Genomic DNA, 144,179 nt, shown 5'->3' on the forward strand with positions numbered 1-144,179 from the left:
CAGAGGTGGCCCAGAATGTGACCTAGCAGGAGGGGAAGGCGACTGCTTCCAGGTCTGCCAGTTACGTAGGTAACAGATACTGGGCAGAAACTTAGCCAAGAGGGAGGGAGGTGTCCCTGTGCAGACCTTATAGTACACACCTAAATTCATAAAAGTGTATACACTGGCTGTATAGCAACTCTACTTTGTATACTACTTTTGGTGTCCGTACTTGGCCTTGAACTCTGGACTTGGTGCCCTTGCTCAGGTATTTCGCTTATGGCTAGTGCTCTACCACTTGAGCCACACTTCCACTTTCTCTTTAAAAGTAAAGATGATCGCCGGGCGCTGGTGGCTCACGCCTGTAATCCTAGCTACTCAGGAGGCTGAGATCTGACGATCGCGGTTCAAAGCCAGCCCGGGCAGAAAAGACCGTGAGACTCCTATCTACAATAAACCACCAGAAAACCGGAAGTGGCGCTGTGGCTCAAGTGGTAGAGCGCTCGCCTTGAGCTGAAGAGCTGAGGGACAGCGCCCAGGCCCAGAGTTCAAGCCCCACGACCAACAAAAAAAAAAAAAAAAAGTAAAGATGATCAAAACAAGCAAATAAAGCCCAAAATGAAGCTGGGTATGAGTGGCTCATGCCTGTAATCCTAGCTTCTCAGGAAGCTGAGATCTGAAGATCACACAGTTCAAAGCCAGCCCAAGCAGAAAAGTCCTGTGAAACTCTTATCTCCAATTAACCACCAGAAAACCAGAAGCAGAACTGTGTGGCTCAAAGTGGTAGAGTACTAGCCTTGAGCAAAAAGAGCTCAGGGATAGTGCCCAGGCCCTGAGTTTAAGCCCTACAACCTACAAAATAAAAAAGGGGGGAAAAAATGAAATGTTATTTTCCCCCAGAACAAATCTAGAAGAGCTAGACCTAAAGTGAATGCCGAAGGGGAGGGGCTTGCTAGGGTCCTGCACCATGTCTGCCTGCTTCTTTCCTGACTGGCCCCTTTGTCCTTTCAAGAAAATGAGAAACTAGTGAAAGCAGGGGAAAGGAGAGCGGAGAAAGGAGATTAGGTGACCTGATGCCAAGAAAATACAGCATTTTAGATCATCTACAGTCATTCACCAGGTACAGACATGAGTGTTAGATTTAAATAGAAGTCAGGGCATTCAGTGACTGAACTACAAACCCCTGGCCCAACACCATCCCATCCCCAAACAGCTACTAAGTGTAACCTTCTTGTGAAAAGGAAGCTCAGAATCCTATCTCCAAAGAGACATCTGGACATTCAGGGAGGAAATGTCATCTATTGTCCTGCAGGGGATGCCAGCAGAGGCTCGGAGAAAAGCAAGCTCTACACTAAATGTGGAAAACACCTGGGAAGCCCATTTACCAACAGGAGGGACAAGCAAAACTGTTCTCTGAGTAATCCCAGTCCACTGTGTAAGTAGGTGCCTCTGCGGCCCTATTGTTCTCCATCATTGTTGTCATTTCCTTCCGAGCACGTGCTACAGATGTTTCTTTGTGGTTTGTGGGTTGCCTGTCGCCTCCTTTAGAGGCAGCTGGCCCACTAAGGCAGGCTCAGGTGTAGACATAGCAGGGCTCAGGTGTCTGTCATATTAATCTTTAAAAACCTAGACTAGGAGGGGCTGGGAAGGTGGCTCAGTGGTAGAGCGCTTGCCTTGCATGCATGAGGCCCTGAGTTCGATTCCTCAGCACCACATAAGCAGAAAAAGTCGGAAGTGGGGCTGAGACTCAAGTGGTAGAGTGCTAGTCTACAGTTAAAGAGCTGAGGGACAGCACCCAGGCCGAGTTCAAGCCCCACGACCAACCCAAAAAAAAAACAAAAACAAAAACCTAGACTAGGAGCAGAAAGGGGTGTATAGCTCATGGTAAAGTGTGTTTGATCCCTAGCTCTATGGGAAGAAATACATAAAATAGCTTTAGAGGAGTTGAGAAAAATCGGCAAATGCTTGAGCTATGAAGTCAGGGTGCATGGGCATGACAAACTTGGAAGAGTGGGAGAACAGCGGATCTCCAGGAACAGAGAAACCTACCAGCCGGGAGTCTCCAGGAGGATCCCACCCCACCCATCACTCTCCACCGGAGCGGAGAGGCTCCATCCCGCCAAAGCCGCCCGGCACCAGCAGCGCCACAAAGGGACCTGTCCGCAGACCACCCGCCCAATCGCGATCGCAACGACCCGGCGGGGGGCCGCCCAACCCAGCCCGCAACCACCCCAACTGAACTCGGACTGCAACAACAACTGACGGACTGCAACAACAACTGACGACCTACAGGGTGAGTACCCATCAGGGGACAGGGAATCCATCAAGGGAGACCAGAGCTGGAGGGAATCCCCAGACCCTGACCTAGACTCCCTACCCCAACACCCGGACCACAGGACCCACTAAAACTGGGAACTGTTCGAGAGCTCCACCAGCCAGTAGAGCACACTCTGCTGGCCAGGCCAGAGCAAGAGCGCCCCTGGAAGGGAGCTTAAATGCTCAAGCCAGGAACAGTGCCCCTGGGTCAAGACTACCAACAGTAGAAGAAATTTGAACTGTGTCCTCCAGGCTGCATAACCAAGGTGGTATACACATTAGCACAGGCCTAACGAGCGCGCTCCAGGCTGGGGCCGGAACCAGGCCAGGGGACCGGCGCCTGAACAAAGCAAAAAGGGTCAGAAGTGGGGCTGTGGCTCAAATGGTAGGGTGCCAGCCCTGAGCTGAAGAGCTGAGGGACAGCACCCAAACCTAGAGTTCAAGCCCACAACCAGCCCAAAACAAACAAACAAAAACACATCAGGAGCCCATAGCAGACTCCAGTATTTGGGAGAGTGCATCCAGAGCATCTGATCTTCCCAAGAGCACCCGCAGGAGCAAACACAAGCAGTCCAGGCTGCTCAACCCTTCCAAAGGCGGGAATTGCTACAGCAGAGAGCTGAGAATCCTAAGTGAATAGCAGCTGGAAATAGGCTCCCAACAGAATCCAGATCAGGCACAGACTCTCTCTACCAATACAGAATCAGCAACCAAGCAAAGACAGACACACCAAAACAAGATTGAAGAGCAGTCTCCTGAACCCCCATGCGAAAATCACAGAGAAAAATCACAAGGTTTACCACTACCCAGGACAGCAAGCTCACCTCAAAAGCCAGCAGCCACGCAGGGGAGAGCCCCAGTGGGAGCAAAGCAGGAATGGAAGACAAAAACTACATCCAAGGGTTGCTGGAGGCAATGACTCAAGAAATAAAGCGAGAAATGGATCAGAAATTGAAAGAGCACAAGGATGAACTATCAAAAGATATACAGGATATCAAACAAAAATTGGATGCAAAAATAGAAGCTGCACAAACCTCAGTAAGAAGTGAGATAAACGCCAAATTAGAGGTAATGCATACTGATCTCACCTCATTGAGAGGTGAGATCAGTACTCTGAGAACCAACATTGAATCCATAAAGGGATCCATTTCCACCATGCAAACCACAATAGAAGCCACGGTCAACAGAGTGAATGAAATGGAAGGTAGAGTGTCAGATACAGAAGACAGAATACACCAACTGGACCAAAAAGTGACAGATATGGAAAAATCACTCAAATTAAACCAAAGGGAAATTCAAGAGCAAGCAGATAATGCTAAAAAATTTAACCTTCGCATAATCGGAGTGGACGAAGGTGAGGAATTCCAGAGCAAGGGAATGCAACACCTATTTAACAAGATAGTCAATGAAAATTTTCCCCACCTCAAAAACGACCATCTTAACTACATCACAAAAGCTTATCGAACACCCAACAAGCAAGATCCCAGGAGAAACACTTCTAGGCACATAATAGTAACAATGATGGATCTGAATAATAAGGAAACAATCCTGCATGCAGCAAAAATGAAGAAGGAGCTATACTACAACGGGAAAAAAATTAGAATCACTGCAGATCTCTCCACACAAACAATGAATGCAAGAAAAGCCTGGGAAAGCACCATACGAGCCCTGAGAGCCAATAACTGCCAACCCAGACTGATATACCCGGCAAAGCTAGCATTCACATTCGATGGAGAACTGAAAACTTTTAATAGCAAAGAAAAACTAAATGAATACATAAACATTAAGCCAGCATTACAAAGAATTCTAAGAGGGGGGACACAACCTGAAGAAAGCAACCAGGAACTGGGACCTGCCCCAAACAGGCATTACTCAAAGTCTAACTGAGCAAGCACAGGAGGAAAGGAAAGAAGAAAAACTTAGGAAAACGGAATGGCAGGGACAACAATGCATCTCTCTATACTTTCTCTTAATATAAATGGGCTGAATTCGCCAATTAAAAGAAAACGAACTGAGGACTGGATCAGAAAACAAGACCCATCCATCTGTTGCCTTCAGGAGACCCACCTCTCAGCCAAACATACAAACAAACTCAGAGTGAAGGGGTGGAAAAGGATCTACCAATCAAATTCCCCCAATAAGAAAGCAGGTGTAGCTATCCTGATATCTGACAAAATAAACTTTTCATTAAAATCAGTACAGAAAGACAAGGACGGACACTACATATTAATAAAGGGAACAATCCAAGAGGAGGATATAACCATCATCAACTTATATGCCCCAAATATTGGTGCACCCAGATATGTTAAACAAATGCTCTCAAACTTACAGAATAAAATAGATCCCAATACGATAATACTAGGAGACTTTAACACGCCACTCTCACCAAAGGACAGGTCTACCAACCAGAGGATTGGTAAAGAAGCTACCGAATTAAGTGAGGCCATACTTCAAGCGGAATTAACTGACATCTACCGAGTATTTCACCCTAAAACAACACAGTACACATTCTTCTCAGCAGCTCATGGAACTTTCTCCAAAATAGACCATATCATAGTTCATTCAAGGAACTTAAGCAAATACAAAGGGATCGACATAATCCCCTGTATCCTATCTGACCACAGTGGAATCAAGCTAGCTCTCAATAACAAAGCATACCGCAGAAATTTCTCTAATACATGGAAATTGAACAGCACACTCCTTAACAAGGCCTGGGTAACAGAAGAGATCAGAGAAGAAATAAAGCATTTCCTAGAACTCAATGAAAATGAAAACACCTCACAAAGAAACTTGTGGGACACAGCAAAAGCAGTCCTGAGGGGCAAATTTATTGCCCTCAGTGCCCACATCAAGAGAATGGAGACAGACCAAGTAAATAATCTCATGTTGCAACTAAAACAGCTAGAAAAACAAGAAAAAATGGGACCTAAAGCTACTAGACGAAGCCAGATAACCAAATTGAGAGCAGAGATTAACCAATTAGAAAATCAGAAAACCATAACCAAAATAAACCAAACAAAAAGCTGGTTCTTTGAAAAAATAAACAAAATTGATGGCCCGTTGGCAAGATTAATTAAAAAAAGAAGAGAGGAAACCCATATTAATAGGATTAGGGATGCCACGGGAAACATCACAACACGCACCCAAGATATCCAAACAATTCTAACAGACTACTTTCAAAAGCTATACTCTCTAAAGGAAGAAAATCTGGCGGAAATGGATGCATTTTTAGAGAAATACAAGTTACCCAAACTGAGCAAAGAAGAAGTTAACCAATTAAATAAGCCAATATCCTATAATGAGATACAGGAAGCTATCAAAAGTCTTCCAACAAAAAAAAGCCCAGGACCAGATGGATTCACAGCAGAATTCTATAAGACCTTTAAAGAAGAACTAATACCCATACTCCTCAAGCTCTTCAGAGAAACAGAGAAGGAGGGAGCTATCCCAAACTCATTCTACGAAGCCAATATCACACTCATCCCCAAACCAGGCAAAGACCCAACCAAAAAGGAGAATTACAGGCCAATCTCCTTGATGAACACAGATGCAAAGATCCTTAACAAGATTCTAGCTAACAGAATCCAGAAACACATAAAAAAAATAATACACTATGATCAGGTAGGCTTCATCCCAGAGACACAGGGATGGTTTAACATACGTAAGTCAATAAATGTAATCCAGCATATCAACAGAGCCAAGGTCAAGAATCACATGATTATCGCCACAGATGCAGAAAAGGCCTTTGATAAAATTCAACATTCATTCATGCTAAAAGCTCTGGAGAAAATAGGAATAGAAGGAACATTTCTAAAAACAATAAAAGCCATTTATGACAGACCAATAGCCAATATTATACTTAATGGGGAAAAGCTACAACCAATCCTCCTAAAAACAGGAACAAGGCAAGGATGTCCACTGTCTCCACTCCTCTTCAACATAGTCCTAGAACCCTTAGCCAGGGCAATAAGGCAAGAAAAAGACATTAAAGGGATCCGCATAGGGAAAGAAGAAGTTAAACTATCCCTTTTTGCAGACGACATGATACTATACCTCCACGATCCCAAAAACTCCATCCCCAAACTTTTAGAAATCATAAGTCACTTCGGCAAAATAGCAGGATACAAAATAAACCCACAAAAATCAGTTGCCTTCCTATACACTGATAACGCACAGGAAGAGAGGGAAATAAAGGGAGCAACCCCATTCACAATAACCTCCCAAAAAATAAAATATTTAGGAATTAACCTAACCAAAGATGTAAAAGAACTATTTAATGAGAACTATAAAAAGTTAAAGAAAGAAATTGCAGAAGACACTAGGAAATGGAAAGACCTCCCATGCTCCTGGATAGGCCGACTTAATATAGTAAAGATGGTGATACTTCCAAAACTAATATACAAATTTAATGCAATTCCTATTAAAATCCCAATGACGTACATCACTGAAATACAGAAAACAGTCCAAAAATTTATATGGAACAACAAAAGACCTAGAATAGCCAAAACAATTCTAGGGGATAAAGACAATATGGGAGGGCTATCCATGCCGAACTTCAAACTCTACTACAGAGCTATAATCACAAAGACAGCATGGTACTGGCACAAAAACAGACCCGAAGACCAATGGAACAGAATAGAAGATCCAGATATAAATCCACAGGCCTACAGCCAGCTGATATTCGACAAAGGAGCCAAAGACATACAATGGAAGAAACACAGCCTCTTCAACCGCTGGTGCTGGGAAAACTGGGCAGCCACATGCAGAAAACTAAAAGTGGACCCCAGCCTATCACCATGCACCAACATCAACTCAAAATGGATTAAAGACCTTAACATTAAACCTGAATCTCTGAAACTACTGCAGGACAGAGTAGGAGAGACACTTGAACTAATAGGCACAGGAAGGAACTTCCTGAACAGAGTCCCAGGGTCACAACAAGTTGGAGAGAGACTCGACAAATGGGACTACCTTAAAATAAAAAGCTTCTGCACAGCTAAATCTATCGCAACTAAGCTAGAAAGACAACCAACTAATTGGGAAAAAATATTTACCAGCAATATATCAGACAAGGGGTTAACATCCTGTATATACAGGGAACTCAAGAAACTAATCCCTCCCAAACCTAACAAACCAATTACTAAATGGGCAAGGGAACTAAAGAGGGACTTCTCAAATGAAGAAATAAAAATGGCAAAGAAACACATGAGGAAATGTTCATCATCCCTGGTGGTGAAGGAAATGCAAATAAAGACAACCCTGAGATACCACCTTACCCCAGTCAGAATGTCCCACATCCACAAATCAGCCAACGACAAATGCTGGAGGGGATGTGGAGAAAGAGGAACCCTATTACACTGCTGGTGGGAATGTACACTTATACAACCACTTTGGAAAGCAGTCTGGAGGGTCCTTAGAAAGCTAAAGATTGACCTCCCTTACGACCCAGTCATACCACTTCTAGGCATCTACCCTGAACAACAGGAACCAATATACAAGGACACGTGCACCTCCATGTTTATTGCAGCACTGTTCGCAATAGCTAGGATATGGAAACAACCTAGGTGCCCCACCACAGATGAATGGATCCAAAAATTGTGGTATCTATACACAATGGAATATTATGCAGCCATTAGAAATGACAAAATAATGGCATTTGCAGGGAAATGGATGGAGCTAGAAGGAATCATGTTGAGCGAGGTAAGCCAAGAACGAAGAGACAAACGGTACATGGTCTCCCTCATAAGTGGATGCTAAATCCAAAAGGTTAGGTGATATGACAAAACTAACAGGACTTAAGAAACAAAGAACTCCCGCTCATCTGGTTGAACCACTACTAAATATCCTCATGCTGCTGATCACAAATATGGTATATAACATGTGAACACTGTTATATATTACAGACTGTGGTAGACAATTTGCTCCAGGGAAGTTAGAATGAACTTGTGACTTTGAAATTATGTAATCATTTAATCACAATCAAAAAAAAAAAAAAAGAACCTCGGGGAAGGGAGGGAGGGAGGGGATGGTAGGGGGAAAACAATGGAGGGGGTAACAATGTTCAAGAGGAAGTGTACTCATAACCTCACTCATGTAACTGTAACCCTCTGTATAGTAGCTTTACAATAAAAAAAAAAAAAAAGCTATAGGTGTACTCACAGTCCATAAAATAAATGCTAAATCAATCAAAAAAAAAAAAAAAAAAAAACTTGGAAGAGTGGAATGGAAGGCACTTGCTCTCCTTTCCTACAAACCAGGTCAACACAGACCGCAAGCAGGATAGTGGCCTGATTTCTGTTCTGTCTGGATTGTGGCCCTTTGCACCCTTGGGGACCAGGACTCTAATCCAGGCTTCTACCCTCCTTGCTACAGGTGGAGACCGTAGGTTCCCAAGGTGATCTAACCATATCCCAATCACCTAAAGAATGTCACACACACACACACACACAATTTCTGAACACACTGTTTTCTCTTTTCTTTTCTTTCTTTCTTTCTTTTTTTTTTTTGGTCAGTCTTGGGGCTTGAACTCTAGGCTTGGGCACTGTCCCTCAGCTCTTCAGCTCAAGGTGAGTGCTCTACCACTTGAGCTAAAGTGCCACTTCCAGTTTTCTTGTAATGTATTGGAGATAAGCGTCTCACACACTTTCATGCCTGGGCTGGCTTTGAACTGTGATCCTCAGATCTCAGCCTCCTGAGTAGCTAGGAGTACAGGTGTGAGCCACTGGCGCCTGGCCTGTTTTCTCACTCAATTTACTAATGTGGGTCCCCCCAAAAACATGAGCTCTAGTTCTGAGTCTACCGCACACTTAGGAAAGATACTTAACATCTCTGTGCTTTGATTACCCATAAAATGGCAAGAAAAAAAAACACCCCTAGCAGCCTCTTAGGCTTATGGTGGGGATCAAAGTTAACAATTATATGTAAAGCTCTTGACCCAATGCCCAGCCTGGAATAAATACCGAATAAATGTAGCTATTATTGTAGTTATTATCTCATCACTGCTTAGCGGCTGACTAGGGGAACATCCAGGCCTCCTGATCCAGGATCCGGTGTTCTTTCCAACACGTCATTCTACGTGAACACAGCCTGCCCCCTGAGGCCAGAGTCTGCTCAGCAAAGCCAGAGTATGGTTGCTGGCCCTGAGACCCTTTAATAAAACTGTAAGGAGCAGAGGCCTGCACTGGAGAACAATTAGCAGGTCTGACCTCATGGGAACAGAAAGATGGAGAACAACGGGTTCAGCAGTTCTGCTTTTAGGTCCTTTGGGGAACCATCTGGCCAGCCCTGTTAGCAATTCACTATGGAAATAACTGAGAACCAAAAATAGAAGTTCTTGAGAGGAGCATAATCCTCTGGGCTTTACAAAACAGCTGCAGCAGTGTCACATCAGCCGCCACCAGGGGGTGCTGTTGCCCCAGGTAGTCAGTGGCCGGTGGCCTGAAACACATACTAAGTTTTCAGGAAAATCTTAATGGTCTTCAGCAGCCTCCCTCTCCAGCTTGCCCAACTGTGCTCCCTGTGACAGAAGTGCCCCCAGATCACCAGCTCCTGAACTTACTGTTCTCCTCTCTGGGGGCCTTTAAGAGCAAGACAGGCCCCCAATCTCCTCCCCTTCCTCCCCTTCTTTCTCCTCCTTCTTCTTTCTTTTACTTTTTGCCAGTCCCTGGGCTTGAACTCAGGGCCTGGGCACTATCCCTGAGCTTCTTTTTCTCAAGGCTAGCACTCTAACCACTCAAGCCAGAATCACTTCCAGCTTTTTCTGTTTAAGTAGTACTGAGGAATTGAACCCAGGGCTTCATGCATGCTAGCCAAACTCTCTACCACTAAGCCACATTCCTAGCCCAACCACTCTCCTTTTAACCCAGCACTGGGACTGGGTTAAAAAAAGTATATAAACTGGGGTGTCATTAATGTATTGTGAAAAGTAATAAAGAACAAAATCTCAACAAATTGACATCATCCATCTTGTTAACTGCAGAATTTTGTGAATATAGCACAATAAATATTTCTTGCATGCCAATTAAACTATGTATTTTTAAAAAAAGCAGAAGAAAAGAAAGTCTTTCTTCAAAAGATCTAAAGAAGCCAGGCCCCAGTACCTCACTCCTGTAATCCCTAGTTACTTAGGAGACTGACAGGTGAGAATTACTCTTATCTCCAATTAACGACCAAAAAGTTGAGAGTGGAGGCTTGAATCAAGGAGTAGAGTGCCAGGACTGAACAAAAAAACTAAGGGACAGTTCCCCAGCCCTGAGTTCAAAGTTCAAGCCCTAATTCCAGCACACACACACACACACACACACACACACACACACACACACACACACACACACACACAGAAGGAGGAAGAAGTAAAGGAGGAAATGGAGGAGGAAGAGGAAGAAGAGGTAGAGGAGGAAGAGGAGGAGGAGGAAGTAGGGTTTTTCCCCCCCCAAAGGTCCTAAAGATTCTTTGCCTAAGAACTTAGAATTCACTACTGGTCAACAAACTGCATCTTTGTGCCAAGGGTCCTGGGCTGGTGCTCCACATAGCACTGTCTAACTGATCTTCACAGACCATGAGACGAAATGGAAAAGGCACAGATGAAGGTAAGACCTTCATTGGAACCCTGCTCGTGTACCTGTCAATTGTCAGATGTGTGTCTTCCCTGGCAAGCACTTATTCCCCCTGAGCCACACCTGGTCCTGCATAAAACGTTAGTGCCTCCTTGAAGTCACCCAAAGCCAGCACAAGGCCTGTGCCACTCTTGCGCTCACCATCACCAAAGTGGCTGTGCTAACACCAGGTGAGTGGGAAGCGGAGGGCAGGGTCAGAGAGTACAAGCGTGTGCTGCTGAGTAGAGGCAACCCCAGATGAGAAGATGCCACTCAACATTCCAGAAGATGGGGGTCAGAGGAGGGCAGAAGCCTCCCTCATGAATAGGAAAAGAAAGACAGCAACTTGGTTGAGCACACCAGCTCCAAAAGGACCACGTCTACCACACACCCACTTGGGGTTGAGCTTCCTGATTCCTCAGGCTCCCATTCTGCCTCCAAACCCTTGGATCTCAGCTGCCATCTTTGCCCTTCCTCCAGGGGTACTTGAGCCATAGTCTGCAACCCACTCTGCTTCACCTTTGAGCTACACTCCCTCCCCCGCAACTTACAGCTCTTGCTCCATAGACTTCCACCCCTCCCATTACCTGCGCTGGTAATGGCCTAGGGGAACTGAGGGAGGCTGGCAAGAACTAGGTCTTGTTGGGGAGCATGGAGGGCTGAGAATCAAGGAACTGACGGCCTGCATTGAGACCCAAACCATCACGGGATGCGGACAAACTCAGCACAGTGGCAGCAGGCACACCCAATACTAGACCCCTGGCTGCAAAGATTATTCTTCTCCTGTTGGCAACTGTTCAAGTCCTTCTGACCACTCAGTTAAGACACTGGACAGAGCGAGACAGTCAGAAGAGACTCTTAGTGACCCCATAGGAAGGAGACAAGAGTGCCAACCCAGGCTGGCAGGGCTAAATGGTTTGTACAGATAAGAAAGCTACTTCATCCTGGGGGTTCTCCCCCCACACACACACACCTCGCCTTGGGATTCAGGGCAGGTGGTCTCCAGAGAGCATGAAGGCAAGGAGAGGCAGCTCAGATGGTTCCCTGAGCAGCCAAGATCAGGGAGTGACCGGTAAGGCATCCCCAGGCCGTTCATGCTGGTTTCCATTTGCTGTGGTAGTTGCCAGGGGAACTACTTACTATTTTTATACATTCTCCAGATGATGAGGCTATGGAAACACTGGGGCAAAGGTTGGTCCAGGAAGGCTCCTGGAAGCAATGCCCACACCGGCTCTGCCAGAGACCGTGGTAGAACAGGGGCAGGAGAGAAAAGGAAGGGAGTATGCGTGTGCTTGCGTGCGTGCGTGCGTGCATGTGTGTGTGTGTGTGTGTGTGTGAAAGGTGAGGGACCAGTGAATGATCTATTCACCATTCATTCATTCATCTACTCGCTCATGGTGGGTTCATTTTTCCTTCCACTCATGTGGTCATACATCAGAGAGGCTGGGCATTGTGCAAGGTGGTGGGCATATGGCTGAGAACAGGGAGCTGCAGCTCAGCCCAGTGAGGAGGTGGGCAAAATAAAAATAGAGCTGCAGCAAGCAGGGTCTGCGCCACCATAGGTGTGGGCCCAGAGGAGGAGTTGCAGGTAATGTGGGCAAGAGCAAAAACATTCCAAGCAGAGGGAGTCATGTGTATGGACCCAAGGGAGATGCGAAAGATGGTGCCTTCTAGAACAGTCACTTAATCTATGGCGCATAGGCGCCACTCGGAGAGAAATGAGAACAGGGTAGAGAGCAGACCAGCAGGAGAGCCTGAGAGAAGCTGCCACCCCCCCCACCTGGGGCCGCTGGCCCCAACCCCAGCTGCTATTAGGCCTCAGGCAGCAAGACTGCAGCCCACACCATTCCTGGGGAGAGAAGAGGGACAGGTTTTCCCACTGTCCTCTGGAAGAACCCAAAGGGCGTCTGGGAAGCTGAAGAGCCTGAGGCTGCAGAAGGATGCCTTCCACTCATCAGGAGAGCTGGGCTAGGGCGCGCAGGTCAGGCCTGCCTGAGGTGTCCAGGCAAGAGGGTGCCTGGGAACTGCACACCCAGCTTGCTCTATATCCCAAACCTCTTCCTTTTTATTTTATTTTTTTGTCAGTTGTGGGGCTTGAACTCTGGGCCTGGGCACTGTCCCTGAGCACTTCAGCTCCAGACCAAGCGCTCTACCACTTGAGCCCCAGCGCCACTTCTGGTTAATTGGACATAAGAGTCTCACGGACATTCCTGCCTGGGCTGGCTTTGAACCGCGATCCTCAGATCTCAGCCTCCTGAGAAGTTAGGATGACAGGCGTGAGCCACCAGTGCCCGCTGCCAGCCTATTCCTTTATAGTCGCAACTACTCTGCTTAACCCTTGAGCTATGTCTCCCCACCCTCCTCATAACCTATGCTTCCTCCCTTCCATATTCCCAGAACTCACTGCACCTCAGCCTACAGAAACCCCACATCCCCAAATCACCCTCGAGGGGAGCTGCCCAGTGGAAGCATAAGCAGGGCCTCAGGAGACAGAGGGAGGTCGGCAAGAACTATGGCTTGTGCCATGCTAGGGGCCAGGGAGGGCCAACAGGAAGCCTGAGATGCCTATCCACCCAGAATATAGGGCTGGAATGGAGCAAAGTGGGAAGGAATTGAGCACCTGCCCAGAATCACGAATCTCTTCAGCACAGGTTGCACCTAATCCTGGCACCAGCCCAATGGAATGGGTAAGTTTGCTCTCACAGGTCAGTCTGAATCTAAAACCTGTCTCTGAGCCCAAGACAATGTAATTACCATTTGCACACCAACTACAAGCCAGCAACCAGCCTGAACACTGCAGACTTGAAAATGACAAGGTACAGTCTCTTGTGAGATAATGAAGGAGAGGATCATATATTTTCCCAAAGTGGCTCCATATCCCTTACTCCTGAATAGGACTTTAGGTTCCTGTGCTGCTCAGCCACCCTGATGCAAGAAGTTGCTCCTGGAGAGAAATAGGGCTCCCAGCCAGCAGCCAGCATCACCTGCCAGCAAGAGAGGGAGGCTTCTCATTCCAGCTGAGGCCCCAGACATCAGGGACACTCATGTCATCCCCACTGCACCCTCTGAGTTACTGGGGCACAGAATCTCTGAGTGCAATGAATGCACACTGCTAACCACTGGAAGCAATTAGTTACATAGTATAACTGGAATTAGAAGTCTGTGACATGCTACACACAGGTAAAAATGTTATTAGTAACTTGAATTTGGCACGGTGGGATCATGTGGGTATCTGAGGAAATAGACTTGTGTTTTAACCTGGGTTGTCCTTAAGAGCAGAAAGTAGGACGGGGGCTTGAGTGCAGGTAACTTCCTTGTGACCTGATCCATGACACCAGGACTGAGAAACATGAAAACAGGCAGGATAACCAGCCAATCCCAGGCCACGTCATCTAGCTGATACCATGTGAGTAATTGAGCTTGCTGTAGTTCAGATCTAGAATGTCCCCTCAAAGCCCACGTGTTAGAGGCTTGGTCTCCAGGGTGGTCCTACTGAGAAGTGGCGGAGCCTTTAAGAGGTGGGACCTAGTGGAAGGAAGTTAGGTCATTGGGAGTGTGCTCATCAGACCCCAAATCCTTCCTGTCTCTCTATCTTGAAATAAACATCTTTGCTCTACCACAAACTTCCTACCATGATGCTCTGCTTCACCACAAGCTCAAAGGTAACAAAGCCAACCAGTCAGGGTTGGAGATGTGTGAAACCATGAACCAAAACAAATCTTTCATCCTTTCAAGTTGATCATCTCAGGTATTTTATCCTAGGGACAGAAAGCTGATGAACACAAGGCTCAATATCACCTAAGCCTCTCTAAGAAGGTCTCTTGGAATATGAGAAGGATTTGTCTTTTCAGGTCCCATTAGTCGAGGATCGCCCCGAAGGAGGCTAACTCCTTGTGTCTGTCAGTTTGCAAATACTTCAGAATGGTTTGAGCAGTTCTGCTTGGCTGAAGAGGCCAGGAAGAAAGCAGAATCAGGCACTGAGAAATTGACTGGGCTCTCAGGCTGTGAAATGGAGCATAAAAGATGACTGACACAACATGGTATTAAATACTGCTCCAGGGGAGAATTGCATTTGAGGTCCTGGACAGAGCCAGCTGGGCCAACCTGGACTTGGTTAGTCACTTTCTGCACTCATGTTGGGCAGTCTGCAGTGGTCTCTGCAGTAAAGCTGTGGGCTTCCAGGCCTGTGTGAGCCTGTACACTAAAAGCCACCATCCATCAGAGAGGCCTGCTATATTCCCTGTTCTGATCATCACAACCTGCAACCAGGACACCCACTACCTTGCAGGGGATATGGGCTCTGGGCATGGATTTCTAGCTTTGACCTCTTAGGAGACTAAGCCAGCAGGGTAGGCATTTTGTGACTGAGTTTTAAAAGCCTCCACAGGAAGTCAATGCAGAGGGTAGGCCTTGAGTTATTCAGACTCTTAGCTTTCCTCCTGGAAGCAGTGGAGGGGTTGAGAAAAACCCCGGAGAAGGGACATAAAGGTGAGAGGTGAAGGATTAGTCTGGGCCCAGTGAGCTCTGAGTAATTCCTGCTTTTAGGGACCTGGATTGGTGATCAGATCCCTTATTCCACTCTTTTGCGGGCCAGTCAGCTGCATTGATCACCTCAGTGGGACATTCAATAGTTACTGGCTTGTTTAAAAGGTTTTTCAAGGCTGCCAGGCCCCAGGGCCTTGCTTTCTCCTTTTATTCCTGTCAGGACAAGGGATCTAGCTCCAGTCACCTGCTCAGGGTTAGGTTCTGTGCTGCAGCCCCGATGCAGAGCACAAAGAAGGGTGGGAACTGACTGGAATTCCGGGGTGCAGAGAAACATGCTTTCCCTAAGAAAGGGCATATCTAGGGAGGCTGTCACTCAGGAGAGTGTTAGGGGGATTCGATTTGGGGCAGGAGTTACACCACTATCAACAACACGGCAACGCACTATTGTAGACCAGCCACTAAGCTTCCCCTTAGACTCTGAAGCTGAACTTATATAGAGACTAGTAAAGAACCAGTTCTCTCCGCTCTCCCATAGTCCTCCCTCTCTCCTTCTCTCTCCTGTATAAATAATCACAGCTCCTTCCTTCATCCCAGGCTTAGGTGCCTACCACGCCAGCAGCCCTTCCACTGGGAGGGTGCTTGGATTCAGCTGCTGCTGGGGCTCAATCCTTCAGGTGGGTTCAGGGCCAATGGGCTTTTTGGAATGCAGGGTTTTAGTCCCAACACTAGCCAAGTCCCTGGCCACCTGGGAAGTTTGGTTGCCTTTAGTGTCAATATTTGGGCCCATAAGACATGCCTGCTTGGGGCTGGGAAGGTGGCTCAGTGGTAGAGCGCTTGCCTCGCATGCATGAGGCCCTGGGTTCGATTCCTCAACACCATATAAACAGAAAAAGCTGGAAGTGGTGCTGTGGCTCAAGTGGTAGAGCGCTAGTCTTGAGCTGAAGAACTGAGGAATGGTGCCCAGGCCCAGAGTTCAGGACCCACGACGGACAAACAAAACAAAAAAAACCCTTCCTATTTGGAAGGAAGGGGTGACAGGGTCCAAAAAGTAATGTACTTTTTACCTGACTGTAATCCCTCTGTACATCATCTTTATAAAAATAATTGTTTGGCATTTATAGCTAGGCAGGCATACAAAGGCTATAGGGAATTCAAAAACAGAGGTATACTGGCAGAAGTGCACCTAGGCTGGGTATTAAAAGGAGAATATAGCTGGGCACTGGTGGCTCACGCCTGTAATCCTAGCTACTCAGGAGGCTAAGATCTGAGGATCATGGTTCAAAGCCAGCCGGGACAAGAAAAGCTCTGTGAGACTCTCCAATGAACCATCAGAAAACCAGAAGTGGAGCTGTGGCTCAAAGTGGTAGAGAACTAGCCTTGAGCAAAAGAGCTCAGGGATCATGCCCAGGCCCTGAGTTCAAGCCATATGACCAACAACAACAACCAAAGGATATGAGACTTGACAGCAAAAGAAACCTAAGCAAATGTGGGAGTCAGGGTACACAGACAGCAGGCTTTGGATCTTTAGGGAATCTGTGCCAATGGTGCCCCTTCCTTTAGGAACCACATGCATGATGGGATATTTAGCACTCTGGCCTCTGAGTGTAGGTAGTAGCACCACACAGCTTGGAGCACCAAAAACTAAAAATGTCACTAGATATTGCCTAGAAGAAAAAATGCCCCCTTCCTCTGCCAAGAGGGCTTTCCTTCTAGACTCTGACTTCAGTCTGGCATACAGTTGTGTTGCCATCCTTGGAATGACTGGGCGGGGCTCTGCCATGCTGGACCTCATGCTCCTTACTGCTTCTAGCTGCCCATGGGCTGCAGCCACTTCTAGGCTCTCACTCAGCTCCTTTCCCATCATCCACCCTTACAGCTGGTCCCACGCCATTCCAGCCAGCCCTGCCTCTTCACCGGCAGGGAGACAGGAAGCACAAACCTACTTACCTACAAGAGGTGTCATCAGTCCCCAGGGAGTGGCACATACGGACAAATTCTCCCTTTGTAACAATAGGAAGTTTGTTTTTGTCTTTTATTATAAAGTAAACGTGATCAGGGCAGAAAATCTGGCAAGCAGTGAAAAGCATAAAGAAATAAAGATCATTCCCTAGCTGGCAATGGTGATATGCAGGACGCTTCCCACAGAGGCTACTGGGACCACCCTGTTTGCTGTGTGGGCAGAGACACGCTGGCAGCCAACACACTGGACCCAGCAAAATGAAAAGCAGTCACTCTTCTAGCTTTAATGTCTGCTTTATTCACATCTGGGTGACTGAGAGGCTTTTAAAAGCATATTTGGCAGGAGATTTATTGTCTGTGCCCCTGTCTCGCCCTTTCACGAGTCTCCCATTGATTGCAGACAGACCATCAGAACTCATCCTTTATGTCAAAATGGGGCTGGTCCTCAGGCTTGAAGTCCAGGTTGGGGCTGCCATCCTCATTGAGAATCCTCCGGGCGGTGTAGCCGACGATGGGGTATTTGGCTTTGTATACATTGGTAAAGACGTCATCCAAGGATTCCAGCTCCTTGGCCGAGAGCCCCGTCTGGGGAAGAAAGGCCCAAGAAACAAGGGGTGAAGATGAATGAATATGGTTGGCACTGGCCTTTCTCCATCCCTGCCTTACCGTCTCCACACTCTGAATGCAAGCAAAGAAAAAGGTTATCCTAATAAGGCAAATCATGGACAGCACACTTCTAAAGAGAGAACCCTGTGTGCGCTAGTGGGGATGACATGGGGAGAGCAATGGTTTCATTTGTTTCCTGCCTGACTGGTGCAGAAACTGAAGTCTCCATGGAGAGCAACCATCCTGGGGTGGTTTGGGTGCCCTCTGCTATCTGCACCTGTCTCTTCCTGCTTGATTCTTGCCACCCTCTGACTCCTACTGCATATTTACGTATGCTTCCTGATAGGCTTTAGATCTAGAATGTCCTTTTTGAAATTTCTTGTGCCAATACTGGGGGCTTGAACTCAGGGCCTAGGTGCTATCCCTGAGCTTTCGTGCTCAAGGCTGGAGCTCTACCACTTGAGCCATAGCTCCCCCTCTAGCTTTTCAGTGGTTAATTGGAGAGATGAGTCTCATGGACTTTCCTGCCTAGATTGCCCTTGAACCTTGATCCTCAGCTCCCAAACTCCTATGTAGTTAGGATTACAGGTGTGAGCTACCAGCACCCAGCTTAGAATGCCCCTTTTCTAAAGGCTCACGTGTTAAAAGTGACTAGAGATCTCCAGTGTAGCACTATTGGGAGTTGGTGGCATGTTTAAGAGGTAGAGCTGAGCAGAAGGTCCTTAGAGATGGTCATTAGGGTCATACATTCAAAGACAACTGGGGTACACTAGAGCCCTCTTTTCTTTTGCTTCCTGATCATGATGTAAACAGTTTTTCTCAGCCAAATACACCCATCATTGTCATCATTGATCATGAAACCTCCAAAATAGTAAGTGAAAATAAACCTTTCTGCTCTATCAGCTAATTATCTCAGGTACTTCATTATTTTCTTCATTTCTTATTTCTATAATCTTGTGACTTAAGCGTTTATCCCACTGTCAATGTGATGAAGAGCACACATTGGGGGAATGCCAGGCTTGTTATGGAGATTACTTTTTATGCAATATTTTCTTCATATCAATATGAGCATAGCGGGAGATCCTCCATCTCCCCCATTAGTCCACTGAGCGACCAAGAGTGGCCTGGGGAGTGGTGCGGGTAGACCATAAAAGGCTGAGGACCAAAGTGAAGACCACAGAGTTGGATCACAAGTTCACAGGAGGTTGGGTTTGACTCGCCGTGGAACGTTTCTGAGTAGGCCTAAAACAGGACAATCTATTGGACTGGGGGGCATGCAAGTTAATTAGGAAGCTTTGTTATTGCTTAGAAGTTAAAAAACAAACCAAGAAACAAAAGGCCACAGCTGAGGGCATGGGGCATTTTGACCAAAGGTCATAATCTGGCTCACGGTATCATGGGTGAGGTCTGAAGGATCCAGAGACATTTTGGCCACCCCTCTGGTGGAGTCCTTCCCAGTCAAGGCATTGTAGGGGGCTCCTCGTCCATAAAACTCTGCAGTAGGGAAGAAGGAAGAGTGTGCACACAGAGTGTGTACATGACCCCAGACCCCCCCAATCCCAAGAGAAACTCCAAGCCTGAACACACACACACACACGCACACGCACACGCACGCACATGCACGCACAACATAATGAAGATATTGCCCAGTCACCAGCTTAACATCCTCGAATTCAAATAGAGAATAAGTCACATGCAGGCTGAAATATAGATTTTAGAAAGAAGAGAACAAAAACAGTCCCTTTAAAAATTAAATGCAAACAAAAAATATGTCTGGCTAAATACTGATGAAAACCAAGTCTATTTTCACACAACAGTGTTTGTGAACCAAACAAAAGGTGATCCATTCAATACTACCTGCATAAGTTCAGGAGTTAGTGGCTCATGCCTTTAACTCCTAGCTACTCAGGAGGCTGAGATCTGAGGATTGCAGTTCAAAGCCAGCCCAGGCACGAAAGCCAGTGAGACTCTTACCTCCAATCAACCACCAGAAAACTGGAAGTGGCACTATGGCTCAAAGTGGTAGAGCGTTAGCCTTGAGAAAGGAGCTCAGGGACAGCGCCCAGACCCAGAGTTCAAGCCCCACTACTAGACAAAACACAAAAAACCTACAGGTAAATATCATATGTAGTTAAATCAGAGAAATTATTTAATGTCATTAAAATATTCTATAATGCTCTATGATGTCAGCTAATTGCTAAGGAATACTGTTTCATTGCTCAACTAGAGGAATCATCAAGTTCAAGCTGAGCTTTAAAGCCATGGAAGGCTTTTGAGTAGAAGCCAGCTTAGCATTAATAGGAAAAAAAAATATTCTGTTGAAATAAAACATTGACAAAAATGAAGCTAATCTTGTCATTTAAAATGGAAGAAAAGGGGGCTGGGACTGTGGCTTAGTGATTGCTTGCCTTGCATGCATGAAGCCCTAGGTTCAATTCCTCAGTACCACATAAACAGAAAAAGCCAAAAGTAATGCTCAAGTAATGCAAAAGTAATGGCTCAAGTGGGAGAGTGGTAGCCTTGAGCAAAAGAAGCTCAGGGACAGTGTCCAGGCCCTGAGTTCAAGTCCCAGGACTGGCAAAAAAAAAAAAAAAAAAAAAAAAGGAAGAAAAGGGACCTTTTCTGGCTTCAGAGTTTGGCAGCAATGAAGATTCAAAATGCCAAGCTACTTACCTCTTCCAGAAGTGACATCAAACACCACTCCCTTTACTGCCAAGTAGATGGGCTGATCTTCCTAAAAAGCAGGAGAGAAACGGTGAAGAGGAGTTGAAGGGCACACTCACCCAGTCTGAGTTAGTAATACCTTTCCTTTCCTTTCCATCATGGGCTGTGCAAACACAGGAGGTTCAAGGCCTGGTTCTCCTCAGCTTGCCACGCCCACTGATGGAAGCTTAAAACCTCATGAAATGTCATAACATGAATACAGCAATCATTTATATTGATTGACTGATTGCTGGTGCTGGGACTTAAACCCAGGGCCTGGGCACTGTCCCTGAGCTTTCTTGCCTGAGGCACTTTGAGCCACAACTACATTTCTGGCTCTCTGATTAATGGAGATAGGAGTCTTATGCACTTTCATGCCTGGGCTGGCTTTGAACTGCAATCCTCAGATCTCAGCCTCCTGAGTAGCTAGAATTGCAGGCATGAAAACACTGGGCAACCCTTTACTTTTAAATCAACCAAGAGCTGAAACCACTTTATGTAGATAAAACTTCAGAAGTACATTAAATAATGATTCAAATCAGTCCAGATTTCCTCATCATCAATGGAGATATATACTATGAAGGCAAGGTAAGTGTTCTCTTTTACATGTTTTTGTTTTTTTTGTTTTGTTTTGTTTTTTGGTCGTGGGGCCTGAGCTCTGGGCCTAGGCACTGTCCCTCAGCTCTTTAGCTCAAGGCTAGTGCTCTACCACTTGAGCCACAGTGCCACTTCCAGCTTTTTCTGCTTATGTGGTGCTGAGGAATCGAACCCAGGGCCTCATGCATGCGAGGCAAGCGCTCTACCACTGAGCCACCTCCCCAGCCCCTCTTTTACATGTTGATATTATAGGTAACATTTTTTTCACCTAATGTTTCCACATATTGGAAAGATGGCTGTCTCTCAAATAGCTACATAGGACCCATCTTAATAGTGATACAGTACATCTGCTGTGTAGCTGGTCTTCTATGTTGAATATTTGGGTGCTTCCTCTCTTTGGAACTATAAATGGTAGAATTATACCTCCTAAAAAAATTGTTTTGGATGAAATGTTTCCCTGAGGTCTATTCCAATACATGGAATTTCTGGGCCGAAGTATATAAATAACTTAATCATATTAAAAACCTTCCAAAAACATTAAATTCTGTCCAGGGCCAGAAAAATGCAAGTTCCTGCTGTGTGCCCACAGTTTGACTAGCAGTTATGCTTCATTTCTGCTATAGTAGTGGGTATGCAATGTTACTTTAGAAACACCACCACCATCACAAAACAGATGATATGGGTTTACTAACTTCCATCCAGGTGGGTTTTTAGGACACTTGGCACAGTGCTGGGACATCATGGAAGGGAGGATCATGGGTGGGTGTGTGTGTGTGTGTGTGTGTGTGGGGGGGGGGGGGCTAACTTCCATCCAGGTGGGTTTTTAGGACACTTGGCACAGTGCTGGGACATCATGGAAGGGAGGATCATGGGTGTGTGTGTGTGTGTGTGTGTGTGTGTGTGTGTGTGTGTGTGTGTGTGTGTGTGTGTGGTTGTTGTTGTTAAAGTTCTGAGTTTTCGGAACTTTTCAGGTGTGTGTGTGTGTGTGTGTGTGTGTGTGTGTGTGTGTGTGTGTGTGTGTGTGTGGTTGTTGTTGTTAAAGTTCTGAGTTTTCGGAACTTTTCAGATCACCAGGAAAAAGAAGCGGGGCGTGGGGATTGTAGGCAAGGCGGGTACCGGCCTGCACGCCTGGCACTGGCCTTGGCCTGCAAAGAAGGCCTAGCCCAGACGGCCCGGGCCGGCGCCGAGCCGGGGTTCCGCGGGGCACGAGGCCCCGGCCCCCGACCCGGGCCAGCTCGGACGCTTCCCGGGGTCCCACGTCGCGATCCCCGGCCCCAGGCCCGCGCCGCGCCCGCCTACCTCCTCCCCGCCGTAGCGAGCCAGCTCCTCCTCGGTGAAGAGCCGCACCGGGGGTCCCCGCTCGGCCGGATGCGGCTCCGGCCCGGCCCCGGCTGTCAGCGCCACAACCAGGCCCAGCGCAGCCAGCGGCCACAGCGGCCACCCCGGCGCGGGGCCCGCCATGGAGAGCGCGCAGGGCCCGCAGCGCAAAGCCAGGGCGCGTTCCCGACCCCGCCACCAGGGCCGCCCCGAGGGCGGGGACACCCATCCCCGCCTCCGCCCCTCCCCCGGCGGTGCCCCGCACGGGCCCGGCCGCCCCGCGCCCACTGGCGAGAACGTCGGAGGTAGGACCTAAGCCTGGCTCGCGACCTCAAGCCACCAACTGAAAGTTGGCAAAGAACGACAGATGTCATGGTAGACCTGTGAATGGTGTAGCTGTGCGTTTCACACTCTTTTAAATGCAGGTCCTAACTTTCAATTCAATTCTCTCTCCTCCCTCCCTCCCTGCCCCTCCCCCCAACTCTTCCCACCCCCCCACCCCCACCCGCTTGTATTTAAACATCTAGTCCTCAAGGATATTCCCTCCCCCCTCCCCCCCAAAGGGTAAGGCAAAGGACAGTGTGCCTTGAAAGAACTCTAATAGCTAACATTTGTGCAAAATCTAAGGTCACTGACTATTCGGAAAATATTGTTTGGAGAAATTCCATGTACCAGGTCTCTGGAAACAAAGCTGAACAAGACAGACCCAGGCCCACACTAGAGTCTACATTCTATGGGGAGACAGATTCAAAGAAAAATACGTAAATAGTATGTGAGATAGGGATGCATACTAAAGAGAAAAAGAAAGGCAAGGTGCAAATTAAAGCGAGGATTGCTATTTTAAACAGGAGGACCTGAAGACTTATTGAAGGTAATATTTGTATACAAGTCTGCAGCAGGTGAAGGAGGGAGGCTGGAGGGAAGAGCCTTAGAGGAAGAGGTCAGGCCAGTCAAGTGGTAAGAGGGTAAGGGGGCAGAGAGGGAGTAGTTTTCTTGTGGCCCCACAGTTTATTTTATTCTCTCTCTTTTTTTTTTTTTTTGTCAGTCATGAGGCTTGAATTCTAGGCCTGGGCGCTGTCCCTCAGCTCTTCAGCTCAAGGCAAGCGTCTACCACTTGAGCTACAGCGCCACTTCCGGTTTTCTAGTGGTTTATTGGAGATAGGAGTCTCACGGTCTTTCCTGCCCGGGCTGGCTTTGAACCGAGATTCTCAGATCTCAGCCTCCTGAGTAGCTAGGATTACAGGCGTGAGCCACCGGCGCCCGGCTTATTTTATTCTCTTGAGACTTTAACTTTGACTGGAAGTGAATGGAACAGAGTTAAAATATTAACCAAGTATCTTGGAGTATTGTCTGTAAAGGAAGCAGGAAAGCTATTGCAATAATCCAAGCAGGAGAGGATGGTGGCTTGCACCAGGCTGGTAGACACAGGTGGTAAGAAGTGGGTAGATTGTAGGTATGTGTTGAAGATGTGACTGACTGGATCTGTTGATCAAGGAGACATACGGAGATGAGGGACAGAGAGGAGTCACAGATGACTCCAAGACTTTTAGCCAGAGCCATTAGAAAGAAGATATTGCCAGTTGTTGAGCTATGAGAGAGATGGTAGGAGGCACAGGTTTTGGAGGGAGAGATCAAGGAGGTCTTGCTTAGCTTTATATACATACTAGACATCTAACAGGAATTGGAAGAAGGTTCCAATATGGACATATACATTTTGGACTCATGGATGCATATGCTATATTTAAAATCACAGGCATGGCAGGCTACCAGGGAAGGGCATGGGAGTAGAGAGGAGGTGAGGACAAAATGCAGAGTTCTTTGGGCCCTCTGACATCTAGTGGTTGGGAGAACTAGCAAAGGAGACCCCCACAAGGACTTACTATGCCTGGCTCTAATTCCAGCACCTTTATGTGAATTAAAGAACTTAGACCTTGTTATGTCTCTGTGATATTAAAAAACAAACTAGAAGTGGAAGATATGGTTTGAATGGTAGAGTGCAAGCCTTGAGCAAAAAAGACCAATCAAGAGTGCAAGTCACTGAGGCCCTGAGTTCAAGTCTAGGTTCTCTCTCTCACACGCGTGTGCGCGCGCGCACACACACACACACACACACACACACACAGAGTAACTAGTTTCATGAAAACCTCTTTCCTTCTCTCTCTCTCTGCATGAGTCTTTCCTTGATCATTGTCAGATAAATCCCCTCATCCATACTTGTTCTATCTCTTCTTAAGAGGTACTTGTTTTATTTTCTTACCACTATGTGAAAACATTGTGCTTATTCAATCTGCAGTTATTTGAACAACTAGTAATGACCAGAGGCTGTCAGAGGCACTGGGTTACAGCAGAGAACAAACCACATAAGAACCCTACCTTCATGCAGTTCCATTCTAGTGGAGGGAGACTGAAAATAAATGACTTGATTAGAAGGTGGTATGTGCTAGGGAGGAAATAAAGCAGAAAAGGGAAAAAAGCAATGGAACTCTTTGCTTTAGTAGGGTGTGGGGAGGAGACATCAAAGATAAGTTGACATTTAGAGATGGACCCAAGGGAGGTGAGAAAGGACTGAATCACATGATGTCTAGAAGGAGAGCATTCAAGGCACAGGGGCCTGGAGTGTGTTCAGCATTTTAGAGCTGGAAGAGTGGGTGGTATTAAGAGTGCCAGGAGAAGTGGGGACTAGAGGAGAGTCCCTATAGGATATTGGGAATTTGCAATTTAGAGGAGCTTGAGGAATGATATGATCTGATTTTCACAGGCTCCCTGTGAAAGGGGAAAGTGACTAGGACAGCAAGGTTAGAAGTAGACCCTGCTGGGTGCTGGTGGCTCACTCCTAGCTACTCAGGAGACTGAGATCTGAGGATCACGGTTTAAAGCCAGTCTGGGCATGAAAGTCTGTGAGACTCTTATCTCTAATTAACCATCAGAAAACCAGAAGTGGTGCTGTGGCTCAAAGTGGTAGTGCACTAGCTTTGAGCTGAAGAGCTCAGGGGCAGTGCTCAGGCCCAGAGTTCAAGCCTCAGCTTGGAGTCTATGGAAAACAATGAATGGGAAATGCTAGCAGTTTATCACAATGGTGGTGACAGAGATGGTAAAAAGTGCTTACAGTCTGAATACAATTTTAAAGTACAGTCAACAGGATTAGCTGATTTGTATGTGTGGAAGACAGGGAGGAATTGAGATGATTCTGAGTTTGATCTAGAGCAAAAGGGAGAATGGAGTTCAGTTCAATGAAAGGAACTTCAGTGGAACAGAATTGAGTAGGAAGATGGTTTCTTTTATCTTTGAATCTTACAATAACCACTAATACTAATTCACTACTCTCATATGTCAGATGGAGCCTAAGCAGTGTGTGTGTGTGTGTGTGTGTGTGTGTGTGTGTGTGTGTGTGTGTTGGTCCTGGGGCTTGAACTCAGGGCCTGGGCTTTTTGGTGGTTAATTGGAGACGAGTCTCATGGACTTTTCTGCCTAGGCTGGCTTTGAACCTCAATCCTCAATTCTCAGCCTCTTGAGTAGCTAGGGTTTACAAGTGTGAGCCACTGGTGCCCAGCAATAGTTTACATCTGATAACTCACTTAATCTTCCAGAGCTCTATGAATAAGTAGTAATGTTCCTGTGATTAAAATGAAGTAAGTAAGGGCCAGGGAAACTGAATAAATCTCCTAAGATAACAAAGTAAGTGGAAGAGCCAAGACTGGGAATCAGGCACCTGGCCTCAGGTTTCACATTTTCAGTACCTGTGCTTTGCTGCTATCAGGTGAATGAACAGCCAGCAGAGAACTAACACAGGCAAATGGTCATGGGGGCCTGGGTCTCTGGGGAGAGCTAGAGGCTGGACACAGTGTGTTCACATACACTTGGGAGATCGTATTGGTTTCCCAGGGACACTGTATGGAAGGAATGGATGACTTGAAACCAAAGAAATGGATTCTGTCAAGATTCTGGAGGCTAGAAGTTCAAAATGAAGAAGTCCTAGGTTACTTTGAGACTCTATCTGCTCCATCTCTAAGCAGCCAATAGTAATCATTCTGAATAGTGGGAGGAGGAAGACAGAGTCCTAAGGCCACCGAGTCACAGGCCCAACACAATGCTCTCACACATTTAGGGCTGGAGGCCTCTTCTATCGTTGCTCAGGCCATGTGTGTTGTCCAATATCTTTTGACAGGCCCTATGAAGCAAGATAAGGTTTGACAGTTGGGCCCAGGCAAAGAGAGAAGGGCTCCAAGTTCTGTAAGGTGTGTACATGAGAGGCAGAACCAGATCAAGAATTTAGGGCTCCTGATTCCAAATGTCTGCCTTAGAAAAAAAGGAAAGAATATAGACCCCAGAAGTCCATTCCTGGATGAAATACTCTTCCCTTGATCACCACTGTTCTCCTATCCTTTTGGAAACAAGGAATCTCAGGAATAAAAGTATTACCCTTGCAGGATCGAGGGCATAACGTGCATGTCAGTACTTTTTAACAAAATGTTCTCTAGAACAAACTTCCTCTTGTAGTTACAGATTAAGGCTCTACTACTCAGCTGACCCGACCACCTTTTTCCACTTTGCATTCATTTTCCGTTCTTTCTCGCTTCAACAAAGAGAGGAAGTGAGAGGTATAGAGGCGTCCAAAAAGAAGAGCAGCAGTTTCTCGGCCACAGAGAGCCAGAACTACATTTCCCAGCGTTCCTTTGGCGGTCCTGGCGGTAGCGGCAGACGCGGCGCATGCGCAGAGCGCCGCCACGCCTGGTCTTCCCCGGGCGCTGCTCAGAGCCTGTCCAGCTCAGTCCGAGCCGAGCCGGCAAATCCCCGTGCGGCGGCTGAGGCGCCGCGGCGCTCGCTCTTGGTGCCTCCCGGGCCGTAGCGGGCTCAGGTGCGCCTTAGCTCGGCTCAGTGCCATGATCCGGCAGGAACTCTCCACATCCTACCAGGAGGTAGGTGGGAGTGGGAAAAGTCCCGTGAGGTGTAGGGCCGGGGTCCCGGGGCCGGGGTGGGCGGGCTGAGAGGGGCGGCCATCCCGGACGGGGGAGCGCGTCCGTCGAAGATCTCGAGGTGCCGAGGAGCGGCTGGGAAGAAGCGAGGAGGGTGGGGGGCGGCGAGGGCGCCCTGGTGCGCTCGGTTGGCTGAGGGATGGAGCCGGGGTCCCGGAGCCGCGACCCGTGGCCGGCAGGTGAATGATTGACGGCGCCCGGCGGGGTGGGCGGCGCGGGCGGGCGCTTAGCAACGCGGGGAAGCGCGCTCCGCCCGCCCGGCCGGGCCTCGCGGCGCCCGCCGGCTCCGCGGCCGCTTTGTTTTTTTCTTTTTCTTTTTGCCCTCATGCCTTGGGGGCCTCTTCACTTTGAAAAGCGTCTCGGCCCCGGTCCCCTCCGCTCTCACCGCCTCGGTCGTCTGGGAACGATCGCTTTTCAGCTCTTTGTCCGTGAGCCGCCAGCTTTCCCTTCACGGTAGTCTCTCCGTTCCCCCCCTCCACCATCATCCTCTCGTTAGTAAAGCTGCACCTCCCTCCTCTCCCTCTCCCCTACCGCTTCTTCCCCTTCCTTCCCCGTTACCACCCCTTCCCCAAACATCCGTCCTGCTCGGTAATTTCCCTCCACCGCACCCGCCACACTTCCCCGCTGCAATTTGTCTTCTTTACCAGGCCAGTTCCCCACAATCCGTCTCGGCTCCTCGCACCCGACAGTGATACTATGTTTCCACCTCTCCCTGGGATCCTGGGAATCTTAAAATTCTCCAGCTCTGCAGACCTGATGTTTAGCCCTCGTCTGCCCAGAACAGCCCAAACTTCCCAAGGAGCTTTCCAAGCTCCGCACAGCTCAGCAGCTTTGTCTCGCTCATCATCGTGGCTATCTGCTCACTCATCTAGTCTCCTGTCACACTGGAAATTCATCCTTAAGTAACTGGGAGGGTCTGGTCATAGAGTGAGTGCTCGCCTAGCCAAGTGTGAGATGTTGAGTTCAGCATCCACAGAAAGTGGCTAGTTCAGAGCTGGGGTGAGCTTGTGACTGACTATTCAGGAAACAACAGGATAGCTGCAACTCTGCTTCTTAGGGAGCTTTGAGGTCCTGGCTTAATGGCACTATGTCTTATTCACACGTAGCTTGCCGTATCTCTTCATCTAGTACAGTTCATGAAATGTTTATTAAAGTATTGCAGGGTAAAGGCCACAGGCCATATCAGTTGCTCCTAGGGGACATTCTTATAGTGGAAGGCACTGGAAGGACCCCTCTTTTGCTTTCTTCAGAAGCTTGTTCTGCAGTGCCAAGAAGACTGCCCAGAGAGTGTCCCGTATCTTTCTGGCCTGGATCATTTCTAGTGCTCTGTGTTAGGTATCCTTCAGGAGGGGAGATTTGAGTGTATTGAGAATTTGACCAGGACAGGTAAGGAGATGGCCTCAAGGCTGCTGGTAGTCTGGAAGGGAACTGGCTAGGAGAGGGTTACCACCTCGGTCAGGGGGAACCTGGATGGGACTCGGATCTAAGAACTTTGTTCTTCTCAGGACTAACATGCTTCTCTCTCCTTGGCCAGGAAGACCTTGCAGGCCCTCTTTGTGTTGCTCCCACCAGTGGTCTGTCTCTCATGATGCCTTTCCAGTCTCCCAGTCCTCTTCCATTTGAATTTCTTCTCTTTTGTAATTAAGAGTCTAGGTTTTGTCTTGTATTATTAGTATTGCTATTATTTTATTGGGATTTGAACTGAAGGTCTTGCACTTGGTAGCTTGATAGTGCTGAGCCATATCCACAGCTCTACAAGAGCTGTGTGTGTGTGTGTGTGTGTGTGTGTGTGTGTGTGTCTGTCTGTCTGTCTGTCTGTGTCTGTCTGTCTGTCTGTCTATCTCTGTGTCTGCATCTCCCTCTCTGTCTTGGGGCTTGAATTGAGTGCTTAGGCACTCTCCCTGATTTTTTTTTTTTTCTCAAGGTTAGTACTCTACCAGTTGAGCCACAGCTCTACTTCTGGTTTTTGGTGGTTAATTGGAGATATGATCTTACAGACTTTCCTGCCAGGGCTGGCTTTGAACTGATTTTCACAAGTCAGCCTCCTGAGTAGCTAGGATTACAGACATCAGCCTCCATTGCCTAGCTTCTGTTTTTGTTTTAACTCTGAGTTTCCTGGGAGTCAGTTTTAGTTCAAATGCTTTGAAACCTTAAGCAATGACACTTAAGCCTAAATAAACACTTGAGAATCTTCCCTCTCTTCCTTCCCTTTCAATTCATTGATAGCTCCTCCTCCAAACTGTGACCTCTTCTGCCCTCCTTTATAGTCCTGTAGAGATTGTTGATTATCATTCTGTTCTTTCTGCATTTCTCAGTGGTATAACTTCCCCCATTTGACAGGTGAGAATATGGATGTAGTGAGGTTGAGGTTGCCTGGATACCCTTCCCACTTTGTTCTGCCATTTGCAGAATAAGTGGGAACAAAGTGTGTAGACTTTACCAGAGTCCCCAAGAATCTCGTGTCAACTTCACTCTTCCCTTTTCTCAGCAGATTCTAAGCCACATTTCCTCTTCCTTTAGGAAGTGGTTTAGACCATAGGCTTTGGAGCTAGACCAACTTGGAGTTGACTCAGCTTTGTCTTTTGCTGGCTCTGTGGCTATGGGAGGTGTAGTGGGTTGGATTATGTTTCCTAAAATGACATGTTGAAGTTTAACCCTCATACTGAGAAATAGGATTACATCAAATGTACTAAGTTCAGACAAGGTCATACTTCAGTATGACCCTATCCAGCATGAATAGTGGCCATAAAGAAGATGTCCATGCAGTGAAGGCACGGACACAGGAAGAATGCCTTGTGAAGATGAAGGCTGAGATCTGAAATCAGATCTATCTGTAAGAAAAGGATCTGCAAGGACTGCTGGCTGTTGTCTACCTGAGCTCCATTGTCTTGATCTGTAGAATTGACCCAACATACACTATGTCATATTATTATATATATATGTATATGTATATATATACACACATATATGTACACACACTTATACACACATGTATATATTTTATGACAGTTGAGTAGCAGCTTCTGTTTTTTTATTTTAGCTTAGAAAAGCAAACTTGGTGCAGCTGACCTACCTCCTTTGCTTCTCCTTTTAGCTGAGTGAGGAGTTGGAACAAGTGATTGAGAACTCAGATCAGGCAGACCAGGAGACAGACAAAGTCCAAGGTCCAAGTGCTTTACCGGGTAAGTGGGTTTGGAGCTGGGGAGTGGGAGTGCTGGGAAGTGATAGACCAGGCCAATGTTGGCTGTAAGAGTGGAAGAGCCTCTTTCACTTTGCACCCTGTTGTGGGATTTCAAGTACTGACCCAATTCTAAAACTATACATATTTAATCAGTCACAGGACAGAGACCGAAAGGCTGGGGTTTGCTGTTTTTTTTCTCCTGGTTTTGGAGCTTAAACTCGGCCTGGACACCGTCCCTGAGCTTTTGTGCTCAAGGCTAGTGCTCTACCACTTGAGCCACAGCTCCACTTCTAGCTTTTTGTGGGTAATTAGGGAATAAGAGTCTCATAGGCTTTGAACTGTGATCCTCAGCTCTCAGCCTCCTGAGTAGCTAGGATTACAGGTGTAAGCCACTGCTACTCAGCTAAAGGTTTACTCTTTTTGACACAGTCCCTAAGGTAAGGTCATTGGAGACAATGGCAATGCTTTGGGTCTCTGTTCTTTCTCCTTCCTTGAGAAAATACTAGCAGGTTGGCCTCCAATGACCCAGGCAGTTACCACAACCCTTTGAGAGAAGATCTCATAGGCCTCAGCTTTCTGATATTAGGCCTCTCCAGCAGTAGCCTAGCTGGGAGAGCAAGGGCCTGTCAGGTGGCATCTTATAGAGGCTCAACCTTTCACTTATGACCTGTGGCTATGTTTGACACAATTGACTACTTCTAGTCACACACATTTCCTTAGCTTCCATGAAATACCACTTCTCAAGCCTGTTTTTAGACTCCTTTGCAATTACCCTCTTGGATATTAAATGTCTGCTCTGGGTTCCTTCTCTCTTTAGTGGGTGATCTCACCTAGGTCTATTCTCTTGCCCAGGTCAGCTTTACATTACTTACAATCACATCTCTATCCCAGAGGTTTCCTGTGAACTCAGACATTAAGTATCCTATGTATTAGTTGCCTAGGTGACTGGCTCTGCATCCTAGGTGGCTGAGTAGCTAGGATTACAGATAGGAATCACTGGCCCTGAGTGTTTTATTCCTCTGCCTGGAATGTTCTTCGTTCACCTTGTATTAACAATTCTTTAGCTGTCAGCTGATTATTTTTTCTATAAAGCCTTCTCTGACTTCCCACCTTCCAACACTGTCTGTAGTTAGGCACTCTCCTTTGCAGCTGTTGTTGGCAGAAAGCTACTGTGTCTTCCTGTGTGTTTCTTCACTATGGTGGAGCCCCATGAGGTCAGACCTAGTCTGTTTTGCTCACCCTTCTTTATCCATTCAGTAAATAGGAATTATTAGGTGAATGAGTGGGTGAAGCCTCAGTCCTGATCCAGTTTTTTGGGAGGATTGGAGGCGATGAGATTTTTTTTCCTTTGATTACTGTGTTTATGGGAATAAAAATAAGACACGAAATTCTGTGATTCTACCTATTTCTAAGCCAGGGAAGACTAGAGAGGGATGGAAGATGGAAAGGCAATCTTTTCTACTGAGCCAGGCTTTTCCATATCCATTGCCATATTTGATTCTGGTAGCAGTTGTGTGAGATGATTGTTCTCGTTTCATAAGTAAGAGTCACAGACTCAGATAGGTTAAGCAGAGCGTGGTATGATCATGGTATAAACAGACTAAAACATGCTCTGCCTCCTTTTTTTTTTGTGGGTCCGATCGTGGGGCCTGAACTCTGGGCCTGGGCGCTGTCCTTCAGCTTTTCAGCTCAAGGATAGCGCTCTACCACTTGAATAACAGTGCCACTTCAGGCTTTTTTTTTTCTGCTTATGTGGTGCTGAGGAATTGAACAGGGCCTCATGCATGCAAAGCAAGCACTCTACCACTGATCCACCTTCCCAGCCCTGCCTCCAGTCTCTTTATAACCTACTTCTGGGCTTTTCTTTTAAATTGACGCATACTCACTGTACAAATTTATTAGGTACACTGCAATATTACAGTATGTGTATGCATTGCATAATGATCAAATCATAGTAGTTAGCATGTCACTTCATGCATTTGCCATTTTTTATGTTGAGAGCATTTCTAGCAATTTTGAAATATGTAATATGTTATTGTTAACTATAATCACCCTACTGTGCAATAAAACAGCAGAACTTACTCCTCCTTCTACTTGTATCTTTGTACCAACCTCTTTTCATGCTTCCCTTCTCTGGGAAACATGAATTTACTCTGAGGTAGGTGTGTGTGTGTGTGTGTGTGTGTGTGTGTGTGTGTGTGTGTGTGTGTGTGTGTGTGTGTGTGTGTGTGTGTGTGTGTGTGTGTGTGTGTGTGTGTGTGTGTGTGTGTGTGTGTGTGTGTTTATGTAGTACTGGGATTTTAACTCAGGGCCTTCTGCCTATTAAGCAAGCTTTTTATCACTTGAGCCAGCCCTTTCTGCTGTAGCTTATTTTTCAGATCGGGTCTCATGTTTTTCCCTGGGACTGGTCTTGGATTGTGATCCTCATATCATTGCCTCTCAAACAGCTATGATTACAGGTTTGTGCCACCACACCTTATACAAAGTCAGCGTTTTTGAGAGTCTACATATAAGGAAGATCATCTGGTGATTGTCTTATTTTACTTAATATAATGTCTTCCTGGCCCAACCCTGTCACAAATGACAGGATTTCATCCTTTTTTGTGTGTGTGATTGAATAATATTATACGATGTGTATTTTAAAATACTTTTAAAAATATTTATTTCTTGTCGGATATTTAGGTTGACTGAAATTTTGGCTGTTGTAAAGAATGTTGCAATAAACAAGAGAGTGCAGATAACTGTTTGACAGGCTATACATATTAATGGCTTAACTGGATCATATGGTAGTTCTATTTTTAGTTTTTTAAGGAACCACCTTCTGCGTCTCAGTATAATGGCTGTACTAATTTACATTCCTACCAACAGTGTTATGAATGAATTTCACTTTCTTCACAGCTTGCTATGATTTCTTATTTCTTGTCTTTTTGACTGTAACCATTCCAACTGGGGTGAGCCATGCATTGTGGTTCTGATTTGCATTTTTCTGGTGGCCGATGCTGAGTACCTTTTTATTTGTCTGGTAGCCATTTGTAGATTGTCCTTTTGAGACATACCTGTTTGACTCTTTTGCCTATTTTATACTCAGATTTTTTTTTGCTATTGAAATGTTTGAGTTCTTCCTATATTTTTGATAATAATGTCTTGTTGTATGTATGGCTTGCAAATACTTTCTCCCCTTCTGTTGTCTCTCCATTGTCATTGTTTCCTTTCAACCCTTTAGATAGGCTGTCTCCTTTCTAGCCACCTGAAAGTCAGTTCTCAAAATCTTGTTGGCTGGTCTCAATGGTGGCTTGGGCCAAATTTGATACAGTTCTTTTTGGTTATTTCTTCCCTCTGAGTCTTCAATTAGAAAAAAAAAAAAGGTAATGATGATAGCAGTCACCATTTTGAAGGGTGCCCTTTTTATATTATTATTAAGTAGTTATACAAAGGGTTGTAGTTCCATATTCAGGTTATGTGAGTACAGTGCTTCTTGGTCAGTGTCACCCCTTCCTTTGTTCTCCCCTATTTTCCCCATCCTGTCCTTACCTACATTACTTAATTCTTTTTTACATAGTATACATTGAAAGTAATGACTGCATTTGCGCACCCTTCTTTCTTCCATCCCCATCCTCCCCTCTAAAACATGTTTTCACATCCTGCTATTCTTTTTGATAAACAGTATACTTTAGTTGTTCAAAAGAGTTATGCCTTTGGATTCCTCCCCTAAGTATACCATCCTTTAGTCAGTTGGTTTGTGTGTAAATGCATTGAGCCCTTTATATGTTATGCATAGTTGTATTTTAGATCTAACTTTCACATATGAGAGAAAACATGTGCTTTTTGTCTCTCTGAGCCTGGCTTACTTCACTTAACATGGTTTGTTCTCGGACCATCCATTTCCCTGCAAAAGACATAATACTCTGATAAATGAGTAAAATGCCAGTTCTGGGGCTTGAACTCAGGGCCTGGGCCCTGTCCTTTAGCTTTTTCTACTCAAAGTTACTATTGTCCCACTTGAGACACAGCTCCATTTCTGTGGATATGGGAGAAGAGAGAAGGAAGAAGGAAGCACCTTCCATTTAGAGGCTAGGCCAGCAGAAAGGGGGCTAAGAAGAGACTGTAGGGCAGGTGGAGCTTATCTGTTTTACTGTTGATATACCTAGGTAGAGGGACCCAGAGACTGTGAGAGCAGCAAGACTGAACGGAGAGCAGCTGGGGTAGAATGAGCAAATTGGAGTGAGCCCAGAGGCAGATCATAGAAACAGGTGGAGGGAGAGCAGAAAGGATGGGGAGTGGAGGCAGATGGAGGAGAAGTAAGAGGCGTGGGAGCTAAAGGAGTTCAGTGGAGAATCTGGAGGTGGCAGGTCAGGACAGAGATAGTATGCTGAGCATCCTGCAGCAGAGAGTTAATTAAGTACCCAGATAAGTCAGGGTTTGTACCCAGCTTGACTTTTCTGGTGTAACTAATTCCATATCACAGTGTGCTAAGAGCTTATGTCTGTTATTTTCATATCTGTCAAAAGGGTCCACAATCAGTTTGCCTTCTTTTCAAAGAGAGATATGACACCAGACTTGCTTAACTGATAAGTGGTTTACTATATCAAAAATTTAATTAAATTGAGGAAAAAGCTTGGCTAATCAGTTCTTACCAGCAGATCTCCATGGGAACAACTGTATATAATAGTCAAAATAGACCAAGATAAGCAAACAAAAATAGATAAATTTGATCTTATAAAAGTTAAAGTCTTTGTACATTGAAGGACACTATCAAAATGACAAGACAGCTTGCAGAAAGCGAGAATACATTTGCAAACTATGTATCTGTGAAAGGATTTGATGTTTAGAAAATATAAGGAGCTCTTACAACTCACTAATAAAAAAATTAAAAATGGACAAAGCATCTGTATAGGCATTGCTCTTAAAGGAAATATAAAAGTGACCAGTAAACATTTTAGAAGATACTCAAGGCAATTAGTCATCAGGGAAATGGAAGTGTAAGCTGCAGTAAGATAGTAACAGTACACATGTACTAGGAAAGCTGTAATAAAACAGTGGACAATGATGAGTTGGGGAGGATGCAGATATCAGAACTCCTATGTAGGACTGGTGGGAGTTCAGAATGCTGGGAGTTCAGCTGCTGTGGAGAATAGCCTGGCAGTCTCTGTTAGTCAAAGAAACATCTGAGAAAAATCAGCTCATGCAGAGAAAAGGTGAATCTGCTGATAGTTCTGGAGGACGTGGTCCATAACCAGTTGTTCCAGTTGCTTTTGGGCCTGGGCTTAGGCCAGACCTCAAGGCAGGAGCATGTGGCAGAGATAGCCTATTTATCTGATGTTAAGGAAACAAAGAACGGGAGGAGGAAGGGCCTGGGGTCCTGCAGCCTTTCATAGGTATACCTCCAGGGACCAGAAACTCTCCAACTAGATCCACCTCCTAAACTTTCCACCACCTTCTAATAGAGTCATGCTAGGGAGCAGGCCTTCAACCCACTTAGGATCCAGATACGGTAGCCATCAATTCCACTCTTAGAATGGTATTCAAGAGAAATAAAAACATATATCCACACGAAAACACAACCATTTACAAACTTGTTTATGAATGTTTTCCGTGGCTAGTTAAGTGGTGTGACTTACCAGCTCAGATCTTTTATCATTATTAACAACTAGAATTTTAATATTTAGGTGGAAGGCCACTGTCTCATTGTCTCAGGTGGCCTTTCCTCTGCGTATATGCATCCTGATGTCTCTTTCTCTTCTTTTGATGACACTAGTCCTATTGGGTCCGAGCCTCACCTCATGAGCTCACTTAATTAGCTTCTTCAAGGCCTGGTCTCTTAATAACAGTCACATTGTGGGTTATAGGGCTTGAAATGGAAGGACACAGTTCAGACCATAACAGCATTCTGGTCTTGGGATGGTTTGTAAGATGGAGGCAGAGCTGTTGTAAGAATGACATTAGATGTGTTTAATCAGCTGCCATGTAAGCATACAATGCTGCTGTGTTGAAGCACAGTGAAGCCCTAAAGTTCAGTTATGAATGAGACTAGTCTTGCCCTTGTCCTCATGGAGCTTGTAGTCTAGAGGGATGACAAAAACAAAACAAAACTCTAGGGTACTGCCATGGGATGAAGTAGGGGACACATCGAGTGCCCTGGGGACCGGGAGGAAAGGGTACTCTAAAAAGTTCTCATTGGAAAGGCTTCCTTGGGAGCTTGTCTTTCTAAGTGAAACCTGAAGGATTTGTTAAGCATCAGTTGTGGGGATAGTGTCCAGACCAGGCATCCAGCTCCAAGGCTGGGCAGGACACAGAGGAACAGGGTGCTCTGCTTCTTGGGTAGAACTGGGACTGGAGGGATGGGGAAGGGAGGAAGGCAGGCTGGGGTCAGCGCACCTGTTGGATTGTAATCGCCTACCCCTGTAGAGGGTAAACACCATAGACACTCTTCATCCCAGTGCCTGAAGAGTGGTGTGCAGTGAATGTCTCCAGGTTCCCTTTGCTATGATTGGGATGGAGTGGAAGGCCTGGTGCATGGGGGGGAGTTCGGGTAAGGCAGGTGAGGACCTGGAGGTTACTGACTGTCTTTGGCTACTCCCTGCCTCTGAGCCTCAGGTCACTGTCTTGTTGCCAGGCCTGGACAGTGAGTCTGGTTCTAGCAGCATCCGCTTCAGCAAGGCCTGCCTGAAGAACGTCTTCTCTGTCCTGCTCATCTTCATCTACCTGCTGCTCATGGCTGTGGCTGTCTTCCTGGTCTACCAAACCATCACAGACTTCCGTGAAAAGCTCAAGCACCCTGTCATGTCCGTGTCTTACAAGGAGGTGGATCGCTATGATGCTCCAGGTAGAGCCTGCTGGGCCAGGTGTCAGGCCCAGCTCTGGGGCATCAGCTGGCATATCCTCCCAGAGCTGCCAGCACAGTGCTAGATGCTATAGGTGAGGTGGGGTCCAGGTATAGGCTCATGCCTATACTCGTGGCCACCATCAGGCCTCGAAAGGTGTGGGGAGTTCAGAGGATTCTGGCAGCATTGGGGTGGGTAGGAGGGCTAGGAAGAAAGATGCACTGGAAGTAGGCGTTGAAAAGCATGAAGTGGGCAGTATTTGTGCTGAGAGGGGCAGGAGCAGTAGGCAGCAAGAGCAGGAACAGTGATTGGGGTGAGGGAGACACTTCTGGAGAGAGAGAAGCCTGGATGCAGCCAGAGACCAGGAGAGGAAGTGTGAATCAAGGATAGTCTGGGATGGTGGTGGCACAGCCATTCAAAGGAAGTAGCAGCTCTCCAGGCCACCTTGCGTCCCTTCCTGCCCCATTTGTATGTCCAACCCCTGAGTGGCAAGTCATCTCTGACAGAGTGGACAGTACACCAGAATTGGGGGCTGGCACCCATGCTCTGGAAGGATAGGGTGAATGGGGAGCCCCTGGTCCATGACTCAAGCTCTGTCCATGGCCCAGGCTCTGCCCATGTGGTGACTGCCACCTTCTCTGTCATGTGGTGACTGTCACCTTCTCTGTTTACAGGCTTCCTCTAGTTACCCTCAGGATGGCCTGCTCATAGGTTAGAGTTAGAGTTGGGCCTCCCTCTGCCCAAGGCTCCCTGACAGTTTCCAGCATCACTAAGTGTGATGGTCCCAGCTCATCTGCTGGCCTTTCTCTCATTTGTCCTCTCTGTACATCTGCTCTGTCTCTGTCTGCGGGTGTCTCATACCCTGGTGGTCTGATGCTAGTGCTGCTTGCAGCACTTTGGCCTATGAGGTCAGAATGCTTCCTCATCCCAGGTGACTAGGCTGGCAGAGGCGAAGACTCGGATATGACCCATCTACTTGGAGTCCAGGCAGAATAGGTACCGGAGACAGAATGAGTTCTAGGCAATTCCATACCTCAAAGACAACCCCACTCCCAACCCCCGCCAGCAGTTCTACCAGTGGATGATGAGCCTGAGGAGCATCCTTGGGCTCATTGCTCTAGGAGGTGTCAGAGGCTATGTTCCAGGCCAGGTGGGGGCTTGCTGAGGGGCCACTGATGTCAGTGAAACTGAAACTGCCTTCCAAGTCATTTTCCCTCCCTTCTTGGCAATCAGTAAAGGTGTCTGGAATATAGATTATCAGGAGGTGTGTGGTAGTTTCAGGTGTGGCAAGGACTGTGACTTCTGACATTTGCTTTTCTGTTTGTGTCCCAGGTATTGCCCTGTATCCTGGTCAGGCCCAGCTGATCAGCTGTAAGCACCATTACGAAGTCATTCCCCCTCTGACTAGCCCTGGCCAGCCCGGTGACATAAACTGCACCACTCAGAGGATCAACTACACACACCCCTTCTCCAATCAGACCACGGTAATGCTCATTGTCTTCAGCTTGCCCTGGGCCCGGGTGCCCTGCTGGCTCTGTAACTCAAGTGCCCCTATTCTCTTCCTCATACTGTTGTCATGACTACTCAGTCCCTGGCCAGATGTCCACATGACTGTCTCAACCTGCATCCAGTAAGGTCAGTGAGGGCTTTATCCTCAGCTGACTGATGTCAGGGCTTGCTGAAGGTGGGATGAGCCCCTGTCCTTGGTGCAAAGGGCAGGGCTGAGGGGTGGGGCTGTGTGGTGTAGTGACTTGAGTCCCCTGTTTGACTGTGTTAGAATCAGGAGCAGGTGTTGTATAGTGGCTCTATGCCTGAATTTAACTTCAGATAAAGGAGAAGGCTGGAGAGGGCTTTTAAGTATCTAAGTGCAAAAAGATATTAAAAGTACAGTGAATAAATACAGGCAAACTCAGGAATTGGAGATAGGTTCTTGGCTCTAGGCTAGGCCAGGCAAAATTAGCAAGGCCCCATCTCAAAAACAAGATGACAGTGGATGATGCATGCCTTTAATCTCAATTACTCAGGAGGACCAACCAAGATTCAACACCTTCCCAGGCAAAAGTGCAAGACTATGAAAGGCAATGCAAAAGGACTGGAGATGTGGCTCAAGTGGTAGATTGCTTGCTGCTAGGCAAGTGTGGAACCCTGGGGTTAGTCCCCAGTACTGCTGAAAAAAAAGGTGGGGGGAGAATATGGGCTTACCTTAGCAAGCAAACCCTAAAAACCTTAAAAAGACATACATATTTTATCCACTATATTTAATTTGAAGGTTCCTTATAACATGACATTAGATGGGGCTGGGAAGGTGGCTCAGTGGTAGAGCGCTTGCCTTGCATACCAGAGGCCCTGGGTTCGATTCCTCAGCAGCACATAAGCAAAAAGAAAAAAGCCAGAAGTGGCGCTGTGGCTCAAGTGGTAGAGCGCTAGCCTTGAGCTGAAGAGCTGAGGGACAGCGCCCAGGCCCAGAGTTCAGGCCCCATGACCGGACCCCCCCCCCCAAAAAAAAAAACACAAAACAACACATGACATTAGAAACAGAATGGAAGGGAAAATGATACACTAGAAGTAAACATTCGTATGTATTCAAGTGCACATCCATACTAAAGAATGGTGAGCTTCCATAGCTTGGCCAGCGATTTACAGAGGGGCCAAAGGCTGCAACACACCCAGCTTGGCTCTGAGCCTGTGCTGAGACTGGCTCACTGGAGTCAGCTCACCTGCATCCCTGGGCAGGAGTGTCTGGTAGAAGTCACTGGAGACTGCTGGGGGCTGTAGTCTGTGCTTGTGCTTTAAGAGCCTCTGTGCCCAAGGTAAGGGTTGAGGGGCCACATAGATTTCCGGGACTGAGACTCTGGCCTTTGTATCCCTGCAGAAAGTTGCCCTGATTGTCCGGGGGCCCCGGGAAGTAAAGAAGCGGGAGCTAGTCTTCCTCCAGTTCCGCCTGAACCAGAGCAATGAGGACTTCAGCGCTATCGATTACCTCCTCTTCTCCTCATTCCAGGAGTTCCTGCAGAGGTGGCCTTTTGGAGTTCACAGTGATTCTGCTATATTGTCTTTTGGCATTTTTCCAGCCTTGCTCATCTCCCTGTTAGCGACTTAGGCCTGAGGGTTGGGGAGCAGTGTGGCAGATGGCTCACTGGCCTAGGGGAGGAAGGCTGGCATGAGCTGGGTCCATTAAACTCATAGCAGTTAAGCACACCTGCTGAGGAATGCTCCATGCCTGTAACACTGTTAAGAACAGATCACGTGGTCTGGTCCGTGGAGCCTGGTCTCCCCAGCCTCATGCACCTGTCTTGCCCTTACTGAGGGCTCAGGTTTTTTGCATTAATGGCTTGGATATGATGGAGCAGGCCCTACCAGCTGCTCTAGGTCTTTACTTGTAGTGATCTCTCTTCCTGGCCATCAGAAAGTTCCTGTCTGCCCTAGACACTGCTTTGGGAATATGCAGTGATGCCAGCACTGGAGCCCAGAGTGCCTATTAGAAGGGAGCATCTTTTGTGGGTTCTCAGAGCCTCTGCCTCTGCCTTAGCATCTCCACCCCTTCTGCTGCCTGCCCTTTCCTCTCTCGCTTGGCTCACACCTGATCTGGCTGGCCTTCCTACAGCAGACTTCAGATCACCCCATCCACCAAGCCCTGAGCTCCTGTTCCAAACTTCAACTCTTCCTGCTTGCTCAAGTGCATTTTGGTTCTGCTACATCTGCACCACACTGGGTTGGAAGAGTGCTGTTCTGTCTCACTGAGAATCACTCCTGGAACCCTTTTCCTGTCTCTGTGACTTCCAGAGGGAGTTGAGAGGCAATGGCAAGGGCTGCCCTGGTTCACTGAAGCCCAGTTCTCTGAGGAGTCAGGAGCACCAGTTTCAATGAGCTCTGCAAACCTGAGTGCTTGGAGGAGCTCTCCCACCAGGTGCTGCATAGGTGCTACTGCCTCAAGGATGGAAACAACTTTCCATTTGGAAGCCAAATGCAGGAGTGCAGGGGTGGGGCTTTGCTTTTGCCCTCGACTGGCAAACAGCCCCACTGAGGCAACTAAGTTTGGAGAGGATGCAGGGAGTGGACTGCATCCTGGTTGTGCCAGCAGGGGAACTAGCTTGAATCAGGGGAATTTGCATCTAGTTGCATTTGGCCTCTGCTGTCAGGTATAGATTAACCTGGACCTTTCTTCTCCCGGCCCCCCAAGCCCAGACAGGGCAGGCTTCATGCAGGCCTGTGAGAGTGCCTACTCCAGCTGGAAGTTCTCTGGGGGCTTCCGCACCTGGGTTAAGATGTCACTGGTGGAGACCAAGGAGGAGGATGGACGGGCGGCAGTGGAATTCCGGCAAGAGGTGAGTGGCCCTGGGTTTGCTTTAGAACTCCTGGTACTTTTTCTCACGTTTGTGTGAGGTGGAGGAAACTTTGCAGTGACAAGTCCTTGATTAGGTCCTCAAGGGTTAATAGTCCTTCAGGAAGGGATGGGAACCTGGAGGTTCATCCCTGGCTTCATATGCCAGGGCAGAGTGCTCTTCTGGGGGCAGTGCGTGGTGGCACTGTCTTTCCTGGCGGCTGGTTCTCACAGTTATATATTTGTAGTTGTCACAGTGACTTGCCCAGAAGTACCTGATCACCTAGACCTAGCAGTGCTATGTGGCTTGTGGCTGCATAGCGAATGTATTTGCAGGGAGGAGACCAGACATTGGTGTTGCAATCCTGTGTGATGACCACTGGGATGCAGGCGGAGGAATAGACTAGGGTTCTTCTCTCTTTTTCCTGACAGTACTAGGGTTTGAGTTCATGACCTTCAGCTTGCTCAGCCTGTTTGCTCAGCTGACATTATACCACTTGAGTCACATCTCCACTTTCCTTTTAACATTCTGTTGACTTGAATGTGTGTGTGTGTGTGTATGTACGTATTGCATTAGAACAATGCAATGACATCGGTCGTAAAATTATAAATTTAAACTGAGTATATGCTCAGGTATTTTTTATTAACAAAGGTTGATCCAAAAGCTTTCATCCCACTGGCCTAGAGTCAGGAGGTATGCTGGGGTCATCAGGAGGTATGTTAGGGCTGGAGCCAGGAGGTTACTGACAGAACCAGCAGGTATAGTAGGGGCTGTCTGTGATCCTGTGATCCTCCTCTCCTGTGGAGGACTGTGCAAAAGGCCTAGTGGTGGGGTTAGAGATAGGAGATTTGAGGCAAGTGTTGGTTGTCAAAAGCAGAAGTAATGACCCCGCTTGCCTCTAAGGTTTCTACCTAGGTGTGGTGCTTTGCCCTCCTATGTCCACCTGAAGAGGCTGATTGTATATTGTACAAGGATCTTGCCCTCTGTTCCTCCTCAGAGGTGTCAATGTGGGCACCTCTGAGGGCCAGCTTAAGATAGGTATGGATTGGAATAGAAGGGCCCTCTCTAGAAGTGAATGTACTTACCTGATTAGGGACTGTTGTGGGTCAGTCTTGAAACTCCTGAGTCCTGGCTTGTATACCATTGAAGGAAGAAGCTATTTTCCCCCACTTAGGTGAAAACTCCTGGACTCTATTTGCTAAGTTACCTGTCATTGGGACTTGTATTTTATACTCTACCTCAAGTTCTCTTCTGGCCCCAGAGAGGTTTATTCACTGTACAGTTAGGGACAGCCCCAGCTCCCCTTTTGGCACTAACTGTGTTCTAAAACTAGAGGTAGAAACCCCAGTGAGCCTGTGAATGAGAATTTTGGTGTTTTTTAATTTTATTTTTCATTTTTATTTTGGCCCTGGGGCTTGAGCTCAAGGCCTGGGAGCTGCCTTTGACTTTTGGTGCTCAAGCCTGCCACTTGAGCTCCACAGCTACCTACCACAGTTCCACTTTGGGGTTTTGGTGGTTAATTGGAGATAATGGTCTCATAGACTTTGCTGCCCTGTCTGGCTTTGAATCATGATCCTCAGATCTCAGCCTCAAGAGTAGTTAGGATTATAGGCATGAGCCACTAGTGCTTGGTTGAATGAGAATTTATTATTATTTTTGGCTAGTCCTGGGGCTTGAACTCAGGGCGTGGGCACTACCCCTGAGCTTCTTTTGCTCAATGCTAGCACTCTGCCACTGAAGCCACAGTGCCGCTTTTGGCTTTTTCTATGTGGTACTGAGGAATCAAACCCAGGGCTTCGTGCATGCTAGGTAAGCACTCCCCTGCTAAGCCACATTCTCAGACCATGACTGAGAATTTTTTATGCCTTGTATTATTGTCTAAATTCAAAAACTTTTGGCAGGGTCCATAAGCTCTTGACATCTTGACAGTCTTGACATCTCTAATAATAGATTATTTCATTTAATCCTTACCATGCTGCAGTGAGGCAGACATTTTATCCCATTTTCCAGGTGGCAAAGCTGAGACTAGGATCAGGTAGTGTGCCTACATATCTGGTCCAGCTCCCTCTGGAACATTTCTACTCTCCATTATACCACACTGTAGTTGATAGCCAGATCTCACCCTGTAGGCCCACCAGATACTTAAAATCTCTTGCTGGTGGATTTGAGGCTATACTTTGTCCCAATAGATTTGAAAGGTTGAAACACTCAGCCCTAACTTTGGAATTTGGGATATCCTCTTGCATTTGTGAGTCTAATGTGGTAGTTATTTGTGACTTATTTGTGAGTACAGACACCAGATGATAGATTTTGGTGACAATCCAAAATGCCTATTGCATACCACCGATCCTGATTCCTCGAAGAACTGTGTAAACCATGGTAAAGCCTTGGCTCCATATTTGTTTAAAATTTTGTGTATGAGCTGGGCACCAGTGGCTCATGCCTGTAATCCTAGCTACTCAGGAAGCTGAGATCTGAGGATCGTGGTTCAAAGCCAGCCCAGGCAGGAAAGTCCATGAAAACTCTTATCTTGAATAAACCACTAGAAAACTAGAAGTGGCCTTGTGGCCAAGTGGTAGAGCGCTAGCCTTGAGCTGAAGAGCCAAGGGACAGTGCCCAGGCCCATATTCAAGCCCCACGACCAAAAAATAAAAAATAAAATTATGAGAGTTTTGGGCTTTTTCTCCAAAAGACCAGATCCAAAGAGCTGAGGTCTAAGATCCCTTCTTGTTTTCTTTCTGGGTCCAGAGGTGGTAACTTTCTCTCCTCTGCCTCTAGACCAGTGTGGTTAACTACAATGACCAGAGGCCAGCTGCTGAGAAAAGCATTCAGTTGTTCTTTGTGGTCTTCGAGTGGAAAGATCCTTTCATACAGAAAGTCCAAGATGTGAGTATGATTTAAGAATTGGAGAGCAAATTCTCTCTTCTGATGCATTTTGGCTAATCCTTGCAGGATATAAGTCTAACTGGCTCTCCTCATAGCATAAAACACCTTGCATTCTATATTTATGACATTGCATGTTACATGTAATTTGTGTTTATTCCTCCCCACTAGAGTGATCTTTGTCATTAGTGTATTGTTTCTGGGAAGGCAGAAATATCACTGGGTTTATCCTTTATCTGGGATCTAGCAGTACTTAGCACAGAGTAGTTATTTAGTAATAGAAGTAGAAAGCATTTAGTTATTGTATAAATTGCCACTAAAAGTCATTCTTCAGTGGTTCTCTATTGGTGGTAAATTGCAGCAGAAAAGTACAAATAATTAAAGCATCAATTAATGCCACCTTCTGAGACTGACATCTTGGAAGGAGAAATAAGAACAGCTTTGCCCAAGGAACATTGGCACACTATCCACCCAAGCCTGTTCCAGGTCTAATGACTGTCATTTACATGAACACAAAAGGTCTTTATGTGATCGTGGCTTCCAGGAAGAAATTTCAAAGCTCAAATATATAAGCTTCAGCTCCCAGTCAGGGATTCTGTGAGATGGATTCAACATCCATAACCCTGTTATGATCAAGTAAGTCTGTGCAGAGGGATACATGGCAGTGGAAGGATCATACTTTGTCTGAGTTAGCTATTATGGCCAAGTAGATACAGCCCCCTCCTCTAGGTGTGTTCTGAGTAATCCTGATTGGTAGGGGTGGTAATAGCCATTTTTCATATGTGAACACAGAGGCTTATACTACTCAGGTCAACCACTAGAACAGGGCTTACAGATGTTTTCTATTGTTATCTTGGGAATCTAGAAATCTAGCATAAAACTTGTGCCTTAACATATGCTCCTCTTTTGAGAAACAGTCTAATGGTTTAAACGACTAATGGCCGACATTAGCTGTTGAACTATACCTGAGAGGGTTTTGCCTGAGTGGTCAGGGTAGCACAGCTTCAGGGATGAGGAGTCCACATAGGACAGCATCCCAGGCAGGGCAGTGTGAGGCAGATGCATGAAGGAGTCTACAGCGTGAGTTTGTGAGGAGATAAACTAAGGTAAATAAGATGAAGAAAAGAGAACCACACTTCTTGTGGGCCTAGGTATAGTTTTAGGAAAATTGACTTCAAATCAGAGCCACTGGGGCTGGGAAGTTGGCTCAGTGGTAGAGCGCTTGCCTTGCATGCCTGAGGCCCTGGGTTCGATTCCTCAGCACCACATAAGCAAAAAGAAAAAAGCCAGAAGTGGCACTGTGGCTCAAGTGGTAGAGCGCTAGCCTTGAGCTGAAGAGCTGAGGGACAGCGCCCAGGCCCAGAGTTCAGGCCCCACAACTGGACCCAAAAAAAAAAAAAAAAAATCAGAGCCACTTATTGTTGGATCAGGTCACAAAAATTAAAGTTCAATGTTGGACTTGTGTGTGTGCACGTACTGGGGCTTGTACTTGGGGCCTATTCTCACTTGGCTTTCTTGGTCAACTATACCAGTTGAGTGATGCCTCCAGCCTGGTGTTTGGCTGGTTATTTTGGAGACCGAGTCTCACAGTTTTCTGCCTTGGCTAGTTTGGAACCTTGGTTCTCTAGGTCTCAGCCTCTTGAGTAGCTACGATTATAATTGTGAGCTACTGGCACTAAACTTATTTTTAGAGATTTTTGAAAAAAAATTTTCCTTTCAGAATCACTTTATTATATAGGAGTTAGTCTGTTTTCTTCTGACTAGCTGTGAACATTAAATGTGTAGTCTGAATGAAGTATGAGTTTTAGAACCCAGGTATTTTTTGTACAGTCCCTTAATCTAGGAAGACAGTAATAATAGTGTGATTTAAGAATTAAGGTTAGCTTGGCACTAGTGGCTCATGCCTGTAATCCTAGCTACTCAGGAGACTGAGATCTGAGGAACACAGTTCAAAGCCAGCCTGGGCAGGAAAGTCCATGAGACACTTATCTGCAATAAACAACTAGAAAACTGGAAGTGGCACTGTGGCTCAAGCGGTAGAGCGCTTGCTTTGAGCTGAAGAGCGCAGGGACATCGCCTAGGCCCAGAGTTTAAGCCCCACAACCGACACACACAAAAAAAAAAAAAGGTTAAGCCACATGCCTGGTTTATGCCTGTAATCCTAGTTATTCAAGAGACTGGTCTGAGTATTGTGGTTTGGAGCCAAGTGGTAAAGTCCATGAGACTCTTACTTTTAATTAATAAGCAAAAAAGTGATGAAGTGCTAACTTTAATCACAAAAGTTGAGGGACAGTGCCCAGACCCTGAGCTCAAGCCCCAGTGCTGGCACCAAAATAAAATTTAAAAAAGAATATTAGAGCAACCCAGTAACCTGTTTGCTGCTTCTGTTTCACAGATAATCACAGCCAATCCTTGGAACACAATTGCTCTTCTCTGTGGAGCCTTCTTGGCATTATTTAAAGCAGCAGAGTTTGCCAAATTGAGTGTGAAGTGGATGATTAAAATTAGGAAGCGGTATCTTAAAAGAAGAGGCCAAGCTGCAAACCACATAAGCTGAAGTCACCTTGATCCTTACAGAACTGCTACGTTAATAGAAGTCCTCCTCATGCCTGTGTTAATCATGGTGCCACCAGCAATCCTGTACTCACTTGAAGAAAGGGATCTTGCAGGGAGGAACAGCCTGTCAGATTGGAACTTCTAGCCCAGAAAGAGGCTGTTTCAAGCTTAATGGAAAATATCCAATGGATAACCTGAATGCTATTTAAATACTTAAATTATTAATGTTATACAGAGCTGTCTGATGTCTTGAGCAGGAGCAAGGTTTGTGGAAGATATGCCTTTCTTATTTGGTTCACTGTATAGTTAGGCTCCAATAGGGGACAGTTAAGACTGCACTTCTACTTTAGGCTTTTCCTTAAGGTTTTTAAAGTGGGCAGATAGGAGTGTGGTTTTTACTGAAAATCTTGACTGTCAAAATGTGTGGGTCACATTTTAGAACCTCTGCACTGTATGCAACGAAGAAAGGCAAAACTTTGGCACTATCTCCCAGTGCTAACCAGGGTCTGACAAACTCTCTCATTTGTTAAATAGTAAATGAGACATTAACAACTATTTAAAACTAGTGATTACATTTCTTATGGCCTAACTAGCCACCTAGTTCTCTGGCTAGAATCTCTGTTCAGGTATATGTGAGTTTAGTGATTAACACCCCAAACCACTAATACAGATGTACATAGTAAGTGCCTACTCGGTTTATTTTGATTTCATTAACAGGTAAATAAAAGTTGAATTGATAGAAAAGGAATGTATGTGCCAATATGAATATCTGCTAAGCCAACAGGCATCATGATTATGTCATGATCTCCACAAACAAAAGGTGGTGCGTGATTCCTGACATGTGTCATCCTTGCTTCTAGGGAAGGTAAGTTGGGCATGGCAACTCACACCAGGATGAGCAACATACCATACCTAGTGAATAATTTGGTCAAAACAATGTCCTAGAAAGCTGCTTGTCTAGCTTTTGACAGACGTTATACCTAGGTATTTTTTACATTGGCTGAGGGTTGGTAATAAAAATTACTTCCAGTTTTAAATTATTCACATGCTTGTTGCAACCAAAAAGGACATACTAGTGTTTCTTGGTTTCATGATTATCCAGGGAGAGCAACTCATATATTTAAGACATTTTTTTTAAATCTTCCATTGAACTTAGCAAGAAATTGTTGAGTTATTAACAGTGAACTTGTAGAAAGATATGTTCCCAGCTACCTTTCTGTTCCTAAAAAATACAGGAATTCCAGGCTGGGAAGGTGGCTCAGTGGTAGAATGCCTGCCTTGCATGCATGAGGCTCTGGGTTCAATTCCTCAGCACCACATAAGCAGAAAAAAAGCTGGAAGTAGCACTGTGGCTCAAGTGGTAGAGTGCTAGCCTTGAGCTGAAGAGCTGAGGGACAGTGCCTAGGCCTAGAGTTCAGACTCTATGACTGCCAAAAAAAATATGGGAATTCCAACTTTAGCTTAGGTTGCTCTATAAAATCTCAAATTGAAAGCCATGCCTAAAAAATTTACGTCAAGAATATTTCAAAAACAAGTGTATGATTTTTTAAAAAAGTATTTCTATGGACTAGGAATGTAGCTCAGTGATAAAGTATGTGCTTAGCATGCATGAGTCTCGGTTTGATCCCCTTGCTGCCAAAAAAAAAAAAAAGAAAAAAAAAATCACTAAAATATCTAAGGGTTCGCTTCAGTGAACATACCAAAACAATATTTCCTGTATGGTAGAAAGTTGAGAAACCTACTAAATAGAAAGTTGAGTAATACTGTTTATTCAAAGAAAAATAAGTTTACTCATAGCTGCAAATTAACAAAATTCACTCTGGCTGCTCAGTAAAATAAATATCCCCAAACCTTCGATTTCTACAAATTGATTTAAGACTTTGCCTTCAGAGTCTACTGTGTGGTAGGATCATCCTTATAACTGTGCTGGCCACAGACATCAGCAGTGCTGGCTGGTCTGGGATGCTGGCTGGTCTGGGATTAGTATTGGGTCTTGGAAGAAATCTCTAGTCTCAGAGCAGTGACAGGTTGGCTCTGTTGGGCCTGCTGCTTGAAAATATGGTAAAATCTAAGCCACAGTACTGAATGGTTGAGAGCCATAGAGAAGAGCAGAGTGACCCCATGAGTACTATGCAGAACCTACGCTAGTTTTAACCAAACATCTCCAGTCAGAACATTATGCCATGTCTGCTACAGTCTCCCTGCTCTTTTAATTATAATGTATCCCACAATATGTCTTCATTTTCTATAAATGTGGTTAGGTACATATGCTAAAGGGGAGCAGGTTTCTGTGTGCTTAAGCTTAAGAGTTGAAAAAAAGCAAAAATGACATAAGGCAAAATACAAACATAGACTTTATTAAATGCTGCTCAATCCCCCAGTGAAGATCTTTCATTATAAAACAGTTTCCACACAACTGCATGGTAAGAGATTGGAATGGTACTCTGATAACAAAAGATGTGAGAAATACTTGACTAGGTAAAAACATACAAGGCCTCTATGTAGTCAACTTTTTCAGAACTCTACAGGGGAAGGCTACTGCATGTCCTTTAAATAAAGCTGGCAGTGACAATTAGCATTCGGCATCACCACATTGTGGGACTCAAAACCTCCACCCTGGGTCAAGAGGCCTGGGGGAAGGCAGATTGGGAGGACTGGAAAGGCCCTGCCTCCAGCCTCGGGGAGGAAGAGGAGGAATGAATTGAGAGGCAAGTCCAGCATTACCTGGGTAGCCACTAGTTACCTGTGTAGCCACTAGTTACCTGTGTGCACTCTAGGGCGTTGCTGCTGATGGGGATATTCATGAGGGACAGCCTGAAGAATTTTGGTTTACTTTCCCATTTTATTTATAGTTTGTGCTTTAAAAGCCTAGAGATTTAAGAGTAAGCTCAAATTCCAGAGTACAATTAAGATCTTTAGTGAAGGTGGGCTTAGGCAGGGAACTAACTCATCATCATGTTCCTGGGGAGACAAAGGGCAGGGAAAGGATGGCACCTTAGTTTTCTTTTTGGAAATATTTTCCTAGGATATAACTAAGGTTTGCAGCAATGTGAAAAGCACATTATAAAAGGGAAAAATATACAAAGCAGACTACTGATCTATGTGCAACACAATCAAAAAAATTCAAGTCATAATTCTTACCACTCCCATAATTATCTCACTCATATCATAGATGATAATATTCATTTCTGTGAAACTTCAGAAGTGACACAATAAATCAATGATTAGACAGAGGTTACAATATACTGTGGCCATGATATAGCATGGGGCTGTTTAGTCCATCACTTACAGTTGCCAGAAAAAAACGAGTTGGCCTTTTAGTTATACTGATGAAGTTTGCTTTGCAATTTTTACATGTTTCAAAAAAGTACAAAACTGTGCCTACCCAATAGAGGCGGTAGGCTGTTAGTTGGCATTCGTATTGCTGAGAATACTATGCATGTTGTAAGCACTGTTCTGTTTTTCTAAAGCCTTCTTTAGCTTTAGCTCTTCTAATTTTTTCCATAATTCTTCACGTTCCAGTTCCTTCTTTTTTTCTCTGTAGATAAACCAAGATTGTTGTAATTAGAACTTACTTCAGAAGCTGATGTAAGACACTACTTGGCAGTTTACTGGAGAATACCCCACTCACATTTCATTTATCTGTCTCTAAAGTGCTGCTGTCCAGATGCCTAGAGCATCTTATTAGTTCCTGTCACTCAAGTATAACTATGTGCATCTCTGCTCTACTCTGAGTGCAGTACTATGTGAGTGCTGGCTTTCCTTTGAATACAGCATGGCAGAATGCTCATACATTACTCTTTCCATGTTAAATTCGTGCAGGAGCTGTGGTTGTCTGGATCACTGCCACAGACAGGTAGACTATGGCACTCACCTGCAGATGCAGTCTTTATCCCACATCTCACTAGGTTGTTTCTAACTTCTGCTCTTAATATGTCAAATGAAAATTTCAATATTATCTCAAACGCACTGAAAGTCAAAATGCCTATTGGTTGCTTTAACAGTTGCAACTTCATTTCTAAGGGAAACATTTCTAAATAATTTGAACTAGATTATTATTAAAAAAAGACTTTCTAACCACTTAAGACAGGCTTCTATTTTTGTGGCTACATTTTAAGAACAAATCTTTTAAAGATTGAAAGACTTGCTGATTTATACAGTAATAACATTCTTAGTCATGTAAAATAAATATTTTAAAGGTATAAGTTTCACCAAGCCATGGTGGCTCATGCTGTGATCCTAGCCACTTGACAGGCAAAGATTGGGAGAGCTGTGATTCAAGGCCAGCCTAGGAAAGTAGTTAGCAGACCCTATCCCCAAAAGGGACACAGGAATTGTTCAAGTGACAAGAGCTGCTTGCCTAGCAAGTACAAGAACCTGAGTTCAAAATCTGTACCACAACAGTGTGTGTGTGTACATATTTCTTAGGAATTTAGACATCTATTTTCTCATTGCTCCCAGAGCTCACATCATGTCCTTAATTTCTATTCCTGCCTGAACTTGACTACTTAAAGAGAAATGCATTGAATTACTTATTGATGGTCTAGCATGGCTTTGAAGAAGGGCCATCTCCTTTCTCAACATAAGAAAATCATGATTAGGAATTTGAAGTAAAAATAATACCAACTTTCATAAACTAGACAGTAATATAAGAAAATGATAGCTCCTATTCTCAAATGATGGGTAGACTCAGGCATAGTGGTTACTGCTCACCTTAAGGCAGCAATTAAAAAATAGTAATTTATGAAATTCTCAACAAAATAATTTGCCAATCCATTTGTCATCTACAATATACATCATACAAGAAACAACATGCCGCTAGCATGCTCGCCCAGTCTCCCTCACCCCATAAGAGAAGTATGCTGACCTTAAAACACTACTTTACAATCACAGCAATGGAACTGTCAAGCACTTAGGAGCCAGTGAACAGTAAAACTCTCTAGAAGTCTGTGTATGAAAGTAGTTTTCATAAATGTAAAAAATCAAATTGTACAAGTTAATATTTAAAATTTAGCATGAATTGTGTTTCATAGTGCACATGCTATGAGACTGATGAAATCTAGGCTCAGAATGAGATGAACAGGATTTATTATCCACATTAAAATTATAATCTAATACTAGGGGAATTAATTATGCAAGAACCTGTTTTTTACTGCTTAACAAATGTATAAAATTATTGGGGCAACTTTATTTAGATATGACTAATGTTTAGAGGCTATCAAAGTGTGATGCCTGATGTGTATTGACTTATAAACATTACTAAGAGACCATACCTTTTTTTAAAACAAACATGTTTAACTTAATATGTTGATTTTATATATAACTTAGAATATCAAATACCTCTGTCTTTCAGCTTTGTATGAACTAGTAAGGTCATCAAACAGCTTGCCATTCATCTCCATTAGCGTTTTCAACACGTTATACACCAGTGCTACAATGGTTCTGAAATGAAAACAAGCCAGTCCTGGGTCACTGATACCAACAGAGGAATCATTCGTAACCCTGTTCTAAAATGGGCTAAATGCTGTCTGACATTATCATACTTAAAGCTGAGCTAAAAACGTTCTGGATCTTCATGTCTGTTACAATCTCGTATATGAAATCGTAGGTAATTTTAAAAGGTGAAAAAGAGGGCTGGGAAGGTGGCTCAGTGGTAGAGTGCTTGCCTTGCATGCCCGAGGCTAAACAAGCTATCACCTAGAAAGCAGTTTTAGTGTTCCAGTGAACAGTCCTAGGCGGGAGAATTACACCAAGTGTGCCATCCCAGTACAGAGAGTTTTGCGAGAAAGGGAAAATCTAGGCAAGGAAACAGATCTGAGCACTTGCTGGTAGCTGTGGCTGTGGTGGCGGTGGCAGTAGTAGTGGCCATTGCTGGCATACCTACAACACAGAGAGTCCTGGACAAATGTGCCAGACACAGCGAATGATCGGATTCTACCCAACACCAGCAAGAACTGACAAGGAGCAAGTATCTTCATCCTGCAGATCACAGACCAGAGAGGACCCAGGAACCAAGACACTGTCATGAGTAGAACCCTTACATAACAACACCACCTCAGGGAGCAGAGGAGGCAAGGTCAACCCAAGGCCCTGGGTTCGATTCCTCAGCACCACATAAGCAAAAAGAAAAAAGCCAGAAGTGGTGCTGTGGCTCAAGTGGTAGAGCGCTAGCCTTGAGCTGAAGAGCTGAGGGACAGCGCCCAGGCCCAGAGTTCATGCCCATTACCGGACCCAAAAAAAAAAAAAAAGGTGAAAAAGATCCAACTAGTATAGTTTGAAAGAAGGAAAGCAGAAAGCAGGATCAAGATAAGGATGTGACTGCAGGTAGACCATGTGTTTCACATATCCTGTGCCCTTAAGTCCTATAGCCTCTCCTGGAACTGTTGCCTATAGACTAGACTGGGAACAGATCTGTCAGCACAAGTCTGCATTACAGTAGTTTGTGTATTCTCCACAGATGACCAGCTGGTTTTTTCAATAGGCTTTGGCCACAGCTGGTACAGAATGTTGGAAGATGTGCTATTTTCAGTTGAAACTTAAGCCATATACTGAAATACACAGACATACGTACATTTCTAACTTTATTAAAAATGTGTATGTATACATTCTGTGTATAGAATATAACTGATGATGTTAACTTTTGATATAAGTTCCAAATCTGTATGTTGTTATATATGAGAAAATCAAATGCCAAAAAGGTTAGACAAGACAAGAAAAATGTGACCAACAAACATACGGAACTGGGCACCAGTGACTAATGCCTGTAATCCTAGCTACTCAGGAGGTAGAGCGCTCACCTTGAGCTGAAGTGTGCAGGGATAGCACCCAGGCCCAGAGTTCAAGCCCCACAACTGACAAAAAAACAAAAACAAAAACAAAAACTTACGGATTCCAGTGTTCTTTGGAAATTTTGTACAAACTGGCAAACATAATTGGCAGAATTTTATCAATGTTCTCTTCAATCAAACTAAGAATATATTCATTATTCCAAAAGTACAAGGCTCTTTCTGCAACCTAAAAGACAGAAAGGTCAAAATTCAAAGAGAAAGAAATGATGGTATAAAATGAGGAAGATGTCCTTGAAAACATACCTGAAAATGAGAACTGGAGACACACTTGGAGATCTGCTTAAAAAGTGGCTCTTCAATTTTTTTGAACTGTGTTGGTTCAATAACATCTAAGATTTCTTCAATTTCTCCTAAAAACATCACCTAAGTTAAAAAAATTTAAAAAACAATGTGACAAATTATGATACTAATTTATAAACTATATAACTGAGGTTTATCTACAAAATATAAATTGAGAAGCCAGGTACCAGTGGCTTCCACTGGTAATTATAGCTTCTCAGGAGGCTGAGATCTGAGACTCAGGTTCAAAGCCAACCCTGGCAGGAAAGTCTATGAACCGCTTGCTTATCTCTGGTTAGCCTCTAAAAAGCTGTAAGTAAAGCTGTATGGCTCAAGTGATAGAGCACTAGCCTTGAGCACAAAATCTCAGGGGCAGTGCCCAGGCCCTAGGCACTGGAACACACAAAAGTATGAACCAAGGAAAAAAGCTATGGGTGGCAGTTTCATAGTGTGCCAGATCTCCTTGCTTCTACCTATAGCACAGCAATACAGCCAGCCCCAAGCAGCAGGGTTACAGCCTTGTGATTGAAAGGTTCTACTGAAATGCACTACTTTCTTTCGTGAACAAAACCTACCTCTTTCTGACTGCATGTTTTGGGCCAAAATTTCAGCAGTCCTCTGATTACCTGAACAAAAATAGTATTGTTAAGTATCAGTAACAGTCAGATGGAAATATGGAAAAATATGCTTTTCATAATGAATGGTTATATAGACATTTCTCCTGTGACTAATCCATGAGTTTAATATAATTTCAATCAAATACTACTGAGTTGGATGCTAGTGGATCACGCCTATAAACCTAATTACTCAAAAGGCTAAGATCTGAGGATGATGTTTTGAAGCCAGCTCTGGCAGGAAAGCCCATGAGACTTTTATCTCCCAATCCCCCAAAATTAAAAAAAACAAAAAACAAAAAAAAAAACTATAAGCTAGCCTCGGGCTTTAAAAACAAAGCTCGGAGGGCTGGGAAGATGGCTCAGTGGTAGAGCGCTTGCCTTGCATGCCTGAGGCCCTGGGTTCGATTCCTCAGCACCACATAAGCAAAAAGAAAAAAGCTGGACGTGGCACTGTGGCTCAAGTGGTAGAGTGCTAGCCTTGAGCTGAAGAGCTGAGGGACAGTGCCCAGGCCCAGAGTTCAGGCCCCACGACCGGACCCCCCCCAAAAAAATAAATAAATAAAATAAAAATAAAAACAAAGCTCGGAGACAGTGCCCAAGCCCTGAGTTCAAGCCCCAGGACTGGCAAAAACAAACAAAACAAAAAACCCTTACCAAGGTTCAGTTTTTTATTTTTTTGTTCTTATTTAACCCCATTTCCTCATTTCTTGAAAGTTCAGTCCGTTTTCATGATAACTAGTCATCTTTTTACTCTCCTGAACCTTCATTTTATTATTACTATTATTTTTGGTCAGTCCTGGGGCTTGAACTCTGTCCCTGGGCTCTGTCCCTGAGCTTCTTTTGTCCAAGGCTAGTGCTCTATCATTTGAGCCACAGCTCCACTTCCAGCTTTTTCTGAATAGTTTATTGGAGATAAGAGTTTCATGAACTTTCCTGCCTGGGCTGGCTTTGGACCACAATCCTCAGATTTCAGCCTCCTGAGTAGCTAGGATTACAACCTTCATTTTTGTGGACAAAAGAAGTAGAGTTGCTAGGCACTGGTGGCTCATGCTTATAATCCTATTACCAGCACCCCTTTTAGCCCCTCCCCTCCAAAAAAAGAAAAGATATAGTATTATTATACTCTGGTAAAAGCCAACAGAATGCTATAATGAAATGTTATTACTTCCAACCAAATAAATATATATACAGAGCATTAATAGAACACTTACTGGTTCTGTCAGTGTTGTATCTTTCTCCAGGAACTGTACAACACAGTATGCTAGCTGAAAGGTAAGGTAAAGTTTACAAATATTGATGAGGAAAGTAACTTTTGGGATGCATTTTTTAATATTTAGCTAACAAAACCCTAGTTTACTTTGAGTTATAAAAGATGAATATACAATTATGTGAGTGCATCCAACTTTTTAATCCTACTAGTTACTTCTAGTTCAAAAAAGATACTTTTAGTAGTAATTTCTCACTGTAAAGTTAACCATCTCAAGTTAATGATTTAGTTCTCAGTAGCGGTTTCTACAGGTATGCTATGCTGATGTGTTATCTTCTAAATACTAAGAGACCAAAATCTTTTCTACCTAAGCTATATTGGTTAGAAGTAACGTTCTATAGGTGTGTAATTTATTCAAAGTCAGATAGCTAATTACATCAGGGCTTGGGCCAGATTATAAGCAAGCTTATTTTTTCTGTGTTAACTTTATTTTAGTGTGTGTGTGTGCGTGGCCAGTCTTAGAGCTTGAACTCAAGGCTTAGATGCCTCCAGTCCCTGACCTTTTTTGCTCAAGGTTAGCACTTTTATCACTTCAGCCACATTTCCAATTCCAATTCCGGCTTTTTAATGCAGAATTCGAGTTAAGAGTCTCACAGACTTTCCTGTGTTGGCTAGCTTCGAACTCTGATCATCAAACTTATTGAGTAGCTAGGATTACAGGTGTGAGCCACCAGTACCCGGCTTTATATTAACTTTTCTGACCTTACAGTGTTCTTATATGACTAAATACCACAACACTTTACAATACTTAGAGATTTATGTAACACTTTACCTAATAATTGTAATGAAATTTTGCTTTGTACAAAACAATTGCCATGATTCTCTCCACTTTCACTGATTCTCATGGTTTTACATGGAAAACTCTGGAACAGCAGTATTTGCAGTACATTGTTGCTAAAACATTAAGTTTCAAAACTAATTGTTAAAAAAAGCTAGCTCTCAATTAGCATATACATTGTCTAGAAATGGTGGCACTTTTTCTTGAGAAAGTAGTTAGTAAATAATATTTTAAATACTCTAAAAATCGGTTGTAGAAATAGTATGTATGTTATTTGAAATGTTTTTGAAAACTTACCTGAGCATGAAACAAAGCTAATCCTTTTGCAGTATGCATAGGAATAAGAACCTTCATTAGAAATTGTTTATGTTCTGCTTTCAGTGGCAATGCAAAGCCATTGATAATACTGGAGGGAAAGAAAGGTAGGGGAAGGTTAAGTAGTTATGACTTTGTTTCTACAAGGTGTCATGTCTGTGAGTAGACTGGTATGTGACAGTTCACCTTCAGATTCCTTTAGAAAGATTGATCCTATGAATTCTGCTCCTCTAAGTCACTCAATGATCCCCAGAGAAAATCAGGGCTGCCAACCACTGAGGGCTGCCAACCACTGCCTCAGTGCAATGTCTGCTTCACTTTGTGTGGACTATTTTTCCTCCTTAAAGGCAAGGAGAGTCAATGCCAGAGTATGTTAGAATTTTCAGTGTCCCAAATATAAATGGGTAGTTTTTTCCTTTGTTGTATAATCTGAAATTAAGAAGTAGTTTTCTCTGTAGTAATTTTCTAACTATTTAAAGGAGACTGAATTTTTTTAAAACAGCAGTCGAAGTTTCCATTTACTCAAGCTAAAAGTGTTATGTAGTGAATAAGAAAGGCAAAATGTTTTTACAAACAAAAGGATGGGCCGGGCACCGGTGGCTCACGCCTGTAATCCTAGCTACTGGGGAGGCTGAGATCTGAGGATCACGGTTCAAAGCCAGCCCACGCAGAAAAGTCCGTGAGACTCTTGTCTCCAATTAACCACCAGAAAACCAGAAGTGGTGCTGTGGCTCAAGCGGTAGCGCTCTCGCCTTGAGCTGAAGAGTGCAAGGATAGCACCCAAGCCCAGAGTTCAAGCCCCACAACCGACAAAAAACAAAAGGACAAGAGATTCTTAAAAAAAAACAAAAACATAAAAACACTGGTGGGTCAGGAATCTGTATCTATACAAGTATTAATGTAACAATCAAACACTCATAGTTTCTCTCTTCCCAACCACAACCTGAAAATTCATATGCAATATAGCAAGATCAAGCGTAAAACATACCAGAGCTTCATAGCAGGAAGGCTGCTCTGACAGATCTTGTAAAGGAATGCTGTAATATGCTGACCCGTTTAAACTCATAATTTAAAAACTTCATAATCTAAAAGCTAAGTCTTAGTTCTGTCTTTCTGTGATGCTGGGGATTGAACCTGAGGCCCTGTGTTGTGCTCTACATTTAAGCTCTAAAATGGGAAATTATTTCTTTAACTCTAACTAAAATGTTTGTACAAATGTTCAGTTACTTAATTCTTAAAAAAAAAAATTCAACCTGACCTACCTTCCTAGTATTTCAAGAAGTTCAGCAACACCATTGAAATGTTCTGTTTCATATATAAACCTGAGTTTAAAATAGAGAGGTGGAATAAAAATCAAATGTCAGAAAACGTCATCAAACAGGCAAGGCAAATCAATCCCAAGGGCAACATTAAGAAACACAGGCTTTAGGCTGATTTTCTTTGTAAGCTATTTTGCTCAAAATCACTTAATTCATAGTGATCTAAAAACAGCTATTTACTATTAAGTCATGTATACCTTTGCTAGAACTTGCTTTTGTAAGATGACAGCATGTCATTTCACCTGGTATACTGCATTTTTCCTTAGTAATGTATATGTAAAAGAAAGATTTGCTCAAAGAAACCTGTATTCATAGGAAAATACAAGAGAAAATTCAGTTGTTTAGAAATTTCTCTAGACCTCACATGACATTTGCTGCCTCACTTTCCAAGATTAAGATCTCCTTTAAAGCATGAACCTCAAACCCAAATGATAAAGCAAGACAAAACAGCTGTCACACATGGCCGAAGTGAACTTAGGAGGTGATGGAAGCCTGGAGGAAGATTCTTCCTGGAGAAGCTAGCCAGCACTCATCTCAGTGTTGTAACATGGGCGCACTAGCCTAATTTCCTAGGTCTTCAATTAACCTGAAATGTGAGTGTAAATGTGAAACTGCATTATGTGAGGCAAATATTTTAACAGATTAACATGCATGAAGTAGTAAATGATATGAACTTAATGGTCAAAAAAAATCCAAAGAGCCAGGCACTGGTGGCTCACTCCTGTAATCCTAGCTATTAAGGAGGCTGAGATCTGAGGATAACAGTTCAAAGCCAGCCTGGGCAAGGAAAGTCCATGAGTGTCTAATCTCCAATTAACTACCAGAAAACTGGAAGTGGTGCTGTGGATCAAGTGGCAGAGCGCTCCCTTTGAGCTGAAGAGCTCAGGGACAGCACCCAGGCCCAGAGTTCAAGCTCTACAACCAACCAAAATAAAATCCAAAGAAAGTATTTCTACAAGCTGTTGGGTTTAAGCAATACTTATACAAGAAAATCTTTTAAACAAAAAGCCCAAAGAAACAGAAAACCATTTCTCTAAATAAGTTGTTCTCTCAATAAACCTTAATTGGTATTACCTATCAAAAATGGTCCTCATTGTTACTATCCATTAGTAAAACTGCAAGTTACCAGTTTATAAAAGCTAAGATGCAACAAAGGATATTTGTACTATAGGTAAATTTTTTTAGTTAAAAAATTCAGTTTAATTTGCAGATTCAGATAAGTGTGTTTGTGAGTGTGTGTGTGTGTGTGTGTGTGTGTGTGTGTGTGTGTGTGTGTGTGTAGGGGTTGCAATATATAAATATATAATTTACCTGAGGAAAATGTTGTTAATTTGTTTTCTGATGAATGCTCTTAATCCAAGAAATTTCCCATAAATTCGATGCAGTACAGTCTTCAGGAAGTCACGTTCTCTGGGATCTTCACTATCAAAAAGCTCCAGGAGCTTTAAGAAAAATCTGAGAAATTACTTCTAAAAAATAATCGAGCTAAAATGACTTTTTTTCTATTACTGATTTCAAGATTATCCATGAAATCTTCTACAATGTTCTTTAAAAAATTCTACCTTAGGGCTGGGAAGGTGGCTCAGTGGTAGAGTGCTTGCCTTGCATGCCTGAGGCCCTGGATTCGATTCCTCAGCACCACATAAGCAGAAAAAGCTGGAAGTGGCACTGTGGCTCAAGTGGTAGAGCGCTAGCCTTGAGCTGAAGAGCTGAGGGACAGCGCCCAGGCCCAGAGTTCAGGCCCCACGACCGGACCAAAAAAAAAAATTCTACCTTATCAGATTTAAGTTATTCATGTAAATAAATGGGGTAAAGTTTAGGGAGCATTTTATCAATTTTATATTTTTTTAATGACAAATTAAAACCAGGTGTGGTGGCTCACACCGATAATCCCAGCTACCTTGGAGGCAGAAATCAGGAGGATAGCAGTAGCAGCAGTTCAAGGTTCAGCCCAGGCAAAGAGTTCAAGACACCATCTCAACCAATAAACAGCTGTGTGTGGTAGTACATGCTTGTCATCTTAAGCCACATGGGAAGCATAAATGGGAATATTACAATCCAGACCAGCTGGGGCAAATACATGAAACTCTACTCAAAAAAAAAAAAAAAAAAATCAAAAAACAAAAAGGACTTGGAGAAAAATGGACTTCTAAAACACCTGCCTAGCAAGTGCCAGGCCGGAGTACTGTGTGGGTAGGGACACACAACACAAAGATATAAATACTTCAAAAAAACTAGGATGATTTGACTTATCATAGATTTATTATTAATTCAGTATTAATAAAGTATTAAGTATTAATGGGGCTGTTGCCCAAACTGACCTCAAACTCTCCATCCTCTTAGTCTCTAGAATGCTGAGATTTAAAATCTTAAGCTTTTAGATTGTGTCATCCAATAATAAAGTTTTTTTTTAATGTAGCTGTATAAATATATGTAGGTAATAAAAATTGTTGCCAGGCACTGATGGCTCACGCCTATAATCCTAGCTACTCAGGAGGCTGAGATCTGAGAATCACATTCAAAGCCAGCCCTGGCAGGAAAGGCCGTGAGACTCTTATCTCCAATAAACCACTCAGAAAAACGGGAGTGGCGCTGTGGCTTAAGTGGCAGAGTGCTCGCCTTGAGCTGAATTGCTGAGGAACAGTGCCCAGGACCAGAGTTCAAGTCCTATGACTGACAAAATAAATAAAAATTGTCATGGAATTTTACATTCTCAACTTTGGTAATGATAATTAGACGAGGGGCAAGCCTCAAACCTCATCAGTTCTTATTACACATCTATCTCAAACCCAAATAGATGCAACAAGGGTAGTGACAACTTAAAATCATATTTACACATCCCCAACCCAAGTGACATGCTTGTAACTGGCTACAGGTCAAGACATTAGGGCTCTGGCAAAAAATATGTCTACAACATAAAAATTTACCATAATAGACATGATACATTTTGCTCAAATTACTAGAAACTCACTTTACACTCAAATTCATGTTCTGATTCTGGGTTTACTTAAAAGATACTTCCACACTAATAAAAAGGGACCCTTTTTAAAGTCATGTTTAGTTGTTAAAGTCATGTTTAATTTACAGATAAACATTTAATACATCTCCCCTCCCCCCCCTTCCAGTCCTGGAGCTTTAACTCAGGGCCAGAGTAGTGTTCCTGAGCTATTTTGCTCAATTTGGTCAAGGCTAGCATTCTACCACCATAGCTCCAGTTTTACTTTTTTTGGTGATTAATTGGAGATAAGGGTCTCATGGATTTTCCTGCCCAGTCTGGCTTCGAATGAAGATCCTCAGATCTCAGCCTCCTGAGCAGTTTGGATTATAGGCATGAGCTACCAGCACCTGGCTACAAGTTTATGGGGAACTATTTTTAGACACTATAATTAAATGAGTAATCTAGGCATTTTGATGAAACACACAATGCTAGTTGTCAAGAAACCTATTTCTTATTCTGGCTATGATACTAATATCAAACTGCTTTTAAGGGTAGATCATAACCTCTGAGCTTATATGTATGTCTTCATCAATAAAACAGGGAAGTCCCTTCCTTCCTTCCATCCTTCTTTTTCTTTCTTTCCATTTTTGGTACCAATTCTGGGGCTTGAACTCAGCTTCTGGGCACTATCCGGACACCCCCCACCCCAAAAAAAAAAAAAAAAACCACAAAACAAAACATTGTCTTATGGGGCTGGGAAGGTGGCTCAGTGGTAGAGCGCATGCCTTGCATGCCTGAGGCCCTGGGTTCGATTCCTCAGCACCACATAAGCAAAAAGAAAAAAGCCAGAAGTGGCGCTGTGGCTCAAATGGCAGAGTGCTAGCCTTGAGCTGAAGAGCTGAGGGACAGTGCCCAGGCCCAGAGTTTAGGCCCCACGACCGGACCACCAAAAAAAACAAAAAAACATAAAACAATTTAGGATTGGCTAGGATGACTTGATTGACTACTCACAAATTTTCAAACTTAGTTCACTTTTTTCCCTACTTGGCAAGGATATTATGTGCTTTCAAAATAATGTTTAAAATCTGGAAGTCAGGTCTACTTTAATCACAAGTTAATAGATTATTAAGATGAATATAAGAAAAACAAGAGTTCCTTACCTGCTGTACAAATTTCTGATCAATGTATCGTTTTGCAATGCTAGGCTGGAAATCAGGGCTCTCCAAAAATCTCAAGAAGAATTCATACACCAACTATGAGAGAAAGTCAAATAAAAAAAGCTGTGATACTGCCTTTAAAACTCTTCCCTAAGTTATAGTTGCTATAAAAAAAACAAACACATTTCCTTCAGCAACTTAGACGACTTCTGATTTCAGTGTAAAATATGAGTTTGTTTATAATAGTTTCCAACACTATATACAGTTTAGTCTTTAAGCCAGTAAATTTTGAAATTTATTGCTTTACAGTATTGTTGAAAGATGTTAAATTACATAAAAGCTAGAAACAGTGACATTGCCAACAGAGTATGTAATTTAAGATGGTGACTGCTTTTGATCCTCACAGCAACATGTTTGTCCCCAGGTGGGCTTCTAACTTACCTCAATTTCATCTCTAGGGTTCCATAAACAGAGTCAGGAACCTTCAGATAAGAAGGGGCAGTTTTGGGGCTGGGAAGGTGGCTCAGCGGTAGAGCGCTTGCCTTGCATGCATGAGGCCCTGGGTTCGATTCCTCAGCACCACATAAGCAAAAAGAAAAAAGCCGGAAGTGGTGCTGTAGCTCAAGTGGTAGAGCGCTAGCCTTGAGCTGAAGAGCTGAGAGACAGTGCCCAGGCCCAGAGTTCAGGCCCCATGACCAGACCCAAAAAAAGAGAGAGGGGGCAGTGTTAAAAAAAAAAAACCAATAACAAAAAACAAGTTTCGAAAAAAAGACTGTAGTGTGAAAAAATTAAATTGAAGGAGCCTGCCCTCTCTCTGTGTAGGAAACAACCAAACTCTGTTTAAGTACAGGGCTAAAGAAAGAATGTCTGCACTACAGCACATAAACCAAGTGTGAGAAGACCTTCTGTTTCATGAGTGCCACCAAAGTGAATACCTGTTACTACAAACCAGAGTTAAAAGTATCATTGGGGCCAGGCACTGGTGGCTTACAGGCTACTCAGGAGGCTGAGATCTGAGGATCATGGTCCAAAACCATCCTGGATAGGAAAGTTTGTGAGACTCTTGTTTTTGGGGGTTTTTTTTGGGTCCGGTTGTGGGGCCTGAACTCTGGGCCTGGGCGCTGTCCCTCAGCTCTTCAGCTCAAGGCTAGCACTCTACCACTTGAGCCACAGTGCCACTTCCGGCTTCTTTTTTCTGCTTATGTGGTGCTGAGGAATTGAACCCAGGGCCTCATGCATGCAAGGCAAGCGCTCTACCACTGAGCCACCTTCCCAGCCCAAGTTTGTGAGACTCTTATCTCCAATTAACCACCAGAAAACCAGAAGTGGTACTGTGGCTCAAGTGCTAGAGTACTCACCTTGAGCTGAAGAGCTTAGGGACAGCACCCAGGCCCAGAGTTCAAGCCCCATGACTGACAAATAAAATAATAAACAAACAAACAACATTGGGTATGGAATGGAGGGGGAAATTGGGGGAAAGCAAAGGGAGTGCCATTGCTGAAGAAGCATTGTACTCATAACCTGACTTATGAAATTGTAACTCCTTAATAACAATAAAAAATACCCCAAAGTAACATTTGGGGCAGGGGACTGTGACTTAAGTGGTAGAGCACCTGTCTAGTAAGCATGAAACCCCAGTACAAGAAATAGAGTGCTCATGCACTAAGTAAAACCCACCCAAAAGCAATATAGACCTGAGTCCTATTATTCACTACAGAAAACACATTTTTCTACTTGAGTTGAATGTGATGTGAATAAATACAGTTGTTGGTTATGCTTTTCATTTCTGATGCAGTAAAGAGTTAGAGTTAAGGTGTTCTCATAGCTTTTCACTCAAGACTGGTGTACTCTTTTGAGCCACAGCTCTACTTGTGACTTTTTGCTAGTTAACTGGAGAGAAGAGTCTCTCAGATTTGCCTGGCTTTGATCCAGAATCCATTAGAGCTCAGCCTCTTGAGTAGCTCAAATACAGATGTGAGCCACTGGTGTCTGGCTAACAGGATCTTACTAGATAGCCCAACCTGGTATGAGTTTGTGATCCTCCTGTCTCCGTCTCTGGTGTGTTGACATTACAGGTATGCACTACCATGCCTGACTCAAACTGGGTTTGTTTAATGTATCTTTGCTCAACTAGAGAAAGGTAGCAATGCATATAAGATTACCTAACCTTATTTATTGTACATTAAGGATGTGACAAGAGTTAGAAAGTTTTTATTTATGGATAATTTTTATAGACTAGCAACTAGCAATTTTGCTTTGGGATACAAACTGCAAAAATAAACAAGGCATGATGCAGAGTGCAGTCTCAAGTAGACTGTTAATGTAATTTTGTTGACAGGACCACTTATGCAGTATGTTTTCCTTTCCTTTTTCTTTTTTTCAGTACTGGGGTTTGAATTCTGAGCTTTGTGCTTGCTAGACAAGCACTCTACCATCTGGCCTACAACTCCTTTTGCTTTAGTTATTTGAAACATAGGTTCTTCTCCCTCTCCCCCACCTCCTCTCCTCTCTTGCCCCTCTCTTTTCTCTTCCCTCCCTTCTGCCCCTACCCTCTCCCCCTCCCTCCCTGGACTGGCCTTGAACCAGGATATACCTGATTTCCATCTCTCAAGAGGTTGGGCTTGGGGCTGGGAAGGTGGCTCAGCGGTAGAGCGCATGCCTTGCATGCCCGAGGCCCTGGGTTCGATTCCTCAGCATGACATAAGCAAAAAAAGAAAAAAGCCGGAAGTGGCGCTGTGGCTCAAGTGGTAGAGCACTAGCCTTGAGCTGAAGAGCTCAGGGACAGCGCCCAGGCCCAGAATTCAGGCCCCACGACCGGACCCCCCCCCCCCAAAAAAAAAAGGTTGGGCTTACAGGTGTGAGCTATATACCTGGCCTTCAAGACCAGACTGGGTAATACAGTGAGAGACTCTGTCTCAGGTAACAAAGCTAACTACACACATAAAAAGAACTGAAAGAATAATTAAAAACTACTCAAAATATCAAAGCAATGAAACTATTTCTAAGTTTTATATATGGATAAAAATGTTTTTTTTCTGTATAATTATGTCCTGAATTAGGCTATGATCCCTATCAGTTTTTATTCTTAGCATAATTCAAGTAGTTAAAATACAGAATTTGGCCAAAAATATGTAAGATACTAGCCTAATTTTTTTTTCCTGTTTGGGAGTTTAAATTTAAGGCCTTGTGCTTGCTAGGCAGATGTTTTACCATTAGAGTTATATCCCCAGCCTCTTTTTTTGCTTTAGTTATTTCCCAGGTTGAATATTACATTTTTGCCTAGGCCAGCCTCAGACTGTGATCCTTCTATCTAAACTCTTCCATGTAGCTGGAGTCCCAGGCATGAACCATCATGCTCAGATGTCTGTACATCTGAGGGGGAGGGGGGCACAGCTCACAAACCCCAGGTAGGTCTCAAACTGTGATCCTCCCAAGATCTTCCTTCCAACAGCTCAGGGTTGTAGGAGCAAGCCACCATACCCTGAGATCTTTCAATTCCCTAAAATAGCTATTTCTAAAAAGGTCTACGATTTAGTACCATACATAATTTATTTTTTTGTTGTTTGGAGATGGGAGGAGGCATCTTATTACACTTCCTGCTCTAGTTTTGAACTCATGGCTTAAGCAATGCTCCAGCCTCAGCTTCCCAAGTAGCGAACCACAGGCATCAGCCACTGTATCTTGCTCTACATCATTATTTTTTATTAGCATGCACTAGATGTACAAGAGGAATTTCCCTGGGACGTATTCACACATGTATACAATGCATCCTGAGAAACCTCGCCTCCTTTATCATTCTCCCCTTCCCACTCCTCCTCCTTAAAATGACTTCAACAAGTTGAACTGTTCTATTGTCATACATGCAAATAAGCTACCATGACCACATTATCCTCCTTTGCCCTCTTCATTAGCCCTCTCCTCCCACTGGCATCTACCCCTTGCAGCTGTGTCTATTTTACTTTCCTGCCAGTATTTTTTTAGTGCATATTGATTGCATTTTTTTTTTGTATGTCGTGGGGCTTGAACTCGGCTTAGGCGCAGTCCCTCAGCTCTTCAGCTCAAGGCTAGCACTCTACCACTTGAGCCACAGTACCCCTTCTGGCTTTTTCTGCTTATATGGTGCTGAGGAATCGAACCCAGGTCCGCATGCATGCAAGGCAAGCGCTCTACCACTGAGCCACCTTCCCAGCCCATGCATATTGATTTCACTATGGAGTTTCCTTATATATAAATTGAATTGTCTGTGACACTAAAATAATTAATAAAAAAAAATTATTACACAGTCTGGAATCTATTCCATGCTAGTACCTTTCCATTAGCTAAAACTTGGTATTCAGAAAATTGTTATTATATTGTCTTCAGCATGTAGAAAGAAAAGCACTTAGGAAAGAAAAAAATAATTTTAAACTCCTATGCAATAATAATAGATATGTACTAGTACATGGAAATTAAAAGACATCATCAGTACCTTGGTACTGAAAACTACTTACCTACTTTCCTTTCTCCTTCCCCTCTCTTCCTCTCTTCCTCCCTTCCTTTCCCTTCCTTCCCCCCTTTCCTCCTTCTCTTCTTCCCTCCCACCCCTACTCCCCTACTTTCTTTTTTTGGTAGGTCATGGAGTTTGACTCAGGACCTTTACTTAAGGCTAGTGCTCTACCACTTTGAGCCACTGTATCACTTCTAGTTTTCTGGTGGTTAGTTAAAGGTAAGAGTCTCACAGATTTTCCTGCCCAAGCTGACATTGAACCATGATACTCAGATCTTAGCTTTCTGAGTAGCTGGGATTATAGGCATGATCCAATGGTACACTGCTCGAAAACATATCCCTTCTGTTCCTTTCTCCTCTATCTCTTTAGTCCAGTACTCATGATTATTTCCATTACAACATGAAAAGAAGTTAAAGAGGGATAAATTACAAATTATCATTTTTTAGAAAATTCATGAAAAGGCTCAAAAAAATAAAACAACGATTAAATTCATATTCCTAGCATTAGGATCTGATAAGCAAAGTATAAAATGTAAGCTGCTAGTGCAAAACAAAAATATCCAGGTGAATTAACTCCAAGCACATTTATAACAGGGGAGGAAACTTTTATGGATAAATTTCTTTTCCAGTGTGCTAATTTCTGAAATCTCAATAATTAGGACATCTTTAATATTACACTACAAAAAACTTAAAATGGTTAAGTATGTAGCTATAATGTATTAACAAACCTATAAATCATCTCGCTTACTTAAGTGTTTAATAGTTTCTGGTATCATTAAATATTTGTCAACTTTAAAAAACTGCATGCCAAATTGTAGTAAGTTGGAAGATTTGAATATATATTGAGGGCAGATGCCTTTTAATGAAGGGATCATGGACAAATTTTTTTGGCAGTACTGGGGTTTGAACTCAGGGCTTCAGCTCGCTAAGCAGGTGCTTTGCCACTTGTGCTAGCCCATATCTCCCCTTTTAGCTTTAGCTAGTTTTCACACAGGGTTTCATAAATTTTTCACTTGGTTTAAATAATCACATTTGAAACAATCTGTCACCTCCTAAAACATGGAGAATCACTTTGTTTCAGGGAATTTAAAATACAACTTCAAATTATACCACTGAAAAATGGAAAGCATATTGTTTATTTGGCTGAATTTCCATGAACATATGAAAATATCCTAATGAAAAAATATATTTTCAAAAATAGTAAAACTATGGAGTCTCCTTCACTGTATTCAATGACATATGATTAAAAAGTCACATCAGCTAATGAGAATTTCGTTCTTTGAAAACCTTTACATGGTTAAATATAGTATCTCTAATTTTTTTTATGAACCATAGCACAAAATGTCAGCTAAACCTGTGTACAGTTATATAAAAAATAATTTGCTATTTCAGATTTTCTAATTCTGTAAACTCTAATGTGCTGGTAAGTCTTAAAATTATTTTCAGCATTCACTAATCCAACACTGCTCTTCCATTTTATATGGATCTGTAGGTGCTAGACAGAATAAATTAAAAAACAATGTGGCAGACTATTGCCTAAAGTATCCTAAGTTGTATAGAATGCAGATTTCTCTCTTGATTTTAATTTTTGCAAAATTAAAACCCAACAAGCAAGAAGATGTGTTCCAGAGATGGAGTGGCAGAGTAGGCACTTCAGTGAACTTACTCTCCTATAAAAACAAAAGAAGCCAGCTGCTGGTGGCTCATATCTGTAATCGTAGCTACTCTGTAGCTGAGATCTGAGGATCACAGTTCAAAAGCTAGCCAAGGTAGGAAAGTCCATGAGACTCTTATCTCCAATTAACCACCAGAAAACCAGAAGTAGAGCTGTGGCTCAAAGTGGTTCAATGTCAGCTTGGGCAGGAAAGTCTGTGAGACTCTTACCTCCAACTAACCACCTTAAGCAAAAAGTTCAGAGACAGTGCACTGGCCCTGAGTTCAAGCCCCACAACCAACAAGAGAGAAAAAAAAAAAAAGCCCAATTCTGATCTCGCAAAATAAAGATTAAGTAGATGTAAAGATAGGTCATGCAAGATGATCCAGCTTGAGGTGGAGAAAGAAACGAGAACAATGGAAATGAACAGAAATCATCCAGAGACCTGTAGGAGAATATCAGTTGTAGCCACATAAGAGAGCCAGAAAAGAGAGAAATAAGACAGAGAGAATTTTTAAATAATGGCCTCAACAACTTAGTTGATAAAAACTATTAACTTACACAATTAACCAATCAAAACTCAACAAAGTAAAGTCAAAGGGATCCACAACTAGATGTATCATAATCAAATTGATGACAGAGAAAACAAGTAGGAGGAGAAAAACGACTCTACATGCATTATGAAATCCTTAAGACAGTGAATTGCTGGTCATCAGAAAACATGGAGGCAAGAAGACAAGTGGGATGACAGCTCCAAAATGTTTTCCTTTAAAAAAGAAGGAGAAACCGGGTTCACATGGTAGCCCTGGTGGCTCACACCTACAATGCTAGCTACTTAGAAGGCTGAGATCTGAGGATCATGGTTCAAAGCCAACCCAGGAAAGAAAGTCCCTGAGACTCTTATCTCCAATAAACTATCTGAAAACTGGAAGTGGTGCTGTGGTTCAAGTGGTAGAGAGCTTGCCTTGAGCTGAAGAGCGCAGGGATAGCACCCAGGCCCAGAGTTCAAGCCCCACAACCCAAAAAAAAAAAAAAAGAGAGAGAGAGAGAGATAAAGAAAGCTGGGCATCAGTGCCTGTAATCTTAGCTATCCTAGAAGGCTGAGATCTCAGGATCACAGTTTGAAGTCAGCCCAGGCAAGAAAGCCCATGAGACTCTTACCTCCAATAAACTACCAAAAAGCTAGATGTAGAACTGTGGCTCAAGTGGTAGAATGCTAGCCTTGAGTGCTCAGGCAAAGTACCCAAGCCCTCAGTTCAAGGCCAAAAATAAAAAAAGGAGAAATTTAAGACATTCCTAGATAAACACAGAGAAGTTAACACTAGCAGTTCTGCCCTACAAGAAAAACTAAAGGAATTCTTTCAAGCTGAAATAAATGATACCACTGAGTATCTCGAATCCATAGAGAGAAATGAAGATTCCATGTGAATGTGACTATATAGATGAAGATAAAAGATGGTATGAATACTGTTATTGCTGGGGATGTGGCTCAGTGGCAAAGTGCCTGCCTAGCATGTTTGTATGAGACCCTGAGTTCAAGCCTCAGCAGTGAGTGTAGGATACCCATGCACAGTTATTTGTAACTCTCTTATTTCCTCCTTTACAAGGCAATCACATAAAACAATTGCAAAGACAGTTGGTGGGCATATAATGTACCAAGACATATATGACAATATCCCACACAAAGGCAAAGTCCACTAGCAAGACAGTCTGAAAAGCAAAGAAGAAAAAAAATATAGAAAAGCAAAAAGAAATAGACAATTCAACAATAATAGCTGGAGACGTCAGTATCTCACTTTGAGCAGGACAGATCGAGATGAACAAGGTAGCAGAACACTTGAACACTATAAACCAACTATGCCTAGCCTATTGTTACAGAATGCCCCACTCAAGGATAGAACACATTCTTTTCAAGCACATAGGCAACATTCTCCAGAAGAGAGTATATTAGGCCACAAAATTAAAAAAAAAAATCGCACAAAATATTATTATCCAAAAATGAAATAAAATCGGGAACCAGTAATCTAAGAAAATTTATGAAAGTCATAAATAGGTAGAATTAGATAACATATGCCTAAATAACTAATGGACATTAGAAAATATTTTTAGAGAAGCAAAGACAACATATCAAAATTTATGGGAAATGAATATTCAAAGAAAACTTATACTTGAATGTTTATAACAATCCTAGGTCACAATAGCCAAAAGGTAGAAATAAGTCAATGCTGAATAACAAATGAATAAAAACTGTAGAGTATCCACAAAATGTAATAGTATTCACTCATAAAAGTTTTTTTTTTTTTTTTTGTCTGTCGTGGGGCTTGACCTCTGGGCCTGGGTGCTGTCCCTCAGCTCTTCAGCTCAAGGCGAGCACTCTACCACTTGAGCTACAGCGCCACTTCCGGTTTTCTGGTGGTTTATTGGAGATAGGAGTCTCATGGTCTCTCCTGCCCGGGCTGGCTTTGAACCGCGATCCTCAGATCTCAGCCTCCTGAGTAGCTAGGATTACAGGCGTGAGCCACCAGTGCCCCGCACACTCATAAAAATAAAAGGAGTTACTGACTCAAGCTACAACATGGATCAACTCTGAATACAAGTAAAGGAACATGAAAGATCATAAATTGTAATTTATCTAAAATAGGAAAGTAGATCTCCAGAGACAGAAGGTAAATTAGTGCTTGTCACAGGCCTAGAAGAAGGAGCAATGAGGAGTGTTAAAGTGAGTGCTAGTTACAAAGGTGTTTTCATATGGGGTGATAAAAAGTTCTAGAACCAAACAGTGATAATGGCTGCACAGCATCGTGAATGTACTTTCTTTTTTTATATTTTTTATTGTAAAGTTGCTGTACAGAGGGGTTATAGTTACATGAATGTGAATGTACTTAATGTCACTGAATTATATACTTTAAAATGGTTTAAATAGCCAATAAATGTATTTTGTCATAATAAAACAATAAAAATCACAATTTAGGGAAAATAAAACATTAAGAAAACACATTAAAAGGCAAAGACATAGAAACTCAATCAACACAATACTGCAATGTGAACATGCTTAGGTTCCATACTTGTATGTGAGGCCATGAGGCCTCAAGCGTGGGTTCATCCTCTTCTGGGTCAAAATCTGGGTTATCACTTGGAGGAAGAGTACGGAAGATGTTAGCACTGATCTGTAAAGAAAAGTAAATTTAGATTCATGTTCTCTGTTGTATAACTGAATTTAATAGTGGGAAATAAAATGTCCTTAAGATCATGTTACTTAAGAAAAAAGTTAAGTTGTGGCTATAAATTTAGCTCAAAAACTTATAAATTTCATTAAGGTATAGTGGCAGGCATTTGTCTCTGTCTTCTCTATCCAGTAATTCTCACTTCCTTAGCCCTCAAACTTCTGAAGATTACAGCTCACATTTAGATTCTTCTTCCTTAATTTATCAGTTTTTCTTAACAAATGAGGGGAGGGGAAAAGAAGAGAAGAATCTGGGAAGAAAAAGGGCAAAATTTCTAATGTTTCCTGTTTCTAACACGATTCTTTGTATCTTTCCACACCTCTCATGTTCTATACCTATAAACAAAAAAAGTAATTATCAGCCCGGCACCAGTGGCTCGCACCTGTAATCCTAGCTACTCAGGAGGCTGACATCTGAGGATCACAGTTCAAAGCCAGCCCAGGCAGAAAAGTCCATGAGACTCATCTCCAGTTAACCACCAGAAAACCGGAAGTGGCACTGTGGCTCAAGTAGTAGAGTGCTTGCCTTGAGCTGAAGAGCTCAGGGACAGCACTCAGGCCCAGAGTTCAAGACTCATGACTGACTAAAGATAAAAAAAAAAAAAGTAAATATCCCTATTGTACATGCATAGTTGCACTGAGGAAGAGGAGGAGGTGTAAAATGCCTACACTACTATTACAGTTTAAACACTTCATGATTTTGTCTACTACATACATTTTACCTACTCTGAGATTCTGCAAAGGCATTTCCCAATTTCTCTGAAATCAGGAACTGCTTTGAGATTCTTCATCTTAGATTCAATGAAACAGTATTTATAATGTCATCCTTTGCTTCCTTTGCCTCAGCACTAAGGTAACCATACATCCTTTCTAACAAAAATAGATATACTCCCAGTCCACAATTCTGTGTGTGTGTGTGTGTGTGTGTGTGTGTGTGTGTGTCTCTCTCTCTCTCTCTCTCCCTGGAACTCTCTTCCTGGAACTTCAGGGCCTGGGCACTGTCTCTGAGCTTTTTAGCTCAAAGCTAGCACTGTACTACTTGAGCCATGCTCAACTTTTGTTTTTTTGGTAGGTAATTAGAGATAAACACCAACTTAAGATTAGAGTCTACTATTTTCCTGCCACGCTGGCTCTGAATACTAATACTGAGATTGCAGCCTCCTTATCATTAGTAGCTAGGAGTACTATGGCCCAACCCACAATTCCTTTAAAAATGAACAGACTGACATACCAAATACTTTCATCTGAGAGATTTGAGGCAAACTATTTGAAGAACAGAGAGCAATGTTTGATAGTACAAACAAGTTTCCAAATATTTTATGAAATGGCACCTGGGGTAGGCAAATAATTGCTAATATTATTACCATAGTCATAACTCATATGAAGCAATAAACTTAGAACTTCATTAGTTAGAACTCAAAGCCAGTGTTAAGGGTAAAATTGATCAGTGGTTTGGACATCAACTTCTCAAAGAGAAGCAGAAGGCTGTAAGTAGAATTTGAAAAGGGAAAAATATCTCATAATTGTTATCAATAAAAGTTAACTTTATAGGCACCAACAAAGTTATCTATCTGTATGTAACAAGTTTCAAAGTATAGGATTCCTTTCAAACCCGATTTCCTAGCTTTTCACTAGTCTTCTCTTCCTCCTTTACACATTTTCTCTTAGTGACTATTCACCCTTACATCTGTCAATCTGAATAATATTGAGCCTATATATTTCTCAACATCTAAGTTTAAGATATGCACTATCTCATATGGTGGTCATGGAAGTGGAGGAGTGGCTCAAGTGGTAGAGCGCTAACCTTGAGCTTTAAATAAAGCTCGGGGACAGCATCCAGGCCCTAAGTTCAAGTCCTAGGACTGGCACAAAAAGGGAAAAAAATTGCTTTAAAAAATATGGCAAGGGCTGGGAAGGTAGCTCAGTGGTAGAGTGCTTGCCTTGCACGCCTGAGGCCCTGGGTTCGATTCCTCAGCAGCACATAAGCAAAAAAGGAAAAAGCTGGAAGTGGTGCTGTGGCTCAAGTGGTAGAGTGCTAGCCTTATGCTGAAGAGCTGAGGGACAGTGCCCAGGCCCAGAGTTCAGGCCCCACGACCGGACCGAAAAAAAAAAAGGAAATATGGCAAGACACTATGTTGGAAATGAACTTTACAACTTGGAGAAGAGGGGAGTCAGGAAAGGGAAAGTAGGAGAAAATGAGGGGAGGGAGTAACACTGTTCAACAACCAATACCTCATTACTTATGTAACTGTAACCCCTCTGTACATAACCTTTATAATACAATTAAATCAATTTTTAAAAAAACGTTAGCAAATTAAAAAATTTGGTAGCCACCTACCACTGTGGCTACTGAATGTCCTATAAGAAACAACAGCATCAGTGAAATGGAGGACTCTTTTTTGAATATGTTAATTACTGTACATTTATTTTAGATCAGTGTCAACTCACAATTACAACTCAGATCTTACTTTAAATTTATAAAATCTGAGAACTACGTGTCCAGAGGCTTACCATTTTTACTATATCAGAATACGCTGATTCAACAATTACACCACGATTAGTTGAAACATACTCAACCAGTTCATTCAGTGTTGCTCTTTTAATTTCTTTGCTCTTCAAGTCTGAAACAGAGTCCATGAAATCAAACAGTATACAACACTGCTGCAACTTCTGACAAAAAAGCTCTTGTTGTTCATTTGAAGTAGCATCTGTAAATAAAAACAGTGAAAAACTTATAAATAGCCAATACAAAGTTTACCTTTATACATCTGTTGATTTCGCAAAAGACACTCACATACATAAATCTCTCAATCACCTATGATAAATTCACCCATCAAATTCTGTCATCTAAGAATTTTTTTATTGGATTCTTCTCATTGCTCACATAATTTTTTTATCACTGATTTCTCGTTCCTCCCTTGACATTTCCACCATGGTTTCAGCCCCTTGCTGAAACTAGACTAGGACTGGCACAAAAAGGGGAAAAGAATGCTTTAAAAAATATGGCAAGATACTATGTTGGAAATGAACTTTACAACTTGGAGAAGAGGGGATTCAGGAAGGGGAAAGTGGGAGAAGATGAGGGGAGGGGGTAACACTGTTCAACAACTAGAGCAATGACATCCTCATTGTTCCTCCTAGATCTCATAACCACTACCACTACTGACTTGTCTTCCACATTACTTAAAAAGCTAAAATCCTGTTAAAGTTTAAATCAGTATGATCATACTTAACATGTATTTGTAGATTATCCTCAATAATTAAAGAGGATGAATCGCAAGCCCTTCTGTATACAAGTGTAGAAGTCTACTAACACACTTTGTGGCTTGCCTCTTAGCACTCTGGGGAACTACACCCTCCCTGTGGTACCCTGAACACTGCATGGTGCTTCCTCGGCCTAGAATGCCCATCTTCCCACATTCCTGGGAGCTTTATTTGGGGTTTGTTTTGTTTTGTTTTAGTACAAGTCCCTTTCAGTTTTCCTAGGACACTAAAGATAATACTAGTGGCTAATCCATTTTTGCCTTAAGGGATTTTTAAGTACACATCTCTATTGTAGTATTTATTGTGTGAGAGATGATTTCCTACTTTCAAGTAAGAAAGAAAAACATAGCCAGGGGCCAGGGGCTAGGGGCTCAAGCCTGTAATCCTAGCTATACAGGAGGCTGAGATCTGAGGATCATGGTTCAAAGCCAGCCTGGGCAGAAAAGTCCCTGCGACTCTTATCTCCAATAAACCACTAGAAAACCAGAAGTTGTGCCTTGAGCTGAAGAGCTGAAGAGCTGAAAGACAGCGCCCAGGCCCAAAGCTCAAGCCCCTCGACCAGCAAAAAAAAAAGAAGATATAAAGCATAAAAGATGTTATTAAAATTGCCATCTACTGTGTATGAATGTGTGTATATGTATGTGTATATACACATATACATATACAGCTATTGCAAGATATGTGACTGCTTCATCTAAGAACATTCTTTGTACTAAGTTTCTTAGGAGCTCAGGTGTAGCAGATGTGAATTGTGGGCCAGATTGCAAAAGGTTAAATGAGTGAGAAGAGAGGAAGCTACATCATTTTCTACTTACTGACTGGCCTACTTATAGATTTAAGACATGGAACATTTTTATAAAGGTCAAAAACATTTGTATAGTAGTTATCCTAGAAGGAAAAAAAGATTTTGTCCTTAAAAATATGGAATATTTTGTGCTTATAGGTGTTTATTTTCTCATAAGAGAAAAGGCATGGGCTGGGAAGGTAGCTCAGTGGTAGAACGCTTGCCTTGTATGCCTGAGGCCCTGGGTTTGATTCCTCAGCACCACATAAGCAAAAAGAAAAAAGCCGGAAGTGGTGCTGTGGCTCAAGTGATAGAGAGCTAGCCTTGAGCTGAAGAGCTGAGGGACTGGACTCCCCCCTCCTCCCCCCAAAAAGAGAAAAGGCAGAAAATATTCTTAAGTGGTTGGAGAAAGTATCAGTCTAAACTAGGTACCAACGCTCATACCCATAATCCTAGCTACTCAGAAGGCTGAAGATTACAGTACAAAGCCAGCCTGGGCAGAAAAGTCCTGGACCAGCGTTAATAAAACAGTAACAGTCTATCCACTTTGGTTATATTTTATATACATGAGTAACCACTTGAGAGAAAAAGAACACCTAAAAAAATCTGGTTTTGAAGTATAAGGAGTACTTATCACTTTTTTCATCAGCTTTTCCATTCTAAGAATGAATGCAATGAAGACTGATATATTCAAAAAAGTTCCTGCCTGGCCAGTGTCTTGCACTAAAACCACATATTTTTTAAGTGACTATTTTCACTACATGGATATTCTACTTGACATCCTCAATGTTTTTATTCATATGCTCACAGCTTTTTCACTTGAAAGTCTCTCTGCAATATTAACTGTCTCAGCCACTAGAATTTTATTTAAAAGTTTGAAAATAAAAACATCTTTGGAGATATACAAGTTCACAGGAAAAATTCCATATATTGTACAGCAACTTGAGTTGTGGATGTTGACAGAGTAAGTGTTTAACAATATTCCCTGAGTACTGCATACAATACTAAAGCAGTGAGAGAATAGTATGCATTCAGGAGAAACTATTTTGAATGTTGATCTTTTCTTGGCCTAGAAGTTCATGGCACAAACTCTCTCACAAGGCTGGGCAACAGTAGCAGAAAGTCAAAATTCCTAGTCAGTTATGTGATTACAAGGGTGAATGACCAATTCCCTATAGTGTTTGTGTTGTTAACCAATTATGTTTGCATTAGATTAGATATATTAAATGTATTTTTTATTTACTGGTATTTTTTACTTAAGATGAGTTTGCTGGGATATAACCCAATCATAAGTTGCAGGTTTACTTAACTGATGGGCATCTATTTTTTTTTTTTTTCCAGTTGGTCATAGGGCCTGAACTCTGGGCCTAGGCGCTCCCTCAGCTCTTCAGCTCAAGGCTAGCGCTCTACCACTTGAGCCACAGCACCACTTCTGGAAGCTGAGGAATTGAACCCAGGGACTCATGCATGCAAGGCAAGCACTCTACCACTGAGCCACCTTCCCAGCCCCTATTTTTAATGGACATTAATTTTGTCTAAAATATTTAAGTGACTAATGTACGTGTGAAATGAATAAATATTTAAGAGACAGTGAATTTCATTTAACTCAAGGGAAAAAAACCTTACTCCTACACATAAACTTGAGAGTATATTTTGATCTCACTAATTACCAAAAGATCAATTGAAATCACTACTATGAATGTATCGCATTCAACAATTTTAAATTTCTTATTTTTATGTTGCTTTGGGAAACCTGATCACAACCTTAAGAATATTCCATAATGACCTGCAATATCAACTCATTTCTTCAATAACAACATTAGAGCTGATGACTTATTAAAAGCACTCTTCTACAAAATCCCAATGAGGAAGCTGCATGAAAGGTATAATCAAGGAATCATCTCAAAAGAAAAACAGATGTTCTTAGCTTTTATAAAATACATAATTAATTTAAACTTGGCTGGAAGATGTTTTTAAATATATTTAGCTACTTACCATTTTATTATGCCTACAATTTGATCTCACTAAAGAGGCTGTGCCACCATAAAAAAATAAATCCCTACATAGTGTCAAATAGAGGAGAAGCTAGACAACTCTGGGGAAATGAGGGACTTCATCTTTGAAGGATTATAAACACATCTTTTAAAACTCCCAAGTCCCTGTTAGGGCTCCTATATGCTTAAGTTTTTAATATCTGTTCCACCCATAATTAGGGAAAAGATACAACTTGAAGCTGTATGTGACTTATACTTTAAGATCCTACTAATGGATCACAACTAGTTAAACAAACTGGAGTGTACTGCATGTATGGGTATTATTTTACACAAGTGTGTACAGTCAGTTGTGAAGTATGTATAGCTTGTTGATATTGCTCTACCATATGTAAAATTTATAAGATTGAGGGCTAGGCATATAATAATAGAGTGCTGGCTCAGCATGTGTGAGGACTTGAATTATCCTCAGCACCACAAAGGATTAAAAAAAAGAAATACTATATAGCATGCTTAAGGTCATAAAGTGTACGTGTGTGTGTGTGTGTGTGTGTGTGTGTGTGTGCGCGCGCGCGCGCGCGCGCGCGCGTGTGTGTGTGTGTGTATGTGTGTGTGTGTGTGTGTGTGTGTGTATGCATGCTTGGATTAAATAGCTATCTATCTATCTATCTCCATATATATGCTTGGATTCCAACAACTTAGAATATAAGGAGAATGACAATACTATCTTTAAAATATCAAAAGTTCTTTAAAAGCTGCATTCCAGCTAGGCTACAGTGCCTCATACTTTTAATCCTCATACCTTTAATCCTTCAAGAGATTCAGATACAAGGATTGTGGTTCAAAGCCAGCCTGGGTAGAAAAGTCCATGAGATTCTCATCTCCAAATAACCACCCAAAAAAGCAGAAGTGGAGGCCTTGAGCCAAAAGTTCAGGGATAGTGCTCAGGCACTGAGTTCAAATCTCTCAAGACCAACACCCTGCCCCCCCCCCAAAAAAAAAAAAAAAGTTTCATTCCAGGCTGAATTCTTTTATTTCTTCTGGTTATGGGGCTTGAACTCAGGGCCTGGGCTGTCCCTGAGCTCTTTTGTCAAGGCTAGCACTCTACCACTTTGAGCCCCAGCACTACTTCTTGGTTTTGAGTTGTTAACTGGAGATGATTTAAGAGTCTCAAAGGAACTTTTCTGCCGGGGCTGGCTTTGAAACACTAGCTTCAAATCAGGATACTCAGATCTAGATTACAGGTATGAGCCACGGTTGCCCGGCTCATTCAAATACTGTATTCTAAATTCTTACTCACTTAAGACATTCATAGTGCATATTAATTAAGAATGGCCCTTTTATTTCTTCTCAATCCCTCTAGAATGACAGTAGATCAAAAAAAAAAAAAAAAGGAAGATAAAAACAGGCACTTAAGTAAGACATTTCCAACCATTTTCTGGAAAAGTCAAAGGAGGAAGTAATTGACAAAACCTAGACAAAAGTCACAAAGGAGATTATAAATTCTCTCAGAACTGCAATTAGTTCAAGATTAGAACTATCTAGTGAAACAAAGGAAGTGATTAAGACCTGCTGAAACAGTGGCAAGAAATAGAAACCAGCCCGTTCTAGGAGGAAGTACAGCATCTTGTTTTACTCTAAGTAAAACAAAATAATCAATATAGTCCCATCCAATTCCTAAAATGTTTCTTTTGTTCATTCATACAGATTAATGAAAAATAAAGGACCAATATACATTCAAGGAAAGCCTGTAACAAGAAAGAAAACCAAATAAACAGGGAAAAAATAACCAATGATTTAGCACATCACTGTGAAAATTCAGATGTCCATTTGAAAAGATTAGAAGTTTCTCAGAAAAAAAAAAAAAAAAAAAAAGTCGGGCACACAGTGCTCACATCTGTAATCCTAGCTATTCAGGAGGCTGAAATCTGAGGATCACGGTTCAAAGCCAGCCCGGGCAGGAAAGTACGTGCTACTTATCTCCAATAAACCACCACCAGGAAACTAAAAGTGGCACTGTGGCTCAAGTGGTAGAGCACTAGCCTTTAGCTGAAGAGCGGAGGAACAGCGCCCAGGCCCAGAGTTCAAGCCCCATGCAACCAAAAAAAAAGTTACCCACAAAAAATCCAAAGGTAGGTAGCCACCAGACTTCTTAGCAGGAAAAGTCATGCTATAAGATAATATTATACTTTGAATGCCAATCTACAACTCTGACACTAGCCAAACAATAAAGGCTTAGTGGATGCTGGGCAGAGTTATGGGAAATAGGACCGAGGTACCTCCTATCCTGAGTGTTCATGGTTTTTCCTCAACAGCAGTTTCCTTCAAACCACATATTCTCAGATACCAAGGCTCTACTGTAGAATCAAAAAGAAAAAAGGAAAAACTGAAAAGGAAGGAGGATATGAATAGAAAAATATTTTCCCACTGATAGCAATGAATTATACCAGAAAGAACTGTGCTTAATTTATGTCAAAGGTATATATAAAACGTGTAAGAAAAAACATTATACATATTACACACATACATATATATCCATAGGGCCTGGCACTATTTGCATTGTCATCCTCCACTGATGGGATTCGTAACCTTAGAATTTACCAAGCATGAGGAAGGACAGGGTCTTTCAACTCAAACAATGGAAGCTGCATCTCACTATAGAAATGTCATGGAATGGGAACTAATTTTCTCCTCGTTAGTTAGTTCATTCTCAATGGAGAGTAAAGTTACTTGCCCAAGAAGCCTGCTGTTCATGATGAATTTCCAATGTCAGAATCTATTCTATTTTATGCACTGATATATCTTAAAAATTATATAAGTTCATTAAGTGATAACAAATAACCAATGTGAGCTGGGCACTGTGGCACAATTATAATCTCAGCACTCAGGAGGCTTTTGGCAGGAGAAATCTAAGTTCAAGTTAGCTTAGGTTACCCAGAGAAATCCTGTCCCAGAAATAAACAAATAAATATAATTAATTTAGGATGAGAAAACTTCCCCTATAAACTAATTAGTATAAAAATAGTAAATAAACTAAACTAGTATATCCTGATTATGTGGTTCCTATAGGTAGATCTATAGAAGTCAAATGATAATCAGATTGATTCTGGTATATACACTTTCTGCTGCTTAGTAAACTACTCTAAAATTCCAGTGGCATAAAATAATTACTGCTGCTTGAGTAGAGGACTCAGGACATAACAAGAACAGTGTGTCTTTACTCCATAATGTCTAAGCTTAGCTAAGTGTTCCTGTGAAGCCTACCTAAATCGCTTGTGTGTCTAGCAGTTGACTCTAGCTTTTGGCTCAAGGACTAGCTGAGGACCATACCAACACTCCCATATGTGACCTCTCCATGGGGCCTAAAATTCCTCATAGATATTATGACTAAATTTCAAGGGCAAGCAATCTAAGCAATCTAACAAAAGACAAGCTTTTTATGAAGAAAATTGTAAAACTTTCATGAAATAAAGACAAATCAAGATTTATAATATTTATAGGTAATAAGAGCCAACATCTTCCTTAATGAATCCAGGCAAGGAATGCAATTTGGATCAAATTCTTTTTTTTTTTGGTCAGTCTTGGGGCTTGAACTCTGGGTCTGGGCACTCCTGCACTCTTCACCTCAAGGTGAGAGTTCTACCATGTGAGCCACATGGCCACTTCTGGTTTTATTGGAGATAAGAGTCTCATGGACTTTTCTGCCCAGGCTGGCTTTGAACCATGATCCTCAGATCTCAGCCTCCTGAGTACCTAGGATTATAGGTGTGAGCCACCGGCACCTGGCTGGATCAAATTCTTAACACAATGTTTTGATGAAACCAAAGAGTCGTTCTTTAAAATTCAACTGGAAAAATAGAGCCAAGAACAGTCTAGATGATTTTTTTTTTAAGATGAAGAAGCAGGGGCTGGGAAGGTGGCTCAGTGGTAGAGCGCTTGCCTTGCATGCCTGATGCCCTGGGTTCGATTCCTCAGCACCACATAAGCAAAAAGAAAAAAGCCGGAAGTGGCACTGTGGCTCAAGTGGTAGAGCGCTAGCCTTGAGCTAAAGAGCTGAGGGACAGCGCCCAGGCCCAGAATTCAGGCCCCTTGACAGGACCCAAAAAAAAAAAAAAAAAAACCAAGATGAAGAAGCAAAGAGTCATTTTATCCTGTTAAGTAATTAAAACTACATGGCATGGTACAGAAATACACAAAGACCACTGGGAGTATGGGGAATAAGGCATGTAAAAGCAGGCTGATGTGCACTGGTAAAATGTTAATATATAACAGAGTTGTATACCAAATGTAGGGCTGGTATTTTTTTTAAATAAGCAGGGAATTTTTCATTTCAATATTCTGACTATAAAAATAAAATTATATACATCTATCACATACAAAAATTGCAAGAGAAGTAAATATGAACAATAAACCTGTAAAGCATATAGTCTTATAATCAACAAAGGACTTCGTAACCAAAATGCAGAAAGGAACATCTAAAAATAATAAAGACAAATCTACAGGGAAAAAAGGGTAATAATACAAAAAATGACCAAGAGACATGAAAACACACTCAAGCACAGTAATAAAAGGCAAATGTAGGAGGGAGTTCTCAAGATGGCGACGGGGCAGTAGGGAAACGCCACAGCTCTCTCCAACCAAAAAGAGAGTTCGAGTTCCAACCTTTAATCTCCCCAAGAGACCGACAACAACAAAAAGACGAACACTCAGAGAAAAACCAGAGGTGGAAAATAACAAAAAAAGAAAGAGAGGAAAAGAAGAATTTCAGAACAGAGAAGAGCGAAGACCCCTCCCCCAACCTTTACTGGCCGCGCGGCAGTGCGCCAAGCCGCCGGCCAGCCGGCCCGGCAGGGGCTGCCGGAGCCACAGAGACACAGGGGGCTGCTTGCAGATCACCAGGTACCGGATTGCAGAACAGCGGATCGCCAGGAACAGAGAAACCTACCAGCCGGGAGTCTCCAGGAGGATCCCACCCCACCCATCACTCTCCACCGGAGCGGAGAGGCTCCATCCCGCCAAAGCCGCCCGGCACCAGCAGCGCCACAAAGGGACCTGTCCGCAGACCACCCGCCCAAACGCGATCGCAACGACCCGGCGGGGGGCCGCCCAACCCAGCCCGCAACCACCCCAACTGAACTCGGACTGCAACAACAACTGACGGACTGCAACAACAACTGACGACCTACAGGGTGAGTACCCATCAGGGGACAGGGAATCCATCAAGGGAGACCAGAGCTGGAGGGAATCCCCAGACCCTGACCTAGACTCCCTACCCCAACACCCGGACCACAGGACCCACTAAAACTGGGAACTGTTCGAGAGCCCCACCAGCCGGTGGAGCACACTCTGCTGGCCAGGCCAGAGCAAGAGCGCCCCGGGAAGGGAGCTTAAATGCTCAAGCCAGGAACAGTGCCCCTGGGTCAAGACTACCAACAGTAGAAGAAATTTGAACTGTGTCCTCCAGGCTGCATAACCAAGGTGGTATACACATTAGCACAGGCCTAACGAGCGCGCTCCAGGCTGGGGCCGGAACCAGGCCAGGGGACCGGCGCCTGAACAAAGCAAAAAGGGTCAGAAGTGGGGCTGTGGCTCAAATGGTAGGGTGCCAGCCCTAAGCTGAAGAGCTGAGGGACAGCACCCAAACCTAGAGTTCAAGCCCACAACCAGCCCAAAACAAACAAACAAAAACACATCAGGAGCCCATAGCAGACTCCAGTATTTGGGAGAGTGCATCCAGAGCATCTGATCTTCCCAAGAGCACCCGCAGGAGCAAACACAAGCAGTCTAGGCTGCTCAACCCTTCCAAAGGCGGGAATTGCTACAGCAGAGAGCTGAGAATCCTAAGTGAATAGCAGCTGGAAATAGGCTCCCAACAGAATCCAGATCAGACACAGACTCTCTCTACCAATAGAGAATCAGCAACCAAGCAAAGACAGACACACCAAAACAAGATTGAAGAGCAGTCTCCTGAACCCCCATGCGAAAATCACAGAGAAAAATCACAAGGTTTACCACTACCCAGGACAGCAAGCTCACCTCAAAAGCCAGCAGCCACGCAGGGGAGAGCCCCAGTGGGAGCAAAGCAGGAATGGAAGACAAAAACTACATCCAAGGGTTGCTGGAGGCAATGACTCAAGAAATAAAGCGAGAAATGGATCAGAAATTGAAAGAGCACAAGGATGAACTATCAAAAGATATACAGGATATCAAACAAAAATTGGATGCAAAAATAGAAGCTGCACAAACCTCAGTAAGAAGTGAGATAAACGCCAAATTAGAGGTAATGCATACTGATATCACCTCATTGAGAGGTGAGATCAGTACTCTGAGAACCAACATTGAATCCATAAAGGGATCCATTTCCACCATGCAAACCACAATAGAAGCCACGGTCAACAGAGTGAATGAAATGGAAGGTAGAGTGTCAGATACAGAAGACAGAATACACCAACTGGACCAAAAAGTGACAGATATGGAAAAATCACTCAAATTAAACCAAAGGGAAATTCAAGAGCAAGCAGATAATGCTAAAAAATTTAACCTTCGCATAATCGGAGTGGACGAAGGTGAGGAATTCCAGAGCAAGGGAATGCAACACCTATTTAACAAGATAGTCAATGAAAATTTTCCCCACCTCAAAAACGACCATCTTAACTACATCACAAAAGCTTATCGAACACCCAACAAGCAAGATCCCAGGAGAAACACTTCTAGGCACATAATAGTAACAATGATGGATCTGAATAATAAGGAAACAATCCTGCATGCAGCAAAAATGAAGAAGGAGCTATACTACAACGGGAAAAAAATTAGAATCACTGCAGATCTCTCCACACAAACAATGAATGCAAGAAAAGCCTGGGAAAGCACCATACGAGCCCTGAGAGCCAATAACTGCCAACCCAGACTGATATACCCGGCAAAGCTAGCATTCACATTCGATGGAGAACTGAAAACTTTTAATAGCAAAGAAAAACTAAATGAATACATAAACATTAAGCCAGCATTACAAAGAATTCTAAGAGGGGGGACACAACCTGAAGAAAGCAACCAGGAACTGGGACCTGCCCCAAACAGGCATTACTCAAAGTCTAACTGAGCAAGCACAGGAGGAAAGGAAAGAAGAAAAACTTAGGAAAACGGAATGGCAGGGACAACAATGCATCTCTCTATACTTTCTCTTAATATAAATGGGCTGAATTCGCCAATTAAAAGAAAACGAACTGAGGACTGGATCAGAAAACAAGACCCATCCATCTGTTGCCTTCAGGAGACCCACCTCTCAGCCAAACATACAAACAAACTCAGAGTGAAGGGGTGGAAAAGGATCTACCAATCAAATTCCCCCAATAAGAAAGCAGGTGTAGCTATCCTGATATCTGACAAAATAAACTTTTCATTAAAATCAGTACAGAAAGACAAGGACGGACATTACATATTAATAAAGGGAACAATCCAAGAGGAGGATATAACCATCATCAACTTATATGCCCCAAATATCGGTGCACCCAGATATGTTAAACAAATGCTCTCAAACTTACAGAATAAAATAGATCCCAATACGATAATACTAGGAGACTTTAACACGCCACTCTCACCAAAGGACAGGTCTACCAACCAGAGGATTGGCAAAGAAGCTACCGAATTAAGTGAGGCCATACTTCAAGCGGAATTAACTGACATCTACCGAGTATTTCACCCTAAAACAACACAGTACACATTCTTCTCAGCAGCTCATGGAACTTTCTCCAAAATAGACCATATCATAGTTCATTCAAGGAACTTAAGCAAATACAAAGGGATCGACATAATCCCCTGTATCCTATCTGACCACAGTGGAATCAAGCTAGCTCTCAATAACAAAGCATACCGCAGAAATTTCTCTAATACATGGAAATTGAACAGCACACTCCTTAACAAGGCCTGGGTAACAGAAGAGATCAGAGAAGAAATAAAGCATTTCCTAGAACTCAATGAAAATGAAAACACCTCACAAAGAAACTTGTGGGACACAGCAAAAGCAGTCCTGAGGGGCAAATTTATTGCCCTCAGTGCCCACATCAAGAGAATGGAGACAGACCAAGTAAATAATCTCATGTTGCAACTAAAACAGCTAGAAAAACAAGAAAAAATGGGACCTAAAGCTACTAGACGAAGCCAGATAACCAAATTGAGAGCAGAGATTAACCAATTAGAAAATCAGAAAACCATAACCAAAATAAACCAAACAAAAAGCTGGTTCTTTGAAAAAATAAACAAAATTGATGGCCCGTTGGCAAGATTAATTAAAAAAAGAAGAGAGGAAACCCATATTAATAGGATTAGGGATGCCACGGGAAACATCACAACACGTACCCAAGATATCCAAACAATTCTAACAGACTACTTTCAAAAGCTATACTCTCTAAAGGAAGAAAATCTGGCGGAAATGGATGCATTTTTAGAGAAATACAAGTTACCCAAACTGAGCAAAGAAGAAGTTAACCAATTAAATAAGCCAATATCCTATAATGAGATACAGGAAGCTATCAAAAGTCTTCCAACAAAAAAAAGCCCAGGACCAGATGGATTCACAGCAGAATTCTATAAGACCTTTAAAGAAGAACTAATACCCATACTCCTCAAGCTCTTCAGAGAAACAGAGAAGGAGGGAGCTATCCCAAACTCATTCTACGAAGCCAATATCACACTCATCCCCAAACCAGGCAAAGACCCAACCAAAAAGGAGAATTACAGGCCAATCTCCTTGATGAACACAGATGCAAAGATCCTTAACAAGATTCTAGCTAACAGAATCCAGAAACACATAAAAAAAATAATACACTATGATCAGGTAGGTTTCATCCCAGAGACACAGGGATGGTTTAACATACGTAAGTCAATAAATGTAATCCAGCATATCAACAGAGCCAAGGTCAAGAATCACATGATTATCGCCACAGATGCAGAAAAGGCCTTTGATAAAATTCAACATTCATTCATGCTAAAAGCTCTGGAGAAAATAGGAAAAGAAGGAACATTTCTAAAAACAATAAAAGCCATTTATGACAGACCAATAGCCAATATTATACTTAATGGGGAAAAGCTACAACCAATCCTCCTAAAAACAGGAACAAGGCAAGGATGTCCACTGTCTCCACTCCTCTTCAACATAGTCCTAGAACCCTTAGCCAGGGCAATAAGGCAAGAAAAAGACATTAAAGGGATCCGCATAGGGAAAGAAGAAGTGAAACTATCCCTTTTTGCAGACGACATGATACTATACCTCCACGATCCCAAAAACTCCATCCCCAAACTTTTAGAAATCATAAGTCACTTCGGCAAAATAGCAGGATACAAAATAAACCCACAAAAATCAGTTGCCTTCCTATACACTGATAACGCACAGGAAGAGAGGGAAATAAAGGGAGCAACCCCATTCACAATAACCTCCCAAAAAATAAAATATTTAGGAATTAACCTAACCAAAGATGTAAAAGAACTATTTAATGAGAACTATAAAAAGTTAAAGAAAGAAATTGCAGAAGACACTAGGAAATGGAAAGACCTCCCATGCTCCTGGATAGGCCGACTTAATATAGTAAAGATGGTGATACTTCCAAAATTAATATACAAATTCAATGCAATTCCTATTAAAATCCCAATGACGTACATCACTGAAATACAGAAAACAGTCCAAAAATTTATATGGAACAACAAAAGACCTAGAATAGCCAAAACAATTCTAGGGGATAAAGACAATATGGGAGGGCTATCCATGCCGAACTTCAAACTCTACTACAGAGCTATAATCACAAAGACAGCATGGTACTGGCACAAAAACAGACCCGAAGACCAATGGAACAGAATAGAAGATCCAGATATAAATCCACAGGCCTACAGCCAGCTGATATTCGACAAAGGAGCCAAAGACATACAATGGAAGAAACACAGCCTCTTCAACCGCTGGTGCTGGGAAAACTGGGCAGCCACATGCAGAAAACTAAAAGTGGACCCCAGCCTATCACCATGCACCAACATCAACTCAAAATGGATTAAAGACCTTAACATTAAACCTGAATCTCTGAAACTACTGCAGGACAGAGTAGGAGAGACACTTGAACTAATAGGCACAGGAAGGAACTTCCTGAACAGAGTCCCAGGGTCACAACAAGTTGGAGAGAGACTCGACAAATGGGACTACCTTAAAATAAAAAGCTTCTGCACAGCTAAATCTATCGCAACTAAGCTAGAAAGACAACCAACTAATTGGGAAAAAATATTTACCAGCAATATATCAGACAAGGGGTTAACATCCTGTATATACAGGGAACTCAAGAAACTAATCCCTCCCAAACCTAACAAACCAATTACTAAATGGGCAAGGGAACTAAAGAGGGACTTCTCAAATGAAGAAATAAAAATGGCAAAGAAACACATGAGGAAATGTTCATCATCCCTGGTGGTGAAGGAAATGCAAATAAAGACAACCCTGAGATACCACCTTACCCCAGTCAGAATGTCCCACATCCACAAATCAGCCAACGACAAATGCTGGAGGGGATGTGGAGAAAGAGGAACCCTATTACACTGCTGGTGGGAATGTACACTTATACAACCACTTTGGAAAGCAGTCTGGAGGGTCCTTAGAAAGCTAAAGATTGACCTCCCTTACGACCCAGTCATACCACTTCTAGGCATCTACCCTGAACAACAGGAACCAATATACAAGGACACGTGCACCTCCATGTTTATTGCAGCACTGTTCGCAATAGCTAGGATATGGAAACAACCTAGGTGCCCCACCACAGATGAATGGATCCAAAAATTGTGGTATCTATACACAATGGAATATTATGCAGCCATTAGAAATGACAAAATAATGGCATTTGCAGGGAAATGGATGGAGCTAGAAGGAATCATGTTGAGCGAGGTAAGCCAAGAACGAAGAGACAAACGGTACATGGTCTCCCTCATAAGTGGATGCTAAATCCAAAAGGTTAGTGATACGACAAAACTAACAGGACTTAAGAAACAAAGAACTCCCGCTCATCTGGTTGAACCACTACTAAATATCCTCATGCTGCTGATCACAAATATGGTATATAACATGTGAACACTGTTATATATTACAGACTGTGGTAGACAATTTGCTCCAGGGAAGTTAGAATGAACTTGTGACTTTGAAATTATGTAATCATTTAATCACAATCAAAAAAAAAAAAAAAAAAAGAACCTCGGGGAAGGGAGGGAGGGAGGGGATGGTAGGGGGAAAACAATGGAGGGGGTAACAATGTTCAAGAGGAAGTGTACTCATAACCTCACTCATGTAACTGTGACCCTCTGTATAGTAGCTTTACAATAAAAAAATAAAATAAAATAAAAAAAAAAAAAAAATAAAAGGCAAATGTATATAAACTGTATATATTAATTTATTCATCAAATATCATATATCATTTTATAGACGCTGGCTAAAGATGATAAAAATGTGATAAGACTTTCTCAGCAGAATAGACCTCCCACTGTAGATGACTAAAAACTGGATAAAGTACACAAAACAGATGCTGGCACTCCAGGATCATGAAGCTAAGAGAAGGAAAACAGAAACACTCAACATCAGCTCTATCTGGCAGCACTTTCCAGATGGACTTTTTTTTTTCTTTTTTTGGGGGGTCTGGTCATAGGGTCTGAACTCTGGGCCTGGGCGCTGTCCCTCAGCTCTTCAGCTCAAGGCTAGTGCTCTACCACTTGAGCCACAACGCTACTTCCGGCTTTTTTCTGCTTATGTGGTGCTGAGGAATCGAACCCAGGGCCTCATGCATGTGAGGCAAGCACTCTACCACTGAGCCAACTTCCCAGCCCCTTTCCAGATGGACTTTTAAAGCCCAGGGTTGAGACATTTCAAAAGAACAAGCAGCCTAGCAGGAGGTTGGTGGCTCATCCTAGCAACTCATGTGGCTCAGATCTGAGCACTGTGGTTCAAAGCCAGCTCAGGCATGAAAGTCTGTGAGACTCATTTCCAATTAACCACCAGAAAACTGGAAGTGTACCTGTGGCTCAAAGTGGTGGAGTGCTAGGCTTGAGCAAAAAAGCTCAGGGACAGCACCCAGGCCTCGAGTTCAAGCCCTCAAACAGACAAAACAAACAAACAACAACAAAAACCAAACAAGTAGTGTTTCTGAACTATATGGACAGAGAACTACTAAAACAACTGGAATTTACTAAATACTAAAGATATATACGAACTATACAGAAAGAAACTATGTGTCTATATTAAGGTGAAAAATCTATTTTTCTCTTCCTTTCCTTTCCTTCCTTCCCTCCCTTCCTTTCTTTTTGCTAGTCCTGAAGCTTGAGCTCAAGGCCTGACTGTCCCTGAGCTTCTTTTGCTTAAGGTTAGCATTCCACTACTTGAGCCACAGCACCATTTCTGGCTTTTTCTGTTTAAGTGGTACTGAGGAATTGAACCCAGGGCTTCATGCATGCTAGGCAAACATTCTACCACTAAGCCACATTCCCAGCCTGATATTTTTCTTTTATTCTATCTATATAGTGAGTTATTTTTAAATGTAAAACAGCCCTTATGTTCTTGGCATAAATTCCCCATAATTACGAAGTATCATGTTATTTATATACTTTAGAATTCAATTTATTAATATTTTATATAAGATTTTTAAATCTTTGTTCATAAGGGACACTATTCTGTGAGTTTCTTCTCTGGTAAATGTCTTTTCAATCAGACATAAACCAACTGAGATTTTGTTTGTTCTTTTGCCAATTTTAGAAGCAGTTCAGGGAATTTTCCATTTCCTCTAAGATTCCAAATGTATTTGCATTCATTTATACCTATAAACTATGCAATTGTAGATAAAGGTCAGTACTAATTTTTACCACACAACAAATTAAAACTGTAGTAGCCCAAAAAGTCAAACTTGCAACAAGATAAGCAGTTTTTCACAGACCTGCTCCCCAAGGAAACAAATGTGATTCATTCTTGCTTTCCCTCACATTCTTTCCTTTCTCTCTCCCTTCTTACCTTACTATTTATTTACTTATAATCTACTTGCTTATCTATTATATATTTTGCAGTGCTGAGGATCAAATCCATGGCAACATAAAAGTGTTCCAAGCTGGGCACTGGTGGCTCACGCCTGTAATCCTAGCTATTCAGTAGGCTCATGGTTCAAAGCCAGCCCAAGCAGGGAAGTCCATGAGACTCTTATCTCCAATAAACCACTCAGAAAACTGGAAATGGAGCTGTGGCTCAAGTGATAGTGGTTGCCTTGAGCTGAAGAGCTGAGGGACAGAGTTTAAGCCCCACGACCAACAAAAAAAAGTGTTCCACCACTAAGCTATACATCCCCAACCTACAAGTTTATTTTAAAATAAAAACCATTTAAGTCTCCAGAAATAATCCTAAGGATAAATAGCAAATGGAAACATCTAATCAAGAATGTCTGAAAATTCAGTAACAATTGTTATTTGAACTGCCTTGGCTGAAGCCAGGAAGTAACTACATTCAAAGAGATCCACGATCTAAGAACACAGAGATCCCTCCACCTCAAGCTCAGTAATAACTTTCTTCCAAGTAAAAAACAGGAAGGACACTGACATTTCTCAGGCTGTCCATAGTTACCTGCTAATGAGACTAAGTTCTGTCCAAGGGCAGTTGAGACAGAAAGCACCACTGAAATACTGGGATCCTAATCACCCTGGCAAACCAAAAAGACCTCAGGTTACTGCCCCTCACCCATACAAGTTACTCCACATCTTTTCCTGGAGAAAGAATACATCTGCAACAGAGTACAAAAGCATTCAAGTCAAAAAGAGTACTCTCAAAGACTGCAAAGGCTCCTCTCAAAAACAGCAGGTTTCCTGGTGAAAGGGAATGGAGCATTTCTACACTCCAAGAATACCCAGGGCTAACCCATAATCCAGGAGAGATCCAGGGGAGATCCAGGAAAAGGACCAACTTGGAGGAGCTCTCCTGGTGTCAGAACAAGTATCAAATAATGACCCTGAAAACTACCTTCAAAGCCTCAATTTGATTGGATTAAATAGCCTTCAGAACCATTTGTGCCCCAAAGCACTGCTGGAAACAAGCAGTCAGCTGGAAATAGTGGAACTTAATAGCTGGGATGGTCAGGAAAGACAAATGATTATATGCACTGCCACATGGGTGACCAGGTATACCAAAGTAGTGTCTCTCTGAAGAGCATCAGTGGTGGGGGAAACTTAATCAACAACAACAACAAAAAAAATAATAAGCCCCCAAAAGAGTGAAATCAATACCCTTTCTTCCCTTCTTTCTCTTCACTTCCTCCCATCCCTTTTCCCTCCCTTCCCTCCTTCCCCTTTCTTCTTTCCTTCTTTAACATATGGCCTATAGACCAGGAAAAAAAGGAAAATAAACACAAATAGAAGAAACTACTTCAGAGTAACCAGACATGGATATATAACTTCGAGGAATGTAACTTCAAGGGAACCATTATAAATACATTCAGTCCAGCAAAGTGGCACACACCTGTAGTTCCATCTACTCTGGAAACAAAAGTAAGAGAATCAATGGTGGAGGAGCATGAGTTCAAGGCCAGCCCAGAAAACATAGTGAGACACTATCTCAGAAACAAAATAAAAAACCAAAAGAGCTGGAGGGGGGACACACAGCTCAAGTGGTAGAGTGCTTGCCTAGTACACATGGGGCCCCTGGTTTAGTTCCCAGAACCACACACACACACAAAAATGAGAGGAAGGAAGGAAGGAAGGAAGGAAGGAAGGAAGGAATGAAGGAAGGAAGGAAGGGAGGGGAGGGAGGGAGGGAAGGGAAGAGAGAAAGAGGGAGGGAAGGCATGCATGTACGAATTTAAAGAGCTAAAAAGGAAGCATGATTAAAGAAGCGAAGAAGGGTATGGTGACAGTTAAATAGAAGATGCTGCTGGGTGTGGTGGCCTACATTGGTAATCCTAGCTACACAAGAAACTCAGATCAGAAGGATCACACTTCAGCACCAACTCAGGTAAAAAGTTCGTAAGAATTCCCATAGCAGCTTGTACTATCCTAGCTATGGAGGAGGAGGATCAAGATTCAGGCTGGCCTGAGCAAAACTGAGACCCTATCACAAAAATAACCAGAGAAAACAGGGCACCAGCGGCTCACTGTAATGCTATTTAGTTACTCAGTAGGCTGAGATCTGAGGATCAAAGTTTGAGATCAGCCAGGGCAGAAAGCTGAAAGTGAAGGTGTGGCTTGAGAGGTAGAATGCCAGAGTTGAGTGAAAAAGCCAAATGAAAGCAAGAAGTATTGATTTCAAGCCCCAGTAGCAGCATAAAAATAACCAGAGCAATAGGGATGGGGGTCAGGTACCTGCCTAACAAGCATGAGGCCCAAATTCTAACTCTAGTATATCCCCCAGTAGAGAACACTGCTGGCGAGAGAATTTGAAATAAGAGAATTTTTTAAGTCACTAACAAGACTCATTAGGAGATGTGACCTGGCATTAGAAAGTATTAAGAAACTTGAGGATACATCAACAGAGATTACACAATCTAAAGGATAGAAAATAAAAAGGATGAAGAAAAACAGTGGAAGTATTGGGAGAAATGTGAGAGAAGGGGGGGGGGGGGGGAACACCTTGAAGAAATGACTAAAAACTTCCCAAATGTATTGAATTATTCTAACTTTATAAATCTAAGCTCAAAAACTCCAGGAAGAAATTCAGAGATCCACAGATTGGTTGTACTAATGCTGAGAGTCAAAGACAAGAAGAAAAATTTGAAAACAGCAAAATAAATCAGCTAGTTATTTAGAGGAACTAAGATTATTAACTAATTTCACAGCAAAGACATCGGAGACTAGAAAACAGAATAACAAGTTGTGCTCTGGTGGCTCACACCTGTAACCCTAGCTACTCAGGAGGCTGAGATCTGAGGATCATAGTTCAAAGCCAGCCTGGGAAAGAAAGTCCATGAGATTGTATCTCCAATAAACGCAGAAAAAGCCAAAAGTGTTGCTGTGGCTTGAGTGGTAAGAGTGCTAGCCTTGAGCACAGAAAGGCTCAGGGACAGAGCATAGACTATGAGTTCAAGCTCCAGGACACACAAAAAAGAAAAAAAAAAAGAAAACAGAATAACATTCCAAGTGTTTGAAGAAAAAACTCTCAACCAAAAATTCTATATCCAGTATTTTTTAAATAAATGAAATCAAACAAAGATATTTCGTGGCAGAAAAAAAAATTAAATATTGTTAGCTGGCTTGCCAGCTAATTCCCTTAATACTAAGGAAATTCCTTCAGGCTGAAAGCAAGTGACCACAGAAGCTAATCTGTATGACTGTACCTGACAAAACCCAAAGGACATCAATAAAGATAACTGTACAGATATAACATTTTAAGTGTATTTTCTTTCTTAACTGGTTTTTACAGGCCACTGCATAAAACAGTAAAAGTAAAAGTGTTGCTGAGTTGTTAATATATAGGAATTGAATATATTTACTAATAACACCAGTGAAGTGCAGAGTTAAAGAAATAACTACTGGTAGGAAAGTAAAAATTAATGTAAAGTTAATGTTGGAGTTATTATATTAATACATGACTGTATAACAAAAAGACATGATAGTCATATTAGAAAATTTGAGTAATGATTCTATATCTCACTGAAATTAATGAAGTATAAATTTGAACCGAATTCTTTTTTTTTTTTTTTTGGTTGGTCCTGGGGCCTGAACTCTGGGCCTGGGCCCTATCCCTCATCTCTTCAGCTCAAGGCTAGCACTCTACCACTTGAACCACAGCACCACTTCCAGCTTTTTTGCTTATGTGGTGCTGAGGAATAGAACCCAGGGCCTCATGTATGCAAGGCAAGCACTCTACCACTGAGCCACCCATAAATTAAAATGTGTATGATTAAATAAAAGAAAAAATATCCTCAAAAATACATACTGAAAAGCTTCACTAAACAAATTTAAATGCTCAATAAGAAAATGTATATTTTGGGGGGGAAACAGGGCGAGGGGAGATAGGAGGGCAGGAATGGTAAGGGGAAACAAAGGAGGAGGCAACAATGCTTGATAAGAAATGTACTCATTATCTTGCTCATGTAATTATAACCCCTCTATATGGTATTTTCACAATTAAAAAAACCAAACCAAAAAGAAAATGGCCATTTCTAAAAGCAATAAAACTAGCAGGAAAAAGATGCAAGGAACACAGAAAACAAAAAGGAAAAGGAGAGATGTATATCCACATATTTCAATAATGACATTAAATGTGAGTAAACTAAACAGGCCAATCAACAATAGGGATCATCAGCCTGGACTTTAATGGATATACAAATGGCCAATAAACATTAAAAGATGCCTATTATTAGTCACAAGGGAAATTCAAATCATAGCCATAAGAGGACAATACTTCACATTTATTAGAATGGCTATAACAAAGTCAAATAAAGAATGATGAAGAGCGAATAATACCAAAATACACTGCAACTATGTATGAAGATGGCATAATATCTAAATGAAAGCTGTTGATCAATAGAACATTATAGTGGGCCAGGGAAAGACAAAGCAATAGAGAAGGTTATTCTGATTAAAATATAATACATTCACATCCATGCCAAGGGGGAAAAAAGTACTGGCAAGAATGTGGAGTAATCAGAAACTTCATACATTGCAGGAAGAAATGTAAAATGATGTAGCGGTTGTGGAAAATAGTGTAGTAGTTCCTTAATCAATTAAACACAGAATTATCATATGAACCAGAAATTCTACTCTTAGACATACACGCAAGAGAAATATATATTCACTCAAAAATGTGTACATGACTGTCTATTGCAAAATTACTCAGAATAATCAAAAGGTAGAAACAATCCAAATGATGAATGGCTACATGCTATGACATAGATGAACCTTGAAAACATTATACTAAGTGAAAGCTTGTCACAAAAGACCATACAGGGGCTGGGAATGTGGCTTAGTGGTAGAGTGCTTGTCTAGCATACATGAAGCCCTGGGTTGGATTCCTCAGTACCACATGACAGAAAAGGCCGGATGTGGCACTGTGGCTCAAGTGGTAGAGTGCTAGCCTTGAGCAAAAGAAGCTCAGGGACTATACATACAGAAATATACAGAGATAGAAAGTAGATTAGTGGTTGCTTAGGACTGGGGAAAAGGGAATTCTAAGAAAACAAAGGTTGATAAAGGAATATATAGAATTTCATTTTTTTTAATTGTGAAAATACGGTAAAGAGGAGTTACAATTACATGGGCAAGGTAATGAGTACATTTCTTATCAAGCATTGTTGCCTCCTCCTTTGTTTCCCCTTCTCATCCCTTCCCATCTCCCCCCCCCCATCTACCTCCCTTGCAATTTCATTCTTTTTTTTTTTTTTTTTTTTTGTCGGTCGTGGGGCTTGAACTCTGGGCCTGGGCGCTGTCCCTCAGCTCTTCAGCTCAAGGCGAGCGCTCTACCACTTGAGCTACAGCGCCACTTCCGGTTTTCTGGTGGTTTATTGGAGATAGGAGTCTCACGGTCTCTCCTGCCCGGCTGGCTTTGAACCGCGATCCTCAGATCTCAGCCTCCTGAGTAGCTAGGATTACAGGCGTGAGCCACCAGCGCCCGGCTTGCAATTTCATTCTTAAGTAATGAAAATATTATAAAATTGACTGTTGGTGGCACTACCTGTGAAAATACTAAAAGGTACTAAATTATATAGTATGAGTAGGTGAATTGTATACTATATGAATTATATATGTATGTGAATTATATCTTAATGAAACTATTTTAAAAATGTAGTCCAGTCCTGGTCTCTGTATTTTCTTCATATTAAATAACCAAGGCATCACTGAATGACAGTAAAAGTTTACAGATCAAATGTGGTAACGACACTGATGAACAATCACATAAACTTGAGTCCACCACAAATGTGAACAGAAGACAACCTTCAGTCCCTTTGTTTAATCTTGAAGTTGCACTTAATTTACACTAAACTAGACTGATAAAGTCTTTGAAATAACAGATAAAAGGGAACTTTAAAATCAACACACAAAATAAAAAAAGAAGTAACATTATGTATGGTTGTTTTTAAGTTAATTGATTTTTAAAAATTAGTACAGTAAGATAATTTGGAATTTTTCCCTATATGGTTTTGTTGGTACTATCTTAAATGTGTCTTAATATAATGTATTGCCTATAGCTGAGTGCTGGTGGCTTATGCCTATAATTCTAGCTACTCAGAAGGCTGAGATCTGAGGATCGTAGCTCAAAGCCAGCCTGAACAAGAAAGTCTGTGATATTTTTATCTCTAATTAACCACCAGAAAACCAGAAGTGGAGCTGTGGCTCAAAGTGATAGAGCACTAACTTTGAGCAAAAAAGCTCAGGGATAATGCTCAGTTCTTGAGTTCAAGCTCCAGGACCAGCACCAAAAAATAAATACATACATATATATTATATATATCCACACACATATAGATATATACATATATACATATGTATATGTATCATTATGTGTTATATGTATGCATATGTATGCATGCATATATATCACATATCTCAACAAGTATAAGTACAATGAAATATTAATATACTGTTACAAACTTTCCTCTTCTTGTCCATCTTCAGTAAGATCAATGTGATAGACTTCTTAGGAATAATTAAGGTCTTTATTACTTCTCTATGTTTAAAGATAAATATTTGAAGGAGCAGGTATAATTATTTGTAACAGAAATAGTCTTATAGATCACATTTCCAATTACTTCTGCTCACATATTTGAAACCTAAAGTAAGATCTCATGTAGGAAGGATTCATGCTACAAATTATGGAACAAGCACTGTGTATCATAGCAACCTAGCAATACCACTTCCACTACAGTGACACGCTGAGGATGCAATCCAAGATTCTAATTTAAGAAACTGGCACAGAATATAGGACATGTAGCTTTTTTTGGCAATACCCCTAGAACATTAATAACTAAGAGTCTAAAATCAGCCTTTATTTGAAGCTTTGGAGACAAGGCTGTTATAAAGTAACAATGGATATATTTATTAACAAGTGACACAGCATTTTGACTAAATATGACATAGTTATGGTTCTGTGGTTTCATTACAATTAAAAATGGTGAGAAAAAATCGTAGACATCACACTTCTGTAAAGTTCAACCCATATACACTATCAGTTTGATAATTTAATAGAGTTCTTACCTAGAGCCAGTGGCCAGTGGCTTATACATGTAATCCTAGCGATTTAGGAGGCTGAGAGCTAGAGGATCCCAAACAGAAAAGTTAGTGAGACCCTATCTCCAATTAACCAGAAAAAAAGCTGGTTGAAGGTGTGGCTCAAGTAGTACAGCACTAGCTGTAAGTGAGTTCAAGATCCTGAGTTCAAGCCCTACTACAAAGAAAACTCTGAGATTACTATCTAAAGCTTTCAAAGGCATAAATAGTTGCATGCTTTAATCAACTACCATTCAAATATAAATATATCCACAACTATTCCATTATAGAAGTTAATTTTTATTTTAAAAAATTAATTGTGTTACCTTTTGTATGAACAAACTTTTTGATTATACAGCAAGAACAAGGAATGAAGATGAGCGGATAGGGCATGTTATAGAGATTCCTGGGATGTGGAACTTAGTAGGCCAAATGCTGAAACCAGTCTCCTGCCTAGGAGAATAAATGGAAGACTTGTATCATTTCCTTAATTCCATTTTAATGTAAAACCCACTATTCATTAAGAAAACATGTCTTTAGAAGTATCTTTAGTCTCATTTGAGACTTTTCAGGAAAAAGCAAATATTACAATGGTTATTTTCAGTTTTATAGCTGTGAAATTCTCTTTACCCTCTTTCCTGCCTATAACTCTTAAGCACCACCATCTACTCTACAGAATAAAGTATTACCTTCCTTAACAAGGTGTTCAAATCCTACAGCAGGCTCTATGCTGCAGAGACAACTTGATTCTCTCCATCACAGTTGAGCTTTGGAGCAGTGGGTATAAGGTTGGAATCAAAGAATTCTGACACTATATGAAAACTATTGCATTTATTTTGAAAAGATAGTGCATTCTTTTAATTGGATTTTATAAATTAATTAAATACACAGAAATAATTTCTTGTGGTTCAATCCCCAACACTAAAAAAAAAAACAATTATTTTAATATAAGGAATTTATAACTAAGGTTTCAAAGTAGTTAATTCAGTATTTCCAGGAATAAAACTTATATTTGGTAACAATTATACATTTATTTTCCTTGGGAAAATGCTATTTATATTATGTGAAATCAACAGATTACAGACTAACATACAATATACTGCATGATTTCGCCAACAGAAAAATATGGGAAGACGCTTGCAAGTTTGAGAGTTTTCCTGACAATAAGGAGTTTCATTTTCTACCTTTGTAATATATCTTGAGTTATTTTTAACAGTTACTTTTTTTTAAATAAAAATAAAGCCATTATAAAAGAACAGGATATTTAAGAATATGACATTCTTTAAATGAATTTATTTTAGAAAATTATGAAAACTTAAGACTCACTTATGACTCATAGCAACTATTGTACTCTAAATAGACATTTCCCCCCCTTTTTTTGACTGGGATTTGAACTCAGTATCTGGTGTTTTTGCTCACTGGCTTGTGCATTACCACCTGACTCACACCTCCAACCCCAAGGCATTACTTCTCTAGCTTTTACGACTCATACCTATAATCCTAGGATTATAGGTTCGAAGCCAGCCCAGGCAGAAAAGTCCCTGTGAGAGTCTTACCTTCAATTAAACACTCAAAAACAGGAAGTGGTGCTGTGGCTCAAAGTGGTAGAGTGCTAGCCTTGAGCAAAAGGACTCAAGGACAGAGCCCAGACCCTGAGTTCAAGCCCCACAACCAACCAAAAAGAAAAGGGGGTGGGGCTTTGAAGGCATGGCTAAGTTGGCAGAGCACTAGCCAATGAGTGAGAAAGTGTCAGATACCAAGTCCAAGTACTAACTTGGACCTAAAAAAAAGAAAAAAAAGCAGTTCTCAAAATGTGTAGGATCACCTGAGAGGGATAACAAAATTTCCTACAAAGGAAATATGCCTATGGGAAATAAATGTACCAGAGATCTATCCCATTGTTACACTTGCTACTTAAGTTCCAGTTTGAATTCAAAGTTAAAGCTAGTTCATTCACTGGAAACACAAATACGTCTGAAAAGCTACTTACGGTGATGACAGAATAATTTCATCTTGTCTGGAGTTTTTTAATAAGAATAAAAATCAGTAGTATAAAGTGATAGATGAATTAGCCCAGTTGACTTTTACATACAAGTCTGATATCTTGCCCCAATTTATTTCCCTTTCTCAAACTGGGAAAAATTGATCAGAAAGACTGTGTTACAAAAAAAAAAAAAAAAGAAGAAGAAGACATTAAGACAAGTATGCTCCAATTTTCTTTTTTTGGGTCCGGTCATGGGCCTGAACTCTGGGCCTGGGCACTGTCCCTCAGCTCTTCAGCTCAAGGCTAGCGCTCTACCACTTGAGCCACAGCGCCACTTCCGGCTTTTTTTTCCTTTTGCTTATGTGGTACTGAGGAATCGAACCCAGGACCTCAGGCATGCAAGGCAAACGCTCTACCACTGAGCGACGATCCCAGCCCCAAAGATTCTCTGCTTTAAAAGCTTTTAGAAAAGATGCTCTGGTGGGCCTTATGTCTTCTTACAACTTCAACAGATATCTTTAGAAAAGTCTACTGAAATTTTTAAAAATCCAGTCAGTTTGGCTAATCAAATAAAGCCTATTTATTTTTATCCTGTTCACTTTTACCAGTTTAGAGGTACACAGCTAACAATGAGTTCAAATAATCTTTCAACTCTGGTAATAACCATAAGACTAAAACATTCTTTACTAATAAATGTGAAATAAAGGCAAAACTAAACATAAAATATGATTTCTGAAACTATAAGATTTTATATTCCTGCCCAGTCATTAAAAAATTAGCTTCAGGCATTTAATGATTACTCATTATCTATGTTTGTCAACTAGAGAGTATCTGAGGACTAAAACCTCTCATTTCTCCTCCCTTCTTTATAGAAAGCTTTCTGATTAAGTAACTAAAATGCTAATTTACTTGAACAAGAGTGAATCAATTCCTAAGGAGGCTGAAAAGAATGACGTCTGAGGTCCCAATTAGCACTAGGAAGGCTCAACTAACTAGATGATGTGGCTCTGTAGAGTAGGTGCAACTTGCATTGCCATTCCAGTAGGAGGAGTATGTTCCCAAGAAATCAATGGTCTTCAGTACCCAAATCAGAAATAGGTTCTCTGAATTTCATCGTGTGAACCTATTATCATAGCAAACAAAAAAAAGTAGCTTTCTTTTCTGAATCAAAATTACAAGATTTCTAAAATTCCTTAATCACTCAAAAAGCCCACATAAACAAATTCCTTCAGGGAAGAGTTAAAAAAGATAGACCTAAGAAAAGTCTTAAAACTGCTTATTAGTCAGGTTATCCTGCTAGAACAAGTAGTCTGCTTTGCATAAACCCAGCCTGACATGTAAAAGTCTTCCAGCAATTAGGTTTCTTGTTACCTAATAATGCACTAAAAGTAATTATATGTTTTAAATCTCTTCCTTTCATCTCCTTCAAGTATATCCTTATATATAGATTGTACCTCAAAATTTTTAAAGTAATATTAACAAATCATTTCAATTTATTCCATTTTAAGTATGTACATGTCAATGAGAGTCAACTTTGTGTTTCTTTTCCACGCAAACCTTACAAGTAACTCTCCTACCAACAAATCAGTTGACCACTCGTACTAGTCATTGGCAAAAAACAAGAGCAAACTCCTTTGTTTTAAACCTATATTTACACTTATCCCAGTATGAAGACTCAGAATTTCAGTTCATTTTAGTAATAATTAAAATAAAAAAAGCGGGCTGGGAAGGTGGCTCAGTGGTAGAGTGCTTGCCTTGCATGCATGAGGCCCTGGGTTCGATTCCTCAGCACCACATAAGCAGAAAAAGCCAGAAGTGGTGCTGTGGCTCAAGTGGTAGAGCGCTAGCCTTGAGCTGAAGGGCTGAGGGACAGCACCCAGGCCCAGAGTTCAAGCCCGACAACTGACAAAAAAAAAAAAAATTAAAAAGCAAATAAAACAGATGAGCATCACTTTTTTTTTTTTTGGGTCCAGTCGTGGGGCCTGATCTCTGTCCCTCAGCTCTTCAGCTCAAGGCTAGGGCTCTACCACTTGAGCCACAGTGCCACTTCCGGGTTTTTTCTTTTTGCTTATGTTGGTGCTAAGGAATCGAACCCAGGGCCTCAGGCATGCAAGGCAAGCGCTCTACCACTGAGCCCACTTCCCAGCCCCAAGCATCACTTTTTTGTAGAGATCATCAAACACTACTAAAAAAAAATACAATGAATGGGAAGGGGGAACAGGGAGACTAGAAGACAACCAATACCTAATTTCTTTTGTCTACAGGACCACATTTATTATGCACAGAGCACTCTATTTGGTACTACAATGAAGTTGAGAAAACAAATAATGACTCCTTTTCCATCTCATTCTAGAAAGAGAACATCTTATGTAACAACTGAACATTCATCCCAAACAAATACACATACTGCTCAAAGTGGTTAGCAGAAAAAACAAAGAAAAACTAGGAGCATGAAGTAAAAATGGCCCTGGCTCATCACAGCCCTACCTTCAATAAAAAGCTGTGAAACTGGCATGGTAGTCATGTAATCATAGCTACTTTGGAGGTAGAGATTAGGAAGACAGAGGTTCAAGGCCAGCCTGAACAAAAAGTTAATGAGAACTCCCATCTCCATCAAAAGCTGAATATGGTAATATGCATCTGTCATCTAATTTATTTAGGAAGCATAGTACGTAAATTGTGGTCCAAGACAGAGCAAAAATGCAAGGCCTTATTTTTATTTTTTTGGTAGTGCTAGGGTTTGACCTTAGGGCTTCAGCTAGCTTCTGCTAGGCTGGTATGAAATTGCTGAGTCACATATAAAATATTATCTCCCCCCACCCCAACACATACACACTGGTTAATTTTATAACAGAATCTTGTTTCTGCCCAGATGTACACCTACTTTAGGCTTGCTAGGGTCACTGGGATCACAGGCTCTTACAGCCACTGTGTCCAGCTTCCCTTCCATGGGAACAGAGTCTTGAAGATTTTTCTTCTGCAGTTAGCCTGGCATGAGCTATGAGTACCAGCTATGAGTACCAGCTATGAGCTGAGAAGAAAATCTACTAAACTTTTTCTTCCCAGGATGACCTCAAACAATGATCCTCTCCTTCTCACCCTCCCAAGTAACGAGGATCATAGGTTTGAGTCATGAGTGCCCTGGCTGCAAGACCCTATTTTTTAAAAAAAGAAAAAAAAAAAGGAAGAGCTTGGAGGCAAGGCCCTGAATTCAAACCCCATTACCATTAGCACCACCATCACCACACACACACACACACACACACACACACAATTTGTGGTCAAGATGAAGGTACAGGTGGCTCCTGCCTATAACCTTAGCTATTCAGGAGGCTGAGATCTGAGGGTTTCCATTCAAAGCCATCCCAGGTAGAAATATCCAAACAATTCTTATTCCCAATTAACCTCCAAAAAGCTGGAAGTGGAGCTGTGGCCCAAGTAGTAGAACACTAGCCTTGAACAAAAAAGCTAAAGGACAGTGCCTGGGCTCTGAGTTCAAGCCCCAGTACCAACACACACACACACACACAAAGTAAAATGATAGACATGAAAACATTCTATAGAAAAATACTTCTTGATACCAAATAACTAAGGCAGGATCATAAACACAGTTAAGTTCATTTGTTCAATACCTTTTATTCAACATATTCAGCAGTAATATTAAGTCTAGATCTTCAAGAGGTAGAATAGAATGTACAAGTCAATTTTACATTCTGAACTGGAGTCATCATCACCTGTTATTCAGAATTATGGGATTCAAACCAGACAAAACTCTACCATATCGTCTCAATTTTACTGGCCTGGCCTGTTCAGCCTCAGCTCTAAAAATTTTACCATAGAGAACTGGCCACTTAGACCTAATGGTAATAGTTGGGCTTCAATTGTGATAATTCATCTAAATCTATTACACAGAATCATCTCATCACACCTAAAAATCCAGACTTTATTCTTCCCTAAAGGAAAGCCGATGATTAGCAGCCATAGGGGGCAGCAAAATGAGTGAAATGTAAATATCAGGAGGTGAAGTGAGGGCAGGAAATGTTAATGGGTTGGGTAATGAGCCATGAGTATGAGAGAGAAAAGGACACAGTCTCAATTAATGAATTAAATCAATAGACAATGCTAAACCAGTGATTCTCAATCCTAACTTCACATTAGATTTACCCAAAGGAACTTTAAAAAACACATATACCTCATTTCTACCTCAGACCAATTAATTTAGAACCTCTTGGGACTGAGACCCAGGTATATTTTTTTAAAAGCTTGACAAGTACAAAAAAAAAAAAGTTTGACAAGTACATAGCAAGGACTAAAAACTAGAGTGCTAAATAGATAAAAATACAAGTTAGTCTCTATCTTCAGTTCCTTATCATTGTAAAAGCTAGATTGAAGGAATAAACACACACTTACTATTTTTCAAACTATTTGGTTGATAAACTTTGTCTTTGAAATTCAAGGGAGCAGTAACTACAAAGACTTACTCATTTTTGTGATTTTTATCAAGAGAAAAATGTTCTTGCAGGTGAAAATGATTAAACTGAAGTTCAAAGGGGTTAAACAACTAGATCAAAGCAATTGTGACTCATCACTGATGCAAGAAAGCAATTTAAATCTACTAGTTAGAGGATGGTACTCTACCCCAATGGTCAACCAACTTGTCATACACATTTTTCCTGGGCTGCCACTTCATTGAGTTAGACACCTCAAAAAATAATCCAAAATTAAGAATCAAAAAAGGCAATAAAATAGGAGAGACAATAGAATCCTAAACAGGAATTCTGGGGTTGTCAACTTATATAGAAAAGCTTTTTCTTGATGTGAGCACAAACACTAAACACTATATTTAGCAATTTCTCTAAAGAAAAGTATATCCTAAAAAAGTAGGAAAAAAATTAAGTCTCCAAGAAGGGATTTAACAGTCCTATAAGAAAACAGTCCTGAAATAACTAAAATGTCATATCCCTTTGAAAACATATCTCTTTATGTATTCAGATTAATTTCAACTCACCTATTAAATCCTGAGTATTAAATTATAGTAGTACTGTGCCCCTATCACAAGATAGTTGTGAAACTTCATATCATGTCAATGTTCTTGTTCCACATCAACTTAGAAGACCACCTACCTCAAGAAGACGATCAATAATTTTTTCCCTTTAGGAAGATAGCTTTAACTAAGCAAGGCACTTCAATTAGCAACATTGTTCAGGCCTCAGTACTTTGCATGGAACCCAGTTTCCAAGAGTAGACCAATGAAGAATCTGAATGATATATCCCAAGGGGCCTTCAATCTCAAAACCAGTTTCATATTGTTCTTTGTTGCCTCCTGGCTATACCCTGGAACAAATGTATGTCTATACAATTTTGATTTGTTCTATTACTTTGATTTAAAAAAGAGAAAAGTATTCTTACTACAGCTTTTAGTATCTTAAAGTCTTAACTCTACCCTATTTTCATTTCATTTATGCATGAAAAAGAATGCTACAGCTCTACCTCACTTCACTTAAATCATCTACTTAAAAAAATTTACTACTTAAGTAATCCTATTAATAATCCTTTTAATCTGTATTTTTCAAATATCAAAGAGAATAGGAACTAACATTCTTTGCCTATTTTTAGGCACTTAAATTATTTCACCTAATCCTCTCAATCCCAGGGATAGAAGGTATTATCCCCATTTCACAGATAAGGAAAATGACTCCAAAAGCCTTCAATTTACCTTTGACCTAAGGATAACCTCAGTAACCCATTTTTTTCTACCACATTGCTTTCAAATTTACGTAAAACAAATTAACAAAAATACTGAAATCTTCAGAACTGAGTCCCAATATCAGTTTCGACACCATCCAGATATTGTCACAGACTGAAACTAAATCTGTTTATGCCTCAATTTTCTCGTCAATAAAATGAAATAGGATGACCCAATAAAATATATTTGTATAACTATACTGAGCCAGAGACTGTGAAAAAGCAGGCAACAAAGGACTAAAGGTTGCACTGGTTATGAGCAATACTGTTTGAAAATTAAAGATAAGGAAAAAGTAAAATAATTTTAAAATGCTAAATTATTATGTAAGTGTAAGACAGCAGGCTACTTTACCAAACAAATTCGTCTGAAAACAAATTTAAAAAATAGGTTAGAGTAAAAAAAAAAACAACTCTGCCTACTATGAATAGTTACGTTTTAAGTTTCCAAAGTAGTAGTTTCCAAATGAAAAGTTTACAGTGAAAAATTAGTCCCATGCTAATGTAAAATTCCAATAAAAATGCTAAATATTTCCCATTTTATTTTCTAGCATCTAGCTCTCAAAGGGGTGTGCATAATTAACGTAACAAAGGATAGTGTTGATAAATATTTACACTTTACAATATAAAGCAGTTTAATTTTTGGAACCCACATAACAGTTTTTCTCTCATCTTCTTTTTTTTTGGGGGGGGGGGGGGGCTGTGGGCCTTGATCTCTGGGCCCCGGGCACTGTCCCTCAGCTCTTCAGCTCAAGGTTAGCACTCTACCACTTGAGCCACAGCACCACTTCCAGCCTTCTGGTGGTTTATTCTCCAATAAAGAGTCTCGTGGGCTTTCCTTCTTGGGCTAGCTTTGAACCATGATCCTGAGAACTCAGCTTCATGAGCAGCTAGGATTACAGGCATGAGCCACTGGCACCCAGCTCTCTCATCTTTTTAAAGGCTTATTTATTAAATACTTTCCTTAATTTATTTTGAACATTTTCACCATCAAACTTTTGTAATGAAACAATTTTGCAAAAAGAAACTTCCTATAGATGAAAAAGTCAGATTATTTTGTTAATCCTTACTCATAGTATACTTTAAGGAAAAGTTTTTGGCACCTTTCCAGTTACAACCCATGTAGACAAAGTGTAACTTAAGCAGGCTTGGTATAAACACTTGAAAGATCTCGGATGCCCATGTATATCAGAATCATCCACAGTAAGATTATATTGCTGAGCAGGAAGAAAAATTCTTCTATACACATACTAAAAGGCTTTCCACTGTTTTTTGTTAAAGCCACAAATGGAAAAAACTACTACTGACAGAAAAAATATACAACATTGTGGTACCAAGAACACTGCCAAGTCCAGTAGTGCCTGTGGCTCCCACCTGTCATCTTTGGGTACCTTGGGAGGCTGATAGTTGGGGTGGAGGTTCAAGGTCAATGCTGACCTTGAATGTGAGACCCCTCCTCTACAAAAAGCTGGACTTGGTGCCTGTTATTCTGTTAGTGGGAAACCTAACATAGGTGGTTCACCTGTGCCAACGCAGAAAGAGAAACCTAATATGAAATAAAGGAAAAACCAGGGCTAGAAGTATAGCTAAATGGCAAGAGTACCTGCTTAGCAAATGCAAGGCCCTGAATTCAAAACCCTGTACCACAAAAAAACAGACAAGAAAACAAACAAACAAAAACACTGCCAACTAGCAAACAAAGCAAATGAATTTTTCAAAAGATCACTTGTCAAGGATTTTGGCACTTGGCGTAAAAGTAGTTTCTCCCATTAGTAGGTAATTCCAAGAAAGGGCTTTAAGTCTGTATAAATGTATCTTGAGGAAGTGAAGCTGTACCTCCAGTGGTAGAGTGCTAGCCTTGAGCTGAAGAGCTCAGGGACAGCACTCAGGCCCAGAGTTCAAGGCCCACGACCGACAAAAAAAAACAAAAAAAACAAAAAAAACAAATAAATGTATCTTGAATAATTCCTTGTGTAGCATTCTTTGCTTTGATGTACATATCTAAAAATCAATCAAAAGTTCTAATTTTATTATTTTCTCTTTACTAATGAGCAAATACTATAAACAAAAACATTTAAGTCACCGTCAACTTGTTGAACCAAACACCATATACTTAGATGGTTACTGATTCCATGCAAATTTTTTTGGTCAGGCTTTTAAAATGTTTTAAGGTTGTATCACCTGCTTGAGATTAATCACATATTTGATATTCACATACTTTACTAAACAAAAGTGAAAATGAACAATACTAGAAATCAGAATGTATTACTAAAAAACCAAATTACATATGAAAAAATGCTATTACTAAACTTTCAAATGAAAAAAAACTAGTTGACAAATTCATGAAAAAAATCAAAAGCAATAAAAATAATCATGTTTCCATTGAAGGAAAAAATGTAAATCTACGAATAGCAATTTAATATCCTAATAGCTAAGATAATATTTTCATTAGCTATTACCTTACTGAAGTCTTAGCAATGTCCTGGACTAGGCTAGGTAAACTTTTTTTTAATATCTAAACAATAGTGCTTTATTGAAAAAGGTTAGCTTAAATGGGTAAAAACTTGCTGTGTAAAATAAGTGTTTTCAAAATACATTACTATAGGCAGAGATTATCTCTCTAGTGAAAAAGCAATTATGGGGGACTTGAAAGTGTGAGGCACAGGCCCTCCCAAAGGCTAGGTAAATTTTAACAATTTTAGCATGCTAAGAAGAAATCAAATAATAAAGGCACCAGCAGAAACTAAACATATCTTCAAACCTCTTCTTAAAAACCAATTTGATTCTGGCTCTAAGATGTCCTTGATTTAGAAGCACTCCACAGGCAGGGCAGTGTAGGATCTGAATAGGGTTCCAAACCTATTGTAGGTCAAGTGTGATTTGATCCGGGGGTTTTCTTTAGACTCCTAGCCAAAAAAAAAAAAGGGCTGAATTCATAGGCCCAAAGGCAAATCAGAACCAGATTAGCCTTGAAGGGGATGCTGGATCCTTTTCAAATGAACTGAAAAATCTGCTGAACATTTATCTATTTTAATAGGAACTTTTCTTTTCCTGGCCTTGTAAAATAGATGTAGATTTCTATCAGGTTTCTTTTGTGGCAAGTAATTTTAATGTCTAGGAACATAATCATAGTGACTTCTATGTCATAAAAAGCAAAGACTGAAAATTGTTAAGATGAAAAGCCATTAATTCTCAAATAAGCAAGAACCAACTTACTGAAAAGCTTCTAGACCTAGTGGGAAAAGTAAGAAAGAGCCAAAAGGAGTGCCAAGCACTCCTGCTAAGCATTAGGCATGGATACCAATTTGAATTACTGTACAAACCTTACAAAGTCCCTGGTAATCACTACCCTGGGAACTAAATTCCCACTTCACTGCAAAGCAATTACTACCCATCTATTCCCTTATACCTCTCCAAATTGATAGTGTGTATCCTTTCTGAACGAGAATTTTGCAGACTATCGTTAGAACGTAAAGATCCAGGGAAAATAAGGTACGAAAACCGGTTCGATCTCTAGGCATTTTCCTTACAGATAACATCTAAAGGTCAGCTAACTTTTGACCACTGTTCGCAGGAGGATTCCTGATCCGCTAACTTAGGAACGATCGACGGGAAGCCGAGTTCAGAGAAGACCAGCTTGATAATGGGAAAAGTAAAGCACGAGCAAGGAGTGGTCAAAACGAGTAGCAGAGACCCGGTAAAGTGGGGTGGGAAGGTCAGACAGATCTTAAAAGACGAGAGACGGGCGTAGAAGGGAACCTCCGCCTCCGGGGACGCCAGGGTGTCCGCGGGAACGCGGGTCCCGGCCAGCGCGCAGGTGGGCAGGGGTGGTGGCCACGCGGACGCCCAGAGTTCTGATGAGCGGGGGAGAAGGCAAGAGCAAACCTCTGCGCACCCCAAGGTATCAGAACTGAGGTGTGTATGGGGGGGGATCAGGGTACCGTGGGGGAGCGCGGTTCACACCGCCGCGATCCCCAACGGAGCAGGAACCCCCGAGCCCCGCAGGAAGCGGCTCGGCAGGCCCCCACCCGGCGGGGGGAGCTTACCTTTGAGCTGGGGTAAGGGGTGCAGCTCCGCCTGGCTGCCCTGGCTGCGGAACTGCGAGGAGCCCTGCGAGCGCTTCTGTCTCTGCGCCTTGCGCACCGATTTCCGGGTGAAGCCGTCCACTTTCTCCGAAGCCGAGATGGCGGCGGCGCTGGCGGCCCCCACCGCCGGCGGCGGCAACGACGACGACGACGACATCTCCGCGGCGCTGGCGCTTGGCAGCTCCGGCTGCGGCTTGCACGGCGGCCCGGACCGCGGCGGCGGCGGCGGCGACGGCGGGAGGAGGAGGCGGAGCGGCGGCCACCGGAGCCCGCAACCCCGGCCGCACCGTCCTCCCGCTCCCCGGAGCCACCGAGCTTCTCCTCGCCGCCCGACAACGCCTCACGGCCGCATCTCCACGCCGGAGCCGCCGGGTCCCCGCCGCGCGGCGCTCTCCCGGGGCAGGCGGAGGGATGGGCGGGGGCGGAGGGGGTGAAGAAGTTGTTGACTCCGGGCGCGCAGGGCGGGTGGAAGGGAGCCCGAAGTTGGGACGCACCGAGGCGGCCAGGGGGCAGGGGCGCGGACGCCGAGCGCGCCTGCCGTCCCCTCAGTCCCCGTCAGCCGCCGGCCCGGCCCGCACCTCAGCGGCTGCTGCCAGCGCCGTCCGCCCTGCCTGAAGCCTTCTCCCGGGGCGCTGCCATCGCGGGTCCTTCGGAGCCACCACCGCCGTGCCCTCTCTGTCCTGTCAGCGCGCGCTCCTCATCGCGGGACCACCCGCCCGGCGCGCACGCACTCGCCCCGGGCTGCGCGGCGCGGTCCGAACCTCTTCCCCCAGGCGCCCGGCGGCCGCCCACGGAGAACCCCCGGCGAGCGACCGCTACTACTTGGGAAGGTGGTTGGTTCGGGAGGGGAGGGGGGGGGGGTGAAATGTGTGTGCGTGTGCGCGCGCGCAAAGGCGCGCGGCCCAGGGGACGGGCCTCGCGGGGAGGTGGGGGGGAGGAGTTTGACTGACAACTTCCGCGGGGTCCCGCCAGCCTCTCGAGACTCCGGAGGGGCGGGAAAGCATGCCAGTTCTCTTAACCAATCGCAGGGCGAAGCGGCAGAAACGGAGTGAGGCGGGGCCTCCTAGGTAGTCAATCAAGTATCTGGGGCTAGGGGGTGGGGGGGGAAAGGCAGAGGAGGGGGCGTGGCTCTATGACGGACCTCGGCCACGGCCAATCAGAAGTGAAAGTGGCGAGCCGGGGGTGCCATCTGCGTCACAAGAGTACAGTGAAATCTTTCGGGACGAGGGCAAGCGCCCCTCCGCCGGCGAGCCCGTTTTGCACGCCTGCGCGTGGCTTCAGGCTATAAATACCTTCCTGACGGTCTGTGAGAAGAGTGGAAAAGTAGAGGGCTAGTTCGGTGACCAAAATAGAGCGTCCCTTTCTTTTCCTCTTCTGCTAATGAGGAAATGAAGCGACGGGTGGGGGCCAGGGGCGCGAAAGCACGTCAAAGTCTTGCGTCACTGGAAAGAGGAGGAGCAAAGGTCGAGTGGGCAGAGGAACTGTGATTGACAAGGTTGACAGGCGAAGGAGTTCCCGGGTGGGCGAGGAAGTGAGCTCGTCCAATCGATGCAGCGCGCTGGCCTTCTGGGAGGGTCTTAAAAACCTAGCTGGCTCTAAACCACATAATTGGTGGTTGGAGAATGAATTTGTAGCTAGGGTGGTTTTGGCAGAGCAGCTCTCTTGCGGATGAGCTGCTCTTGCGTAGGACTTAGGCAAATCTAGCATCTACTTCAAAGAGTTCTGCGAATCCAAAAAGAGTTTTCTTTTTCCCATTTTAGCCCAGTAATTTTCAACCTCAAGTGCATTCAGCAACTCCAGCGCTAGTACAAATCCGCTGATTAGTCGCTTGAGGATTTAAGGTCTTCTCCTGGGATCTCTTCCTTGGAGATCCCACAGATCCTTGGGAAACTATAAATTTAAGAATAAGCCAGGTACTGGTGGCTGTAATCCGAGCTACTCAGGAGGTTGAGATCTGAAGATTGCGGTTCAAGGCTAGCCCTGGCAGACTCTTATCTTCAATTAACCACTAGAAAGCTGGAAGTGGCGCTGTGGCTCAAAGTGGCAGAACACTAGCGGAGCTAGGGGACAGCTGGGGGACAGCGCTGAGGCCCAGAGTTCAGGCCCCACGACCAAAGGTGGGGGGAGAACAAGGACGGCTAATCTTAGTTCCGTTTTTCTTCAGAACTTTTTCATACTCAAATAATAATCTGTCTTTTGTTTCTCTGAATGGTGGCCCAAATCTACAGTACTCTCCTGCAAGCCAACCTCCTTTCAACAGAATGAAAATAACTGCCAAATATCTAAGCGAAGTGACCTCATGTGTATGCATAGAAGATGAAAGACTTGGGCACAAAGTTGAATTCCAGACTTATACTCAAAAGCATGTCCTTATTCAGATTCACTGGGTGGTAAAATGATACACAATCTTCCCAATCAATGATTTGAAACCTCAGCTACTTAGCATCTAGGACACCTTTCTTTTTCTCATTCCCATCAAGCTCCAGGTAGAGTTGAATCTACCTTCACAAACCTTCAAACCCAAACCTTCCATTCAGTTGTCACAACCAATCCCCAAACATAGTTCATGGCTCTTTCAAACTCACTGCCAGAAGGGTCTTTCAAAATACCACTCTTAACTTTTCTGCCCAAAGAACCATCTAGAAGATTCCAAGTTCAAGGCTCTTTTCAGTCTTAACTATCTTTCCAGATATAAAATCTCACAATATGTATTTTTTTTCCAGTTTGGGCACAGTATTGCTATTACATATCATGATCCCTAAATTAACAGTATTTTTTTTTTTTGGCATTTACTCTGGAGTTCCATTTTGGAAATAATTCACTTCTTCCCTCCCCCAGCTATGGAAATCGATCTTTTCTTCAAAACCAAAGACATTCCCCATTTTGTGCTGGTAGTAGGGCTTGAACTCAGGATCTTGCACTCTTGCTTAGCTTTTGCTCAAGGTCCGCACTCTACCTCCCGAGTAATAGTTCCTGTTCTGGCTTTCTGCTGGTTAAATGGAGAGAAATAATCTCTCAGATTTGTCTTCTCAGGCCAGTTTTGAACATGATCCTCAGATCTCAGCTTCCTGAGTAGCTAGTATTACAGGCGTGAGCCACCTGGTACCCAGCTTCAACTTTTTTCTATGAAGCTTTTTGAGATAGTGTGGTCAATAGTGGTGCTTCCTTTCTTTGTATTCTTATTGCATCCATTATCTACAACACTCACAGGACCTGTCATCACATACTATCTGAGATGGCACTGTGCCTTTTCCCCTCTGGTAGTTTGTAAACACTAAGAAAGTAGGAACTCAGTTATTTAACTGCCTCCCCTGCCCCAAGGATAGATAGGTATGCACAGAATAAATATTCATTATAGGGCAATTTAATATTTAGCTTTCAAGGCCAGTTTCTGAAAATAGAGTTATTGTATCCAGTGCATTGGAATTCACTGGGGTGGTTGTTTAAAATGCAGATTCCCACACCTCTCCCCAGACACAACCTATGGTAAAAATCAGCTACCAGTCTCTCTAATAAGCTCCTTACATTGCATTGCACATGAAGCTTAAACACAATTATCTAGTCTGAATATTATTAAAAATGGGTAATGGGAGTGTCCAGAATATAGTTTACTAGTAAAGAGCACTTACTGAGCATGCACAGGGCCCTAGGTTCTATCCTTGATCTGTTAAAAAAAAAAAGTCTCTAAGCCAGAGGCAGTACTATTTATAAAAATAAGAAAGAAGCCAGATGCTAGTGGCTCACACCTATCATCCTAGCTACTCAGGGGGCTGAGATCTGAGGGTTGCTGTTCAAAGCCAGCCTGGACAGAAAAGTCCTTGAGACTCTTAATCACCAAAAAATTGGAGGTGGGAGATTGAACACCAGCCTGAACAAAAAGCTAAGAGACAGCACCTAGGCCCTGAGTTCAAGCTCCAATATTGACACCTGTGTTCATGTGCATACACACAGAGATGGAAAAAAAAATGACATTTTATAATAGTTTCATCAAACAATTACTTTTCATTCTCCACTTTGAATAGATAGTGTATCTGGGCCCTGGACAGAGACTTGTTCACTAAAAGCCATCTTCCAGAAAACTAAATGTAAGAACTAATTTGTGTATGCCCCAGAAGTGGGATCCGTGTCTACTCCCATGCCATAGAATTAATTCCTGCTCTTTCCCATGATGAAACTCTTTGGTAAATAACATCTCAGAGGCCAAAACTTCAGCACTAGCAGTCTTTGGTTTGAACTCACATGACTTAAGTCCCTAAAATTATATTTGTTTTCTTGCTGATTGTGTGATTTTGTTTTACTCATGATGCCTAATTTGCTAGGGGAAATGATTGATGAAATAATACCCATGATATGAAAATCATGGTTATTTAATGTTTTGTGATGTTTTACAGTGCAGGAGATCAAATCCAGTGCCTAGTTCTTGCTAGGCAAGTACTCTACAACTGAGCCACAGCCCTAGATTCCTTTAATGGTTTCAAAGGGTGCATCAGAGAGAATGTTCCCAAATCACTTTGAAATTCGCTAAGGGATTCCCAAATAAAATTTTGACCACATTTTCCTTCCTTAAGGGCTGTTATCCCCAAATTATGCTCCAGTAGAACCCCAGATTAATTTATCTGCAGAATTGCATAGTGATCTTTTCCAAATTTATATAAAAAATAAGATCTCTCTGAAATCTTTCCTTCTTACTGCTTCACTATACTAGAATCTAAATCAAGTATATGACTTATGTTCATTTTAGTGTCATTTATTTTTATTTAAATACATTCATATTAATTTTTTATTTCTTTTATTTGTCATCATAATATCAGCAGTAGTAGAAATAGTTTGTTGATACTAGGGTGCTATGCCGCGTTATTTAAATTTTTAAATGAGTAAAGGTAACAAGAAAAATTTCATTACCATTCCTGTCTCCCAACATCCGGTTCTACACCATTCCCTTGGTTGCAACCAATTGTATAATTTCTTTTCCTTCTTTCTTTTTTTCTTTTTCTTTTAAAATTTTTTTTGCCAGTCCTGAGACTTAAACTCTGGGTCTGGGTGCTGTCCCTAAGCTTTTATACTCAAGGCTAGTGCTCTACCACTTGAACCACAGCTCCACTTCCAGCTTTTTGTGGTTAATTGGAGATAAGAGTCTCATGGACTTTCCTGCCCAGGCTGGCTTTGGACCTCCATCCTCAGATTGCAGCCTCCTGAGTAGCTAGGATTATAGGTGTGAGCCATGGGCACCTGGCACGTATTATTTCTTTTTTTTTTTTTTGGGGGGGGGGGTCCAGTTGTGGGCCTGAAATCTGGGCCTGGGCGCTGTCCCTCAGCTCTTCAGCTCAAGGCTAGCGCTCTACCACTTGAGCCACAGCTCCACTTCTGGCTTTTTTCCTTTTTGCTTATGTGGTGCTGGGGAATCGAACCCAGGGCCTCAGGCATGCAAGGCAAGCACTCTACCACTGAGCCAACTTCCCAACCCACGTATTATTTCTTATATACCAATTAGATCATTTTATATGTGTCCAGAGATATGATATGTTCAATCATTAAACTTTAATAAGTTCGTATTTTCAGAGGCTGTCTGACTTATAGGCATTTAACTGAGGGAATTTGAAACTGCTGTTCTGATTTCAGTGCCTTTCCAGAGTCAATAGAGGCTTATTTATATTCATTGATTCATTCACTGATTCACTATTAATCCATTTACTCGTGTAATATATTTACAAATGCATATTTAGCATATGCAAGTTGGAAAGGCTGATTAGTACAGAGATGGTCACATTAATATCCAACCTCAGGTAAACCAAGAAGGCTTTTCTCATGGGCCAACTGACCCAAATCAGAAAGCCTCTCTTTTAAGAATTTTTAAAAATATCTCCTAGGAAACTTTCACTTCTATGTACACCAGTCTTATTAAGAGCAAACCCATAGGTAAACATTGTGGTGCACTCGAAGGGAGCAACATCAGTCATGGGTTTTCTCCGGGGCAGAATGTGGAGAATGAGAGGGAAAGTCCATGGGGAAACCACTCTGGCGAGAGGGGGGGAACAAATGTGTGGAAGTAGCAGAGAACAAGGTGGCATCAGATCAAGGACTGTCAATCTGGACCGAATCCTGAGGTTAGTGGTAGGCTGCTGAAGAATATTCGAATGGAAGATACCAGGCTGAAACATTATTTATTTATTTTTTTCTTTTTTTGGTACTTTTTTATTGTAAAAATACTGTACAGAGGGGTTACAGTTACATGAACAAAGTAATGAATACATTTCCTATTGAGCATTGTTGCCTCCTCTTTTGTTTTCCCCTTACCATCCCTTCCTTCCCACCTCTACAACTACCCCCACCCCCCGCCGAAATTGTAAAGTACATTTTGTACATCTCATTGTTACAGTGGGTCAACCTGAGTCCTTATTTGAGCATTTTGTTTTTTCCCTTCCCCTCCCCAAATCAGAGTATATATACAAGATGCAGGGCACTGACATCAAATACAGTGAAAATAGGGGTTATACCGTGGGGGAGGAACATACAAAGCAACAAAAAAAAATCACATGGTATTATAAATACGTTAGAAACAATAGCAAGAAAGGAAAAAAATTGTGTCCCTATCTTGGGGTTCATTTCGCTTAATATCATCTTATAGGTTATATGTAAATAGCTTTTGGCCGTTTCTACTTGTCCCAGACATATACTAGTTATTGCAAATAAGGGAAACCATGAGATCTATGGCTCTTTGGGCCTGGCTTACTTCACTTAATATAATTTTTTCCAAGTCTTTCCATTTCCTAACAAATGGGGTGAAGTCATTCTTTCTGATGGAGGCATAGAATTCCATTGTGTATATATACTACATTTTCTTGATCCATTCATCTACTTAGGGGCGTCTGGGTTGGTTCATATTGTAGTTATGGTAAATAAGGCTATGATAAACATAATTGTGCTGGTAGCCTTAGTATGGTCTTGTGAAACTCATTATTTAAAAAGTCAGTCATGGGGTTTGAACTCTGGACCTGGGCACTGTCCCTGAGCTCTTTAGCTCAAGGTGAGTGCTCTACTACTTGAGCCACAGTGCCACTTCCAGTTTTTTGGTGGTTAATAGGAGTCCCATGAACTTTCCTGTCCAGGCTGGCTTTGAACAGTGATCCTCAGATCTCAGCCTCCTGAGTAGCTAGGATCACAGACGTGAGCCACTGGCATCCGGCTGAAAGTAACATTTTAAGAATATTGAGTGAGGAAAGGGCACAGTAGCATGTGCCTGTAATCCCAGCTACATGGGAAGTATAGGTAAGAGGATCATAGTCCAAGGCTGGCCCTGAGCAAAAACAGAAGAGACTATTCCAAAATGTAACTAAAAGCAAAAAAAAAAAAAAGGGAGGGGGGAGGGGTCTGAGGGACATGGCTCAAGTGGTAGTGGGCATCTCTACTGGGACCCTGTTCAAATCTCAGTACTACACCCCCAAAGAAATTAAAAAGAAGAGGAAACAAAAAGAAAGAAAAACACTGGGTAAGACAAAGTATGGTGGCACATGCCCATAATTCCAGCAATGGGGAAGATAATGCAGAAAATGAGAGACCAGCCTGGGCTATATAATAAGATCCTGCTTTAAAACAAAGACACAAATTACAAATAGAAACGAAAAGAAGACAAAAGAACTTTGGGTGAGGGAAGAAGAAGCCAAAGGGATTGGTGGGTTATTATTCCAGGTGCTCCGGCAGCAGGTCTTGGATGAGTGGTGCTTAGTTGTGTGTGCCCAGCCATGGAGCTATTTCAAGCAGTACATTCCAAGCTTCTCAAGGGGATTTAGAACTTTAAGGTAGAAAAGGCAAACTGTGTATTTAAAAAAAAATATTTTAGCTGTAGCTTTCTCCCTTTTTAAACGATGAATGGATTAAGCTAAAATTGGCCTTGGGAATAGAAGTCAGGAGATGTTATAAAAAAAAACAAAAAACTGGAGAATTGTTAGATTTTGTTTGTTTGTTTTTTTTGGGTCTGGTCATGGGGCCTGAACTCTGGGCCTGGGTGCTCAAGGCTACCACTCTACCACTTGAGCCACAGTGCCACTTCCAGCTTTTTTCCTTTTTGCTTATGTGGTGCTGGGAAATCAAACCCAGGTCCTCAGGCATGCAAGGCAAGCGCTCTACCACTGAGCCACCTTCCCAGACCCTAGATATTTTTTTTGAGTACTGTTTTCCTTTTTTTTTTTTTTGGGTCCGGTCATGGGGCCTGAACTCTGGGCCTGGGCGCTGTCCCTCAGCTCTTCAGCTCAAGGCTAGCGCTCTACCACTTGAGCTACAGCCCACTTCCGGCTTTTTTCTTATGTGGTGCTGAGGAATCGAACCCAGGGCCTCAAGCATGCAAGGCAAGCGCTCTACCACTGAGCCACCTTCCCAGCCCTCCTTTTTTTTTTTTTTTTTGAGACAGGGACTCAAACTGGATACCTGACACATTCACACTTTGGCTAGCACTCTACCAACAGAGCCTTTTTTTTTTCTTCTTATTTTTCAGATAGAGGATCATGCTTCAGATTACCATCCTGCTACCTATTCTGAGAAGCTAGGAGCGCAAACACAATCACTATGCCTACTTTCATTAGTTGAGATAGGGTGTCACCAACTGGATCTGGCCTCAAACTGCCATCATCCTCATCTCTGCTTCCTGAGCAGCTGGGATTACAGATGTGAGCAACTGTACAAACAAAGAGTTTTGATTAAAGTTAAGGTTGGGGGAGGGCTAGGAATGTAATTCACTGGTAGAACACTTAGCACATGGAAGGCCCTGGATTTGATCCTCAGCACTGCAAGCTTGGGGAGATGGCAAGTTAAGGAGAATTACAAATGAAGCCAAGATTTTGAGTTGGATGATCAAGTGAGTTGGGAACCTTTAACAAGAAGAATTGAAGCTGCTGGGCACTGGTGGCTCACGCCTCTAATCCTAGCTACTCAGGAGGCTGAGATCTGAGGATCGAGGTTCAAAGCCAGCCTGGGCAGGAGAGACCATGAGACTCCTATCTCCAATAAACCACCAGAAAACCAGAAGTGGCGCTGTAGCTCAAGTGGTAGAGCCCTTGCCTTGAGCTGAAGAGCTGAGGGACAGCGCCCAGGCCCAGAGTTCAAGCCCCACGACCGACAAAAAAAAAGAAAAAAAAAGGAAGAATAGAAGCTGAGCCAGTTTGCTTTTGTGTTAGGGAATGGGGGGTGGGAGGGGTCAGAGGAAGGAAGAAGGGGAAGCAGAGATGAAGCCAAGGGTAGATGTGTTGAATGGAGTTGAGTTTGTTGTTGTTGTTGTTATTGTTTTTTAAGGTTGTTGGAAGCTGGAGATCTGGATAGTTATTTTTAAGAAGAGGTGATGACATGTTGTATATTAATTTGAGGAAAGAAGAAGACTAGATTGGGCTTACAGCCTAGAGTAGGACAGAGCAAAGAAGGAAATTTTACAAACAACACAAGCTTATTTTTTCCTCCTTAAGGAAAAACATCATGTCAGAAACAATGTTCTCTGGTGCCATGTTGTCAGTAGTACCATGCAGGAAGAGCTGAGTCCAGAATGGCTCCTGTGTGAGCTGTGGCTATGGGTCATAGGCCAGAATACAGTCACCTGCACTGCTCAGTGACCACTGTGAATACACACACACACACACACACAGCTACTCTACTCATTTACTCACTCATACACCTTATGCTCTTAATTACTAACCATGTTCCAACTAAAACTATAACAAGCCAAGCACTAATGCCTCATGCATGTAATCCTAGCTCTTCAAGAGGCTAAGACCTGAGGATAGTTCCAAGTCAGCCATGGCAGGAAAGTGTGGGACTCTTATCTCCAATTAACCAGACAAAGCTGGAAAAGGGCAAGTGAGAACACAAGATGCCGAGTTCAAGCTCCAGTACCAGTAAATTAATTCATTCATTAATTAAAATAAACCTATGGGCTGGGAAGGTGGCTCAGTGGTAGAGCACTTGCCTTGTATGCATGAGGCCCTGGGTTTGATTCCTCAGCACCACATAAGCAGAAAGAAAAAAGCCGGAAGTGGTGCTGTGGCTCAAGTGGTAGAGCGCTAGCCTTGAGCTGAAGAGCTGAGGGACAGCGCCCAGGCCCAGAGTTCAGGCCCCACGACCGGACCCCCAAAAAATAAATACATAAAATAAAATAAACCTAGATAAATCTGTAATGATGCCATTATAGAGGAAGCAAAAAAATCTACCAATTAACTGAGACCTTCCTCTCTGAGCAGGGTCTATATAGGTCTCCAGCAACTTGATTTGTGAAGACTGCTTCTCACCCTCGCTCAGCTTAAGTCCCACTCACACACCCTCAAGCCCTTTCCTGCTTCCCTGATCAAGGAAATGGAATGAGAGTGGAGAGTGACCATAACCTTTTATAAAATGCATTTCCATTCTTTGCACATGTGAGACTCTGTATTTCAACATTAATTATTTGGCTATTAGGTGTGTGTGTTTGTGTGTGTGTGTGTGTGTGTGTGTGTGTGTGTGTGTGCTGGTACTGGGGCTTGAACTCAGGGCCTGGATGCTGTCGCTTAGCTTTTTCCCTCAAGACTAGCGCTCAAGGCTACCATTTGAGCCACAGCCCACACTTCCAGGCTGTGGCAGTTCATCAGAAATAAGAGTCTCATGAACTGTCATCTCCTGGCTGGATTTGAACCTTGATCCTCAGATCTCAGCCTTCTGAGTAGTTAGGAATACAGATGTGAACCACCAGCACCCAGAAAGTACTAGTCATCTTAAGAGAGAAAGTACTATGTTGGATTCAATGAACTAATATAACACTATTTCCTTTTGGTGTTAGGAGGAGCTGGTGAAGCAAAGGTGAGGAGAAAGCCCCTTCTGATCTCTTAGACTCTTTATGCTTTCATGGGGGGAAAAGTTAAGAACACAGAGAATTACCGAATACCTCAAGAAGACAAGGGTTGTACAAAAATTTAATTATGTTAAAAGAGGAAAATAATTTTTGATTAGGGTAATGAAGAACAAAAGACAGGAAAGAGTTCACAATTTTCAATCAACTTTGAAGAGAATATAGAATTTCAGTGAGAAGCAATGTAGAGAAAAAGAGAAACAGTCACCCGCCACCAAGAGCAAGAACTAAGATGGGAACATGTGAAGAACATCAACTAGGTTAGTTTGGCTGGGGAAAGGGAGAATAGTAGCAGATAAAACCAGGAGCGGGCTGGGAAGTTGGCTCAGTGGTAGAGTACTTGCCTTGTATGCCTGAGGCCCTGGGTTCGATTCCTCAGCACCACATAAGCAAAAAGAAAATAGCCGGAAGTGGCGCTGTGGCTCAAGTGGTAGAGCGCTAGCCTTGAGCTGAAGAGCTGAGGGACAGCGCCCAGGCCCAGAGTTTAGGCCCCACGACCGGACCAAAAAAAAAAATATTAAAAAAATAATAAATAAAATAAAAAAAACAGGAGCGTAGATTGTATGCTTATAACAAATAATTTTGAATACGAGGGTGAAAACTTGGAGATTATGAAGACTTTGGAACAAGCTAGTGATTGATCAGACCTGGATTCAAGAGGTTTAATTCTGCACCTGGGAGTAATCAAGACGGGAGAGACTACAAACAGAGAAAGAGAGTTCAGACACACTGGGAATAACCTGTCCATGGACTCTTCAAATGAAGTTGCTCAGGAGGAAGAAATGATTAAGGTCTTTGTAGTTAGCTTCTTCATCTAACAGGGACGGGAATGCTTGCTTTGAGGTTTGTTTTGGGAATCAGAGCTAATGCGTTAAAAAATACTTACCATAGTGCCTGACTCATGATGGACATGTGAGACAGATTTGGTGAAGATAGTTGTGGTTAGCAACATCAGAGGTAGTTGTACAGTTAGTTCTTCCCTGTGGCCATTTTATTCTCCCCAGAAGTCTGCAGTTCAGTAAACAAAAATATATGCCAGACCATTGCTGTAGCCAGAATTGCCTTTTCCCTAGGAGAACCGAGGCTGTATATTGAGACAAACAGTTATACCGGCCCATTTCCCTTTAGGTAACTACTCTCCCTGGGAAAACTCTTAACCCCTGGTAACTAGAGCTCTGTTGAATGTCTCTGCTTTGTTTTCTGTGTCCAGACAGAAGAGTTCAGAAAAACTATTACCTCGGATGGATGGATGAATGGAGCTAAGAACATATAAAGTGTTATTATTGTTGAGGGGTATAGAGAATATAAATGTATATGCAAACAGATAAAGACAAACATGTGTACATATAGTTAATGGAAATTGAAAACATTGTTCAGAAAACTAGACATTCCTATAGAAAGGGTAGGAAGGAGAATACAAATGGGAGAGGTACTGGAAGCTTCAGTGATATCTGCAATGCTTTATTTTGTTGTTGTTGCTGCTTTTATTTTTGCTTTGTGAGTGGGGGCATATTAGTCCTCTGTATTTGTATTTTTTTCCTTTGTATTTGTATGAAGAGGAATAATATACTAGCAAACACACACACACACATATATAACTTTAAAGTGAAGAAAGAGTATTTTAGAAATGATGAGTTTGAGCTGAAATATAAGCTCTCTTTGTCTGTGGGGTGGGGGTGAACGCATGCATGCATGCACATGCACTGGACCTAATACTTAAACTCGGGCTGTATGCTGTCCTTGAGGTTTTTGTGCTCAAGGCTAGTGCTCTGCCACTGGAGCCACAGCTCCATGTCTGGCTTTTTGGTAGTTAATTGGAGATGAACATCTTGTGGGCTTTCCTGCCCAGATTGGCTACAAAGTACGATTCTCAGATCTCAGCCTGAGTAGCTAAGATTAAGGCATGAGCCATGGGTGCCTGGCTTGATATATAGGCTCTTATAAAAAGGGAAATCTGATATGGAAAGAATCCTTTGCCACCTGCATTTGATCCAACTAGCAGACAGACTGCCAATTTCATATGCCAGAACAGGATTCTCCTCCCACACCCCCCCCCAAAAAGCTGGATAGCAGAAAAGAAGGAGTCTCAAGCAACTCACAGGAAAAAGTGACAGTGAAATAGCACTAGCAGAGAAATACCCCCAGAACAGATGGGGTGCTAAACAAAAACAAGGAAGTACAATTCCTTAGATTCCTGGGGAGAAAGAAACATAGAGAAGGAATAGCCTGTGCATGGTAGCAGGGAAGGAAGTTAGAGAAGGCAGTTGGACTTGTCCAGAAAAAATATTTTTATTAACTTTAGGAAGAACAAATTTAGCAGTACAAAAAGCAAGGGCTATGAAGAAACTTCCACTTCCAGACATGAACATAAGCTGGAACTGGACTTGCCCTCTCACCAGTAAACAGCTAGAAAATTGGGCAAAGTGAACAAAACAACTGTTTTCATTGGACAACAACACAGCACAGGATTGTGATCTCGGAAGAAGTGGAATACATGAAGTGATCCCTACAATATTCCTGGCTCTCTGCCTGGAGGAACTTTCCAGACTATAGGGCAGGGAATCTAAGTTGGCATGACAGTCTTGCTGAACTGAAAAGGAAAATATCAGAGTTTGGGGAGGCTGAGGTAGCAGGAATTGTGAGGTAGAGTACAAGAGAAGGAGGAGGTCTGCAGAGAGAGAGAGCTCCAGAAATCTTGAGCCTTCTGTGTCTTAGGTTGAATACTCCATCAGACCAGGACAAAAACAAACAAAACAACTCATAGGAAGATGTAAGCTAAGCAATTTCCCAAGCTCCCAAAGGCTGGAAAAAAATCCACATTCCAACCAGGCAGAATACAGAGACCATTATTGTACCATTGTGGCATTCAGAACTAAATCTAAAAGGTAAGGGTATGGGTGCTGTCCCTGACCATTGTCCCTCAAGGATGATGTTCTACCACTTGGGCCACAGCTCTTGCAACTTTTTGGTGGTTATTTGGAGCTGAGTCTCATGGAGCAGGTTGCCAGTGGCTCATGCCTATAATCCTAGCTACTCAGGAGGCTGAGACCTGAGGTTCTCCATTCAAAGTCAGCCTGTGCTCACTGTGAGACACTAATCTCCAATTATCCACCAAAAATTTAAAAAAAAAGAGGTGGAGCTGTGGCTCCAATGGTAGAGAGCTAGCCTTGAGGACTAGCGCGCACGCGCACACACACACACACACACACACACACACACACACACACACACACACACACACACACAGAGCACAGGCTGACTTCAAACTGTGATCCTCAAATCTCCATTTCCTGGGCTGGTAGGGTTACAGCCACTAGTGCCCAGCAAAAAAAATCTTGAAAGCAGTCATTGAAAAAAATAAAACTTGGAGAGCAAGTAACTTAATTGCCCAGATACCAACTTATGTAACAATGTTATGTCTAAAATCCAATAAAAAATTTTAGGTATAAAAGAAAAGGGTGGGGGGGCATGGGGGGGAAGGAGAAGGATTGGGATTGGGGGGGAGGGGGGAGGCTGGGAAGGGAGGTGAAGGGTAAACAAAGGAGGAGGCTGCAATGCTTGGTAAGAAATGTACGCATTATCCTGCCCATGTAATTGTAACCCCTCTGTACAGTATGTTCACAAATAAAATTAAATTAAATTAAAAAAAAAAAAAGAACTTTGGTGGGGGGGAGGCTGAGGTGGGGGGGATGGGAAGGAGAAACAAAGGAGGAGGCAACAGTGCTTGATAAGAAATGTGTTCATTATCTTGCCCATGTAATTGTAACCCCTCTGTACAGTATGTTCACAATAAAAAAATCTTATTCTGGAAAAAAAAAAAGAAAAGGGAAATGCCTAGTTTAACCCTTTTCACCCCTCCTCCCCCCGTAACTTGTCTCACATCATTTTGGATAACAGACATCTCAGAACTAAACTTAAAGTAACATCCTTTACCCTGTGCAGTCTATCCTGAAGTTTACCGTTGACAGTGGACTTAAGTAAAATCATATCGCTGCAGAAGTCTTCAGGGAAATTGGTCCCTTAGGAGTTCCATATGAGGCAGACCATGCCTATCTAGTATGAAACAGATATGAATTTAGTATTCAGCTTCCTGTTTTTAGGGCCTTATGTTATTTAGACTTTATCTTGCTTTTATTGAGCCTAGATCTCTATGTGCCTCTAGACCATGACTTAAAAAGTGGTTTATGGTTCATTTGCTTCCTTTGGCTTTCAAGTAGACCCATGCCTGTGCTTCCCCTTTCCTATTTACCTGGAATCCTGGTTATGAAACACTTACCTTGGCTGTCTTCATCCCAGATCATAAACTTTGAATGTGGTAGGCCACAAAAACATCTAGTTGGAGGACCAATGAGGCCTTGAGGAAGCATTCTGGATTTGAATAATAGTTTTAGACAGTCTAGGGCTATCTGGTCCAACACAGTAACCATTAACCGAATGTGGTCATTGAATGTGTGCCATGTTGCTGGTGTAACTGAAAAGTTGAATTTTAAATTTAACTGTATTTTAAATAAAGTTAGTTTAAACTGAGCACTCAAAACAGTGTGAATAACTTTTCCATTAAACATATTGTGGAAAATATGTTTTTGTTGTATTGCAATGTATATGTTGCACATATACATTCAAAAATGTTTCTGATCTAGTTGACATTAATGAATTGATTGACTTATTTTTACACATTAATGTAAACTTCTGTAAGTATTTAATGGGCAAGTCACAATGATATCTATATAAATCAAATTTGGTGATAAAATTGAAATACTTATTTGAATGTTTATTTTAGTTTTAAATACTATATAGCAAATTATGTTTTTAGTTCAAAAATAAGAATGGAAAAAATTTAACATTAAAAATGAAGGTCTATGGGGCTGGGAAGGTGGCTCAGTGGTAAAGCACTTGCCTTGCATGCATGAGGCCCTGGGTTCGATTCCCCAGCACCACATAAACAAAAAGAAAAAAAGCCAGAAGAGGCGCTGTGGCTCAAGTGGTAGAGCGCTAGCCTGGAGCTGAAGAGCTGAGGGACAGCACCCAGGCTCAGAGTTCAGGCCCCATGACCAGACCCCAAAAAATTAATTTAAAAAAAAAATGAAAGTCTAGGGCTGGGAAGGTGGCTCTGTGGTAGAACGCTTGCCTTGCATGCACGAGGCCCTGCGTTCGATTCCTCAGCACCACATAAGCAAAAAGAAAAAAGCCGGAAGTGGTGCTATGGCTCAAGTGGTAGAGCGCTAGCCTTGAGCTGAAGAGCTGAGGGACAGCGCCCAGGCCCAGAGTTCAGGCCTCATGACCGGACCCAAAAAAAAAAAAAAAAAATGAAGGTCTAAGCTGGATGCTGGTGGTTCACACCTGTAATCTTAGCTCCTCAGGAGGCTAAGATCTGAGGATTGTGGTTTGAAGTCAACCTGGGCAGAAAAGTCTCCATGAGACTCTTATCTCCAATTAACTAACCACTGGAAAACCAGAAGGAGTGCTGTGGCTCAAAGTGTAGAGCACTAGCCTTAAGCAAAAGAGCTCAGAGACAGTGCCTGGGCCCTGAGTCCAAGCCCCAGGACCAAGGGGGAAAAAATGAAGCTCTACTAAAGATACAGAATTGAATAGAAGTGTAGAATAGTACTGGAACAGCAAAGAAAATACTGAATGCCTGGAACAGCAAAGAAAATACTGAAAGAGGGCAAGTTATAAATTATGAAGTGAATGGTATATGTGTACTGGTATCATGCTCTTAGACTTCCCAGCCTCCAAAAGTGTAAAGAAAAGAATGTTTGCTTTATAAATTATATAGTCTATGATATTCTGTTACAGTAGCAGAAAACAGACTAAGATAAATGGCAATTACAATTTGCTGCAGCAGACCAAAATGAAAACAATTGGATTTATTTTTTTAAAAATTAAAGACAAACTGGGTAACAGTAGGAGACATTTTCAGCAAAAATAGAGTGGATTTGATAAGAACTTTCCTCTCAAGAGTTAAAAGAAAATCAATATTTGTTGTCTGAAATTAGGTGTCTAACAAATATTTTTAAATCATTCTTAGCAGAATCTAAGCTTACCATGTTGGCTAACTATGAGATGACTTGGATTTTTATACCAAAAAATGAGAACCCATTTTAAATGGAGAGATAGTCCAAGAAATTACTATTTTAGTCATGGAAATTTTGTTGGAAAAATCTAAGAAAAAAATTGAAAGATATTTTACAAATAGTGAAAGCTTGGTACAGCCATTATGGAAAACAGTTTGGAAGTTCCTCAAAAAAAGAAATAAAAGTAGAACTACCATATGGTCCAGCAATCCCATCTGGGTATGTAGCCAAAGGAAATGAAATCACTGTCTTGAAGAGCTATCTGGACTCCACTCATTGCAGCATTATTGCCAAGATATGAAAACAGCCTAGGGATGAATGGATAAAGAAAAGGTGATGCATAACTATATTTGATTCAGATTTTAAAACAAGGAAATTCTCCCGTTTTCTTCAACCTGAATAAACTTGGAGGATATTATACTCTATGAAGCTAGACATACAAAGATTACATGATCTAAATTATACGTGGATTCTAATAAAAGATAAATTCATTTTTTAAAAAGCAGCAAGTTGAATGGTAGATACTGGAGAAAAAGAATGGTAGGAACTGGAGAAGGGAAAATGAGGAGATTAATGGCACAGACTTTCACTTATAACATCTCCAAAATAAGTTCTGGAGATCTAATGTATAGTATGATAACTATACTTAATAATGTGTAGTAGAATTGAAATTAGCTAACAGTAGATCTTAAGTATTTTGAACACACACATTGAAAGGCATAATTGAGGTGATGGCACATAAATTAGCTTTATTCGGTAATTGTTCACAAAGTATACCAAAACTCACATTATACATCTTTAAATATATACTTTTTTGGTAAATCATTCCTCAATAAAAGAAAAGGACCCTGAGAGATCTTCAATTAAGCAACCGAACAATTATCTACTGAATATAAAACTTGTCTCACAATATCAAAGTTCAAGTGATTCAAAGTTTAGAATAGTGCTGGGCACAAGTGGCTAGCACCTGCAATCCTAGCTACTCGGGAGACTGAGACCTAAGGATTGTGGTTCAGGGCGGGGAAGGTGGCTCAGTGGTAGAGCGCTCGCCTTGCATGCCTGAGGCCCTGGGTTCGATTGCTCAGCACCACATAAGCAAAAAAAAGCCGGAAGTGGTGCTATGGCTCAAGTGGTAGAGCGCTAGCCTTGAGCTGAAGAGCTGAGGGACAGCGCCCAGGCCCAGAGTCCACGACCAGACCCAAAAAACAAACAAACAAAAAGAATTGTGGTTCAAAAGCTAGCCCAGGCAGGAAAGTCCATGAGACTCTTATCTCCATTAACTAGCAAGTGGTAGAGTGTCAGCTTTGAGCAAAAAAAAGCTAAAGAATAGCACCCAGGAGCATCCTTAAACACACACACACACACACACACACACACATACACAAAGTTTAAAATATTTCAAGGACTTTCTTCAACTTCAGAGGATCATACAATGTAGAGACACTGTCCAATTATATCTGAATTTTATTTATCTAAAAAGACTTCTAAACCTATTTAAAATGTTATGATTTTGCAGTCTAATAGCTGAACTCCTTGTTATAGATATATTGGTATTTTATAACTATCAGAATCTTCAAAAATATGTGAAAGATATTGCTTCCATGACAATGTAGCATGCTCTAGTTATTTTAAATCAAAAGTAGGTATTCATTGCATTGTGTGTGTGTGTGTGTGTGTGTGTGTGTGTGTGTGTGCGCGTATATGTGTGTGTGTGTTGGTCTTGAGATTTGAACTCCGGGCCTGGAAGCTGTCTCTGAGTTTCTTTTTGTTCAAAGCTAGTGCTCTACCACTTAAACCACAGCTCTAATTCAACCTTTTTTGGTAGTTTATTGGCAATAAATGTCTCATGGACTTACCTGCCTCGATCTTCAGATCTCAGCCTCCCGATTAGCTAGGCTTACAGGTATGAGCCACTGGCACTGGGCCAACTCACTATAATTTTAAAGGAAGAAACTGATGTTTGGTCTATTTCTTTGTTCTTCTACAATGCTACATACTGGAGATATTTATGTTCAGCTTTCTGAACTATGTTATGGATATAGTTGTTAAAATCTTTATGAACAAGTGCCATGAACCATTGTCTGTCAATGTAGGAAGACATGGAAGATAGAAAAATGTAAGGATCTTGTGCTCTTTGCCATTTCTCACTGGTTGACTTGTGGAAGAATTTTTACAAAGATGTATTATATTGTAAACTCTTAAGATTTTCTGGAAACAAAAAAACTTGCTAAATATTCAATAATCAAAGATAAAAGTGTGATTTGTGTTTTCTCATGGACACAACACTGTATGAGCTAAATTTGAAGATCCAAGGAAAGAAAGAACTTGTCTGTGACCTGACTTAACAACTATCAGATTTTATGCGGAAATGGACAACAAATTATGCAACAAGTTGGCAAAAATTTTACTTTTTTTTTTTTTTTTGGTCATGGGGCTTGAACTCTGGGCTTAGGCGCTGTCCTTCAGCTCTTCAGTTCAAGGAGAGCGATCTACAGCACCACTTCCTGTTTTCTGGTGGTTTATTGGAGACAGGAGTCTCATGGTCTTTCCTGCCCGGGCTGTCTTTGAACCATGATCCTCAGATCTCAGCCTCCTGAGTAGATCATACATTTTTCTAACATGAATTAATATGAGATTTTCATTGAATCAAGAATGTTATGTAAATGTATGCTATAAAGACTAAAAAATACCATGAACACATTAGTAATATTGAGGTATTTGTGGCTGCTGTTCAGTTTTTGCATGATTGCTTTGAGTTAACATTAATACAGAGTAACACAAAAATTAGTGAATTACTTAGAATTTTGAAACTGATGAAGTTTTACTCCAAAGTTAAGTCAATTCCAAATCTGACCATATAAATGCAAATATAAAAGATGAGAATTATTTTTGGCACTCAACTCAGTTATTGGAAAACTTTAAAGTATGTTTAGAATAAATGTGGCATGTCAATCTTCTCTCTCAACTATACATTATATGAAATAGAAATATAAATCAAGTTTTTCTGATGCAGAATTGCCATTTGAATTGAAATGTGCTGTCAATTTCAAAATATGCTGACTTTTGAAGATGTTACACAAAAAGGTAAAATAATTAATAATTTGTTTATGTTGATTACATGTTGAAATGAGAATATTTCAGAGGTATTGTGGCCTTTATAGAATGTGCCACTAAATTGATTTTTCTTTTGGGGTCCAGTTGTGGGGCCTGAACTCTGGGCCTGGGCGCTGTCCCTCAGCTCTTCAGCTCAAGGCTAGCGCTCTACCACTTGAGCCACAGTGCCACTTCCGGCTTTTTTTTTCTGCTTATGTGGTGCTGCGGAATCAAACCCAGGGCCTCATGCATGCAAGGCAAGCGCTCTACCACTGAGCCATCTTCCCAGCCCCACTAAATTGATTTTTGCCATTTCCTTTTTTTTTTAATGTGGCTACTAAAACATTTAAAATGTAAAATTATGTATGTGGTTTACATCATGCATCCACTGGCAGCTTTGCTCTGGGATAGGGGCTTCAGCGATTTAGCTCACAAACCCCTTGGTTATTCTGCGGCACTTCTTAGTTGTATACACTAGATAAGATTTTTAACTAGGGACAGTGGCTCAAGATTGTATCCTAGCCACTTGGGAGGCAGACATTTGGGGGTCTTGGCTTGAAGCCAGCCTGGACAAAAACCAGTTTAGTAGACTCCATCTCAACCAATGGCTGGGTACAGTGATTGCATGTCTTATGATATAGCAAAGCACAAATAGAAAGGTCACACTACAGGTTGGCCCAGGAAATAAAGTGAGACTTTATCTTTAAAATAATCAATGCAGCTGGGTGCTGGTGGAATCCTAGCTACTTAGAAGGCTGAAATCTGAGAATCATGATTTGAAGCCAGTCTGGACAGGAAAGTCTGAGAGACTCATTCTTATTCACCACCAAAAAGCCAAAAGCAGAGTCGTGGTCAAGTTTTAGAGTGCTAGCCTTGAGCAAGAAAGCTCAGGAACAGGGCCCAGGCCCTGAGTTTAAAAAACAAACAAAACATTTTAAAATGCCAAAACAAACAAACAAACAAACAAATAAGGTAGAGTACCTGCCTAGCAAGCACAAGGCTCTGGATTAATCCTCAGTACTACCAAAGGGCCAGGATTGGGGGCGGGGAGGGGAAGAAGGAGGGGAGAGAGGATTTACATTTCCATACTTCATTTTATCCCCATCCAAAAGTAGGGATGATCATTATTCTTATCATATATGTGCTAAGACATATTTTAGTCTTTAAAAAACATGTTTAACTTTTTTTTTTAGGTACCTGGGTTTGAACTCAGAGCTTTGTACTTCCTAGGGCAGATAATCTACCACTTGATCTATAACCCTTACATTTCTTTGAGGGTAAGGATGATACTGAGTCTCCTGTTTGCTAGGCTGGTATTCTACCATTTGAGCCCTGCTTTTAGAATCTCACAGGACTGTTTTAAGAATACTTAAATGTATTTAAATGACACATATTATTATTATCATTATTATCAACTATGGGATCTTCAGAGGTTCCTTAACCACTAATTTCCTCTATGTAAATGGAGATAACAGCATTCTTGTCACAAGTTTATATCTTGAATTAAATGAGCTAAGATGTGCAAAATCGCCTCCACTATACTAATACTTGCAGAATCTTCTAGATGGTAAATGGGATCTGTAAGACTCTATATGTTGGCTAAACTCACCACTGTTAAGCATGTAAAAAAAAAGTTGTAAACTGTAGATGTTTTTTACTGTTAAATATTATTTTTATTATTCTCTGTCATGATACTCCTCTTTTGAGTTTATCTTGGCTAAACGTGCCTCACTCTGAGTTTTCTAGCTGTACTCTCTTAGCATCTAGACTGAAGACATGTTATTCTATGAGGCTTTGTGGACTCAAGCCCAATATGATCTCTCTCCCTGATAATTTCTAAAATGTTTTCTGCCCAATATATATATTTTGCCTTTAGCCTTATGCTATCTTGTATTGCTGTGTAAAGGAATTGTGTGTATGTATTTTTCTGGTCAGGTAAGGGTGAATGTTCTATAATTTGTAAACTCTCCAACAACACATGATAATTGCTCAAAAAATATTTAGCCAAGTGGGAGCATTTGGAAAAACTAAGAGAAAAAAAAAGCATTTGACCTGTGAGATCTGGCTATTCTTTACAAAGAACAAAAAGCATCTCTGGAGAGGAGAGAGAAATTACACATAAAAGTTTGACATAAGGGCTGGGAAGGTGGCTCAGTGGTAGAGCACTTGCCTTGCATGCATGAGGCCCTGGGTTCGATTCCCCAGCACCACACAAGCAAAAAGAAAAAAAGCCAGAAGTGGCGCTGTGGCTCAAGTGGTAGAGCACTAGCCTTGAGCTGAAGATTTGAGGGACAGCGCCCAGGCCCAGAGTTCAGGCCCCACGACCGGACCCCCCACCCCCCCCAAAAAAAAAGTTTGACATAAGCATGAAAGGACTGAACAGAGTTGATAGGGAAATTGATATGGTTAAGGTCAGGGAGCGAAGTGGACACCTACTCTGGGGGACAGTCCTAGAACTCAAGACAGAGATCCTCCTTTCTCATACTCCCAACAACTATTTTTGGCCACTTTCCATTTTAGACAGTGACTCAAGGCTTCATTCAATCCGTTCAGTTCTCTTTTCAGTGTCAGCTTATTCCCAGAGTTTCTTTCCTCCTGTCCTGGGATTCTTCCCCACACCTAGGTATTTAAAATTATCTAAAAATCATTTCTTCAACCTGAAGTCTGTGCTGATACCAGAATGTGAATGAAATCCCATGTGCCTTCTTCTCCTACCTCCTAGACTCAACAGATCACTCTAGAAAGTTTGTTAGGCGAAGTCTATCACTACAAAATCTATCTTCTCCAAGGTCAGGTGCTGGTAATTCAGGAGGCTGAGCTCTAAGGATGGTGGTATGAAGCCATCCCAGACAGACAAATCATGAGACTCTTACCTCTAACTAGCAGAAAGCTGGAAGTGGAGGTGTGGCTTAAGGATAGAGCAGCAGCATTGAGTTGTAAAAGCCAAGCAAGAGTATAAGGCCCCAAGTTCAAGCCTCAATAGCAGCACACACACACACACACACACACACACACACACACACACACACACACACACACACACGAACCTACCTTCTCCAACCCAAGTATATACTCTGTAACGACATTCCATAACCATTGAAAGAATAATATCACAAAATTGAGTTTTGTTTGGGCAACAGGGGAGGAAAAACACAACTAACAGGGAAAGAAAGAAGCTGTTGTTCAACTATGACTCACGGGCTTAATGTCCATTACAAGGTTCAGCCTTTTGTTTTGAATTTTTGTGGCTCCAAAGTTATGGCAAACTGGCAAGGAGAAAGAAAGATGGGATGGAGGGAGTCAAGAGAGGTGATGCAGTTCTTGTTACCAACTGCTGTGTGAATTCGGGCTGCACAGCAAATTATTTAGGCTTGCAAAGCACAAAGGTGCCTTCCCACTTCAATATTCTGTTATTCTAAAGTTGGACTGTTGTCATTTGTCATGGTGTACCAATGACAATCACATGTAAAAGAGGATGAACACTATCTGAGGGAAAGCCTAATTACTGGACTTGGGGAAGTAGGAAATAATGGAACTTGTTTGTCTGGCCACCAGGCTCAAGGACATGGGTTGAACAAGACCAGCATGCATGAAGAGGAATATCAATTTCCCAGCTGGCTTGACCTCTCCTCCCTCATGCTCTTTTTCCATCCAACCACCTTCTGTTATACTCCTCTCTCTCTCTCTCTCTCTCTCTCTCTCTCTCTCTCTCTCTCTCTCTCTCTCTCTCTCTCTCTCTCTCTCTCTCTCTATCCCTGCCTCTCTCTCTCCCCATGACTTTTTCCCCAGCCTCCATACCGCAATCTGATTACATAATTAGGCATTCAGTAAGTGATCTCTGATGCTGATTTTTAATCAACTTGGACTATGTCTCATCTTGTTTGGAAAGAAAACCATTTTAAAATCTAGCCTGTGCCTCCAATATCTCCTTGGAAATACAATCATTTTACAGGAAAAATAAGCAGGTGAAAACAGGTTCAAGTTATTACAGCAGAGAAGAATAATTATGGAAAAGAGAGATTTTTCATAGCAAATTATGACTGTGAAACTAAAACTAGTATTGGGCTGGGAAGGTGGCTCAGTGGTAGAGTGCTTGCCTTGCATGCATGAGGCCCTGGGTTTGATTCCTCAGCACCACATAAGCAAAAAGCCGGAAGTGGCTCTGTGGCTCAAGTGGTAGAGCGCTAGCCTTGAGCTGAAGAGCTGAGGGACAGCGCCCAGGCCCAGAGTTCAGGCCCCACGACTGGACCCCAAAAAAAATAAAATAAAATAAAACTAGTATTGACTGATATGTCTCTCTGTCTGTTTTTCTATTCCTTCATCCAACCTGTTCTCAGACTGTTCAAGGATATTATCAAAGTTATGAATATGCTGGCTTCTCATGCCTATCTCTTCCCTAAGATTTTAGAATGTCAGGTAAGAGATGTCTGTGAGACTTTGGGTTGGCATCTTTCCACCAAATCATTTCTTAATCTCGTGGCAAATTTTACATGGAGGCCAGTTGAGCTCTTGACTAGGCATGTTGATATTCCTTAATAGAAGTGAAAATGCACTGCTTTCTCTACATTCTTGGCTCAATTGAACAGTTTAACAATAGTTCAGGACAAGGGATACATTGAAGGTAGTGAGATGAAGAGAGGGTAGACATGGAGGACCGGGGTTGGAGGTCTTCTGTCTTCCTACAGGACTACTGCTATAGGATAATGCAATGACTATGATTTCCCTACTTAAAGCTTTTTACCCAAGGGTGTTCCTTTTGCACCCTTGGTTTGATACCCACATTCAAAATTGATCCTGCTTGTGCCTCCAAATTCAAATTCATTTTCAACACTCCCTGCCACAGCTAAATACTTATAGTTTCTAAATATTTATGTGTTCTCTCCTTGTATTGCCTTTGTTCAAACTGAACCTCTCTCAGAATGTCCTTTTCACCATATTTACCTTCCCTTTTCTGCTTCTTCTTTTGTTGTTGCTGTTGTAACTCTTCAGATTCATTCATTCATTCATTTTGTGACAGTACTGAGGCTTAAACTCAGGGCCTCACCCTTTCCTTTAGTTCCTTTATTCAAAGCTGACACTCTACCATTTGAGCCATACCTTTACTTACAGCTTTTTGCTGGGTAGTTGGAGGTAAGAGTCTCATGGACTTTTCTGCCCAAGCTAGCTTGGAGACAAAGTCCTTAGAGTAGCTAAGTTTATAGGCATTAGCTACCAGCTCCCATCTTGGTTTTCTTTTTGGTTCTAGGGATTGAATGTGTGGCCTTGCTCATACGAGGCGAGCAAGCTCTACCACTAGAACTATACCTCCACTCCTTTCTATTTACTCTTTAACTCAGGTGCCCTCAAGTACCATAATCTGTGGCAATCTTCTGAACTTGGTCTCCCTTATACTATGTTATTACAGTATGATCTCTGACATAATCTTTCCTTTTTCATTTGTGAGGAATGTAAATGAAATGAAGCCAGGGCTTAGCTCAGCTTGGCAAGTGCTCTACTACTGAAGTTATGTCCCCTGCCTTTTTGTTTTTATTTATTTTTGATATAGGTCTTGCTTCCTTTGCTTTAGCTGCCTGATCCGGTCTCCCAAATACAAGCATGTATTCCCATATCTGGCTTTATCATTATCTTCCTTATAGTATACTATAGCCATCTCTTTAATTTGCTGTCCCCCAGAATAGATCAGACTATAAGTTCTTTGAAGGTAAGGCTATATATTAACCATTGTTTTGTTTCTTGTGTCTTACACAATGGCAACACCTACACTTGCAGAAACTCCATGTGTTGTTGAATTAAATACATACATTTGGTTGAAGGTAAAATCAGTCCATCCAAATAGCCTTGACATAGTGCCATAGAATATAGCCAACCACATTCTAGGACTGTCCTGGGTGCAAGTCTCAAGCTCTAATGGCACCTTAGGACCTGGGTGCCCCCATGATTATCTGTGCCATGTTTTGGGTACATTTTTATGTCTGTTTTTGCATGCATGGGTGTGTGCTGTCTCCCCCACTCAGGTCACAGTTTCACAGGTGGCCGTGGCTCTCCATCAAGGCCACCGAACTGCTGTTTGCCTAAGCAAGGGTTGCAAGTGAACCTGTACAGCGCATGCAATAGCTATTCACTTCCACTGTATTCTGAGCAGGATATGCTGCTAGGCTAACTAAGATTTTGCTTCTACCTCAGTGATGCCTAATGAGAAGGTAGTGTGTCTTGACCTCAGTAAGCTCAGAACAGTAAAACAAAGTATAAGATTTCAACTAGGTTGGCACACAGCCTACATCTCCCAGGATATATTTGGAGTAAGGAGTAAATCCAGAGTCTGACTCTTCAAAAATCAGAATTCTCAGAAACATTAGGCCTCTCCTATTGCAAACAGAAATGTTTGTTTTTGTTGCTGTGCTGGTGCTAGGTTTGAACTCAGAGCCTGGATATTGTCTTTTAACCTTTTTCTACTACTTGAGCCATACCTCTACTTCCCGGAAATGTATTTTTATTGAAGGTTATAACTCATGACCCTCTATCTTTAGGGCATGTGATTTGATGTAGCATTGTTAGATTAGAAGGTTGTAAACCATTTTCATTGTATGTATTGGTCTGTGTTTGAGAAATGTTGGCTAAAGTTAGGAATGCTTCCCATGACACTGGGGTGGATGGAAGTAAATTGGCCCACAAATGAATCCACTCCATGACCATTAAACCAACTAGGATGTGAGCCCAGGGGCCTGGCAAACATAGAGCTTGGCAACAGCTTCACTGAGAAAGAGCAGGCCACCCTGCAGATGACCAATAATAGATCATCACGGCCTCTACGGCAGGCTTACCCCTAATCCCTGGTGACCAGTTTCCCTCTAAAAAGGTTTGAAATGCCTTTCCCCACTTCAGCAGGTGGGTGGCAACAAGGGAAAAAAAATGTTCTTCATGCATTGTGTGCACATAATTAAGAGCACAGGAATGGAAATCAGGCATAGCTGAGTCTACAACCTAGTACAGCTGATTGGATGCTAACCTGTCCCAGGCCAGTGGCTTAATGTCTTTCCCGCATTTCCTCAGGTTTAAAAAGGAGGGGGTGCTGGGTGCTAGTGGTTCATGCCTATAACCTTAGATACCCAGGAGGCTGAGATCTGAGGATCATGGCTCAAAGCCAGCCAAGACAGGAAAGTCTGTGTGACTCTTATTTCCAATTAACCAGCAAAAAGCTGAAAGTAGAGGTGTGGCTCAAGTGGTAGAATGCTAGCCTTGAGAAAAAAACAGCACCCCCCCCCCCCGCCCCTGGCCAAAAAAGAAACTCAGAAAACAAAACACAACAAAGAAAAACAAAGAAAACCCCCAAACCCTAAGAGACAGCACCCAGGCCTTGAGTTCAAATCCCCGTACCACTAAATAAACAAATAACTTTAAAGACATGGAGATAGTGATAGCCCATCTCTTGTATGTTTGCTGGGAGTAAATACAGAAAAGCATGCATATGCTAAGCACTATGCTCAGGCCATACTAAGCACACACTTGGTTACAGCAGCTTTTCTTCATATATTAATATTTAGAATAATAAGCTGTATTCAAAGCGATTACCACAAGAGCAGTCTCACACTAGCTGTGCATTAAGGCCACAACCCCTGTCATTCCTGCCAGCTTTCTCCCAAGGTGACCCAGCACAGTGTTGCCAACTCTATCCAGAGCTGCTGAGTGAGGTAAGAATCTTGGCCAAAGCCTGGCTGCCTGGGCATGACCCCTCAGCTGGCAGCTGTGGGAGGAGGAGCAGAAAAGAGTGGGAGAGAAATAGGGTGTTAGTGGGCATGGTAGGATTCTGCAGAGGAAGTGGGTTTTTGTGGGGGGAGGGTTGGATAAGGAGTGGGGATGGGTAGAGCTTGAGAGATTTTTTAACAGGAAGGAAGGCAGTTGAGAAAAAAATATCCACCTTGTCTTATTGGTTTCTAGTGTTGTTTTCTGGACAAGAAGAATCAGAAAGAAGAACCAATGAAAGGCTTCTAGAGTATCACAAAACTTCAGGCCTTCCTCTGTTTTTTTTTTTCCTTTGTAGGGTGTGTGTGTGCGTGCGTGTGTGTGTGTGTGTGTGTGTGTGTGTGTGTGTGTGTGTTATCTGGAACCTCCAAAGAAAAGACACGAGGTTGTGTTATACAGATGGTCAGACCATCAGACCAAAATCCAATGTGCCTTTTTCACCCTAAAAAAATCTTGTTGCACAACCCGGTGCTATTTCCACAGGGGGCTGAAGTAACTCTGCTCTTGAAATCGTGCCTCATGTGACTATTTTTTCTCTTGTTTGTTAGCTCAGTAATTAAATAGTCCTGACTGAAAAACAGTCCCCCAGTATTGGGAGGCACCAACCTGAAAAGTCTTCTGCGTTGACTAAGAACATCTTCACAAAGAACGCCTTAGACACTTGGGAGGTGGTACAACAGTTAGTCCCCACCTCATGGATCACGTCTGATGCTGTGTCTTTCTACCAACTAAGAGGCAGCCCACTTGACTGAGAGAACATGGAAAGACTCTCTAGTTCACTGGGAAAGTCTTCTAAGAAGCAAAAGTGATGGGAGAACAGGGTTTCCAAAGCAAGAATTCCTTAGGGTCGTTAGAGACCTGTTTCTCCATCCACTCTAGAGATTCTATGTTCTTTTTCAGATTTTAGTCTCTGGCTTTCCAGTTTTATTTTGAAAAGGAGGATGAGGGTGAATGCTTTAATCCATTCTCTATTAGACTCTAAATCTTACTTCCCCCTCCAACCCTCTAATGGTCTCTTACTGGGAACAGTCTTCTGTTTGAAATATTTCCACTTGGTTGTTCTTGTCCTCACCACAGAGTTCTCATATTCAAAATCAACCGCTTCACACTCATCCCTCATTTCCTTCTTACTGTTAAATACCACTGCTGTCTACCCAATCCTCACATTCATCTGCATTTTGCCCCTGCTAGCTACGCATATTCACTAGCAGGTTCTGCTGATTCTTGATTCATCTGAAATTTCCTTCCACAAGTGACCATCTGGCACCAGGCAAGAGCTTATCACTTCTTCATGCATGGATCAGTCATAACCCTCAGAAGAGCTCTTGGCCTCACCCCTTCCTGCCAGGCATGTCTATATTAGCCTCCTGAGCCTTGATTACATCACTCTCCCATGCACCCACACCTCACCACTGCCTGAGGTGCAGCCGGACCCCCGGGCCTGGAATCTTCCAAATCCCTTTGCCATCTAGTTGCAGAATTCCCCAGGCAATCTCCCAGGCTTGCCGAAAGACACCCACGTTCACCATACTCTCTGCCACACACACACTGGCTGGTTTTAACACTATTCTGCCTGATATGTGAGGGATGCTAACACACAGGAAGAAAGGGAGGAAGGGAGGAGGAAGGCAGGAAGGAAGTACATATCTCCATCTCTTCCACAAACCTTTCTCCAGGGGCTCTAGTTCTCATGGCGAGCACCTATCTATATCGATCATTTTAAAAATTAAAATAAAGCAAAACCAACCCCTTTTACAACAAAAAACTTCCAAATTCAGGTAAGAAACCATCATGAACGCATCCAAGTTTGAATAGCCAACAAGTTTCATCATACTTATTCCATCCTTTTTTCCTCCTTTAACCCAACCCCAACTTTCCTTCTTCTTTTGGCTGGAATATTTTAAAAGGAACTTCTCGACATTGAGTTAATTTAGTCCCAGTACTTTAGCATGCATCTCAAAAAAGAACATTTGCTTTACAAAGCCACAATGCTATTTTCACACCTAATAAAAATGATAATGACTTCTTCTTATCATCTATTACCCTATCTCTATTCAAGTCTCTTAAAATTCTTAAAAGTCAATTTTTAAATTGGTACTTTCTTTAGAACTCTAACAGACTCAAGTTTCTTTTTCAGTTTTGTCTCTCTTAATTCTCTTTCGTCTCTTAATTCTCTATTTCAGTGCTGGGAATTGAAACCAGGGCCTTGAATGCTAAGCACTTGCTCAACCTTTAACTAGAATAGTCTCTCTTCTATATTTTCTTTCATGGCATTAACTAAATACATAATTAGCAAGGTTAGCTGTCTTGTAGAATGTTCCACATTCTGAATCTGCCTGATCACTTTCTTGTAGTGTCATTTACAGCCTTTACCTTGCTGTGTTTACCTAACTTTTGTGCTTTGTTTTGTCTTATTTTGTGCTGTTAGTGGGGCTTGAACTCAAGTGCTTTCTACCTGCCCTTGGCTTTTTCAGTCAAGGCTGGCTCTTTGTCACTTGAACCACACTGCTACTACTAAGTTTTGTTGGTTAATTGGAGATAAGAGTCTCTCAGATTTGCTTGGGCTAGCTTTGAACTTGTCATCTTCTCCTGAGAAGGACTATTTCTATTGCTTCAACTTTCACCCATATCTTTGTGTTTCCTCCAATATCCCCAGCGTATATCCCTTTCTTGGCCTCTAGATCATTATGGCAATTTCCTGCCATATCTCTAGCTGACCACCCATAGGCACCTCCAACTCAGTGTATTTAATTCATCTCATATTTTCCAGCCCAACATTTACCTCTTGTCCCTTCCCCTTGCTTTGTGCTTCATCCCTGTCCCTCTTATGTTCCCGACTCAGTGATGACATCACTATCAATTGAGTTGCTCCAGCTTGAAATCAGGAAATTCTCTTTAATTCCTCTTCTCCATCCTCTCTCTAATAGTTCATCAACCCCTGATCTTTTTATCCCTGAAATATCTTTATAATTCAGTCTTCTAGCACACTTTCTGCCCTTAACTCATCTCCAGTCCTCAGCATCTCTTTCTTGAGATGATTTCTTAACGAGGATATCTTTATTAAGATGTAATAAGGATAGCTACTATGAATTAACTGCTTACTAGGCATCCGCATCTTATTTGTCTTGTCTGATTCAATGACAAGCCAATGAAGTAGCTGTCATCACTTTCATTTTACAGATGAGAAACTGAGTGCTTAAAAAATGTTAATAACTACTGGGTGCTGGTGGCTCATGCCTGTAACCCTAGCTACTCAGGAGGCTGAGATCTGAGGATTGTGGTTTAAGGCCAGCCAGGGCCTTGGAAAAGTTTTGTGAGACTCTTATCTCCAATTATCTACCAAAAAATCCAGAATTGTAGTAGTAGAGTAGCAGCCTTAAGGAAAAAGAAAAAAGCCTCAGTACCAGCACCAAAATAAAAATACCAATAAATTAAATAAATAAAACAAAAAACAAAGGCCAAACTCTTGTGCCAAACATCTAGACCCTTCACCTCTGATCCTCTGAACCTCTTTTTCTGTACTCCTGACCTGGAGCCGCATCGTTTTGAAACTCTCACGCGAGAGTTCCAGTAACTTTGTACTTACTATTTGCTCAGCCTCACATGGCCTCCCCTTTCCCACCCCACCCAACCTGAACTCTGGCCAATAGCTTCTTTTATTTGATATATATTTAAAATATGACTTCTACAATTTCCCCAGGTAGTAGTAACAACTTCCCCTTCATTCTGTTTGTAATTTGCCAAATTACTTTCTTTCTTCTTACTGATTGATTGATTGAAGGAGTGGGGAGGACTAGAGTTTGAACTCAGGGCCTTGCACTTGCTAGGCAAGTGCTGTACCACATGAACCACACCTCCAGCCTTAGCCTATTACCCTGAATTAACAATTATTTATACATTTGTCTCCCTCAAAAGACTTTGAGCTTTAAGAAGATTTGTGTCTTCTCATTTTTAGTCCTATAACATAGTCCATGATGAATGGATGGATGAACTAGTGAATGAAATTCAAAGTATTTGCCCAAATGTGCTCCCTACTGTGACCTGACTCTGCTGGCAGTGGCCAAAAAGTAGTCCCTGGCTTCACCTCAACTGAATCCAAACCCTGGTTCTTCATCCTTGGTAAGGCCACTCTATAGCCTCTCACATCAAACTAACCTACTCTCTCTATGGCTTAGTCTGTGTGTGTTTGTGTGTGTGTGTGTGTGTGTGTCTGTCTGTCTGTGTGCTGCTGGGGTTTGAACTCAGGGCCTAGGTCCTTAGCTTTTTTGCTCGAGGCTGTTCTACCACTACAGCTCCACTTCTGGCTAGCTAGGATTAGGACTACAGGCATGAGCTACTGATACCAAGTTGACTTAGTCTTCTCATCTGCAAAATGACAAGAATGATATTACTTACCTCATAGAATGGAAAATTAGATGGGAAGAGATGGGGAAACAAAGGAGGAGGCTATAGTGCTTGATAAGAAATGTACTCATTATCTTGCCCCTGTAATTGTAACCCCTCTGTATAGTATTTTCACAATAAAAAAAATGCAAATAAAAAAATAAAATAAAATAAAGAACAAGGTTTTAAACTGAACAACAACAACAAAAGAATGGAAAATTAAGTGTGATTCAGTCACACTTAGAGGAATAACTAGCACAGTGCCAGGCACATAGTGAACTCTGAATAAAATTGCCTATTACTATATTATTATTGTTATTATTAGCTCAAAAAAATAGCCCTCAAGTATAGAGCTGCCTGTGCCTGTACACATGGAGATACATGGAAAAATGCTCACTGAGGTGATAAATGTGGCTTTTTATTTATGTTTACTGATCTTTTTATTCATCGCTTGATGTTTCACTACAAATACAAATTTTTATATGCATTTAACCACTTCAGCTGCCTAAATACACAAACCCATATATACACACAAACCCTCCAATCTCCAATATGCATATACAAACCCCAGAAACACACATGGAAAACCACACAGCAGACTCTCTCAGAAGGCAGAAACTCTGAGTCCAGATGTGACCCAGCCCCAGGGACACTAGAATCGTGCTTGCTCAGAAAGAATGCTTAGGCCTCAGGCCATCTCTGGTTCAAAGCCAGCAGTGGGGTGGGCAGGCACGGTGCCAGCTTTGGAATCAGGAAGTGGTGTTCCTATTCATCCTTCCCTCCAAATAAACATCCAATCTGACTGTCTGGAGATAGACTCACAATGAAACAGCCTCAGAGAAGAGATGGCTGTGCTGATCACACACTGCACAGCTCACAGGAATGCTGGGAACTTAACTGCCTTCCTGATCATGGTGTTCAGAGGAAAAGGAACTACTGTCAGAAAATGATTTATTTGTAGTCCCAAAAGTTTGGGGAATAGAGGAAGAAGTAGATGGAGGGAGCCAAACTCTATGTTTTAATTGAAAGTTCCTTCCTTCCACTGGAAGAGAAAACATGCAGTGACTTTTGAACTGGCCCAACTGTGTAGGTCTTAGATTTATTGAAGCTTCATGTCAACTGTGTTATCATAATCAGTCTATTCTGTTTGTATAGATTGTGACCAAGAAAAGAAAAATCAGATGTCACAGTGTCCTCCAGCAACCAAGCCTGCTTTCCCGTTGATGGGAACAAATAAGGTTACGAAGCATCCAGGCAGAGTTCTGGACCTATAAGCCAACTCATGGCTTTGGAGAAGAACCTGGGGAGATTTGCAGAAAATAAAACAGAGCTTCATGCAGGAGTGAAAACTTTAAAGGGTCCTTTTCTTTTCTTTCCTTTTCTTTCTTTCTTTCTCTTTCTTCCTTCCTTCCTTTCTTTCTTTCTTTCTTTCTTTCTTTCTTTCTTTCTTTCTTTCTTTCTTTCTTTCTTTTCTTTCTTTCTTTCTTTCTTTCTTTCTTTCTTTCTTTCTTTCTTTCTTTTCTTGCTTTCCCTCTCTCCCTCCCTCCCTTCCTTCCTTCCTTCCTTCCTTCTTTTTTTTTTCTTTTTTTTTTTTTGCTGGTACTAAGATTTGAATTTCTATCACTTGAGCCATGTCTCTAGCCCAGCTTTTTCCTGGTTATTTTGGAAATGGAGTCTTTTGGATTTATCTGCCCAAGCTGGCTTTGAACCATGATCTTTTGGATTTCAATCTCTTCACTATCTAGGGTTATAGATATAAGTCATTGGTACCCAATTAAAATTTACTTTTTTAAAGTATACAATTCAATAGTGTGGTCCTAAAAT

At 42.2% G+C, this 144,179-nt stretch overlaps 3 protein-coding genes across 8 annotated transcripts; 1 reads left to right on the plus strand and 2 right to left on the minus strand.

The window, feature by feature from the left end:
• Positions 1-17,608: 17,608 nt before the first annotated feature.
• Nenf (neudesin neurotrophic factor) lies at positions 17,609-22,730 on the minus strand. Its single transcript, XM_042681810.1, has 4 exons — positions 22,539-22,730; positions 20,613-20,673; positions 19,330-19,433; positions 17,609-17,918 (listed from the first exon to the last, which is right to left on the minus strand). Exons 1-4 carry the CDS (start codon positions 22,698-22,700, stop codon positions 17,742-17,744), a joined length of 504 nt encoding a protein of 167 aa, XP_042537744.1. The 5' UTR covers positions 22,701-22,730; the 3' UTR covers positions 17,609-17,741.
• A 4,569-nt stretch (positions 22,731-27,299) lies between these two features.
• Positions 27,300-48,040, plus strand: Pacc1 (proton activated chloride channel 1). Of its 6 annotated transcripts, XM_042681803.1 has the most exons (8): positions 27,312-27,472; positions 30,624-30,711; positions 37,324-37,533; positions 38,864-39,015; positions 40,404-40,546; positions 41,712-41,856; positions 44,632-44,739; positions 47,132-48,040. In XM_042681803.1, the coding sequence occupies exons 1-8, from the start codon at positions 27,437-27,439 to the stop codon at positions 47,291-47,293; spliced, it is 1,044 nt and encodes a 347-aa protein (XP_042537737.1). In that variant the 5' UTR covers positions 27,312-27,436; the 3' UTR covers positions 47,294-48,040. The 6 variants fall into 6 exon arrangements, with proteins under 6 accessions (XP_042537742.1, XP_042537737.1, XP_042537738.1 ...); XM_042681804.1 differs by lacking the exon at positions 37,324-37,533; XM_042681807.1 differs by lacking the exon at positions 30,624-30,711 and having other exon boundaries at positions 27,313-27,472.
• Positions 48,041-49,628: 1,588 nt separating this feature from the next.
• Ppp2r5a (protein phosphatase 2 regulatory subunit B'alpha) lies at positions 49,629-110,421 on the minus strand. Its single transcript, XM_042681802.1, has 13 exons — positions 110,169-110,421; positions 74,685-74,881; positions 72,016-72,117; positions 62,814-62,906; positions 60,027-60,157; positions 58,659-58,718; positions 57,379-57,487; positions 56,248-56,301; positions 54,995-55,045; positions 54,384-54,503; positions 54,179-54,306; positions 52,633-52,734; positions 49,629-50,830 (listed from the first exon to the last, which is right to left on the minus strand). Exons 1-13 carry the CDS (start codon positions 110,362-110,364, stop codon positions 50,698-50,700), a joined length of 1,476 nt encoding a protein of 491 aa, XP_042537736.1. The 5' UTR covers positions 110,365-110,421; the 3' UTR covers positions 49,629-50,697.
• Positions 110,422-144,179: the final 33,758 nt, after the last annotated feature.

Source organism: Dipodomys spectabilis, unplaced genomic scaffold (genome assembly GCF_019054845.1).
Source record: "Dipodomys spectabilis isolate Male_0828 unplaced genomic scaffold, ASM1905484v1 ptg000069l, whole genome shotgun sequence".
Lineage (NCBI taxonomy): Eukaryota > Metazoa > Chordata > Mammalia > Rodentia > Heteromyidae > Dipodomys > Dipodomys spectabilis.

What these genes read in the sequence shown, in the direction of transcription:
- Nenf (XM_042681810.1), bottom strand. Translation starts at nt 22,700, where the DNA reads ATGGCGGGCCCCGCGCCGGGGTGGCCGCTGTGGCCGCTGGCTGCGCTG. An exon ending in TGATGTCACTTCTGGAAGAG is followed by an intron (nt 19,434 to 20,612) that starts GTAAGTAGCTTG and finishes TCCCTACTGCAG; the next exon opens with AGTTTTATGGACGAGGAGCC. An exon ending in CAGACCTCACCCATGATACC is followed by an intron (nt 17,919 to 19,329) that starts GTGAGCCAGATT and finishes TTTCTTCCCCAG; the next exon opens with ACGGGGCTCTCGGCCAAGGA.
- Pacc1 (XM_042681803.1), top strand. Translation starts at nt 27,437, where the DNA reads ATGATCCGGCAGGAACTCTCCACATCCTACCAGGAG. An exon ending in TCTCCACATCCTACCAGGAG is followed by an intron (nt 27,473 to 30,623) that starts GTAGGTGGGAGT and finishes TTCTCCTTTTAG; the next exon opens with CTGAGTGAGGAGTTGGAACA. An exon ending in CAGTGGAATTCCGGCAAGAG is followed by an intron (nt 41,857 to 44,631) that starts GTGAGTGGCCCT and finishes CTCTGCCTCTAG; the next exon opens with ACCAGTGTGGTTAACTACAA.
- Ppp2r5a (XM_042681802.1), bottom strand. Translation starts at nt 110,364, where the DNA reads ATGTCGTCGTCGTCGTCGTTGCCGCCGCCGGCGGTGGGGGCCGCCAGC. An exon ending in CCCCTTACCCCAGCTCAAAG is followed by an intron (nt 74,882 to 110,168) that starts GTAAGCTCCCCC and finishes TTTTATTTACAG; the next exon opens with ATGCTACTTCAAATGAACAA. An exon ending in CTTCTTGAAATACTAGGAAG is followed by an intron (nt 57,488 to 58,658) that starts GTAGGTCAGGTT and finishes CTTTCCCTCCAG; the next exon opens with TATTATCAATGGCTTTGCAT.